Source organism: Tauraco erythrolophus, chromosome 9, assembly GCF_009769465.1.
Source record: "Tauraco erythrolophus isolate bTauEry1 chromosome 9, bTauEry1.pri, whole genome shotgun sequence".
Taxonomy (NCBI): Eukaryota; Metazoa; Chordata; class Aves; order Musophagiformes; family Musophagidae; genus Tauraco; species Tauraco erythrolophus.
Window position 1 is genome coordinate 18351523 of NC_141473.1, and position 144179 is coordinate 18495701.

The window sequence follows — 144179 nt, forward strand, 5'->3', positions numbered from 1 at the left end:
CCTGGGTTATGTAAGGAATTAAATGCTGTGGCCACCTAAGATTAGATGCTTTTATTGTAGGGGCAAAAAAGCCCTCCTGTCCCAGAAAATCAATGTCCTCCAGGGCAGTGTCTCTAATACAGCCTGTCACTGCCTACAAGGAAGCAAAGCCCTCAGGCTCCCCAGGCACGTCCTTGACTCAGGGTTTTAATCAATGTCTATTCCTTAAAAGCACTAGTAAGCAGAGAGAAAAACTTCTTATGCATCAGTGTTTTGTTCTGGAGAATGATAATAAAGCTACTTCGTAAGCTATTATCCAACGTTATCAAGCAGTGTCTCCTTCAAGTCTGAAATTCAAATGCTATATTAAAATATAGTCTGAACTGTTAATTACTTTTTGCGTGTGCCCAGAGATGGGCCTGAGCATTATATCATGGTCTGTATGTTGCAATGAAAATGAAACAGTACTTGTTCCTCAACGGCACTGAGCATTATATAAACATGTACTATGAGAGTGATTCTCTGCTCATTCCCACTGCTGTCAGACAGAAGTGCCTTTACTCAGCCAGTGGTCTTGATGGCTTGATTGACTTTTACAAAGATAACATCAGCATCAGCTAAGGATCTCTCCTGATATTTTCAGGCACTTGTAAGATGTCAATGAAATGTCAAAAGTAGTTAGTGATGCACTGCCCTCCTAATGGGAGAGATGTGTGTTGTTTTGAGGAATTTACTACAAAAATAACAGGTGTAAATGTGCAACAGAATGTTATTTCCTCAGTCTTTTGGTAAAGATTTTTATATACACTGCCCAATTCTTAAATCCAGTGTAATTAAAGCAAAAAAGCAATGTACAGATTTTGACTACAATTCAGGAAGCAGAATTCACTTAACCGCTCTAAAAAAATAGAAGTAGTTTCCCTGCTGGTATGTAATATACTGGCAGTATGGAGTGATCAGGAAAGTCTGCAGCCTTAAAAGAATACATTTTATCAGATTCTTGGTAAAGAGATGTTTTAGTAGCAACGTGTTGTAGAGAGACAGTAGCAATTTGGTTCTAGAAAAGTCAGATTTTAGTCATGGTAGTGCTTTGAGCACGAAAACAATTCCTAACAAGTTTCCCTTGGCTTATGTTGTGTATATGTGTATATAATACCTGACAATAAATGCTACTTTAAAATAGAAATAACAAATTTATATGAAAAAAAAAAAACCCAAACAACCAACTGTGCTAAAGCACAGTTTGTCCTGCAAACCCGTATCATAATGAAGTGCATTTGGGACAATTAAAATACATATTCATTTGCAGCAAATGACTGTGAATCATACACAGAGGTCTTCTACCTAATCTGGGAAAGGTTATCTTATAGTTTCTAAAGGTTTATATACAATTTATTAATGTGTCTAAGATGTATTTAATCTGAAAAAGTAGTAGATTATAAAGATCAAAGCATAAAAAGTAGGTAACCACTATACCTTTTATTAAAATTATTTTAAACCTTCTATTTCATACAGTTTCTTGGTTTTATCTCACAAAAAAAAAAAAAAAAAAAAAAAAAAAAAAAAAAAAAAGCCAAGCCTAGAAAGGTAGCAGAAGTTCCTTTTTATAGAGAAAAAATTGCTGTCTTCAATGGGTTGCTGCCAGCTCAGGCTGATACTAAGATTCAGCCCAGCCTATGTCATACATAGGTTATTACTGTATGGGTTACACTGAATCATCTGTTCCTGCCTAGCTACTCTTGCAATATTTGCTTGGGCAAAGGTGCCTGGTTCCTGGTGGTATAGCCTTGAGCACTATATTAGTCTGAGCTTCTCATTCCAAACTTTCAATGGTATATTTGAGAAAAATTATTTTGTCCCAATCAAATGGGCCAGGCTGAGCTGGATGCAGCTGGACTGCTGATGGTGAGGTACAAGTACATGCATGTTGGTGATCAGAGGTATTTGGGGGGCTAGAGAAAGAAGCAATAAAAAAGAGAGAGTTCTCTTCTTTCTCCTGGTAAATCTTCTGATGGCAGTATTCATCAAGAAGATCAGGTGGCTGTTCAGGTTGCAGATTAAATTTCTTAAAACACATCTGCATCAAGGAAAAAGATGGCAGTGGTAGCTCCAGCAGTTCCTTATCTGCCTATTCATCCCAAGAACCGTTTGACAGGGGTGTTGCCACCACGCTTCATCCAAGAGGCAGGCAGAAATTAGTCCGGCCACCAGAAAAGAAGCAGGCACAAGGGGAACATGAGCAACCGGTGCAGGTTCTAGGGAGAATGAACTGGTTTGCAAGGCTCCAGTTTGGGGATGAGCCCGGGAAAGGAGGCAGCACCAGAGCAGGAGATGCCAGAGAAATGACTAATGCCATTGTTGTCCTTGTGGAGGGTTGTAAAGAGGAGATATCCGGGCAATGACCAATGAAGTCATTTGTTATGGATGGCATTGCATGTGAAAATTATCTATATTAATTCCATTTGAGGGTGGACATTTCCCCCTCTTCCCACTTTTCCATGAATCATTCAAAATGGATTCCAATCCAACTGGGAAAGAAACAAACCTCTGATGACTTGATGCTGCTAATCTTGCATTGGTAATTAAAAAAAAAAGTAATCTACACTAGAGTTACATATCCAGTAGAGATGATTCTATACTACAGCACATGCTACTCTTTTTATAATTGTAATGTGGGTAAAGTATATTTTTAAAGCATTAACACAGGCAGGCTAGATTTAAATCAGCAGTTCTTGGCCTTCTGGTATCCCATTGGGGTTAAGGAAGAGTAGGAATTAGCGGAGGGAAGGGAGAAAGGACGGTGGCGAAAGTGGTTTTACTCTAAATAAGCCCTGCATCCTGCTTCACAGTCTGGTCGGTATTTGCCTTAATTTCTCCTCTTATTCTATACAGGGTTGTGGACCCTTTTTATACCTTCAGCAAGAAAGAGGTGCTTTGGCATATTTTTTCAAAGGAAAATCTCAGGATGATTGAAAGATGGCAGCAGGAACCTCTAGCTGATGAATATGTTCTCAGGCTTCTTGACTTGCTTAAATTTCAACTAATACAAGTATGATGCCTCAGAAACGATAATTCCTACTCTCCCTTTCAGCATGGAACAGGTTGCCCAGAGAAGTTGTGGATGCGCCATCCCTGGAAGTGTTCAAAGCCAGGTTGGACAAGGCTTTGAGCAACCTGGTAGTGGAGGGTGTCCCTGTCCATGGAAGGGGAGTTGGAACTGGATGATCTTTGAGGTCCCTTCCAACCCAAACCATTCTATGATTCTATGGGGAGTACCATAAATTTAAAAAAAAAAATATATATATATATGCACTTAGCGCTGTCTTTGCTGATAGTCTGTTTAGCTGCAGCCTTTGAGCATGTTATGTGTAGTTGTGAAGTAAAGATACACTGTTCTGCCAGAAGTTGATGAATGTATCATCTTATGTCATGTCACAGTCCTGAATTTCTCCTTTTGTCTTTTTGCAAAAAACCCCACTTTACTTCCATGAACAATGTAGTTCCCTAAAGCCTTTTGAGAGCTACCCTGAACTCAGCTGGAAAAAGGAAAAGCTCACCTATGACTGAAATATATGACTTTGGGCACGTCTAATCAGCACTGGGATTATGGAAGAGCTGGGGAGGAGCACAAGACAGAAACGGAGAGGGGAGCGTAGGTTGGACAGACAGCATGGGGGAGAAGCAGGATTGCCTGCAGCAGAACGGGCTTTTGGCAGGTATTAACGGACTCCTGTGCACGGATCTGGGACCAGCAATGGATCCACCACTATACATTAGATCCTTTTCCACATTTCACGGTTTTACACAGGTTTGGCGTGGGTGTAAACCATTCTGGAGAGCCAAGCAGCTGGGCCTGGTGTGATTTGATCTAACTGTACACAGAACCAACGTACCTCAACACCCACTTCTACAACCAACACCCGCCTATTTCTTGATCACTCACCTTTTTATTTGTTTGCTCCTTTTTACATGGTTTTGCTTTGTTATTAAACTTATTTATTTCCAGGCAGCTGTGAGACATACAACAAGGTTTGCACAGAGTACTGTTTATTTTAGCTGACTTATTCCTAAAGCAAGTTTCTGTGTGAGTTTTTGGGAAAGAAGAGAGAAGAAATTGCACTCCAAGCCTCTGTAAGTATCAAACTCACTTAAAATCACATAAAAACATTCACGAAAGCACTCTGTATAAAGTGTCATGCTTCCATCGCCACAACCTGTCTTCTCCGACGTGATGGCTGAGCTTAGATGTCCAAGGTGTCTGCGATTTACCTGGCTTGCCTGTGCTCTGCCACAGTGGCAGCAGATGTACTTTCTTCTGTCATGTGAATAAGCTTAATCTCCATCTTATTCAGTGTAATAATTTTTGCACTTTACTTTCACAGTGTCACCCCATAATTGATTAATCTGGTGTCTGTTAAGAATGAGTAGTTACAATATCCTTTCATCTGCATTTGTGTGACATCCAGTGGCTGGATGGGTCAATCACAGGCTCCCCTTTCTCGCAAAAGGTGTATAAATGGCTCACAACCCTGTTTAGAACACGAAAGCAGGAAATGTATTGGGTATTAATACTAACAGAGCCATTGCTTAATTTTGGTTTAAAAATAAAGAGGTGATTAGAGCAGCTTGTTTAAGGGAACTCGTTGCAGATATGTACGTGTGTAACTCATCGTAGCCTTTAGAGCTCCTTCCCACTGCTACTGGCACCTCATCCCCTCAGCGTTCCTGCTGGATACAAAGAAGTGAATAAACAGTATATTGCCCTAGTCAGAAATTAGCAATTTCTGTTTTCCTGCACTTAGATGTTGACTGCACTAAGACTCTCATCAATTTTGTCAGGAGCAGTACTGAGACAAGAGTCAAATTTTGATTAAAACCTTTGAAATATTAAAAAAAACAAACAAATATAGTAAGACTGACTATGCCACGTAACATTGATTAGGCTTCTAAAAAGTTGTTTAAATGGAAAGATCTAGAACTCCAGTCTTGTGTTTGAAATAACTGCCTGAAATGAAGTAATTGGTTGCATCTGTGCAAAGTGTTTTGTCATCATAATAATGACAATGACTTGACAGTAGCACCGCTGTCAACTTCTGTAGGAGTTTATCCATGTCCTTTCCTTTCATGATTCCACGCAGGTAATGAATTAGTAACCATTTTGTTTATTATACACTCATATAAAAATCACAGTTTCCCAGAACATTTTTTGCACTCTGTTAAAAGGAAAAAGACAGGAACATAAAAGTTTCTCTGCTTTTCCAGTCTGCTTTACAAGGTACATAAACCTGCCTAATAAATCCAGCTAATTTCTTATGTGTGCAGGCTTTTTATACAGGAAAAAGAAAAATACTATATATTTTTTAAAATAATATTTTTAATCTCATAAAACTTAAACTGAGCATTGATATCTAGTGTCTTGAAATGACTTTTAAATTGTGTTTTCAAACTGACTAGATTTCAGGCTTAATATTTATTACTTGCAAACTATTAAAAGGATGTAGAAATACTATTTTGCCAGTAAATTTCCTGTTAAGATAAATAAATTGCACATACAAAAAAGACTGTGCAGGCCTGGGTACTGCATACGAGGCAAATGCTACTGGCAGAGATGGGAAAACAGCAGCTGTGCACCATTCTTGGACACAAAGTCCTCAGGAGTCACGAGGTTAGCGCAGGATCTGTTTTTTCATGCCTGGTTTTGCTGACTACGGAGTCACTTAGTCAACGATAATAATCAGAATAAAAGTCCTCTCCTCAAGTTAGCCTAGTTTTATGCCAATCTATGGCAAGGAAAAGCAAGTCAAATCTGTCAGAATTGTATCTAGAAGAAAACAAAGATCAGATATATGAAAATGCTCTTGCTGAGATCCAGTCCTTCGAGCTGCCTCTTGGAACCACCTTAAGGTATGGCATTGTTTAGATAATATTATACTGCTCATGATGGATTTGTTCCATTCTATAGCGGCTCTTTCAGTCAGCCCAATATATTAGAAACTTTGTTTTCCTGACCCTGGTATCTACAGGAAAGTTGAATTTCATTTCAATGTGATTGACCCTAAATGAAAAAATACAAACCAAGGTCATCTACTCAGCTCTTTCGTTTCACCAGGACAAAACTATCTGTTACTGAAGGCTGGCTGCAGATTCTCTGTGAAGAAAGAAATTACTCTTAAACATGAAAACAAGGGGAAAATTGCTCTCTTTTGCAGCAGTGTTTTTAGTTTGATGTTAACAGCTACATTTTTAAAGAATTAATTGCTGCTTATTCTTAAATTTTTAATAAATGCAACTTTTTTGTAATCACTAAAGACACAACTACTTCAGGTTTTACTGTTGATATTCTTAAATATCTGAAGATTTCAGTTGTGGGTTTGTTTTTTTTTTATTTGCAGTTAATGGAAACCATTTAATGGTAAAAATGTAACTGAAAAATATTTCCTCTGCATGTTCATCCCTATAAGAAAGTAATACATAGAAGATTTTGACACTATGTATCTAAGTATATTGTCAGTATCTGTAGAAGAGTTTTAAAAATAACCTGCCTGGCACTGTAGGTGTCAGGTTGCAGTGACTGTCAGGCTAAAGAAAGAAAATTTAATTTACCCTGAAAAATGTATGTGTCAATCTATGACTTCAGTGATTTGGTGATGGAAAAAAAAGAACGTGGGAAGATTGTTACTGCATTTGAGTGATTTCTTGAAGGAAATACTACTGTGGCAGTAGCCTGTAGGATTTTTCCTATTTTCCTTCTGCAGCAGGCACTTTGTAGGCACTTGCCTACATTTGGAATAGTCCTTGTTGATTTAGTAGGTGTCATCAATAAATTAATCTGAGTCAACACGGAATATGATAAACCCACAAGAACAGACAAGATGTGCAGAGCCTTTGCTGTCATTCATTAGCTAGCATCCAGGTGTAGTTGCACCAGGGCAGCAGAGATGCGCTTGGTTACAACAACTGGAAGGGTGCCAAAGCACAATCGTGGCTGGCTAGCGTCTAGACTTTGATGCACGCACAGTTGTAAACTGCTGTCAGTTCCTCACTGGAAAAGTAGCCACACATCACCCTGAAGTTTTACACTTCAAGCTTATTACTTCACGTTGGCTTCCCACTTGTGCGCAGATAATTTTGACTAGAAAGCAGGTGTATCCTGTCTCCTGAGCATGCAAAACCCAAGGACTAGCTCATCTTTGGCCACAAACCACAAAGTGTGTAATTCAAATAGAAAATGGGCAATTCCTCCTTCATTGAAAAACGAAGCTTTGCTGTACACATGCTCGAGGGCGCTAGGGAACAACACGCCAGTTGCTGGTGAAACACAGCAAGCCAATGCACGAAAAGGTGCACTTTCTGGTGGTTGTTTTTTAACCCCGACGCCCAAATTTCTATCTCCTAAGTAAAGCAAGGAAGGAAAGAAGCCGGTGCCCTAACTTGAACGCAGAAGCCGCTGCAGAGGTTCCGCGTTGGGGGTCGGTGCCGGCTGCTCGTACCGCTGCCGCCTCCCTGCTGGGACCGGCGCGTACAGGAGCGCGAGCACCTAAAACCAAATCAAACCAAAATATTAAAAAAAAAAAACCACCCCAAGAAACAAACCAGAACTAGCCCAGAGAGAAAGGCCGGGTTTGACCCTATAAGCTTTCAAGACGGCTCTGCAGAGCGGTGCAACGGGGCGCGGCAAGCGCAGCGGGTCCGCCCGTAGCGCAGCGGCGGAGAGGGTGGGATTTTGGGTGTCCCTCTTCTGCCACGGGGCGCCAGGCAGGAACAACTGCCCGCGGTTTCTACCGGAGAACAGCGCCTGGAGATGCCCAGGGGATGGAGGGGCTTTGCCAGGGCGTCCCCGGCGCAGCCCTTCCCCCGACAAGGGCCGCGGGGCACCGGCGAGCTGAGGTCAACTGAGCGGGTGCGGCCCCGTACGCCCAGCTCCTCCTCGTCTGCCCCTTCCCTCCCCTCCTCACCCCCGCCCGGCCCGCCAACCCCGCTCCGCACTGGGAAGGCCTCTCCGGCTATCCCCCGCCCGGCTCCGAGGCCGCCTCCGCCCTCGGTCCCTCCCCGGCGCCTCCTGCAGCGGCGCGGCCGCCGGGTCCCTCCCATCCAAGATGGCGGAGAGTCTCCCCGAGCATGATCGGATCCTGCAAGAGATCGAAAGCACCGACACGGCCTGCGTGGGACCCACCCTGAGGTGAGGGGCGGCGGGGGCCGCGGCGCCGACTGCGGGCGAGGGTCCCGCACCCCGGCCGGGGCGGGGGAGCTGCCGCCCGGCCCGGCCCGGCCCGGCCCGGCGCGGCGCGGCCCGGCCCGGCTGCGCGCTCTGACAGCTCCTCCCCAGAGACAGCGCGGGGCCGCCCGCGGGGCTGCCCGCAGCGCCGCCGGCGGGAGCGGTTGCTCCGGGCCCGCGGGGGGACGCGCAGCCCTCGGGGGCGCCCCGCGGAGGCCTGACAGCTGCCTCTCGCCCCGGACCCCGCGGAGCCGCCGCGCCCGGCCGCCCGCGGGGTAGCGGAGGGAGAAGGGGCCGCCCGCGGTGCGGCGCGGCAGGGAGCAGGGCCGGCCCAGCCGCGGGGGGCTGTCACCCCTGGGCCGGCGGCGCTGGCAGCCCGGGGGGGGCCGAGCGGAGGCTGCGGCCGTGCCCCCGCCCCCGGGCTGGCCTCCCTCTGTCATTGTCTGCCGGGGAAGCGGGGCGCTGCCCGGCTTCCGGCGGTGGTGGGCACGGCGGGGCCGGCCGGGCCGGGGGCGCCTGCTGTGACCCGCTGCCGGCCGCTCGGCCACCGGGCAGGGACGGCTCCTGCCCCGCGCTTGGGCTTGGAGCATCTCCCTGGGGCGTGCCGGTACCGCCGGGTCTGTGCCGTGAACGGGACCGAAACCGTGTGGTGGGTGGGTGTTTGCATCGGTAACTGCAGGGCTCCTGCATACAGCCTCTCCTGATGCGGTGTGAAATGTGCCGCCCGCTCGGGTTCCTTCGCGAAATGTGACAGTGTTCAGAGCATTTCAGAAACGCTGCGACTGCAGTGGCTTTTTTTCCTTTTCCTTCCAGTTCCATATACTGCCAAATGGCGTAGCCTGCATGTTGAAGAAAAGGTTTTGCTTCATCGTTCCAGATAGAGAGGAACATGTCAGTGCCCTTCAGTTCGAGCTGGGGAGAGAAGGGCAGGGACTGGAGGGAGTGGATCGAGGTATGGAGAAAGCACGGAGGGAAGCACAGATCTTCATCCTGGAGCTGTGCTGATGGTTCTTTGGTTAGAGTTGTGTGAAAGAAGTGGAAAAGCACAGACACTAGCCAAACCAGGGAGGGAGAACTGTGAATTTGCATGTAATTTCTTTGGGAAGATATGGAGAGCCTGCGCGTAGGGAACTGGAAAAGGCGGTTTGTGTGGCAACATGCTGCAAGGCAGTGAGCATGGCCCTAGGCTTCCCCTGGAGAGGGGATGGTGCCTGCTGGAGAGCACGGGTAGGGCCGGGAAAGGGCGAACACGAGGTATGCGGGTGGGGAACCCGGTGCCGAGAGCTGTCAGAGGAGAAACGTACGTTGCATGTGAAATGGATCATTTTGTGTTTTGCAGCGAATGATTTTGTAGTTGGCTGCATATGTCTGCAGTGGGTCCTCCAGTGCTGAGGGCTGCGTGCTAGGTGGCAAACTGGGCATTTGTGCGAGGCTGGGGCGAATCAGTCCTCAAAGAGTCCAAATGGGTAGTGTGAGATGGGGTGACTCAGACATCACCCAGGGGCTGCTTGTAGAGTCAGCCTGGTCTTGAAGGCCAGCTCAGAGCAAACTGTTCTCTGATCTCCCCTTACTGTTCCTTAAACACAGCCACTATTGGGAATACAGTGTGGAGATGTTGAAGCCGAGCATCACAAGGAGCTTCACCTGTGAGAGTTTGTGAGCTCAGGTTGAGAGAAAGTAGCTGAGATGCTTTCAGATTTGAGTTTTCCCTAGAGGCAGTTTAGCTATGTTTCAGCTAACAAGCCCAGGCAGGTTGGAGCTGATGTCTGCAAAAACCACACCAAAAAAAAAACTTAGCAACAAAATATTAAATATAATTGCAGTTTTGCTACCATATCCAGTAGAGAGCTTTTATCAGAGGAATGTGTGTAAGGGACATACAGAGAATCAGGCTGCACAGTGGAAGAAGGCAGGTTTGGGAACCATAAGAGTCAATGGGCGAAGGATGTAAAAAGGGGGAAGGGACAATATGAATCTACTATCCATACTAAACATTTTTAAAAGTGTAGAAGTTTTTATGAATATGAATGTTTAGTTTCTTAATTTCTTTGCATGTTCCTGTCTTTTCTTTTTCTATTTGTATGTCATCTATTCTATCTTGTTATCTTACTGACTTTTCAGAAGGGGAGTTTGCATTGCTGACTTTCAGAATTCTTAGAAAAAAGTGCATGTTGGTCTGCTTTAACCTCTAATGCTCCTTTATAAGTAAAAAAAATGAGGCTAAAGAATAGTTTCACCTGACTGTTTTGAAAGAAGTCCAACCAACATCACAGAAATTTGCTGCTACTTTATAAGAACAGCAATGTTTAAAATCAAAACTGTAGCTGTTTCAGCTATGCCTGTTAAATTTTGTGAATTGCTATGTGAAACTGAAAAGTCTAAAATCCCACATCTAATTTCAAGATCTATTTCAGTGAACAAAAGCATGAACATAAAATGGAGCGTTATTTTCTGCACAAGATCTAGATTTTAATTGCTAAACCGTATAAATCAAAGAAATGAGTTGAGCAACTCTAGGTGCAGTTGCGTAAGGCTCAACACAAAAGTGATCCATCAATTTCCAGTTGTGGAAGCCATTGATGCCAGTTGTCTTGTGTAATGACTGAAATTACAGACATGTCATTATGTGAAATGGAGCATTTTTGTAATCAAAGGTCTGTAATGCTGGGAGAACATTTACAGCACCTTGACATGAAGTAAAGTACCAACATACCAACATAAACACCAGAACAAAAGAAGGGGCTTGAGGTGAGCGGTTCAGATAAGTAACATGAGGTAATACTAAACACTGAAGATCATGGGATATGCAAGACCTGACTTATCCTCAATTGTTCATATCAGGATCTTAGTATCTTCCTAATTCATCCAGGCTTCACAAAGAAAGTGTAATTTTTTTGTGGGCTGTACGTAGATTCCAATGGAAACACATTTCTGCACTTGTTTTTCCTCAGTGGTTTTTTCACTGGTTTGGTATAGCTGTGTATGCCACGGTGCTGTTTCCTGCCCTGCTAGAAGAGCGACAGCACTTGTGCTTATGATATAAAAAATAATACCATATATTGATATGTAATGTTTTTGTGTGCAATTTACAGACAAGGAACAACATACAGGCTGATCCTGCAGGTGGTTTTCTAGTGCTGAGATCCACGCGTGTACAGGTCCTTTATAAGCGGTACAGTTGGGATTATTTACTGTTTAGGAGAGTAAGTTAGTTCCTAAAGATTGCTCTGCATCTTGAAAAATATAAAATGAAGAGAGTGATTAATTTGTATTGTATTTGATTAAATTAATTTTCTTTTTAAATTTTAAGTGGATGAATTTATTGAATTAAAATTGCTGGTATTTCACTTGCATTTCTAAATTTAGTGACACATACTGAATCATTATAAATTAGACAAATCAGCTGTGTAATGTGCCTCTCATTAAATAGGCGGACTGTGTATATAGCAGGCCAGGATTAATTTTTTTTTCAGCAAGCTGTGAAACTTTTGTCAATGTGTTTCTCGCTTTAATGGCTAACTAAATGAGATTAATGACAACACCTGTTAAAGGCTTATCACTCTCACCTTTTTATATAATGTGTTAATACCTTATAATTCATGTCATATACGTATTCTTGGACTTTGCAAAACCAAGGAGAGTTGTCAGCGCATTTCTAATCTTTATAAAGGAAAAGGAAAAAGATAAAAACAAAGGAAGGCATTCCTGTATCCCCTCCAAAAAAAGATATATTAAAAAGTTAATAACAAAAAACTTTCTAGGCCCTCACTGAACTCCATATAAATACATATTAACAAAATTTCAAAAGTCAGTTTTTAAGAGTGTCTTCACACTTCTTGGATACTCTGTTGGACATGCCAGGGTAATTAATAAGATAAAATCTATTCAGAAGAAAATAATTGACCTTATCTGCTGGTTAATTAGTTTTATGTTGGTCAAAATAGGTCAAAGCAGAGCTCAACAGAGTAGAAATGTTGTTCTGCCAGTGTCCTGATATACTATACTTGTGAGTCTCTTTGAGCTTGTGGTAATGTGTTATATTTCAAAGACCCTTTTTAAAAATAAATGAATTAACTCTTCTGTCTTGGCAATGTATTGCATAAGCATATGGTAGACTTTTTCTGCACGTTTCATCTCATGAGCTTTGCATCACTGAGTTTGCAGTGTCCTGTGATTCCCATGCACAGCCTGTCAGAGGAGTACCTCCATGCCCATAATCATTGTGACTAAAGAACTAATAAAAATAAAATAAAATTTAAAAATTATGGATGAATCGATGATGGCAGTTTTGTAGCTAAGGTGAAGTTGATAAGGAGGTGCCCACAATTGTAGCTCAGAAAGTGCTCCTTGGAAGTCAGTGTGAAGTTGCTTTTGAGCAACTTTTCTGTTCCTCTGCTCCTGAAATCTGTTGTCACCGAGCTGTTGCCTGGTAGATGTTAGAGCATCTGCTAGGTTGCTGTAAGTTGTGCTGGCCACAAAACTTCTTTGCAGAGTTATAAGAGGGCCTGCTATGAAGACATCTCACTGGCATGTGGTCTCTGGCTACGGGAATCACACCGACAAGAGCCATTAGGTCGAGGAATTTCTGCCTGATGCCGCAATATGCTGCGGTGACCTTCCAGTGATCTAGAACTGCATTGCACTGGTAAAAGCAGCACTGAGCCACGCAGCTGCAAAGCAGAATAATTTCTGCATGGTGTTGCTTTTTTCTCATTTAGGTTGAGCGGAGTTTGGAGGTAGGATGTGGATTTGTTGTGAGCCTCATAAATGAGTATGGGTGAAGCGTTAGGAGCGATTGATAACTGTTGATCCTGAACTTCTGTCCTTGAATTGCAGAAAAGCTGAAGGTGGAAGACACACTTTGTTAAGGCATCATTAGAGGAAAGAATCGAGGAAGCAAAGGTAGCAATAGTGGTCCAGGCAAGACTGTTTTGTCCTTTCCTGATCAAGGTTTCTAAGAAAATTCAGAGGTAGAAACACGGAATGAGATTCTAATTCTGCTGCTTTTACTGAATTGTGGTATACTTTGCAACTGCAGGTGCTTTGCCCGGACTAGGGGCCATAATTTGTATTTTGGAGATATTCCTGTATCCATTGAGGGGGCTTGTCCAAGGCCCAGTGAACAAAGCGTGTAAAATACCCTTGGGAGTATGACAGGATGCTCCGAATCCTCAATGTAACTTGTTTTACTCAAAGTATGCACTATTATTGCTTGCAGGCATGATTTAGTTATATGATTCTGTATCTTCAGCGGAATAGTTAGTAAGCAGTAGCATAGGCAGTATGAATAACTTCCCTAGATGTGGGAAAATAGTGCAGCATTAGCACGGTCACAGGCTGGAAACTATTTTTTCTGAGCATTCACTGATTGACTGTTGGGATTTGTGGTTATCCAGTGGCAAAATGTGGTTGCCCTCATTTTTGCCCTGTGGTCTTACTTGTCAGGTATGATTGTCTAAAGGCATTTTTGTGTGTTTTCATTATTTTGGTTTTGAATTATGAGCCAGCAATATGCATTTTTGTCTATAGCTTAGTCTTGTTTTAAATATAGTACAAACGTAAGAGGACTCTGAGATCATCAGCCAGTCCTTTGAATCAGAATTGAAATGGTTTGATCATGTATTTCAATTTTAAATAGTATGATAATATTTTACAATGTTATAAGCTATTTTTATGGTTTGAAAATCAGTAATCTGTATTTTCATTAGTGATCTGTCTTCAAGCCGTGCTGGGTTCTCAAGTTAATGTGTTTCATTCTTGGTGCCCTTTCAAATGTTACAAAGTATCCCAAAGGAACTAGAAATTCCTTGTGTGTTAACTGTGGTCTTCTCTGGATCGGATCACAGAGTGTACTTCAATGTGTATTTATATAGATCAGTTTATTATAAAAGCTAACTCCTATTTTGCAGCTGGGTTGCTACAGAGTAAGGAGAACGGTCTGCTTGCTGAGGACAGTGTATCGTGGAAAACTGGTAGCTGGCTTGTAGTGTTGGTTGCAGATTTTGTCAGTTGGTGCAGGATTTAGTGATATTCTGAGTGTTGAAAGGCAACAGTCAAATAAAGCAGCTGTCTGTATGAGCAGGTCTGTCACCATGTATATTGCTATGAAGAAGCAATATTTTTTTTAATGCTAGTCCATTACATAGAATCACAACAGTGTAAGAAGAGTGCGTGCTGTAGACTGATTAATCTGGCATTTATATATTCAGCGGCAGAACTGCAGTTCTGATTCTTCTGGAGGGTAGCCTGATATTTCAGGCAGATTTACTATTAGTGGCAAAAAATATTTTAGAAGAAGGTGAGGATTCTCTTCCATTGCTGCAAGTTTCAACATAGTTTTTCTCTTATTTTTTGTAAAGCATGAAACTGTGGGTAATCACCTCTGCACTACATTTTTCTGTTGTGCAAAAAATCTTTAGGTTCGATTCTGATTAAGTTTGTAATTAAATATGTGTCTGCAAATCAGGTTATCTTGATCTTTTTAAGTGTTCGTGCATCAGCTTCTGACTCAGTTCTTGCAGTGTTTTCCAAATGGGCAACTGCCAAGTGAAGCTTTAACCTAACTAGTAACCTATGTGAATAATACTTCTGAAATAGTGCTCTCCAATTTCACAAGGATTACTAAAGAGCTTGAAATTGTTCCCGCATTTAGGAAACATGTTTCAAAGTACATTAAAGCTTTTAAAATAGAGGGATCATCTGCTGAGAGATCCAGAATAGTGTACTTGATAGGTGGTTCATGCAGTTTGTATCATTGTGTCTCATCTAAATTTAACCTTCTCATCATGTGAACGGCTTATTCGCTGTTAACATCAGTTAAATTCAGGAAAGACAATAGTTATTCATGTCATTTCTTCATCAACTTACTCCTCAAGCTGATTTTATTTAGTGTCTGTTGACCCAGATTTTGGACCTGCCATACACATAGAAAATGCATAATTTTAAATCCTTCAAAAATGCCAGTCACATGGGTACTTCCTTTGTTGCAGATTTTTTTGGGAAACCAACAGCACACACAATACTCTAGCTTTCTGTGTGCGTTGCTGAACCATTGCTCTGAGGCTTCGAAATATCCTCAATACAGATGTTTACCTGAGGACCCTTAGCATAACTCAATAAAATATAAGCCTGTTTTTTGACCTGTGAGTGCTAGAGTGTTTGCACATGCAAGGCTGAAATTACGGCAACTGCAGTTAAGCAAGTTTTGTCAGGTTGTATTTTATGGTTTTATGCTACTAAAATGTGCTCATAAAAATCTTTGAGGATTGATATTTCTTAAGTAATGTTTCTAGGATAATGCCAGGAATGGGTTCGCAAATAGGAAACTATTTCTATGGGTTATAGTAAACTATTAAGTACTAACTCATTCAAAAACATCAACCTAGCTTTGCGTCAGCATCAAGTAGTTACATTAGATTTTATCTTACTGAAGGGCTTGCTATGGCTAGTTATAAAATGTAGCCGTTGCCAGTCTTTCTGGCTATTATCTGGCGATGGTTGAAGCACTCAAACCTAATCCCTGTCACCACAGCCCTTGTTAAAACAATGACATCACGTTCAATTTGATGTTCAGTTTAAAGTATACTCAACAACACGTCTCTTCCTCATCTTGTCCATGTCTAGGATACCTGACAAACTGTGTCCTATGCAGGAAGGAGTTAATGATCTCTCCGGGAGCCTGGCTGGAGCCTCTCCTGTACCTCAACCTTTGCCGTTAATACCAAACTAGTAGGGAACTTAATCACTGATGGAGTTATTAAGAAGGAAAGAAGCAAGTTTTAGAGTGCATCAGCCTTGATGGAAAAGCTTGGAGTTTGACAGAGAGGCCTTAAAAGGTATATTTGAACAGTTCTGCACTAGGGCCCCACAGAGAAGACTGGGCCTTTTTTTTTTTTTGACAGCGTGAGAAAGGTGTTCAGCTTTAATACTGTGAGTGGAGTTTTCACTATGTCTCAGAGAAAGTAGTTCGCTTGCAAAACTGCAGTGAGTGGAACTTGCAATTCTCCCGTGAATCAGAGTAATACAAAATTAATAATGCATTCACTGTAGTGTGTGTACCTAAGGGGATACTCTTGAGACATTTCAGCTTCAAAAGAGATGTTTAAACTTTCAAGTATTGCATGGTTGGATTTTAATACACTCCACTCTCTGTTACAGGCATTTAGATGTTTCTGTTGGTAGCAGCTCTCACTGGGACTTTCATGGTTTGCACACTTCCTTCTGTGTAGAGTGGCTTCAAAGGATCTCTACCCCATTGATTTCAGCGAGGCAGTGTTTTCTTCCGAGTTTTGTTTTTAGTTAATTTCAACATAAAAGTAACATACTTGGTACTGTTTTCTGTATGTTTGTTCTGTTTTGTTTCATAAACTTAGGAAACTGTAATCAGATAGCCACTGAGATGTGTGCTACCTCGTCTTGAAATGTGGAGTTTTTGTGGCATGCTGGAGCATCACCTTTCCCTAAGGCGTGAACAGATTTTCTGCTGCTTAGTCTGTTTATCGAGCAGGTGGAGGACTGGAGTAGGGTAACAGAGTATTAGAAGTCACTAACTGGTTGCTTCCCAAGAGAGAAGCACCGTGATTTAGTTTTATTTGGGCTTTTAAATTAAAACCAGACTTTTTCTAAAGTCGTCTTTCATTTTCTTCAGTGATCCTGGGAGATGTGTGTCTGCAAAGGATATATAGTACAAGCCGTTGATTCGCGTGAGAGAATACACAATGATTTTCTATGTGTAGGCTATGTAAGCTCATTGAGTTAACAAAAACTAATAATATAAAATTATTGGAAAATATATGCTTTGGTTATATGTTTGCAGAGGAATGTGGCACATCAAAGAATTATCTGGTTTGATCTGTATTGAATAGAATACGTTCTTAATCCAATTGGTTTTGAAACTTTTTAATTATTGGATATTTTATTTAATCTGGAACTTCTTGATTTCTAAATTAATACGTTTTCTTCTGTGTAGTGTTGGTATTCAAAGCCTGTTGAAATAAGTAACTTAGACATTTGTGACTCTAGATGTCCTGCTCTACTTCATATGTCTTGTGAAGGCTCTACCAAATGATTGGTACGTATTTATCTTGAAGATTCTGTCTAAAGTGCCCCAGGTAAAGAAGACAGATTAACTATAGGCTGTAATAGATGGCTAGTTGTTTCTAGGACATAGGTAATAGAAATCTGATCAAATCTTTAAAAAGAACTTAGAGGCTCACAATTTCATTTATAGGTGGATGCATTGGTCCTAAAATGGAAGGATTTATGTAACAGTCTGTGGAAATACTAAGGGAAGTTAAGAGTATTGCTATATGGACTTCAGTTTCTTATTTTATTTTCTATGGAATAACATAGGTTCCAACTATGTCTACTGTATCCGTTTAGGTATATGAAACAGATGGCCAAACTTGGCATTTTCTTACATGGCGATAGCTAGTACCAAAGTGAGTGAAGCTGGTGTTTTCTCTGCTGTCTTTTTAATCTACTATTACAGCACAAAATTAGAAGAAAAAAATAGTAGTGCAGCACTTGTTTTTCAGTTTCTTGCTTCATACATCAGTAAGTCGCACAAAGGCTTAGCAGGAAGAGGCATCTCCTTGGTCAGCAGTGTAAAAACAGGAAGGAGGAAGTCTATTGCAAATCTGGGTTTACTGATTATCAGTTCATGTTTCGCTGCAGAGGATGTCCATTAACAGCCATCAGCGTGATCCATTGCTTATCCAGCATGAACAATGACTGCTGTAGTGCTGCTACTACAGAATATGGACCCCGCTTATAGGAAGTAATGTTAACTAACAAACTGTACTCAGCCCTTTCCTGCTCATAGAAACAGGATACTATTAGTGAGAACAATTCACAGAAATTGCACATCCAGGAAAACCAGGCAAGCAAAGCGTAACAGCTAAACTAAGATTAATAAAATCTTTTCTCTGATTAGCCCATAGCTTGAGTTCTACGCTGTTCTGGCATGTAATGCGATCTTTTAAATAGAGCAGTGAGATGTAATTCTGAATAAGGATGGCAGAACAGGACCCTAGGTCATGCCTGGCATAGAAAGGCTGCTTAGGTTTTAAGAAACGTGCTTATTGCCATAAGTCCAGTTGAATCACAGGAAACACCTGGGCATTATTTTATAAAGCTTTTTAGGGTGTATGCAGCAACCTATATGAAATTACTTCGTGGAAAAATCCCTACAAAGTTTGCAGTTTGTGTAAACAGAAAATATCTTTGTATATTGTAGGACAATGGAAGTTTCTGCTGTGTTTCCTGTGAAATTGCAGCTTAAATGGAGTGTGTGACACAGTATCATGGTTAGGGATGCCATGGTTATAGCCACAATGACAGGTCTGTTTTAAGGGCAGAATCTTAATTTGCGTGGTCAGTGTTTTGTGCTTGCATTGATCACCCTGAACTCATTGGGCAAATTTGAATTGTAAATATTACAACTTTTGGGTTTTTTTTCCCTTTAAATCAAATGAGAAATGGAGAGAGAGGACAAACATCTATGGGGTCACTTCTTGAAATATGTGTTTGGGAGCTAGTTGAGAGCATCTCTAGCCTCAGTACAAGATTGGCTTTGGTAGCAAGATATGAATTCTGAAAACATGATTTTCCACAAGCATAGTTTCTTCATTTGGGAGTTGGCTTATTTGTGTGTGTTTTGTTTTATTTTAAGAATTACTTTGAAAAATGGAATAAAAATTATATGTCTGAGTTGTTGGTTTTTTTTTGATGACTTGGTTTAACTGATCAAAGTGATCAGTTAAGTATTTTTTTTTCCCCACAGTGCTAAATCTGAACCTCTGCAAATGAATCTTTTTTCTCTTGCATCTCTTGCACTTCAGAAGTTACAGGCTTACATTCCATGACAAACTTGTACAACTATTGTGCAGATATATGTAATTCCCATCATCGTCACAGCATTCATGGAGATGTAACTGATTGGCACTTACTAAGTGGTTATCAGTACCCTGAAAGGAATGTGCGTATACAGTTTTTAATTGCTTCATATGTCTTGTGTAATCAGGAAGTGAAACACTTTGTGACGATGTAGGCAGGGATGGGGAACTTGCAATTTGTCCTGAAAATGGGACAGAACAGAATGGGGTGGGGGTGTGTAAAAATGGTGGGAGGTGGCAAGTCATTGGTGAGTGAGGAGCTACTTCGTCCTGTAAAAAGATCGATATTTTTTTCTCTATTTTATGACTTTTTTTTCTATTTTTTAAATAGATGATCTGTTTTAAAAGTCTTTGCTATTAGAACCTATTACTATAAATGATTACTAGGAAGAGAGTTGTTCACTCTAAAAAATTTACAGTAATGCTCCACAAGCTCTAGAGATGTTTCTCCTGAATATGGATTGCAGTTAAAAATTGAATCATTGCCTATTTAAAAAAACAAACACACACAAAAAAACAAACCCCAAAACCTTCAAGAAGTAACAGATTTTTTTTAAAAGCCAAAGAGGATTTGTTAAGTATTATTTTTTGTTTATTTAATAGACCATTTTAGTAATGATTTTTAATTGACAGTTATTTATGACCAGTCAGGAATTCGTATTATCTTCCAAATCATTATTTTCTTATGAAAGTATGGAGCTTTTATTTTTAATGAAATAAAGTCTTTGAGTTCATTTTTGTCTGAAGCCTGAGTACCTGAGCGGTTCTGCTTACCATTGGAAAGTTACAGCTATTGCCATAGATCTAAGGGACAAAAGTACTTTAGTTCTCATTCTGATTTACTCTTGTAATTCACTTTTCTATGCTAAACTCCCACCAAGTAGATTACAGTGGAAATTGTGTTCAGGTTTCTGATTATTCTCATTTTCTAGTGGGAACATGACGTAGATGTGAAGACTGGGGAGGGAAAAAGCAAGTTCGGGGTATTTGCTGAACTCTCAAAAAATGTTTTTATGCTCCTCTGCTTTTACACTTACTAGTCTATATGCACTTCCTTTGCCTACCTTTCCAGTAGTCCTGTCAATGTATTAAATTAATTTCTAGGCTTCTGATTTTTTTTTTTTTTGGCCTGTAACTTTTTATTTTCATCCTCCTTAGTGAAATGCTGATCCTCTTAATCTCATTTGCACTCAGACATTTAACAACATGTATCCTAGTTGCATGCACAGAAATTATGTATATGAAATTATATCAGAAATATGTTTTTGAAATTGGACTGTAAGCGTTTGTGAAGAAATCTGTGATAGTGGCTTAGAGTGATAATGCATATGTATGGAGTTGTCGTTATAGAATGGATCAGATGATCTGAGGATAATTGGTATTTTAAATTATTATTATTATTTTGTGAAGCGTCAGGTGGAATTCATGGCAGATTAAGTTTTATGATTCTTGGCTGAGTTTTAGATCTCTGGAGGTTAGCCTTTTTGCTCACTCAACAGCTGGTATTTTTTGTGCATAGAATGGTGCCCTCTGGTGCCACAATAGATTTTTGCATGTAAACACACCAAAAAGATCAATAAGACCTACTAAATACATATTTTTCATATTGTATTTCAGTTTCAAAAATAAATATTTCGGGGAGGCTTTTTGTGGTATAAAGTAACCTTGTTTGATTTTCGTCAACTGGAAAATGGTTGTATATCTGAAAATTCTCCTTCATTTTTTATTGAGATCTGAATTCAAATCTGTTTATGCTCTTCTTTCTCCCTTCAGCACAGCTGGTAAGAGATGATCAAGGTGAAAATATCCCTACTGCAAAGAAATTGAGCTGGTGACTGAGACGTCTTTTTCCTTTAGATTAAACTGTCTCTGACTATTCCTAGTTAATTTTTTTCCTCTTTTGAATACTTTCTGCGCTATCTTGTGTTTACCTAGACTGGCATTAGTATGACTCATATTGTCCACTCGGGATGAGTCAGAAAAAAAAGTCTCTCTGTCTATATACAGAGTTCTGGGAAATACAGACAAATAATGTGCTACACATTACCAGAAAAAATCTTCAGCTCCGCTTGTGCTCTTAAAGGGTGCCCTGCTTGCCCCGTAAATTACGAATTAAAATGGTACCTGCACTGTCACTGATTTGCAGTACTGATGTCTAACTAGTCACTCAAGTTCGTGTTCTCTCATTCCAGAGTGAAAATTAAGATGATATGTTTGGTGGTTTGATTTTTTTTTTTGGGTGCCAAAATCAGATACAAACTTCTGTTTCCAACATCAGTGATTTCCTCCTTTTTTTTCTTTCAGTTTAGAGACTCATGCTGAGAAAAACCGTGCTCTTCAGAGTTTCATGGTGTGAATCAACTGCTAGTAGTCTATAGGTCCCTATAGCTGTATAGGTCACAGGTTGAAAGCAATTGTAATACAAACTGATCATGTCTTTCAGTTTTGCTCACTTCAGGTTTGTGCTAAATTTCAGACTGCCGGTGTCCACATCGGGGGCCCATAAGGCTGAAGAGGGTCCTTGGGGTTCTTCATTCAGAAGTGTATAAATGTGAAAATAAATTGAAAGAACTATATATTTCACGTGTAAAATTTATCTTGATAGCCTAGGCATGTTTGCTTCTTTTAATGACACTTCCCATGACATATGTGAAGTAACTAAATGTGATAGAGATATTTTTAGAGTAGATATAATTGCATGTAATGGTCGTATCCTGAAGAAACGCATCTGGAAAGGTTACTTCCAGATGCACTTCCTCTCTGTCTTCCCAACAGAACTCTGTGTGTGTGTGTATGTGTCTTGTAGATTGTGTTAATGTTGTTTTGTAATTTAAAAGAATTAGCTAAAGGATGCTTTCAGGATTCCGTGTCTCTCTCCAAGATATTGCAATTGTCTGCCTGATAGTTTAACTCTGAAAAGTGCGGAATTGCTATCAGGATTGTTTGCAGTGCCATAATCTGTTCAAATGTACGCCTTCTGATAATTATTCAAAGGTAGAAATTACTTTATTTAGTAAGTGTGGGTAATTTTTGAAATGTATGTATGGAAAATAAGCTTTGGTATCAGAAATAAACCATACTGTACTATGTGTGATGTTCCATAATGGGTAAATCAGGTGTGCATCGCCTCAGTTGTGTTTGCAGTTTTGAGAAAAAACCTAATTTCTGTCCGTGGCCAGAGATGGCAGGGTTCTCTCGAGTACACTTAAACTTTCACAACCAGTGCTTTAGGTCAAACTTCTTTCTGAAGCCACTGAAATGTGTATAGTGTTCTAAGAGTACAGCATCTTAAGAAAGTTAGTAAACTTGTTTAATTTGTCTTCTTACTTCACACCTAGATCAGAGGGTTGTGATACAAAGTGTGAATTTCTTTTAATACTGTGATGATTTATTTCTTTAAAGGTAAGCAGTTCTGTCTCGGGAGTTTTTTCACTAGTGTGCTGAAGAGGGTTGGTTTGTTATTGTTCCCACAAGATGGAGCTGTCTACATACGTAATCAATATGGAATTTATACTACTAATGAATCTTAAGGAGTTCTGTCAAAATGCTGTTTTAGATCACAGATCACCATTTTATTAGGGTCCTTGCAGAAAACAGTACAATGTAGAACATGAAATAGTAACTCTCATTTTAATAAGGTAGAGAAAACCTGTGGTTAAGGCAGTGCATTGTGATGTACACAGTATTGATTTCTTCCCCCACAATTTTAAATGTTTATTCCCTATATGATTTTGAATTAAATATTATGATAATACCCTTGAGAATTATCAATCAGTACTTTATTTATCATTAAACTAAAGTATAAGTAGCTTTAATACTGAGGAAAAAAAAAACCAAACAACACTTATTTTTGTAACAGTGAATATTGTATTGCCTATGCTACATCATATGTGCTTCCAGAATTTCTGGCTATGTTTTCTGGAATTGTTTGATAATATTTTGAAGAGAAGTATCCTGGTCGCAACTTGTTTCCCTCTCAGTATTTGACAGCAGGTCTGCCAGTGTTGGCAGATCCGAAATCGATGAAAAAGTATTAAAGACAGCCGTGCTGAACTGCAGCTACTGGATACCCCCAAATCATTAGGCAATAGCTAAGTCCAAAAAGGTAGTGCATTGCTGTCACCAAAGAAAGTGTGGTGGTACAAACTCAAGTATGGAGTTCCGCTTGCACCATCTTTTTACAGTCTTGTTCTCATTTTCAGTATGTTTAGTGTGGTTTACTACTGTTCTCACTTACGGTTATGTTGCACAACTTACGGTTACAAGTACACAGCGATAGACGGAAGTCTCCTGTCTTTGTGATAATGATGCTCCTTTCTCACTTCTCTTTGAGAACATTGGAAGGAGATCTAAACTCAGAGACTCTTTCTACCCTTAAATAAAAGGCTCAAGGAAGCAGTAATTAATGGAACTTATAGCTGGTTTTTGCTTTAGCATCCAGTGCAATACAGATGATGAGTCCAGTCCATTCAGGGGAACTCGTGCATGCCTGTTTTCTGTGAAGGCACTATCTGATGCCTCTGGTCCTCCGAATCTTTGTATTTCTTCTCTAGAGCACCACTCATAACCAGCTTGTACTGTGTATTTTGGAGCACTACAGCATCAGTTATTGAACCTTTTTCTTCATCCCTTCCCTGTTTCTTGACAGGTAACAGTTACATGGTCTACACGCTTCCCCCCATGTCTTCAGGTGTGGAAAATGAGGTTACCTAATGAGAGCTCGCTCAATGCTGACTATGTGTCCTGCACCTTCCTTTACTCCCAGGCCAGGTTGCTGCTTCTCCCTCCAGCCAGAACAAGGTTCTGGGTGCAGGTGTTTCCCACTGGCAAGTGTGGGTCACTCATGATCTTCCACTACAGCCCTTTAAACCTCAGTCGTCCTGGGCAGCCTTGAGACATACCTTTCAGGCAGTCTGACAGGAACCTCAGGAGGAGAGTCTGGCCATCACACATTTGCTCCTTCCAGCTGTCGTTTCAGACTGTGGTGGTGGAAGGGGTGAGGAGTATTTTAACGCTTGTGAACCACTTCATGGGTCAGCAACCTTCAATTTTCCCCTGGTGCACTTTGGAGGAAAAAGCCTATCTTTCAGTACCATAGCCTTATTTTCCTATCATAAGCAAAAGGGGGATATTCTAGGAATATTTTATTGAATAGATTTTTCCCTGAGAAAATATCTACAGCAAGCAGGCTCTCAGTAAATGACTTTCTTCCTTTGGTATGTAGGACCCCTTATTACCTTTCTCATTTCTCTAACTTCAGATGCTTCTCTGAGTATATTGTCTAAGGTCAAAAGGAACTAAAATAAGTTGAAGAATCTAGTTACAAGAATCTTTTCAATCTCTTCTATATCCTGTTCTTCCTTGAAAGGTGAAGTTTTTGGTTAGACACTCAGCTATGGGTTTGTTGAACGGGTGATGATGACCCCAGATCTTGGCAGAGCCCAGCTGTCCGGTTAGAAAAGAGGATCTTGAATAATATGGGAAGTCATACTTCTCCAAGATGACTGAGAGGGAAGTACTTTCTCTCTACTCAAGAGTTTTAGAGGCTTTGACTCACTGTTGCCTGGGTCTTGAGCTTAAGACTGTACTCCTACAAGCAACATTGAGGCCTTTGGAACTTCAGCCTTCTCCTTCCCATCTTAAGATATTTTTTTTTAATTATTTTTTAAAGCCACTTCTCCTTACGGATTTCTGGAGGAATCTTTGTAATGATGAAAGGAAATTAGAGCCTAAAAAAGGAATTTAAAGATTTTTGGTCTCCTAATTTTTTTGAATGCTTACAGTTTGCAGTACAAACATGTTTGTATATGTATGACTATATCATTCTCATATTGCTGCTGTCATTCTATCTGAAAAGCTGCTTCAGAAGTTACGTGTCTTTGCTGTTGTTGCTGTATCACATTATTAATCAAATTTTGGAGCTGCCTTTGCCTTACCTTTCTTGGAAGACTCCATACCTTTTGACTTCCAGTGTAGTTCTCTGTAATACCGCTTTTCTTGCATCATCTACTGAAGTCTAAAGCTTTAAATTGTCCCCATCTCCTTTGCTTACTCTCCTGCTTGAGCATTTTTTCACTGTATGTTTCTATTTCTGATGCAGCTCGACAAGCTATGCCAGCAATTTCTCCGGGAGACATGTTTCCTGCTTAAGATTTCTAAGTGTACTTTAAACAATTAGTAAAATAATTCAGAAGTTGTGAGTTTATCCATTCCTGAAAGTTAGATCCCATTGAGGTAGGCGCCTTAGGCATGTGCATGTCATAGTTTTACTTTAGAAGATGTTGAGTGCAGGCAGGAGGAGGCAGGGAGCAGTGGGGATTGCCTTCCGGCATGGGTCCGGCTGCTGCCACACAGTGCTCCGGGCACTCTGGCTGGAATCATCCAACCCTGATTGAGTTGGATAACTCTGATGTTAGGAATACCAGGAAAGCAAACTTGTATGTTTGCACTTCTTTATATTTAGCAAAGAGTGGAATTTGATGGAAAAGCGATCCATGCTATTTGAGGTGGTCGGAGAAACTGATTCTTTTGTACCCGTATTTGAGCATTAGGGCATAAATAACAGACCAGTGAGGCTCAGGTCAACCATGATGTAACTGGTTAAGCACCTGGATTAATGCCATAAGGGCTGGGTTCAGTTCTCAGTTTTGTGCCATCTCTTCCTTTTAATGCTGGTTTTGGTGAAGTGGATCACAAATGATGGCACTGTAACATCAAGTCTGCATGCTTTTATTTTCTTTTTAAGAGAGAGATTTCAATAAAGATCCTTGCGTGCTATTTTTAACTGGGGGGAAAAAGTAAACTTTTATTTTCTTATTTGTATTTAACAGGTCTGTATATGATGACCAACCAAATGCACATCAGAGGTTTATGGAAAAACTAGATGCCTGCATACGTAACCATGACAGGGAGATAGAAAAGATGTGCAATTTTCACCATCAGGGCTTTGTGGATGCTATTACAGAACTTCTTAAAGTTAGGGCTGATGCAGAAAAATTAAAGGTAAGGAACTAGTTTTTCAGAGTTTCATATATCATTGTCTTTGAATTTAAAAGAAGGAACTTGACTCTTTTACTTAAGAATAAGAATTTAGTGATTTATAACATACACTCTGATGTTTGCAATGATTTTTTAAGTGGTTTATTTAGGATTCATGATTAGAGCTGTGTTGCCTGATCCAGTAATTTACATTTTCAAAGCTGAGTGTTTTATTAGATCTAATTCTAATTATTTTTTTTACTGTATGTTTTCAGAAAATGTTACCAAAATTATTTTGCCCTTTTTAAAGGCTTTCTCAGAAGGTAAAGAACAACAAATGGTAAACCCAATATTTTTTATATAGGTCTTTTTCTTATCATGCATTTTTATGTCAAGCCTTAGAAAAAAATAAAATCTTGATTAGAAAAATAACAATACAATTATGCATGAAAAGTAAATTTTCTTTACTCTGTAATGAGTAGGACAGTAGGTGGAGTTAGTAGTTTTGGTTAGAAATGAGAACTAAGATTTACTCCAAATCAGAATGCAGAATAATGAATTATGAGATCCGTCCCTTTTAGCTCTCTTTACACTTTTGAGAGCAAAATATGCACACCAGACAGAATGAGCATAGTTCATCAGAGGTTATGATTAGAAGAGCATTATATAAAGGATATTCAGATAACAAGAGACCAAATACAGCGTCAATGAGGTCATTGAGCATCTTTGTTCAGAAATTAATGAGATTTTTAATAAACTAGAATGTGCTTCCTTATTATGATGACCTAATGAGTCACTTACTATGTGGGAAAATCTGAGGTCGAGCTTTGCCTGCACCTGCAGCATTAAAATGTTGCTGTGGTTTGGAGATTTCCACGTTTGATGTTAATCAACCACCCAGTGTTTGCATTCAGCAAAGTATGAATGTTTAATTACCATAAAATGCAATCACCATTTCTTACAGACAATGAATGGCCCATAGAGCTCATTGAGGTTATCAAAAAGGGACCAGTGGTCAATTGGGTCAATGATTTGAATTGTTTGACAGACCTACAGAAACAAGCAAAGTTCAAAAATCCCAAGTAAATTTGAGAAGTTTGCCACAGAATCTGTTAGAAAGAACTGTCATAAGTAATTGAAGTTAACAAAAGCCCTTTGCGATCAAAAGTTCAAGTTCAAGCTGTAGAGTTAATTTGAATTTGCATTTCTTTGTTCTAAGTTTCTCATGAAGCATGATCTGATTACAAGGGTGAGCAGTCACATCAGGGCAATATATGCATATTTGTCTAACAAAGGTGAAATTATTTTTAAGGTCCAAGTTACTGATACCAACCGAAGGCTTCAGGATGCTGGGAAAGAGGTGAGAAAATGGTGCTTCCTATGTGGGCATTATGAATATTTGTAGCACATTAAATTTATTTGCATAATTTAATTGTGATCTTTCTTTCCTTTTTTTTTAAAAAATAAAAATCTCTAAGGTGATAGCCCAAACAGAGGAAATCATCCGATGTAGAGTTCAGCAACGGAATATTACAACAGTTGTGGAAAAACTACAGTTGTGTCTTCCAGGTAAGCGACCTATAGCTGAATATGATGGCAAATTTAAAGAAAGTAAGTCACAATAGCCAAAATGCAAAATAATTTTGTTTTTTTAAGTTCTGGTCCTGTAATGTGGTTTAACAAAAGAATTAACAAGTTTTAAAAAGATGTCAACATGTAGTTTCCATGTCTTCTACAATATTTGACATAGAATAATTATGCCACTTTGTGAGAAGACAGTGAGACATATAAATGATGCAAACAATGTAGCTACATACAACTTTAAATGAAGTAATAGTTCTAGTGTGATGAAGTTATTGCTTAAGAGAGTGGTTTTACTGCTTGAGTTCTGTGGAAAATACTAATGATTCTACTTCAATGTTGTACTTTTAGCTCTGTCTCATTACATTTAAAAAAACCCCAAACATAAGGGCTGTACGTAATGTTTCAGAAAGGTAATGTAGGATTGCACACAGCTCTATGAACATTTTACCCCGTTTGTCATATTGGCATAGAACAAATTTGAGAATTTTTCTTTGTAAAGTCTTGTTGTTGACTTGTTATGAGTACAGTAGGTGGTACTGTTGCCATTTAATGGAGGAAGGTCACAGACTGGTAACGCAGATAAAATTGTGGTATCTAGTAAGTGAATGAATACGCTAGAGATATATAGTGTCTACTGTTTTGTTTAATCTGTTCCATTTAAAAGCTGTTAAGAGTTCAGTTCTTTTTTTCTTTTTTAGATTTTTTTTGTTAGTTATATTACATTTATGTTACAGTAGGAATTAAATAAGGTAAGTTTAGCATATCCTTTTCTGTGGTCTATTTTATCCTTTACAGTATATATTTTCCTCTTTTGCTAACTAAAGTCATAACAAGATCCATGGGTTAATCTACTTGTTTTTATGCAGTGCTGGAAATGTACAGCAAACTAAAAGAACAGATGAATGTAAAAAGGTGAGTGAACTTATTTCTATTAGTAAAATACAACATTTTTAAGTAAACTGATAGAAAACGTTAGTGTAGGTAGACAAGCAAGTACTCTAAGTCCTGTAGCTTTGATATCTGTAGTCTTCTTTTCATAATACCTTGTCTGTGTTTCAGGAATGTCACTGCAAGTGTACAAATGTTATATTGAATATAAAGACTTCTGGGAGCTTAGTGATTGCCATGAAAAATAACGTTTACTTAAATAAGCATGACATGCAGTGAAATTATGGTTATAAAATGTGAAGTAAAGTGTTTTGGTTTTTCTTATTAATACTTAAAACAGTTCTAAAAGCAAGAATAATAAGATCCTTAGGAAGCAGAGATCTTTCAGAGTACATTAATACCTGATTAATCTGTCAGGATGTATTTAAATCAAATTCCAAGAAAAAAGGAGATTTCAGTCCGTATACTTTTCTTCAGACCTATCTGGTATCTCTGTGCTAATCTTTTGTGTACGTGGGACTGTGAGAATGAAGTGCAGAAAACGTGTTGTGATTTATTTTTTTTTTTCCCCTGTGACAAATTGACTTGTTAAAAAAAAACCAAACATAATTAAAAATTAATTTATAGAGTAATGGTTTCTAACTGATATGTGATCAGTTGCTCCTTCCAGTGTTGTGTCTTCACTTTCCAGTTTCTCAGAGCACCACTCACTGCAGCTGTAACCCCAGTATCCCCAGTTCTCTCTCAGTGGCAGCTCAGCTGCCCCTGTCCCCTGCAGCCATCATCCTCTCCCACTGGGGCTGATGCTGCTGCCTTACGCCTCGTGCACACCCACCCAAGGAACACTACTGCTGCTGCTTCCTGATTTCTACAGCATCATTGCCACCTTCATCCCTGTCTGCTTTTTATACAGCCTCAGTCACGCTGATTGCTCTGTGTCTTCTCTTGCTGCATTCATGATCATTGTCATTGCCTCTTTGTGTGCCTGGTACCACTGCAGTGAGCCCCTGCTAAGCAAGTCTATCTGGACCCGACTGTTTCTATTGGAACTAGCTATGCATATTCAGGTGTCTACAGGGCTGCTGTGTGATATAGATTTACTTTTGGACTGTTTGTCCGGATGGCCAACACCTCTTGCCACACTGCTGTACATCTGAAAATCCTCAGCAGCGGCCACTGTGAGTAAATCAGCTCTAAAACCTGTGTGCGGACGTGTCCAAAATGCATCAGATCTACCGTACACGTCAGATCAATCAGCGTTGCAGCAAATTTGATGCGTCTTTGACAGTGATATATGTGCTACAAAATACCTGTGTGCACATGCTGTCCAGGAGGTCTTCTGCAGCAATATGAGAGCTTTAAGGATGACCTAATATCTATGGGGCACTGTGCTGTCTCTTACTACAATCACAACTTGCTAGATGTGAACCAGTGTGGTAGATCTTACCAGCTTAACTACTGTACACTATTTCCTCTGAACAGGACACTGGTTTACCTTCTGCTTAGCGTAGCTGACAGCGTGTTGTTGCAGTGCTCTTGGAGCAGCTTGGCAGAAAGATGTAAGCAGTCCAGTGCCCTTGCCACTCTGGTCAGAGAACAGACTGCAGGGTGTGCTCTCTGAATTGCGCTGCTTCCTACTTCCTTCTGCAAGGTGATCTGTGGTGTGCTATGTTTTGCATGTTGAAAATACAGAAACACTGGGATCAAGGCCTGTGTTCTGCCACTCCCTTGCTTTGTCAGGCAAGACAAGCAGCATTCCTTGTTTTAGAATTGCGAAGGAAGTTATAGTTCCTAATGTCATCATGGAGAGATCACTTAGGTGAGATAAAATTGCAAATGGCTTTTAGTGTTTTGACTCCCGTGTTTTCTAGCAGTTTTGTAGAGTCCGCTGGTGATTGATCTGCTTTCTGAGAAATCATCAGTACTCATTAAATCTAAAACTAAATTTCTATTATTTAAGAGATTCAGATCTGATTATTTAAGAGATTCAGATCTGATAATTTTCCTGCGGAAGGAGTTGCCAGACAGGAAGTCTTTAAAATTCAAAGGACAGTATACTGAATTGAGGGGTTTGGACATGTCATTGTCATACCATAAAAAGATCTAAGGGAGAGAGGAGATGCCATAGCTTTGATGTATCATTCCTTAAAATCACATGGAGTGCAGAAGGTTTAGACTCTGCTGCAGGCTACTATTCCAGCTCAGATATCTCTTTCATTAGCTTCGCTACAGTTACTACTTTGCCTGTGACTTAAAGTTCCCTATAATACAGCCTAGCGGTGTCAATCTCGTGGAATTTGTAGTTAATTCAAATGGTAATTTCCTTGTGGCTTACCAGGCAACAAATCCAAAGAGTGAGTGCATCCTGGCCTTTATCACTAAGTGATTGAGCAATAGCAAGGACATCATAGCATCAGTGCAAAGACCTGGTAGCAGATGTGTGCAGATACAAGTTTCAAAACTGACCTTCCTAAGTTTTGCTGTGAAGCTTTCCTGGAGGAAGGAGCATTCACAATCCCTGTCTTAACAAAACAATAAGGAATGTTTATTTTAGGCAAAGATAATTTTTTTCGTGAACCTTCACTGAGATTTGTTAGTGCAGCAAAGCTTTCATTGATGTTTTAAAAAAAAGACGTCTTTTCTTTTGACTTTCTCTGCTTGCAGCCTTTTAGAATAGATTTTCATTATTCCATTGTTTCACAGTCTTGCACTATGAATAAACCTAATTTCTGACGTTTAAAGGAAGAGAAGAAGAAAGTGTGGATATTCTATATTTTGGGGAATAGTTGTTTTAGGATTAAGATTGAAATTCCATTTCCTTTTCTGCATGGCAGAACCTTTTAGGATAATGCAGGATTTTGAGTCTGGAGTACATACTGGTTTATGCAGATAGAATGGAGATTTACTGAGGAGTCCAGAAAACCATCTATTGATAGCAACTTTTGGTCCCTACGAACATGGGCTACATCTGAACTGATGACCTAGAGGTGAAAGGCTCTGTATCCTATTTATCTGTCTCCTGAGCCATGCATAACACAAGTTGACAAGAACTATAGTTGTGAGAGGAAGTAACTGCGGAATCTGCTCTAAACAGACACAACTGGCTGGAAGGAGTTATGGACGGTTTAAAGTCTTAGCTGAGGAAGCACAAGGGAGAGGCATGGACTCTCCACTGCTCTCCAAAACATGTAGTGGGGGCTATGGATTTAGATGGAACTACCTAAATCTTTAGGTTTTAGTTAGAGATAAAATCATCACACGTTTTATATGGCTGTGTTACCATGGCCTGTGTGTTTGGATTTTGATATGTGTCTCTGGAGAAAGTTCCCAGCTGCTTCAAGAGATCGTGGTCTAATTGGGAATTGTTAGAACTGGTGTTTTTGCAAGTGTTCTTTCACAATAAGTGTTAAAAAAAACCCAAAACTACTCCAAACCTGCCATACAGTGAAAATAACTAAATAAACCAATCTGCTAAGGTTGTCGCTCGATCTTCTCAAATCTGCTGTGAGAAGGACTAAAGAAAGATTATGGTCTTTCACAGTGAGCTTTTTGCCCTGAAAGACTTGGATTCGTTTTCTGACCTTACTATGTATTTCTTCCGAACTGTGGGAGAGGCAGAGTTGATTTGTTATTTAGGTTACTAAGTCTCACTGAGGCAGTCATGCAGCCTTTCTCTACATAAACCTTCTAAGCATTCGAATAAACCTGAAGGATGCAAATAGAAAAACTTCATAATTTATATAATTTGGTTCTACTTATGTCTGTATGGAAAGATATCGGAACAGGTAAAACTGATGGTGATTTGATTTTGGTTTTCTGCATTGTTTTCAAACCATGTCAAAATGAAGCACTGAATTCTATCGACTGCAAATCTATACTTCCCAGAGATATCACGGGTCTGGCAAAAAAAACCCATCAAAATATATATATGATACTGAACTGTCAGCTGCTTGCTTTCTCACCGTTCTCACAACCCTATTTGTTTGATAATTTCTATTTAAAAAAAAAATCCTATCGCATCATTATGGATGAAAAAAGTATTCCACAGATCTTGTTTTTTTTTCACATAGCAACTCTTTAATCTGATTTTCAGAAACATTGAACTTTTGACTCACTTTGCAGAAGTTTCAGAGTTGATAGGGCCTTGATCTTAGTTTGTGGTCCTTTAGAGCCACTGATAAAATTGGTTTGCTGGGGAAGTTTAAAAATTAGGTTTAGAATTGTTAAGACAACTAGATTTAAAAACAAAATAAATGAATAATTGTTCCTGTGGTGAAAGGGTTTTCAATTGCAATTTCAATATATTATCTTCAAGATCTCTGTGAATGTGTCTTTTTCACAGTATTATTGAAAAATTCCAATGAAGTCCTTTAAATTTGTTTGGTAGAGTAGAAAAAATTTTTCGTCTTTACTTAATGGAAATGTAGTAAGCAGGAATATGCAGTATTTGCCTCTGAGGGAGGCACAGAAGTTGGAGAACACTACTATTTTTTTGTTTGTAAATTATTTATTTAATTAAAATGAAATGAAAATTTTAAGGTTATTGTCTCTCCTTTTGTTTTTTCAACAGGAAATTTTGAGGCATGACTACACGTTTCTTTACTCAAAAGACTTGCGTAGAAATACGTTATTCTCAGTAAAATTCACAGCCTTTGAGTTCATCTTGCTCTGTCCTGTGTAGCTTCTTGGCTGCTCTAGTTTAACTTGATGGGGCTTTTTTAGTAAGTTACAGAATTTCTCTTAACTGCCTCCAAATGACACTCCACTGCTAAAAATCTTAAAAGTTCTCTTTGTCATTTAAAACATAACTTAATACTCTGTGTACACTGAAGTAGTGGTCACTTTCTTTTGCTTTCCGATTTTTTTATGTGTTAATGTTTCAAATTCAAATTTCAGTACAGACCTGGCTACTCTGTGTCTGGGACTTGGACATTTTGTAAAACATCAGCTTAATTTTAGAATAAGATGATGTAAAACATTAATATTACTTTTCTGAGTTTTTTTGTTGTTGTTTGTTTGGTTATTTTTTTCCCCTAGTCCTGCTTCTTGCTGGTTGTGAAGTTTCCATTTTTATAGTTTGGAGATATTAGTAAAATTCATCTTACAGTTTTCAGATTCTGATTACAAGATGGATCAGTTCTGGACAGTCCTATCATATGAACTCTATTGGTGTTTCAAACTTGTCTTCCATTTCAAAGCTTACATTACAAATTTTACTTTGGAGAACATATTCTTACAAGATTAGTTCAGAAGAATAGACAGAAGACTGCTCAATTTATATGAAAAAAGTAACATTGAAGATAATTTAACTCGTTTATAGTCAAATAGGTAATCTTTACCTTATATGATTGATGATATATGATAGGAACTAATAATCTTGTTGTCAAAATCTTCAGCATTGAGTTAAATCTGTGGAATGTTTTTAAAGCAAAATATACAAATACATCATTCCGTGAAATTACATGCAAAACTTTAAATCCTGACCTGCAGATGACCTTCAAATTAATAAGACTTCAGAGCTTTATCAGAACAGATGTTAAAAGGGCAAGGTCCTGAGCTTCATATATATATAATTAGTAAGGGACTCTAGAATGGATTTAAAGTGGATTATGTTAATTCTGATCTTACAGACAAGCAGTCAAAAACCTTCCAGATGAAATAACAGTGTTCTGATAAGCTGATCTGTATAATTTAAATAAAAACCTTTTATACCATTTTGATGCTATTATGGTTTTATTCCCCAGAAGTCTCACCATGTGGCACTCTTGGTCATTTACCATTTTAAAAAAAACAAAAACCACACACATAAAACCCCTAGACCCCTTCTTATCTGCAACATTCCCGTTGCCTTATGTATATTTTATATAAACCAAGTATATAATAAACAAAAGCTCCTAATTTACACTTGAAACCTCCTTATTTGCAATCTCTTGAAAGCAGTTGTGTTCTGGAATAAAAGAGAAGATTTTTCCCATCCTCCAGCTATGCTGAACTGCTAGCTTAGAAATGTCATGAGTGAGAAAATTCAAAACAATGTGTTTATTTCAGAATGGATTAAGAAATTATGACTGAAATATTAATAATTTATTAGTGTTTGTCTACAGAAGGGAAGCCAGTGGCTTGAATTGTGTTTCAGCTTGAAAGTGCTTACTCACTAGATCTACAAAGTAATATCCAGAAGTAAAAGAACTGGAAAGAGTTTTCTAGGTTTTTTTTTAACATTCGAAGGGACTTTGCTCATACTCAGCTTTTCCCTTTCAAAATTATTTGGAAATTTTCCTATACTGATTGTGTAGGACTTTCAGGAAGAAAAAGGATACGAAAAGCCAAAAATGGGCTAAGGATATTACTCTGTATTTGTGGAAGGAAAGAGTTGGATCTAGGAGCAAATTAACTCAATCTGATCTCAGTTTTTCTACTTTTCCTGTTCAAGACCAAGCTAGAAGGCATTGATTCACCTTATTCTGTTATAGTAGACCAAACTAAATGCGTTTTTCCAGAAACCTCCTGTGCTGAGTGGCTGGTAAGAATACTACATAGAGGAAAATTATTGTCATATCTACAACTAATTGCTGTCCTATTCATGTTTAACCTGTTTCCTGCACCTCTCTTTAAATGTATTGGCATCACAGATTTGTTGATCATGGTGTTTCTGTTTATTGCCTTCTTAGTTTAGCTGTCTATACCAGAACTGGCCCACTTCTATTTTGCTTCATCTTTTCAATAAAGTAAAAATTTTCACAAGCATTCTGCCTTAGATGCTTATATGACATTTGAAAATTAAATAGAGAAGGATATTCACTTCAGGAACAGGCGTGTAGAAGCCTAACTTAGTTCTGAATCACTTCCTTGTGGTGTTCATCTCTCTACTGATGATAAGAGGAAGTATAGAAAACCAATTTCCCTCAATTAAAATTTTCTTCTTTGAATGTTTCCTACATCAGCTGAAAGCATCAAAATTTTACTTACATGCTACAGACCTGATGTTGATAAATGGTTTTAGGTAGTAAGTCTTGGCCCTGCAACCCCTATAATCTATGAGAGAACTGAAAGTGAAGACAGGTAAAGAACTATAGTAATAGATAGAGTTGATGTCTCAGTATTTGGTAGCTTTCTGTTGTCAAAATTGTTTGAGCCTTTTATTTATTTATTTACTTTGCAGTTAAATCACTTTTCACTCACTTAGTTTTAGCTTGAGTATTTCTTTAATCTCAATGTCCCTTATGTAAAATTTCATAGCATAGTTACAAATGTACCGTGCAACATCTGCATAGTGTATAGACATGAGAGGAGATATTTCTTGGTGTTTTGTTTTTTCCCCCCTCTCAGGCCTTATCTTCCATATTTCTGCTACAAATAGTCTGTAGGCTAACAGAACACAGAAGAATAAAGAAAATTATGGAGTCTTGGTTGTTTTGATTTTTTTTTTTTTTTTTTTAAACCCTCTGACCTTAATGCTTGTTCAAAGTAGTTGTTTTCTTTGTGGGATATACTGTATTTAGTCAGAAAAGTAAATAGATTCGTGGTTTGCAGTGAAATATGATATACTGCTGGAAAAATATTTGTTAAGATAAGTGTATACATGTCTCTTCCAGCTAAGGATGGTGGAAAGAGGGTAGGTGTGGTTGTGTATATGTTCATGTATACCTAAAGAAGGCAGATGCATATAGGCACACTTTTTCAATGTTTTTTTCATTGTTTGGTGCATGTACTGCAATGTTTGATGGTTGGCAATTTGTGTTTCAGGAAACAAACTCATAAAAATCCCTAATAAATTCAATCCGGAAGGGAAGATAATTGTTACAACGTCGGTGCCTCCATTCTGCAAGATGCTCCATGTGGTGTTAGGAATCTATTGATCAGAATAGCTAATACCATAGGAGCCTACTTAAAATTTTTACTTGACTGAGCCACTCTTAACAGTTTACTGTTTTGTTCCAAACTAAAGCATTATATGGATGACCTTTTGTTTCTTATTTTTTCTAAGAACAGAGTAATTTCATTAAATATATATTGATTGCGTGTATGATATTGATATCCTATATTTGATAAAGAAAGTATTTTATTAAAATTTGATCAGAAGCTACATAATTTGATTTTAATCTCTTTGTAGATACTATTCTGCTTTAAAAACAATGGAACAGCTAGAAAATCTATATCTTCCTAGAGTTAGCCAATACCGTTTTTGCCAGATAATGATAGAAAATCTTCCAAAACTGCGTGAAGAAATAAAAGAAATATCCATGTCAGATCTCAAGGATTTCTTAGAGAGTATTCGAAAGCATTCTGACAGAATTGGGGAAACTGCCATGAAGCAGGTAAGCCGACCTAACAGGGTTACGTTAGTCCTGTTTTCTACTGAAAATAGCAGTGTTGATAGCCTCAGGTTAGCCCAAAAGATTTGTCTAAGGATTATAGTCATCACATAGACCTTTGAGTAAAGATGGAGATCTGTGAAATGCTTGATAACATCTTGGGTAGTTTCTTCTCCTGAACATGAAGTTGTCAAGTCTAGCAGTCCCTGGCTGACATAGGAAGCAGCAGCGTGACACCTCAGTAGCATCAAACTTTTCTTCCAAATTTGTGTCTGTGTCCTAGACAAGAAGTAGTTTCCTGTCTGGAAAAGGAAAGAGAAATGCTGTATATCTCAAGTTGCAAAAAATTGACATACTTTGAGTAGTCAACTCCTAGACAGTCTGTAACTCAACAGCTACACCAAAACAAAGAGCAGCCCATCTGGCCAGCAGGCAAGGATGAATAAGACTAAAAGAAATGTTGAGATAGCTGCCTAGTACTACTAATACAGAGCATGACACTGGCATATTACCCTCCAGAGAGGGCACACAACAGACGAGAGAGAGCAGAGGGCTGAGGTGAGAGCCAGGATGAGACTGGGACAGCTGAAGCCCTTGCTCGTTCCATCACAGAATAATCTGCCACTTCAAAGCACTGGTACTGGAGAAGCTTTAAAGCAGTTAATGCTTTTAATGTTTATTTGGAGAGCAAGTAAAGTTTTCATTTGACTTTTTGTTGGGCAGAGTTCAGGTCGGATTGCCATTTTGCCGTCTAAGGTTCTTGGAAAATGCAGCATTGATTATTATAAATAAATTATAATTTATTGATTATTATAAATAAAATATCATCACAAGATGATACTGTATTACCTTGTTGCGTTTCTTTCAATAGTAAGGACAATACAGTGCATTTGGCTTCTGCAGCTGGCTGCTCACTAAGGCTTAACTGAAGACAGCAAACAAATAACTGGAAACTCTGTGATAACTGTACTTCACTTAAATATTGATTCTCTGTTTGCAATTTAGGATCAGGAAAATTACAAGTTACTTTTAAAATTTTTTCTACCTCTACAATTGCATTCTGGGGATTAGGAAAAAATTACGCAGAAATTAGCTATTGAACTAATTTATCATCTCAAATCAATTAAGGACAAAATCATTGGTGTAGACTGAGAACACACATCTTGCAGTTATACTGATGTGTGTTCAATAGCATCACCTGTTTTTCATCTCACAGCATATGCTCATGAGTAATGAAATTTACATTACATCCCTCTTTATTGGTACTACTTTTAAAACAGGCACAGCAGCAGAAAACCTTTAGTACCGCTCTTCCGAAGCAGAATAATGTAAACTATGGTCGGAATATGCATTTAGGTAGGAGCAGAATTTTGGAATCCAAGAATGAAATGACATTGAAACGAACGTTTGAAGAAGATGATGAGCATGAAGAAGAGGTAACTTTATACTAATTAGTACATCTTATTTAAAGTGATTTTTGTAGGTTTATTGAACAAAACTTGCAGTACACTGTTTGTAGATGGCCAGTGTTAGTTGGGAAGAACCAGAGAACAGCTTCAAGGGGCACCAGTCCAGATCAGCATTTTAGGGGAGAAAATAGTGCCAAAATATGAGTTGTATTAATGCTAGCTTTAGCATCACGTTTGGGGGCGTTCAAACTTGTAATTATTCTGGAATTCAGTTGCAATTTACATTATACAACACCTGCACACTGTAAATTATATGTGGCCCACTGGAATATTCTGCTATTGCTAAAGCCAGTATTTCTATGTTGAGGACTACAGCTTGTGTTAAAACTCTTTCAGCTATCAAATACTAAGTACTCATAAATGGAATAAACTGTTGAGTATTTAGACCTTTAACTCTGGTGCTCTGAAAACAGTGAAAGGAGTCTGGTCTTGTAACACAAATAAAATCTAGTACTGTAATACAAAGGGAGGGGAGACTTGAGCAGTTTATTTACTCTTTTGTGATAGAATCTATACGGTTTTAAGTGCTGAAATTACTGACAAAAAGACTGATGCAGTTTAGTCTTCAAATCATTAAAGCAAACTTCTACCACTTTATATGAAAACAGTAGTTTTAGTAGCCATGCTTTTGTGTTCAACCCCAATATATTTCCATATTAATCTGAACTTTAGATTCATCAGTCTACTGATGAATCACTCTACTAAACTACTAATTCTCCCTTAAATCTCCGAATTTTTACGAAACCAAGTTAAGCAGTTGTAAAATTAAGGGCACTAAAAGAGAATTTAAAAGGAAGGGATAATTCCTTACCAGTAAGATGTCTTATGAAGTAGTTGTTAAGTGGACAAGTTCTGCTGGTAATGTATCAGATTAAATTGTTTTTATGCTTTATATACGTTTCTTTTTTGTTTTGTTCTTCAGGTTTTAACTGCTCAAGATCTTGTAGACTTTTCCCCAGTCTACAGGTGTTTGCACATCTACTCAGTTTTGGTATGTATTAAGGTACCTTCAAGAGGAAATTTTATTTTTTTTGAAGTTGAATGTTCATTCTCGTGTTTTTCATGGTCTAATAGTTCCCAAGCAAACATCTTGCTTCCAGTAGTAGTAGTTCTCAATGAACCAGCTGAGATGAGTAGAGTATGGATACTCAGGGCACAACTGCATGTTTTATTTTATATGCATAATAAAGGACACACAGCAAGACATTAATTACTTAAATGTTCTTAAGAATATATGTAAAATATGTGTATCTGCCTCAGTAGTGGTGTTGACACTTTTGCAGTTCCCCTAAATGTTCCATATTACCCAAATATTTGGAGGGATATGATCAATATTACAAAACATAGGAATATTCAGTCTGAATCTTATGGAAATCAGAATAATAGAGCAAAATAGCAAGCAAAAACTGGAGATTGTGACAGCCTGGGCTCAAGCAGATTAGATTGGATTCAATGGCAGAGACACAATAGCCTGTTTTAGCTGCTGTGAAAGAGTACAATGCACAAGCTAACAAGGATGAAAACTTTTTTTGGGGAAACTTGGATAACAAATTATTTTCTTACTTTTCATATGTCTCAATTACTTTTGAAGTCAGATTACTTATAGAATAAATATCAGGGGCATACAGATTAAATACTTTTAAGTATTGCTAATCTTACAATCTCAGCTAGAGCAGGAGTTATCTTCTTTCCGTGGAATCCTTGCAGCTGTGTATCGTGAAAGCCTATATCTTGAAATGAAGTTTAAAGTGTTACTTCACTGTTAGGTTGGGTTTTTCTGAAGAAGGAATCAGAACAAAAGCATCAGTGATTACATCTGTAATTGTTCAGCTCAATAAAAAAACAGGAGGGACAGAAATATATGCTGCCAGAACTATTACTAGAGAGTGGACTATTTCTTTTTGCAGAGGAAATAAGTGTGAAATAACATATGAAAAAGAATGTGTAAGGTTAAATGCACCAGTTGACAACATCTGCTTATTCTTCCTTTAGTGTATTAAAAGAAGAGGAAGTAAAATTGATAGATGACACTTAAAAGCAATATGTGATTATATTTTTCACTTTGTCAAGGATCATGATGTTGGATCCTTGATTCAAGGATATGCTCTTTGGGTTTGCACAGAAAGTTTGCCAGCTTCCAAATTTACTGGAGAGAGAAAACAACTTGGAGTTGTTCTCTGATATCAAAGGTCATTTGCTCCTTAGAAAAAAAGGTTGATGTCTTCAGAATAGGGCTTCTGTCTTCTTGGAGTCCTTCTCGTTTACCTCCTGTTGTAAACCATCTCTTTTACAGTTCAGATAACTTCATGAGGACAGCAGAGGAGGAGAATTGATACCAGGTGGCTATTCATTAAGTTTCTGTACCAAGGACTTATTTCACAGCAAATGTCACCTTAGTGAATTCTCTCTCTGCTACAAAGCTGTAGAAAATATTCTATGCAGGACAAACGTTTTCTACTGTGCTTCTTTATATTGAGGAAGCAAGCAGGATTTTATGTACCTCAGATTACTACATAACTTGTGATTGCAAGATACATACGTACCAAACATAGACTGTATTTATTGATGAGCAACCTTTCTTTAGACTAGAAACTTCTGAGCAATATATATAAAGAGCTTTTTTGGCCCATATATTATGTGAGGTGCTGTATATTTAAATTCTGCTGAAAACACCCTTGATCCCTTTGGCATGTAATGTGACCTTTTAAATAAATGCTGTATAGCAGTAGATAATAAATGTAACTATCATATTGCTCATATGTGTGTTAAACACCACTTGCTATATGAGCAATGTTCCTAGAATTTATAACCCAACATGAACTTATTTATTATTTCTATTGATATAAGCTCATGAGCTTTTGGAAGCTGGGCAAAACAAATGCATTGCTTCAGTATACTTTATGTTGCCTTTCCTTTGCTTATTCAGTGAGTGAATCATCAGGGTTGTTGCTGTATTCTGCTGATTGCTTTAGAACATCTGTTTAAAATAATTGTTAATAATTGTTATGCCTGAATTGCTGCCCTTGATTGCATAAGATAGCATGGTCTATAAATAATCATGAGATATTTTACATCTCTATTTTTGGTGTGGATTTGGGAAGAACAGCTACTCTTTCGCTTGAGAAGCTTGTGTCGGGACTGAGTAGAGATTTAGCATTGGATGTAGAATTCAATAAAGGCTTTGTGCATCTGAAAACTGCATTGAATATTCGGGCTGGAGGGGAATGGTTAATGTCAGTAAGTGTTGGTATGGATTATAGCAGACTGTGTAAAGTTCTGCTGCTACAAAAAGTGTTCTAGTAAATGTGCATCTCAGTTTCAAGCAGGTTGTTGTTTTTAAGCCAAGTCTTTTTTTTACTTTTAGATTTTGCTGGGTTAGCACTATTTCTAAATTTGATGAAATATTCATTATGAACTTAAAATAGTGAATTTAAACTTTCTGTGTTATAAAGGAGTTAGGTAAGTAATGCTGTCTTAGTATATACAATCGTTGTAATGATTTGAAGATTTTTGCAAGCCCAAGTAATGGAATTCTAAATAGCGCTGGCCTGATAATAGGCTTATGAGGTAAAAACAAACCTTAAAAATGCTGAACTGCTTTATTCTGCTTGCATACAAATTACGTTGCGTTCAGTAGGCAGATGAGTCAATGTAGCGCTGATTTCAAATAGACAGATGGTTTCTGCTGAATGGTCATCTTAATGAGATTGGCAGGTTGTCACTTGAATTCCTCATAATATAATCATTAGGCACAGAGGGTATTGTATCTTCGAGGACTGTGATAGGAGAAAAATCCAAATCCACAGTCATTATATTTGCCAATTCCAAAGTGAATAAGCAGATATTAAATAAATCTCGTGGTTTTTTTTTTTCTCAGGCAAAACTAATGCAGGCAGTGTTCAGATGTATCATATATTCACAGAAATGTTTTTATAACTTAACTTTACAATGCAGTTAGTTTCTTGAATCACCTGGAGAAACATTTTGATAGACAATGAGTTTCAGTTGTAGAATAATAGGTAATATGCCTTGTCTATAAATATTCATATACTCTGAAAGCTATAGTTTAAAAACATAAATATTGCTTAAAATGCATAATATTGTTTGATAAAATGTAGGAACATGAGTGAAATTTTTATTTGGGTACATTCTTTAGGTTACTTTAAAAAAGTAACTTAAAAAAAGGTAATTAAAAGGATATTAAAGATACTTAAAAAAAAGATAATTTCTGCATATTTCACGCATGCCAAACTTTGCTGGTGTCAGCTGGAGGTCTAGATGTGGAATAAATGCAAAATATGTGGCTTAGGTGAAGAGAATTCTTCCCTTAATTTGAGAAGTGTCTTTTTCATACTTAGTCAATGTTCTTGTTTTAACTACTCATATCTTGTTTCAGGGTGATGGAGAAATATTTGAAAATTACTACAGAAAACAAAGAAGGAAACAAGCCAGATTAGTTCTGCAGCCGCAGTCAAGCATGGTAACCAATGCTTCTGTCTTTGTCTTGACTTGGGTTGTACCTAATACTTAGTGGTATTTTTATTCCTAAACTTATTTTCTTTTTCACTGAAAGCATGAAACAGTAGAAGGCTATAGAAGATACTTCAGTCAAATTGTAGGGTAAGTTTTCTAAATGGAGATTTATTTCGGTTTTACTATATTGATTCTTAATTCACCCTCTGCTCTCCCATTGTCCAAAAACTTTCTTCTGCAAGATTCAGTTTCTGCCACAAATCGTGCAGGTGGTTGTTGCTGGATCTGAGCGGGGAAGAGCATCCACATCCTACCAGTACAGTGCCGCACAAGGACCCTCCAGCAGCCTGGGCTCCAGCTGGCATGAAACAAACTTTTCACATTTTGACTTCATGCTGGACGAAGCAGAACACCAAACCTACCAGAGTGTTACTGCTTGAGTGGGGAAGGGTTTGACTATGCTTGTATGTGAAAAGGTAGAATTTACTCTAATATTAGAAAACAACTTAATAATTTAGGCATTATTTTGTTTTAGTTTCTTTGTAGTAGAAGACCACATTTTACATGTAACCCAGGGATTGGTAACTAGAACGTATACCGATGAACTCTGGAACATGGCCCTTTCCAAGATCATTGCGGTTCTTAGAACACATTCAGTAAGTGAGAAGTCTTACCAGTATTGCAGTTTAAATCCTCTTACTTCAGAGCTCTGTATGTTTAAAGCTGGGATAGTAACAAAGTGAAAAATGCCATCTCTCTCATATTTTCTTTTTTTTTTTTGTCATTAAAAATTGCTCAAATTTGGTAGGGAGCCTGCCAAGCTTTTGTTTTTCCCAACAGTATCAGGCTGTGATCCACAGCCACGGGCTATTTGCATAATCCTCCACTGATTTACAACTCACTGGGTCTTCCAAACCTTCTCTTAGTCTAGCAGTTTAGAATATGCAGAGTTAATCTGCTGTTATTATTGCAATCCTTCCTCATTAGTCTCAACTGACCTCTTCATTAGATCAGATTGAATAGTTCAGCACTGAAAGCACCACCAGGAAATAGTTCCTAATTATCATTCCAAATGCTGTGTTTCCAAAATAAACTCGACCAGCAAAACCCTTGAAGCTGTCTCTTCAGTGCTATAGTAGTAATATGTTTATGTTGAAATAAAGGTATTAGAAAAATCTTCACAGATGTTACAGTGTAATTCTGTATCAGCTGAGTATTTCAGTACATTCAAAGTGTGTCTCCTAAAGTTACTTTTCTGCTTTAGCTCCAATGACACTGAAGAGCTGTATGCTATTTCTTATTCCTCTGTGGAAACCAATAGAATGCCATTGTTCACTCAGACTGACTGATAGTAAATTGCTTCAGAATTTACTATTGATACAACTTCTACTATTGGAAAAATAGAAGAGTTTTATCTTTCCCTTTTTAATGTTTGCTAGAAGCAGTTCCTTTGTGCAGTGTTATTTTTTATTTTTATTATAATTGGTCTTTAACTTGAGGAATATTTTATATTTTGTATATACTTAGGAAAAACAGGGAAAAAATTCAGGTGGCAACTATAGTTTTAGCCCCTTTACTGATGAGTGGTACATGAGATGTTCGCATACTTTCAAATTAATTTTAGAGGATTGGGATAAATTGAAATATATTCAGCTTTTTTTTTAAGCCTAAAACTTTGCAAGTTAATTGGCTGAATATGGATTTATATACCTATGTAAGAATATGGTAATTTAAGCAGTAAAAGTAGTGTAATCTCTAAAGAACTCTTCAGTGTCTTGTCATGTAGTCGATCGCTATTTCTTCTCAAAATGCATAACTCTTATCAAAACCAATTCTATCACAATCTAACATCATCCTAGTACAGACTAATGTTTAGATAAGTTTATGTTGTCTTATGAGGTATTGTAAACCAAGCACTTTATTTAATAAAGTATGCTATGAGCAAAAATTAAAGAAAGGTTAAACAGGATACTATAGTTTCATGCTGCTATAAATTATCGTAATATAAATATCTTTTTACTTTACCTAGTATTACAGGTAGTGAAGCTGAGGTGAAAGCGTTAGTTGTATTACTCCACACCTCTGAAAAATCAAATTTCAGTCCTTTAGTAAATAGTTCAATATCTTGACTTTTTACCATCAAATTTGTAATTTGATTTTTTTTTTAGAAAATATTTTATAATGTTTTCCCCATATAACTGGAAAACTGTCTGAAGTGGCACAGTCAGCGCTGGTTAGACCCAGGCTTAGTGTTCAAGTGTTCTTTTCTTAGTGTTCAAGTGTTCTTTTCAAAAGAACATCAACGTCCTCTCTGATGTTGATTTAGCGTAGCATTTTGATGTGTGCTTGTGTTCCACTGAAATAAATGTAATTTGCTGATTTTGAATTTCAGTACAACATACTGGGATTTATTGACTCTTATATTTTAGTTTACTTTTTCTGAGCTTTTATAATACTGGTAGTTCATATAAAAATTTAACACTTATGTAGCTGGACTAGGTGAAGACAAGTGAGTCTAAGTTGTTTTTTTACTAAGGCTGTCAGTCAGGTAAAAGCGTAAGGCCGGAGAATTTAACCTTCTGTGCTAATATTTTTTGAAAACATATGTGTCATATTTTAAATCCTTTTAACAAAACCAGGATTTCTCACTTTCAGTCGTATTGCAGTGACCCTGACCTTGTTCTGGAATTGAAGAATCTCATTGTAGTATTCGCTGATACTTTACAGGTACATATTATATTAGTAATTAACTGAAATTCCTAAAGTCAATTTTTTCCTTTAGGTGAGTGAATGCCATGCTTTGTCTTTTGCTTTGTTTTTTCCTGAATCATATATACGAATCAAGAACAAAATGACGCAATAATATTTTTAAATATATGTATTTCTTGCCTTGATTCCTTTTCAGTATTATCAATTTAATGTAAGCATTGTGGGTTATCCACGTAGCAAGAAAGACCAAATGAACATCATTGGCAAATATTCTTGTAATGTTTAACAGACTGATTAAAAAAATAGTTATATACATAAATACCAAGTTAAAATGTTACAGAGAAATGGAACAAATTTCTGCTTGAAAATCGAAAGCATGGGATAAAGTATTCGGTAATAATTTAATATATAATCTTCTAATTGTAGTGGTTTGTTTAAAGTGCTATAATTTGGTTTATAGAAGTGACAAGATTAAATAGTAAGTCTCATCTCAAAGTCCTGAAGCGATGTAATAGGAATTGAGTGTATTAGTTCTTAAATTATCCGCCCTTTTCATTTTTGCACCTTAGGGCTATGGTTTTCCTGTGAACCGACTATTTGATCTTTTATTTGAGATAAGAGACCAGTACAATGAAACACTTCTTAAAAAGTGGTCTGGACTGTTCAGGTTAGTATTTCAACATAATTGTGCCTTTTGTATTGCGTCTATTGTTTTTGTCTAACTTCACATTTTTTGGATAGAGTTGTAATTCTGGAAGAATTGATTAACTCATTATTGTGTATTAATTTTGGGTTGGATAGCACTAAGTATTCATCACGTGTAACTAATATTTAGGAGAAGAGCCATCAAGTACTGCTTCTGTAGTTAATGGAGAGAAGGAAGGTCTCCAAAGGGACATTATTGGAGAAACATGCAGGAGAGAGATGTCTGTTTTTCTTCATTAGGAAACTAATAACTCCAGAATATTGCAATAAGGCATTAAGTTCCTAATTAAGTTGTCCTAATGTTTGCAGTTAACTGATACGCATATCTCCCTGACAGACTACTGACTTTGCCAGTACGTCGTCTTGTGTTTTTGAATGCAGGTTGTTTCCACCTATTCTTTGGAATCATTTGATTGAGTAAATTCTAAACCCAGGAATATGGCAGCCTGGAACTGCACTCCAAAGCCTATTTGCAGATAGGGTGTGATGTCTAAATGTGCAGAAATTGTTTACTGTAAAATATGTCACAGGGTATTACAGAAAACCTTAAAATTAAATTGAACACTTAAGGTTCTCAAGCTTTCTAGACTCCTAGTGTAGATATTTGACTAGTAGAACAGTCCAGAGGGTACTTAATGCTGCGGCCATGTGCCTAGTTGAAGTTCTCTGAATATCTCTATTGACTATATTGTGGCTGTGAGACCTAAGTGAGATACTCTGAATGTCTGCTTTAGTGTAGGCAGAGTGTAGGCTACCATAATTAATAAGTTTCTCATTATGGTTTACCCTGAAGTAGACTAGTTGACCTAAAGTTTCTTTGCTGTGTTATGCTTTGAGTCATACATATTAAAATGCTTTTGGCTATTTTTTCTCAGCGATCGGATGCAGTATAAAGACTTAGCATATATAAGCTACTTTCAAATTCATCTAAAAATAGTTTGGACGTCTGAAATTATGATGATTGCAGTTCGTAACTTTTTGAAGCTGCACACCTATGTGTAGTAGTAAAATTGCCATGAAGATGACCCAAGGGCTGGAGCACCTCTGCTATGGAGACAGGCTGAGAGAGTTGGGGCTGTTCAGCCTGGAGAAGAGAAGGCTCCGGGGTGATCTTATAGCAGCCTTCCAGTACCTAAAGGGGGCCTACAGAAAAGCTGGAGAGGGACTTTTTACAAGGGCGTGTAGTGATAGGACAAGGGCTAATGGATTTAAACTGAAAGAGAAGAGTGAGAGAGAAATTAGATATAATTTAAAGATATTTAAAGAGATATAATATTTTAAGATATTTTAGAGATTTAAATTAGATATAAGGAAGGAATTTTTCACTCAGAGGGTGCTGAGGCACTGGAACAGGTTGCCCAGAGGTGCTGTAGATGCCCCATCCCTGGCAGTGTTCAAGGCCAGGTTAGATGAGGCTTTGGGCAACCTGGTGTAGTAGAGGGTTTCCCTGCCCATGGCAGAGGGGTTGGAACTAGATGATCTTTGAGGTCCCTTCCAACCCTAACCATTCTATGATTCTATGATTTATGCTTGTTTACATGTTTTAACACTGGAAAATACTATAAATAAGTTACATGTCCTAAATTTTTTTCACTTTACTAATTCATCAGGGATATTTTTGAAGTGGACAATTACAGCCCTATTCCTGTAGCAAACGAAGAGGAATACAAAATAGTTATAAGCAAATTTCCTTTTCAAGATCCAGAACTTGATAAGGTAAGGAAAACTTTTATGTTATTAAAATTTGCTGAAATCCAATTAAGGATGCTTGGGACAGTAATGTTTTTTGTAATTAAAAAGCAATTAAAATTTGAAAAGCTAGGTAGATTAAGAGGCTAAATCACCTTCTTTGTGTGTAATTATCTAGTCATAAATAAATATGAAAATTAAAGCTTTAGTCATTTGCTCTGATGTTTGAGTGAATAATGAAACCCATTGTTTTGTAAACAAATTAATAATACACTTTAATTGATACACTCTTTATGTAATTATAATACTGTCTGTCTTTAATTAGTTAAATTTTGTTGCAACTCACTTGGTTTAGTAACTCATAGTTTATTATATGCTGTAGTATTGCAAAAATAGATGTAAAACAGAGACCTGTTAGAGACAACAACTTTTGTATTTCACTTTTAAAATTAATTATTTGTGTTTGAGCATTTGGGCAAAATAAACATGAAGCAACTATAAATAATTCTGCCATACTATCATCCCAATAGGATGTTCTTTCATAGCCTCAGCCATTCTTTCACTACAAACTGCTTTCACAGAAAGGTGATTAATATATTTTGCTCTTCAAATACGATTTTGGTAATACTGATGAAGAAATAATGGACCCATGGTGGAGTCTGTAAAGGGGAACTAAATCTAAAAACCATATGACAGTGGGAGTAACTGTTGTAGAGGGAAGCTAGTTTATACATGAACCGTCACTACAGATATCTGCAAAAGTAGAGATACTCTGATTCTACAGTTCAGCAGGGATTTACCAGGCAAATGTAACAGCTGGATGTCATTAATACAGTGTAGCAACGAAGATGAAAAACCTAAAGGTGGCTTTTATATTGATTTTTGAATAAGACTCCAGAGTGCTTGCTGGATGCTTTTCTCCATCAAATTCATTCACTTATCCATTACAACACTAAAATAAGGCAAACAGAATGGAAATCCCTTACAGCATTGGAAGTGTACCACACCTCGGATGCTATTTAGCATGACATATTTTGCTAATAAATTGCAAAGATTTTTAACTTGGACTAAATGGTTTTAATCTGTTAGCCTCTCTCACTCTCTGTCTGATGTATCAGCATGTGTGTGTGGATGTTAACTTGTATAGTTACCTACATGTGTGATTAATACAAAACTTTGGCTCTTGTTTCACCAGGAGGGAAACATGTTCTCTGTACCCAACAATTTTAATTTTTGTTTATGACACAAAGAGAGATTTCTATTTCATAGTGAGCAGCACTTCTTGTAGACGTTTTATGGGCAGAATCTCTCTGATGCTTAGTTTTTGGGCTAGTGAGCTTAAGAGTAAAGGTAGGGATCAGGCTGGATTCTGTGGTGCTGGTAAGTCACTTCACTTCTCTCTATCCCTGTTAATTCATCTGTAAACAGGGATAACATTTTTTTTGCATATCTCTGAAAAGAGCTTTGAAACCTGTATGTAAAGCAGGAGATCATTAGAAATAAGGCAGTCTGAGGTTTTTTTTTCTTGTGTCCTGGCAATTTTTGAAGCAATTTCATTTAGTTGACTTCAACCAAATTTAGCAAAGGGGCAGAACTCTCAAAGATAATTGAGTTCCTAAAAGTTTTGTCAATTAGGCAGAAGAGAAAGAATCATTAAGCATCCTGTTAAAGGAAGACGGCAGTGTTACCTTATGTGGTAGCAGGGAATCCGCGTGGAGGGGAAACTTTATACATGCTCCAACATCACTTCTATTGGTTGCTGTTTCTAATCTCATCCACTTCACCTCTCTGTTGTTACCTCAGGCCGTAAGGCACTAGGAGGTCCTCTTGGGTAGGTTAATTTAATCTACATTTTTATGTTTAAGTAAAAAAAAAGTAAATTAAATAGATGTGTAAGTTCAGGCTAGTTGCCGAAGGAGCCTGCATAGTTGATGGAGAGGAATAGACACCCCAGAGGGCTAATTCCATTTGATGCATCTCTGATGCCTTTTACAGATTAAGGGGAATTTCACCTTTTAAAATGTCTGTTTCTCTCCATTTAGTATAAAAAGAGATGAACCATTTTTAGTTGTAGAGTAGAATGAATCACCCTCACATTTTACAGGTAAGTTTATCATTGAAGTCGCTTGTAGCACATTAGACAGAATTACGACCAGAACCTACTAGATATTTAACACAGCAAATCCAATCTGACTGGAGAAAACAGTCTTACCTGTGCTCTGCTGTTTAGATTGAATGTGCCAAACTATCATGGTTTGATGATATAATCTAATTTTACTCCCTTCTGTATTCAGAAGGGAAACAATTGTCTTTTATCTTTGTTATTATTTTTTTTCTTGCTGTCGTAAGCAGACAGAAAGTGTTGTGTCCTCCTGTATTGGCCAGACACTGTAGAGGATAAAGAATTGCTTCTCTTAGATTGTTGAATATATGAAGGTTGAGACTCATGTCCTGCTGACAGAATGTTGTAATGATCCGAAATAGTTGTATGTAATAGCACTTGTTTTATCTGCGAAAATTAATTGCTTAAATCAGATGAACACATATTTGAAGTAAATTTTATTGTTAAAAAAATGTTTGCTCTTGCTGTTGAATGACACAAAAGCCTGGCACTTTTACCACAAAATTGTCACACCACCTAATCTTAAATAAAGAGATATGATTAGGAGAATGTGAAGGTAATCAGTTTTGTCTTGTTTTTTTAATACACAAATGTTGAGCTGCTTTTTTTTTTTTTGAGAAATTTGAATTCTTCAGGGATGATACCAGTTGTTAATTATTTTTCTCATGCATTAGTCAGAGTAAACAGAAAATTATTTCTTTTGCAGATTTCAAAAATTAGGTATTCAGTGCAGAAGTATCTATTTGGTATATGTAGATTTAATTGAATATATTTCTTTTTGTAATCCCAAATATATCAGCTTTAAAATTGATGTAAGAAGCTTAATTTTATTGTTATGGACTACTAGTATTTCCCACATGTCAATCCAAATTGTTGAAATTAGTTCAAACTGCTTTGGTTTTGTAAGCCATTGAGAGAAAGTAAATATATGATAGTAAATATACATGTCTGAACATACTCAGGATGCTTTGAAAATCCTGGATGTATTGAACGTCTCAACTTTTTTTTTTTTTAAATGGTTTTTTTTGTGCTGCTTTCTTTGGCAAAAAAAGTTTGCATTTTTGAACCTCTCATCCCACTTACATCTATCTTGTTCATTCAGATTAAAACTGGTTTGAGACCTGCTTTTTAATGTATATTTGTAAATTGCTTTCTACAGAGGGATCTTAGATTACATAAAGTCTCCAAACTTTATTGTAATTTAAATAAGTGATAAAGTTCTATTTTGCTTATAAACTATTAAAATAGATGCAGAAGTCAGCCCAATGCACGCCACTGTTTGATGAAAACCAGGAAAACTTAAAAACAGTTTAAAATATTGATAGTATTATGTGGCTTTCTAATTGTTGCATTTAATACCAAGCTCTCCTTAGAATCATTTTCAAGTTTAAGATAGTATTATTTTTTATTTTCACAGCAATCCTTTCCAAAGAAACTTCCAATGTCTCAGTCAGTGCCTCAGATCTATATCCAGGTTAAGGAATTTATTTATGCAAGCCTTAAGTTTTCAGAGTCACTTCACCGCAGGTAAGCTTAAAGTATCAGGAATGTGACTATAAGGTAACGTATAACTTCAAGGTCACCTAAAAACATAAGTTAAATTGAAAGTATATTTTCTTATGTACTTGCTAGCTGTGCTTATTTCATAATTTACATACATAATTCTTTATATTTAGTCTATTATTCCCAATGGTATAGCATATGTTTCTTGTGTGTGTGTATATATATATATTGCATGCAATAAATATGTGTATGTCTGTATGGGTGACAGTAGCTTGGCATGGTAAGCAGCCTAAAACACTGCTGGGGTTTTTTAAACAGTATTGACTGGTTTGAATAAACTAGAGATTTTATTTATTTAACAAAGCATGTAAGATTTGAAAAATATTCTTTGGTACTGACCATTTCAGAAATAATTGTGTAGCATCCCTGATTACTTTGAACAATCTTTCCCTTCTCAGTGCTTTGAGTTTCCTTAGCAATGATTTCTCCTGCAACAGAACGTGCTGTCCACATGCTCCTTCCGTCTTCCATCCCACCTTTTTGTAATGGAAAACATTACAATTCTCCCATTTCCTTTCCTTTTGTTGCCTTCAAAAGCTTAGTTTTAATTGCATAAAATAACATTCATAGATCTGAAATCTGGAAGGTATTCGTGGCTGGTCACCCACTTCTGCACTGGTAAAGATGTAAATGACTCGCTTTCACACATTCTTAATTGATACTGTTTATAATTTACACGCACTAATGAGCACATGTTGATCTCCTCAGTAACTCATTAAAACCCACAAATTACGCTTTCTGAACTGCTGTGTCAATAAACATGTCCAAAATCTAAAAATAACAGGTTTTGCTTCAGTGTTGAAATTTAGTTAATGGATAATTTGGTGAGTGAAAGAGATGTTCTGTGCCTTAGAACATAGGAGACTTGGAGCAACCAGAAATTTCATGCACGTAGGGAGTTCTTAACATGAAAAGTTCCCGTTACAGGGAAAAAAAAAAAAATAAGTATTACTGACAAAGTATTGTCATGTACAGCATAGTTATAAAAATAAACATTTTTTTTTTCAGCTCAACAGAAATAGATGATATGCTCAGAAAATCTACAAATTTGCTGCTTACAAGAACTCTAAGTAGTTGTTTACAGAACCTAATTAAAAAACCTCATATAGGTTTGACAGAGGTAAGTTTTAAAACATATACTCAAATCTGGTTTTTAAGACAATTAGTGCTAAAACAATTCTTGTAAATGTAGATATACATACCATGGTAGTAAGATTTGTGTAAGAAAAACAAGTAGTGTTTGCTTTCAGATTGAAAATTTAGAGAGGTGAAAGCATCGATATCTGTTATGCAAATAATACAAGACAGTATTGGGTCTGGTTGAAAGTATATGTACACAGGGATGCCTTTTGAGAGATGACAGTGAAAGAGTTCTGTCTCCTGTATGATAAACAGAGATATGCAAGAAGTAAGTCAAAGACTCTTACTTCTTTGGTTGCATAAAGAGCATGGTTTGTGTGTTCTGCTGCTGTCTAGCAATTAGTAGCAGATTGCTGACTTCCTTTTTCTTCCTATTAAAAAAAAAAGAAAAAGTGAGGAGGAAAGAAAATCTCTCACATGGACTGTGTAAAGTATCAGCTAAACCAGATCAAGAAATCTAAAATCTCAGGTTGACTCTAACACCAGAAACGTTTTCTGTAGTAATTGCAATTAAAATGTTTAAGTAGGTTTGTGCATGTTGTTTCTTCATCAGGACTATTGGTTTAATTTTTTATTGGACAGTATAAGACAGAGTGAGACAGTGGATCGGTCTGAACATTCATTGCAGGTACATGCACTGTCAGGAGACAGCAGGTACCTACTGAAACATGCTGAGAAGGACTTAGACTGTTACTGTTATAGCAGTGTTACGTCATGCTGAATGTTGTTGTTTAACTGCAAGAACCTCTTGTGTAGACGAAATCAAGAAGAAGAAAATGAAGAAAAAGCTCTATAAATCATATATTGCCAGGTTAATAAGAGAAACCATACAATTTTTCTGAGACATCGTTTTTTGTGTTCTTGAAATTGGTACAGAAATGTTTTCACGGGTATGAAAATAAATTCACTAGTATTTTTTAAGGTGTTTCATTATCAGGTCAATATGTTTTATGAGGAAAGTTGTGGAAAGAGAAAACTTACTTTACTAAGCATTACATTAGTGTTCAGTAAAACAAACAGTATGCAATAAGAATTAAGATGTCATATAGTGATGTTTCAGTTACTACGCATTGTGAACATTATCTAATTTGTGAACTGAATGCAAAAGCAGGTCCTGCTTATAAAAACATTTCTATCATATACAAGCAGATTGTTACCATTGCTGGGGGGGAGTAGTTGACAACCTTATTTTTGAAATTCCCTAACTTTTGAATGCACCATTCTGCAGACAATATTGGGATTTTTTTTTTTTTTATAGCAGTAACTTTTTAAAAATTATTTTTATGGCACAGATTTGCTTTTGGCAATATATTTTTCCTTTATTTTCCCTTTTAAACTTCTAAAATATCAATTGAATATATTTCACTGAGTAGGTGTCTGTGGTCTTAATTTTTAAAATGGCGTCATTTGTGTGTAAACTGTGGTATATACTCCTTAGTGGTATTTGAAAGCAAACTTGAAACCAGGTAATAGGTGGTAACCTGAAATACTGTGATTAATTTCTAGTAGCATTGTTTCTGAAAGAAGTAACCATTTACAAGATCAGATGACAATGGGTGATACAAAAAGGTGATAAAGGAATTTTTTGTCTCTTGTAGCTTGTTCAAATTATCATAAACACAACACACTTGGAACAAGCCTGTAAATACCTTGAGGATTTTATATCTAACATTACAAGTATTTCACAAGTGACTGTTCACACTGCAAGACTTTATGGACTTTCTACATTTAAGGTATGCTGTACATCAACTGGTACATGACAATGTCTGAAAAGTTGTATTAACTTCACCATAAATGAAGCATTTTAAAACAAAAGGGGGTAAGGGCAAAGCTGCACGCTTGCTGATTTTTTTAATCTAAACCAATTCTGAACTGTTGAGAATTCAACTGTAATACTAAGCAGATAAACACTGGGATTTATGTTATTGGTAATCTGAAATATGTCAGTACATAAGAAGCATCAATATTCTCTTTCAGATGCATCTTTTATTAAGTTATGAAATGACAAACTAAGCTTAACTGCACCAGAAGCTTTTGATAGATTAAGTTCTAATTCGTGTAACATCTCCCCTTTCTGAATGGAATCAGGTGAAACTGCTAGTTTAATCTCAAATGTTTGTATTATTTATTTGTTTTTATTCTACAATATAAATATTTTGTGGTATGTTTTCAAATTCTGTAACTTAGTAATATAACAGCAGTATTAATAATGTGCTACAAAGCATAAATTATTCCATTATCTTTTTAGAATTCATATTTTATTTACATGTCCTTTACATTTATATACCAAATAATACTGGTTAAAATGATCACTGTAAACTTGACTGTTTTCATAAATGCCATACGTTTATGACAACTGCTTATCTGAACAAACTGTATTTTCTCTGGCATTTTTCAGAAATGGCTGAAGTATTTAAGCTTGTATCTCAAGAAAAAAAAAGCATAGAGAATTGTAATTTCAACAGTTAGCTTGGCAACGTTCGTAAGCTGAGTATAAAATAATCCTAAAATAAAAAATGTAGTTTTCTTTCTGTGTATGGCTCCTCATATCATTAGTAGGTGAAGTTCTCCTAGTTGTTCTTGCATTTGTCTATATAAAAACGTTGAAGGATTTTGAAAAGAGGAAACTAAAGCAAATACCAAGTAACTTACATAGTCGTATCTGATGTCCTTGGCAGAGCAAAAACCATACCCTCATCTTTGAAGTCCCTCTCCACAATGTTACTCAAAAGGCCTTAGTCCTTTTTCAGCTGTAAGGCAGGCACATGTTGTTAATGAGAAATCTGCACTTAAAATACCTAATCCCAGGTAACTCAAGATGACTGAGATTTATCCCTAAGATAAATTAGTCAAAATCCTGATCCTTGCTCAGGCTGTTTTGTGTCATGTTGACCACAGTAAGCTCTAAAACAAGATCCCAACAGCTAGACTAGCTATCCTGAGTGCAAAGATGGTTTGGTCTGAGGCCAGAAACCTTCCTGCTCTGCGGTACTGGGGACAGGTGTATAGATGCTTAGAGATCCTTCGCACTCTGGTGGTGGTTGAGTGCCAGATACTTCTTTCGAGCACCAGATGGTTGTGTACATCGAAGAACCAAGTTTTGGTATTCATATACATAAAACATGGCAGATATTATAATAATTGACCAAGTCTGGCCACATAGCTTTTTTGATTTAGAATAGAAGCAAATGTATGTGCTTGGGGGGGGTATCTTGGGGTTTTCTTTCTGAAGAAAACATTCTCTCAAAAGAATAATCTTATATAGGTTACCTTGTGCTGTTAATTCAGCCAGTGCATTGCCTTCTTAGTCACTTGGGGCTTCTCTACAGAAATTTTTGAAACAAAGCAAAACAAAAAGTCATCAGGGATTCCGAAGCAGCTGCAACTTGAGCTGTAGGTATTTGGGTTGTTTTCAGTGTATGATGAAACAAAGGAGGGTGATTTCTTGTATTTATGGGATAAAGACGACTAATCCTATTGAGAATAGTTCTGTTTTCTGTACTTCATTTTTTATAATATCGCCTCTGGCATAGATGTTAAAAGATGGGCGAGGTGGAATAAGACATCATTATTGCAAGACACTTTCTATTTCCAGTTGATTGCCAACAATTTTCCTATTAACTGTCATTTGTCTTGCTAGGGATTTAATAAATAAGGCAAGACAGAAAGGTTCTGGCCTCGCAACCGTAGTTAGGTTACCATTGCCCTACCAGTGGTTTTACTGATTTTGCCCTGTCCTTGAGATCTAGGCTGCCTAGTTTGCTTGTTGTGTACTGATAGTGCATGTGTGTGTTTGAATTTGCATATCTATAGATATGATTTTCATGTAAGGTCAATTCATAATCTTTTTAACATTCAAACAAAACACTTAATGCAGCCATAGTCTCTGATTTCATTAAGAGGTAAGATGTTCTTAATCCTTGAATTTCATTTAATAAATGCAGTTGAAAGTTTGCATTATATTTTGTACTGATTGCTTATGCTGTAAGTTATGTTTAACTGCCCTGTAAACTATCTAAGTTCTGTTGGAGGGAATTACAGAACATTATATCTATGCTTAGTAAGCTTAGTATTTATGCACTTTGGAAAAATACAGGATGAACACTGACAAACATGTAAGAATTTTTTTTTTTATGGTTTCTTTCCTGTCTCTTTCCCTGGAGAACCTGTTAGCACAACATTCTCCACTTATAGTAGAAAATTCTTTCCTTGTTAATCCCCCTTTTTTTTCTCTCTATTTTAATGAAAAACTGTTTGCACTTCCCCAACAGAGCCCTCAGAGAGTTTGGTATGTTCTGCTGTTATTAAATTCATCTCCTGGTGGCAAATTGTGTCACCTCCATTCTTTCTGAGTGGTCGAAAATCTCCTTTTATTAGCAGCATTGATCACATTTACATTCCATGAGATGGTCTTTTAAGTACATCTACACTGTATTTTTTTAATAGAAGCCTTCAGATCTATTTCATGGCTACTATTTTAGAGAGCTGTTTTTCTCATTTTATTTTTGTGTATAAGATCTCATTTTCACATGGGTAGAAATAAAAAAAAAAACCCACCACCAAAACAAAAACTTGTTTCAATTTATCATATTAAAGAAGTGTGTAGCTTTCAATGTTTATAGCCAGGATTTCCAGGTTTGGATGACCATTGTTTTCCTTTGTTTAAATCAGCAGTCACACTAAGCATAAATAGATGTATTTGCAGATCTAGTTGATAGAAGTTTTTGAGCCCAGAGTCTCAGCACTAAGCTGCCAGATACCCAGCGTGAAATCCTGTGCAATGCTTCAGGACGTCCTCTGAGAAAGGAACCATTTAACAAAACTGCGTCATTTGCTCTGTTCACTTCTATACTAGGGGAAAATCTGGTGAGCTTTCAAAAGATTTTTTTTTTTTTGAAGCAATTCTGTCACCACGTTAAAAAGAAGAGGTGGAGTTAATTCATCTGCCTCTAGGAGTCATCCCAAATCTGAATACTGCTAACTCACTCTTTCTTGACTTGTGCATGGGATTCACAGTGCTGCTTCTCAGAATTAACTTTTGGGTTTTAAATCCAGTTGCTCGTCTGTTCATGCTTATCTCAAGCAATAAAGCAGCACTCCTTGCTTAAAGTACTGGCAGCACTCTGCTCCAGTTGTAACCCAGTTACCGAAGCAAGATAAAAGGTAGCCAAAAACAGCCTTCCAGAAACAAAACCTGAAGGACTAGTCTTGTCATTGCCAGTTACTAGAAACGCTTAACTGGTACAACCATTCCATAAATGACTTAGTTTTTAAACAAACAAAAAACAGGGCATCGTACTAAACCTAAGCAGATGTATTTGCAAATATAGATTCTTGAAACTCAAATCTCATCGTTAATTAAAAACTTTAAACATAGACTTGACTTTAATTCAGGCTTTTCTAGCCCTAGCCATCTGCAAAATTGTGGATGTCAGCATCTTACTTTGTTTGACATGTTAACAAGTTGCCAGATTCTTGTGTGTTGGATTGGGAGAGCTGTTCATTGGACGCTTTTTACAAATTAGTTTCACAGTAAAAATGCTGATTTTAGGGAATTGTACTTTGATATTTCTGCATGGCAAGGCCACATGCTTTCTTGGTTCCTCCAGAAGTGCCTCATGGCCTGGGGCCTGGCTGAGCCTGAGTTTGCAGTACTTACTGAGTGTGATGCCACCTTTAAGCTCAGATAGTTTTGATTTTTTTTTTTTCTTTTTGCCTTTCCTATTTACATCTTTCCTGAAGTGCTATGTTTGTGGACTGCTTTCTCTGAGAGGAAACTAGCAATGGGAATTTAATCCACCTTTATGTTGCTCCAGTATATTCAGCCTATTTTTACTCTCTAAAAACCTTCAGCAACTGACCAGTTCAGTTTAAATCAAATGTCTTACTTGAATTATTTCTGAAGATCAGTGAAGAAAGTTTCATGTTGAGCCCAATTAGAACTCAGAATTTACTAAGTAAGTTTAAACTCCAGGCTAGTAAAAGCATGCCTTTCCAGCAAGATACAGCTTATCAAGCATCTGTACGTAGATCCCATTGGATCTATGAGGATGTCCCTTAAATAAAGCAGATAAATAGCATCATAATCTCACTTCACAGTAGGTGCTAGACTTTACCACTTTACTGTTCCAAAAAGTGGAATCCAGGTGGTGGCAGAATGAAAACTAGGGGTGGGAGGAAGCAGGGGGGTGCTCTGAATCATGGTGTGTGATATTTAAAGGAGGACAAAAAAATGATGAGTATTTTTCAGATGTGCAGTTTTAATTACATAAAAATCATACAATTGCTGGACCTCTAGCCATAACAGATAAAATAATTATGTTATTCTATTATTTTCTTTGTAAAAGAGGGCAGATAAACTTTGTGTCAGGATTGATAAATTTATAAGGCTGAATTAAACATGACTTTTGTGAAGAGAGTAAAGCAATTGCTTTGTTTCTGATTTCAGATTAATTTCATTTGTCTCTGAGAAGTTAGGTTGTTCTGTAGGCATGTTCTGTTATAAACACTCTTTTAGTATACATTACGGCAGTTTTTAAAAAGAACAGCCTCAGACTTACTGTAAGACAGCAGTTAAAATATTGATTAAAATATATTTTGAATCTAAGAAAAACGCAAGACATTTCATTGATGAATATAATTTTATCTGCATTCCAATAATATTTTATAATTCTGACATTGCACATGATTTTCTTTCAGGATGCAAGGCATGCTGCAGAAGGAGAAATATACACAAAACTTAACCAAAAAATAGATGAATTTATTCAGATTGCTGATTATGACTGGACAATGTCTGAATCAGATGGAAGAGCCAGTGGATATTTAATGGACCTTATTAATTTTTTAAGAAGCACATTTCAAGTTTTTACTCATTTACCTGTAAGTGTTCAAAATTAAGTTTAATTTCAAACTATTAGAGCATTACTTTATTTTAAAATACTAAGATTTTCAAGATAGATGGGATTTTTGAATTGTGCACATACTGGCATATGTATTTTTAATTTTTTTTCAGTACAGATGTGTTTTCAGACGTGTTTCAGTATGTTGATGATGCTTACTCATGGTAATACTTAGAAAATACTTTCAAATGCTTTAGCAATATTGTTAACAACAGCTAATTTACAAATAGTGTAAGAACTCATGTGGTTTTCTAGAGCATCAGATGGCCTTTTTAATTAACCGTATTGGTTCTGTGTACAGATGCATTGACTCAAACAATGCAGAATTGGTGCAAATCCTAATATATAAGATTATGGAGGTCTTGGATTCTCCAAAGTTGTTTTTAGCTAAGTAGTTTTCATCAAAGAAAGTGATTTGATTCTAGTTAGCTGAGCTTCATTAAAATGAATCCTTGTTCATATTCAAATATATCCTGTGTTATTTTGTCTTGGGTAAAACCTGTTAACATGTTTTGTATACTAATTGTTGCATTCTGTTGTCTGATTTCCCCTTGCTTTAAGACAAAAAAGACTATTTCTAGTTTGATTAATCATCATAATAGCTTATAGCTTTATAGGTCTGGAGTAACTTCAATAAGTCTTTCAAGCTACATTTGCTTTTCATCAGCTTGTCCTTGGTTGCTGCTGTGACACTGATGTCCAAGTGCTTTACCCACATGCAATGCCTATGAATCATAGAATCATAGAATCATAGAATGGTTAGGGCTGGAAGGGACCTTCAAAGGTCATCTAGTCCAACCCCCCTGCAAGGAACAGGGATATCTCCAACTAGATCAGGTTGCTCAGGGCCTTGTCCAACCTGGCCTTGAACGTCTCCAGGGATGGAGCATCCACCACCTCTCTGGGCAACCTGTTCCAGTGTTCTGCAACTCTCATGGTAAAAAATTTTTTCCTAATATCCAATCTGAATCTACCTCCCTCTATTTTAAAACCATGACCCCTGGTCCTATCACAACTGGCCCTCCTGAATAGCCTCTCCCCATCTCTCCTGTAGGCCCCCTTGAGGTACTGGAAGACCGCTATAAGGTCACCCCGGAGCCTCCTCTTCTCCAGGCTGAACAGCCGCAACTCTTTCAGCCTGTCCTCATAGGAAAGGTGCTCCAGCCCTCTTATCATCTTCGTGGCCCTCCTCTGGACCCTCTCCAACTGGTCCATGTCCTTCTTATGTTGGGGGCTCCAGAACTGGACGCAGTACTCCAGGTGAGGTCTCACGAGGGCAGAGTAGAGGGGAAGAATCACCTCTCTCGACCTGCTGGCCACACTCCTCTTGATGCAGCCCAGGACGCGGTTGGCCTTTTGGGCCGCAAGAGCACATTGCCGGCTCATATTGAGCTTCTCGTCCACCAGTACTCCCAAGTCCTTCTCCTCAGGGCTGCTCTCGATCCATTCTCCGCCCAGTCTGTATTTGTGCCTGGGATTGCCACGACCCAGATGTAGGACCTTGCATTTGGCCTGGTTGAACTTCATGAGGTTGGTACGGGCCCACCTCTCCAGCCTGTCGAGGTCCCTCTGGATGGCATCCCTCCCTTCCAGCGTGTCGACGGCACCACACAGCTTGGTGTCATCGGCGAACTTGCTGAGGGTGCACTCCATGCCACTGTCCACGTCACCGACAAAGATGTTGAAGAGGGCCGGGCCCAACACGGACCCCTGAGGGACGCCACTCGTGACCGGTCTCCACTTGGACATCGAGCCGTTGACCACTACTCTCTGAGTGCGGCCATTGAGCCAATTCCTTATCCACCGAGTGGTCCATCCATCAAACCCATGCCTCTCTAGTTTAGAGAAAAGAATGTCGTGCGGGACAGTGTCAAAAGCTTTGCACAAGTCCAGGTAGATGATATCCATTGGTCGACCCTTGTCCACCGATGCTGTCACCCCATCATAAAAGGCCACCAAGTTGGTCAGGCACGATCTGCCTTTGGTGAAGCCATGTTGGCTGTCACCCACCGCCTCCTTGCTCTCCATGTGCCTTAGCATGGTTCCCAGGAGAATCTGCTCCATGACCTTGCCAGGCACAGAGGTGAGGCTGACCGGCCTGTAGTTGCCCGGGTCCTCCTTGTTCCCCTTTTTAAAAATGGGGGTTATGTTCCCTCTCTTCCAGTCATCGGGGACCTCGCCAGACCGCCACGACTTCTCAAATACAATAGCCAGTGGCTTGGCAACTTCATCCGCCAGTTCCTTCAGGACCCGCGGATGGATCTCATCAGGTCCCATGGACTTGTGCACCTTCAAGTTCCTCAGATGTTCCCGAACCTGCTCTTCAATTACAGTGGGCGGTGGTTCATCCTCACAGTCCCTGCTAGTTCTTTCCACAGCTTGGGCAGTAAGACAGGAGACTTTATCAGTGAAAACTGAGGCGAAAAAGTCATTGAGTACCTCAGCCTTCTCTATGTCCCGGGTAACCAGAGCACCAGTATCCCTCCGGAGGGGGCCTACGTTCTCCTTGGACTTCCTTTTGTCCCCTACATACCTATAGAAGCTTTTCTTATTGCATTTTATATCCCTTGCCAAATTTAATTCCTTCAGGGCTTTAGCCTTCCTCACTTGATCCCTGGTCACTCGTACAGCTTCACTGTATTCCTCCCAGGCTATCTGTCTCCGCTTCCACCCTCTATAGGCTAACCTCTTCATTTTCAGTTGGTCCAGGAGCTCCTTGCTCATCCACGCGGGCTTCCTGGTCTTTTTGCCCGACTTGTTCTTCATCGGGATGCACCTCTGCTGAGCTTGGAGGAGGTGCTCCTTGAATGTGGACCAACTTTCCTGGGCCCCTCGTCCTTCCAGGGCTGCCTCCCATGGCACTTTGCCCATCAGGTCCTTGAAGAGGCCGAAGTCCGCCTGCCTGAAGTCTAGGGCACAGAGCTTGCTGTATGGTTTCCTTGCTGCCCCATGGATCTTGAACTCCACCGTGTCATGGTCACTGCAGCCAAGGCTATCCTTAAGTGTCACATCGCCCACCAGTCCCTCTCTGTTCGTGAGCACAAGGTCGAGCATGGCACCCCTCCTTGTCGGCTCCTCTATCACCTGCAGGAGGAAGTTGTCATCCACGCATTCTAGGAACCTCCTGGACTGCCTGTGCCCTGCCGTATTGTCTCTCCAACAGATGTCAGGGTGGTTGAAGTCTCCCATGAGGACCAGGGCTTGTGACCGTGAGGCTGCTTCTATCTGGCTATAAAGCGCCTCATCAGCTCTGTCCTCCTGGCCAGGCGGCCTGTAACAGACCCCTACTGTAACATCGCCTGTCCGTCCCCGTCCTCTAATCTTGACCCATAAGCTCTCTGTCAGCTCCTCCTCCAACCCCAGGCGAAGCTCCACGCACTCCAGCCGGTTGCTGACGTAGAGAGCGACACCCCCTCCTCGTCTCCCCTTCCTGTCCTTTCTAAAAAGCTTATACCCCTCCATGTTGACACTCCAGTCATAGGAGTCGTCCCACCACGTCTCCGTGATGCCAATAAGGTCGTAGAGAAGAAGAAAGAAGAGAAAGTCCTCAATGCATAGAATGTTTTGAGGCTCCAGACTGGAAGTAAAAGATAATTTCTTTATGTGCACAGCAAGGTGTTGAAGTTGCTGGCATAGTGGGCTTATCTGGTCTTCCAAATCACATGTGAAGAGGCTGTGATTCTTCAGTCTCTTTTTTTTTCTTTTTAACTATCTCAAAGATGTAACCTACTCAAAAGGTATCGCGTAATATTGATGTCAATGCGATGTGTGAGGCATATGCTTCTGTGCCAAATCAACAATTAAGTGATTTTTGATAAAGAATAGCGAGTTTGCTAGTTAAAATCATTGTAACGTAACACGCAAAACAGTGTGAAAAAATGACACTGCTCCTCAACGGCCATATGCATATAGCAGTTAAGAGATGTGCAGCTTCTAGAGAAGGATGTATGTTGCGATACAGCTGTTTGGAAATGAGCCGCAGACAGAACGAAGTAACATGTTAAAAGGGATGGAAAGAAGCAGCTCTGGCATTAGGACTTGAAAAGTGTGAAAGGAATAAAAACATGCGCTTAGGGGTGCAAGTCAACCTTTGGGAAAAGCTAGTTCCTGTGAAGAGGTTATTTGGTAATTTCAAGCTGTGGTCAGGTAACAGGATGCAGAACTGTATGGACAACTAGTCTGGTCTGGCAAGAGGATTCTTGTAATTTTTAACTTATCCTGTGTGCCAGTCGCTATTCTAGCTGGGCCAATTGTAGATACATACAGTCCTATGAATGTTGTTGTGCATGAGCTGTGGAGGTTATATGAAAACGTGTATACAGTTTCATTATGGTGATTCTGGTTAGATTTGTAATAAGTTATTTTCGTTAAGAGAAGAATTATCGTAAATGCATTTTTAAAGATAAGCCCAGATCTAGGTTCCATAACTCATTAAAATAATAAGTGCTTTGGAGTGCTATAGTTAAGATTTGGATTAGTTTTAGTATTCCTTTTCATTGATGGATCGTTCCATTAATGTCACAGTGTCATTTCCATACTAATTTTTGTATGGCTGGCAGAAACATTCCACTGCTCAAAAGAGTTTCTCATAATCTTTTCTGTAAATAAAAATCAAAGAACAGAAGTCCTAGTCACCGGCTGTAATTTTATTAAGGAAAAGAGCAGGACAAGTAGAGGAACCTCTTCTCTTCCTACCTTAGCGTATCTGATCACGTTAGAGGGCATTGTGCTAGGGCTAGGGGCATTAGTTGGTCACGCTAGTTCTCCGTAGTCTCCTTCAAGGGTCACTCACTTTGTCTTTGATATTGTTTCAAACTTGAGTCTTCTTGTAGAAGTGTTGTAATACGTTCTTTAACAATGTTTTTGTTGCGGTTGTCGGGTGCCTGTCGTTAAGAGTCTAGTTTTATTTTAGCTGTATGTGTAAGCTGTGTGAATGCACAGGGATGTGTCTCCTTTTGTGCTTCCATGTGGGGCTATACTGAAATATTTCTGTACCAGTGTAGATGTAACTTTTAAAAAATACATCTTATGTTAAATACCTATTTTCTGCAATTTGTATTATTTTTGTTGGAACATTAGTAATGTAAATTAGGTAAACCGTCATCTCAATTTTACTGAACCTGCACACTTCATGGGACAACTTAGTTGGAGTGTGATACCTCCATTGAATCACTGGAAATGTCTTGCATCTCTGAAGCTTTTTTTTTTTCTCCTCCTAAGTTTTACATATTGGTTTTCTCCTCTGTGCTTGTGTACTGTACTTAAGAAACAGTTTTGGAAAAGGAAATAGCTTTATTCCACCCTCCAGTTATATTACCATTAGATTTGTTTTAAAATTTATTAATGGATCATGTTACATTTATATTCTTCTTGTACTGAGCCATTCTAAGTCTTCCTTGAACAAAGTGTGTTGATGACATACAGATAGGCTCTGTAGGCCAAGACAGTAAACATGGCTTTTATTTTTTAAACTAAGTATTTTGGAATGCGTTATTACTTATAATGAAAACTTTCTGGAAAGGCATATCAACAGATGCTTCATCATTTGAAATTTGCTACTTTGATATTTTGGTTTATAGTTCCTTATTACAGAAAAACATTTTATTGCCAAATTAGTATTATTTAAATTATAATCTCTTTGTTATGCCTCAACAAAATACTATATAAGTTCACAGGTTTAAAAAAATTAATTTAAGGAATTATGTAGCTGTAATTGTTCTTTTTGAAGCTTTTCCTTACCTTTTATTGCTACCAGTTTTTTGTTCCTTTTTTTTTGGATGTTGACAGTACATCTTAATTTTTTTTTGTTTTGATTGCCTTACTGGTTTCCTTCTCAGAATAACAACAATGACCATGCAGCTATGTCGGTAAGTAGATGCGAGATGAAGAAAAAGCATGTGAACTGAAAAACTATGAACTGCCTGCAGGCTTATTGCTTCAATTTTTAATCATTTAATAAAAAGACCCTTCTGTTTCACTGATGACTTGGCGCGTACCTTGTGTAGTTGCATGCAGGGATCAGGTTAATTACTAACGTTGGACTTTGGTACACTGGGACAGCAGGAGCCCTAAAAACCTTGCAGAAGGTTGGTGGGGTGTGCCTTGCATCCCAAATGAGATAATTTAGAGAAGACTATGAGACCTTTTGGAAGAGAGGTCAGGTATCAAAATGCAGCTATGAGACATGCGTACAGAGTAAGGCTAGAGTGATATAACAGAATAAAGAATCAGTGAAAGTTCCATTGTTTCTCTGCTGCATCTGCCTGGGGTCATGGGAATGTGTGTGCTCAAATTTATTTTTTTTTTAAAGAAGATGATGGATTGCATTTAAGAATTCTTCCAAGCCCCAGTTACTTTCAGGTCATCAATTTTTATATAAGGAGTTTATTTTGATTTGGCATAAGCATTTCCATGATAATTAAAATGTTGAAATTAAGTCTATTCTCTTAAGAGTGGCTTCTGAATACTGAATTTCTGAACTTACTTGTACTGATTTTCTCTAATAACTCTAATGTGATTGAATCTTGTTGCTGTACACTGCTTAAGTAAACAAATGTACACTGTGCTGTTCACTGTTTAAGTGAACAAATGTGTAAGGCACTTAGAGTACACAGTGTGGAAATAAACTCGTTCATTGCTACAGTATGGAAAGCACTTGTCTGAGTGAACTCGGTGATTCTGGAGAGAGGACCTAGCTAGTGGGTTTCCAAGTTGTTAGAAGCCTAGAGCACACAGGTTACCAATGGAGGTTTAAGGAGGTGGATTGTTTAGTCTCTTAAAAAGACGGCTGGGGAGAGACCTAGTGGCAGCCTACAACCTCTTGAAGGACAAATACAAAGGTGATGGAACCAAACTCCTCTTGGTAGGACTGACAAATTCACATGTGGCTCTGGTCACAACTTGGGAGATGAAGCTTTGACATTAAGGAAGAAGTTTGCATGAAGAGAGCAGTGTGGTGTTAGAGGAGGTTATCCAGAGAGGCTGTGGAGTTCCCATCCTCAGTTGTTTTGAAGGCTTGGCCAGAAAAAAGGACAACAGATTTGAACTAGTGTTGACAATAGTCCTACTCCAAGTAGGTTCATTGCTTGTTCGTTCCAATGGTCATATTTCTATGATTTGAATACTAAGCCTTATGTTGAACTATCAAGCTAGTAAGTGTCATGAGCACTAGGAATATTGAATATTTTGTGTAGCAGTATTTCCTGTTAATGTTGAATAGGTGTCAGCGTGCTGGTTATGTCATGACCAAGCACCACCAGAATTTCGGAGATGCAGAGAACAGAGGCTACATTTGCTTTTGAAAGGTTATAATTTGTGAGACATGCAGCTTTTAACAGTTCTGTATTCTAAAGTCACAAGACTTGCATCTTCTGAGATTATCGCTGTTTTCAGGTTCTTTTACATCCCATTTTAAGTTCGTATTGCAATTTCTAGTGCCACTAGATACTTTGAATCAAAAAGCAAATTAAAATTTCATTATACAGCCGTTAATATCATGAAATCAATTGGGTGATCAAATTTGTTGTTAAGGACTTGCATTTTTTAGTTTTTCTTTTGAACAGTTAAAGAAAAATCGTACCTTTTATTTTCAGATCAGTTAATTATAGGGAGAACATACATAAATATTTTTAATCTAAGTTTAGAATTAGTTGAAGTTTTAGTCTAGATATGTGTTTGGCCAGTATAAAGTTAGTATTGGACAACTCTTTGGAAAATAATGACTATTGAAAAGTAAGTTACAAATTACTTTCAAGTAGGAATTTTTTAATATTTTCAGTAGAATTTGATGTAGAGACTGGAAATAAAGTGAGTCTTAAAAGTTCTGTTAGTATTTTTTAATATACTTGGGTTTTGTCAGTAGTTCAAAAGTTAGATTTTAGTCCTGATATTAAGTAATACCATGCTTCAGTTATTATGACTGATAAAATCTGTATGTTTAGTTTCTTTGCATTTTCGGAAAGTTTTTCATTATGTCGTTTCATATTGTTAAATTAATTCTTCAGCTTAACTTCTTAAACGTGACAGATAAGTTTTGTTATTTCCTTTTATGCTGAGGATGGCAGTTTGTGGTTTTTTATTGTTTCTGTGATTGGCAGCAAAAGCCTAATTTCACAGCTTGCAGTGAGGGTGAAGGGGTGGTGATTTTCTGCAGCTATATTCAAAAACTGTCTATCAACAGCCTCCACAGGCGACTTAGAGAATGGGTTTTCTTACTGATTTCTCCAAATGCTGCTTCATGCTGTCTTTGATTGGCACAGCCTGGCAGGGAGGATGGATGAATCTGTCACTGGCCGGTTAATTGTGTTGCTGGTCTCAGCCTGACATCAGGTCTTTGACTCCTAAGTGGCTCAATACAAAACAAATTAGCAGATTGTAGTCATATTTCTCATTCTATATGCTTTGACTTTGCTGAATGCAGTCCATAAATCATATTGACTGACACCATAGTGAATGATGAAAGCTGCTTTTGAGACAGCTAGCATGGGTCTTAGACAGCAGTACTGGGAAGGTGCTGTGGAAGGATGCATATGGTTGACCCTTTGGGAATTTCCTAGGAGCCAAATGCCTCTTTGCTGCAATTGTTCTTAGGAGAAAAGCTTTTGGGTTCTATAAAAAAGGATTTAATAAGTCAGCAGATTCTCTTTACAAGCTTCTTTGAAATATAAGAAGTTTGTCTAAGGGTTTTCTCTTTTTACAATCTTGTATTTCAGCAAAATGTGGAGGCTGTGAAAAAAACAGTTGCCTTTAACACTGTTAGCAGGTGTTTTTGCTTATAGAATAGAGTCCTTGTTTTTTAAACTTTACATTGGTTGAATGGAAGAATAGGTTTTGTAGATAGCAGCAATTAGCATAGATATAGCGGAGATAATAGTGGTGTCTCCAAATGGGAGGCAACTGGAGCAAACGTGAGAAGCCTGCTGGATTTCTGCATGCTATTGAATATGGGTATTTAATTGCTAGATACAGTAACTAAGGCCACCACCTTCTTAAAAAAAAATAGTAGTAATTAAAAAAGCCCAAACTGACAAATAATAGACATGAAGAATGTTTTCAAACTGACTGAGATTTGTTAATTTCCAGAAAAGAAACATGATCTTGATATGTTCACGAATCCTTAAATTTCCTCTTCAAAATACATTATGAAAAAATGTCAAGGAATTGAATAATTGGTGGATGGTGGAAATTTGGAGGGAGATTTTTAACTAGATCTCATTTGTCAAACGCAAATTTGAATTTTGTTCTTTTTCTGAATATAGTACATCCAACATTTAGAACTGGGAAGCACTGAATTTTGAAGAGGATAACAGTAAAGTTCGCATTTCTCGCAGTTAAAATTCAGCATTTTGATTGATATACATAGCTTCATTTTTTCTCTAGATAAGAAAATCCAGGGAGTGTATTGAGTAAGCATGAAGTGTATATAGTAAACTTCTATTATTTGTTGATATGTCATGGGAACAATAAGCCTGTAGTTCAAGTTACATAGTTGTAAATAGTTTAAATGTTAGGATATTTCCATTTTATGGAATTTTAAATTAAGCATTGAACATACATGTATTGATACTTATTTATAAGTCCAAGCGGCTTTCACCGTGTCATTTCTGTATTGTAACCATTATCTTGTGCTCCAGTACTATTGATATTTGCCAGATTGTAACAATCAACTACAGATACTTGCCAGAAATATAAAATTCTGTCTTTTATTTAAAAGAACAGAGGAGTACACATAGTTTGCAGATAAAATAAATTGAATGTTAAAATTTTTCTTGACAACCTATTAATCTGGTTGAACTTATGTTATAGTGGCAGCATAAATAGGACATGGAGCTGATTTGATGGAGCAGTACATTAAACAGATATGCACTAGTTGTTCCATTAAATCAAAATGACATTTCCATCAAGTATCTAAAATCTACTGCACTATAATTAAATTAACTGTGGCCCATTGATCCCCCTTCTCACCTCTTTTCCTTCTTTTTTCCCCTTTTTTAACTCTCTCCTTTTTTTTCCATTCATATTGATATTGTTCTGCCTGGAGAATAGAGCTGCATGTCTCCCAGTGTAATTACTGTTGGGTTTGGGAGACTTTTAAGCATGCTGTTCTTGCATTGTTTCTTACATTCCTTGTTGTCAGTTCATCTGTTTTGGTCAAGAATGTTATTTGCTTTTCCGAGATTTTCAATTAAGAAACTGACATCTCATTTTAGATATAAAGCTTCTAACAGTTCAAGGTGTCCTAATGCTAAGGAGGTATTAGCAAAAGCTATTTAATGTTTCGGTGTGACATGTGAGGAGAGTGAATGCTTTCCATTGTATTGTCTACATTTTAATTACGTTTTAACAATGAATGGATTTTTTAATGTATGAAATATTGAGGGCCAAATTTGCTTTCTGTTATATGTATATGAAAACTCAATGATATGAACAAGTTGCCTTGTAAAGAACAAGATCTGGCTCTTCAGATGTTGGAGCAGAACTTTCCAAACGTTTTGGAACAGTAAACTGCTGTCTATCCTTACCTTTTTTCAGTGCTTTTATGTTTTTCGGTGAGTCAACAGTGAATTGATCCACCTGACTTCGCAGAAAACAGCTGAGGAACCATTGCTTTAGAGAATAGGTTTCATCACTTTACTGATGGATATAAGTAAAAATGATAGTGGTCTGTGCTCCAGTAGATGCATTCCGTGATTATGATTTCTTTATGTAAGCGTGTTAATAGTTACTTTTGTTTTACTACGTATTGAAACATAGAGGTCAGTTGAAAAGCGTGGTTTAAGTACATCAAACTACAGAGATTCATATAATTGCATTTGAAAGCCAAGATCAATCTGCTTTAAAAGATCACAGTGCTATGAACAGAATGGTGCCATCTGATCAGGTATCTGGTCTTAATTGGTGTTCTTAATTCTAAGGTAGAATTTCCATATCTTTAAATTTTTCTGTACTAAATTTTTAATAATTTAAAAAATTAATGTCTGGTTTTGTGCTTTGTTTTTTGGTCTCATGTTTGGAAAATTATTTGTCTCAAATGCATACACACCATACAGAGAAATGTTACAACTAGACTGTGATTGGAAAATTATTTCCATTTTGTACAGCAGAGGGCTACGTTTCATTTTGTAAGTAGTGTATGTCTGACAGCACTGATTTATTAAGCACCTGAAAAGATGATGGATAAGCATGAATATTTTCAATAATTTAGCAACAAGCTTTGAGATGGAATTCAAGTAATTAAAGTGCCGGTAATTAGCACAAGCTGTTCTCAGAAATGCCCCAACCAAAAGCAGTGGTTTTGTTTTATATAAAAGTTTTGGGGTTTTTTACTGGCTATTGTTAAAAGTATGCAGCATGTTGATTTTCTTTACATTCTTACTTTCATTCTGTTCGGGTAAAAAAAAAAAAAAAAAAAAATCCACAAAGCTGTTCATATGCTTCAGCAGCAGCTTATATTGTTATTATTTGGGAAATGTCCTTGTATTCATGAAGACTGTTGGCTTTCTGGAAGAAATGCCAATAATTGTGTTAACATATATTTAATTTAGTTCTCTGATTGGTTTGATAGAAACAAAGCTAACAGCTCAAATAAATAACAGCAAGTGTGATCTTTCCCCTTCTAATCTAAATCCTGCATTGTTAAGACTTTGAGTATATATTAAAATCAAATCAGATAAGCAGTTCTTTAGTAATATATTGTTCGTTTCTATCTTAAAACCTGTTGCTCTTTCTACTAGGGAAAAGTGGCCCAGACAGCTTGCATGTCAGCTTGCCAGCATCTTTCAACGTCCCTGATGCAGATGCTACTGGACAGTGAATTAAAACAAATAAGCATGGGAGCAATTCAGCAGTTTAATTTAGATGTGATACAGTGTGAATGTAAGTAGATGTTCCAGTATTCCTATCTATATCTAAACACTGCAAAAAAGTTTTCTAATGTAAGCCATATAGTGATCTTTCTTCCATAATCTACTAAAGCTTTGTCTTTTTTTAAAAAAAAAAGTACAGTATTTATGTATTTATGTAAGTATTTATGAGTAAGTATGTTAACATTTCTGGGATTTTTTTTAATGAATTTTTTTTAAGTCATCCAGTCAAAACATACATCTATTGTTACTCCTAATGGGATCATAATCGCTATATCCAGTAACAAGACTATAGTCTAGTACAAAATTGCCCCAAACCAGTACATAAATATTATGCTTTTATAGTTGCGAGGGGTAAAAAGTGGTGAAATGTCTGTGAAATTTTAATTTTCCTCTTGAGTTTGTTTATTTATTATAAACAAATTTTGAATGCACTGTTACATGACATTTCCTCCCTCCTAGAATTACTACTGACTTGCAGAATAGTATTACTCATTTAATAAACATCAGATGTTGTTTTATTCTTACTGTTCAAAATATAGCATCAGAATTATTTTATAATACTGGTTCAATCCAGCACTGAAGACAGGATTAAGTTCCTGGTGTTTTGCATGGAGCTCACCGCTGAGGATGAGCCTTTCAACTGTAGGAAGGAAATTACTTCCATAACATCATTGTGGCATGAATAGGTTTTAGGTCTTCTTACTTGTCACCCTCCTCCAGCTTTATTCTTTGACACTTTCGGATTAATGGATGCGACAGTGACATTTCAATTAGTGTTTAGAGTGTGCAAATAATTCATGGCTACCTACTACAGTAGGCAGTTTCCTACTGTATTGTATACATGGGTTTGACATTTCACTGTGGCACAGTGGAGTATACTCAAACACATTTTGAACTGAGAAGTTATGTGAGATGTAGAAAGTTATGAATATCTGAAGATACATTTTTAAAAATTATTGGCAATATTCTAGACATTTATTCTGATCTTTAACATTGCATTTTTATTGTTTCTAATATGAACAGGAAGAGATCTAAATAAAAGCAGGAAAACGTGATTACTTGTCACACATTTTTTTTTCCATTAAAAAGCAATCAACAGTCCAACAAACAACCCAACAACCTGTTAATGAACAGCGATCTGTTAAAGTCAGTACAGTTCTTAATCATAGCAAATAGGTACAATGATAAGTGGACTTCAAAGAAAGAAAGGTGTAAGGGGAGGGAGGTGATCTTGTGATGAACTCTGGGATTTCATTATGCTGCACTGCATTTCTCAGTGAAGTGCCTTACTTTAAGAAGCAGAGCAGAAAATGTGGAAGCATCTGATACTTCTGCTCAAGAATAGTAATAGTATCAAGTGGTCTTCTCTGATGATTTATAAAAAGAAAAAAAAGTTATGATCTTCTTGCTCTGCTTCTAATAAGTTTTTGGTATTCCTTCCAAACATTCCAAAAGCTTTCAGTTTGATTTCAGTGTGTCTTATTTTAATTGAAGTATTCTCCACTCTCTCTACATATTTTACAACTTAGAGCAGTGTTTTGTCTCTGTATCTTACACATTCTTTCTCAGTGGTGATCTTCCACTAGGATGATTGAGAATTTTACAACAGTCTGCAGAAAAATAGAACATACTTGGTCCCCTTGAATAGAACGCAAAGAGTCTTTTGCTTGCACATTGCATTTCAGTGTCCTGAGGAGGGAAATGGATTGGGGAGGGGAGGCATTTGCCATTTCTTGAAGGTTTCTTGAAGAAATTCAAACGTGGGTTGCTCTATCTCACTTTATAAGAAGCAGGGTGTACATAATAGAAAATGAACTATTCAGAGATTCCATTCAGATCTGAATACCTTACATCAGCATTTTATTAAGGAATTATAACTTTTCATAAATTCTAATTGCTGGAAGAATTATCAATAATTTTTATAATTTACATGTTTTAACATAGCTGAATTTTGAGACAGAATTAATTGGCAGAAGGAGACATGATTGAGTAGGTGTCCGTCTTCACTCAGACATGAATCCATGCAAGGATGAAAAGGTTTTGGGTCCTGCCTATAAATGAGCATGGGTTAGCAGAGAATTAGCACAAAGCAGGAGGCAATACACCTTCCTAACCGGCCCTGCCTAGGGTTCCTGCCAGTCCCCCTTTTTCACCCACTGTGTGGACAGCTGCAGTATCCAAGAGCAAGAAAGATCTTGACCCAAGTGCTCTCTGTTGAGCATACATGAAGGTGATCTCCAGGTGAGCATGCCAGAAGCTGAGGAACCCAAATCCTGCATTTCCTTGAAAAGGCACAATATTCTCCTTCGCTTTAGCTGCCTGCTCTCCCATCTGGGAAGCCAGGTTAACTTCGCTCGCTTGAGACTATCCTTCATCTGACAGTCACATATGGCAGTGCCCGAGTGAGGGGAAGCAGCAAGATCTGGCCAGTGCTGGGGGCTGCTTCCTAGCCAGCTGGCAGCTCCCTCGGGGAGGCTCCCCCCAGGCGTGTTTAAACAGCTGGAGCACCCAACAGGGCTGCAAAGTGGCTGACGGCTGCTGTGATAGTCACCTGATTCTCTGCTCTTCCTTTAAAAATACATTTGTAGCTTTGCTGTCTGGCATTGGAATTGATGCTACGAGGCTGTAATAAAACTGTCCTAATTTAGCTTTTGATCCAAAGTCTAGACTCTGAGTTTTAATTTCTGCCATTGAGCAGCAAAAGTGTTTGTCAGGAATTAAGTACTGAATTCGCAGACCAACAGAGAGGCACAATCAGATGATGGTTAAAAGATGAGGTTTTGAGAGAATAAAATGAAGAGACCTGTTAATAAATCTAGAAGTGCATAGAAATTCTGTACAACTTACAGTTAAAGATGTCTTAAATTCCCTTTTAGCAAACAGCCTTTTTCTTAAGATATCTGTTAACATGTATACATATCAATTCACGTATATCCTGTGTGAATTCATGACATCCATATTCATGACAAAATGTCATGAAAAGGCCAAAGCAAAGTATTCAAAAGAAAATGGACTAAAGTCATCTTTACAATATGTAAATTTACCATTCTCATGTATGTGTTACCTCCCAGCCTGTTTTTGTATTATTACATACTTTTTCATTAGATCCTACCTCCTGTAAACGTGCAAACTGGGTGTTGTAGGAAGTACGTTGAGATTGTACATACCGTGGACAAACATAGTGCCAGAGATCCTCTTCTATTTACACAGCAAGGGGTCTACACAGTATCAGCAAAGTGCAGGGAAAGAAGACTTTAGCAAAAACCTTGTGAATACTAGATTCACGTAATGCATATTTTCAGCTTATTTTCCTGAAAACATTGAGGTTTCTGATTCAAACTGCCAAGCAGCCAGCTGCTTGCCCCTATATGTGACAGTTTAATGGTGATCTTTGCATTTCATTCTCATATATTATAAAATTCCTGAATGCTTTTATGCACACTAAAATAACCAACGAACCAGCCCGCTATCCCTCCAAATCCTCTTTAAGCATAAAATGAATGTAGGGGGTGAATTATTTTAAAAGATGTGTATATGACAATGTTTCGTTACCATCTGGAAAAGGACCCTTAGGACAAAGACATTAAGAATGTTAATCCTGTTCTTATAATATCTTCCTAAAACACTGTGCAGTAGAAAATATTTAATTAGCTTTATAAAATTGTTAGCAAAACTTAAAAGTCTGAGCTGAGGGCTGGGGGAGGAACTGCCTGACCGTTACCGTAAGTAGATTATCTTTTTGCCCTTTGAACTCATGAAATTGTAATAATGAAACAAATTCTACCATAGTCATCTGTCAGAAATGACCCAAATGTGAGAATAAATACTTGTGCTGTAATGAGTGTCCTTGGTGTTGTAAATGCATTCATGATATAAAATTGCAGTTAAAGAGAACAAAGTATATACAATAATTAAGATTGGTACCTTGGGTGCTTCTTGTTCTATTGCTGCAACGGTAGGAAGTAATCTGTAGAGAAACTAGATCATACTGCATTATTTAATGCGTTAGGATAAATTCCGAACCATGTTAGCCTGATGAGCTGCACAAAGGATGCAAATATTGGCCCTGCGGCAAGTCGAAGTGTCGCACTATAGGAAGGTACCTCCCAAAGTATGAAGCGCCAATAGCTAACTGAGAAGTTTTGCTGCAGGTCGCACTTTCCAGTTATATTCACTTTTCCGTTCTGTAGCCATTCCTTTACCATAGAGCTTCCTTCTCCCAGTGCTACCATTGTGGGTTAGATTGTAGTGGGAGAAGCTGGTCTCGGTGTACTGTCTGTGAACGGAAAGTTATACGGGATCAGATACAGATGGGCCTTATCTTTCAAGGATAGCACAAGTTCTCCTTCCTTGTTTAGGGGATGTAGAAAAGACTCCTTCTGAGCGTCATGCTTATGTTCCTTATTAGTGTGCTGCCGTAGCTCACAACCCATGTATCTCTTCTTAGCTGTTTGCCATGGGGCGTTGCTAAGAATTCCCTACTATAGTATGGTGTTCCCATTTTAAACTCTATGTTTGGCTGGCCACAGAGGCCAGCATCATTGGCCTGTCTGTCTCCGAAGAAAGGGTGATCCCAGTGGCCATGAAATACCTGCGGAAGAAAGCCATGGAGACACCCAACCCTTTAGCGTAAGGTGTTTCGAAGGATGCTTTCCTAGGCCTGGAGATCTTTTGTTCTTCTGCAGGTTGGTGGTTCTACAGACTGTTTTCTCTTTGCTGCTTTTAAAGGGATTATTAAGCAAACTCTCTCTATAAAATGCTGGGTTTAGGATATGCTTTTTCCACTGTTTTTTATCTTTCTTCATTTTTATCTAAAAAGCATCTTTGTGATAGGTTGAAACTCACTGAAAACTCCCATAGAAAGTTGGTGTTACTTACAAAGTAGGAAAACCAGACAATCTAAAATTCAGACTTGAATACAGTAATTAGTGAGCGTTTGCCAGTACTTGTCTGTGACATTACAGTGTTCTTCCTACGGCATTTGATTGCTATTTTTCGTTCCTTTAGTTGATGAAGAATCAAGAAATATTCCAGTTTAATTCATTCTCCTATTACATGACTGTCCATAAAAATTTTTGCACTACTGTAGTACAAGTAATAAATTTTGTGTCTACTGGTAAAGCTGCTACTCTGCTACTATATTTGTCTGTTACTAGATATTCTGAGATGGTCTTAGTAGCTTTGTGTATCGCTTAAGTAAGAATCTGTTATTTTCATTTACGATGGCATTCCATATAATCATTTTTAGACTTTTGTATAGTCTATCCGAATTCATTAGTCTGCTTTAAGTTGAAACCATACATTCAGAAGTAAATAATTGATCCCCTTGTTTTAACATCATGTTAGCTCAGACACCAATGTCTTTCAGGATGTTACTTTCACTTGATGATCCAAATTTTCTAACTAGCCATTAGGAAAAAAAATTCTATTGAAGATTTCATATTACTTTTAAATGTTGGTAGGAGTCCGTGTGGCACAGTAGAGTCGAGCACTGGATATGGAAGGTTTTTTGATACATATGTTTTGTTTCCTCTACCTTTGAATGACCTGTTTCTCAAACTTGGAAAAAAATGTTACCTTTCACTGCCTCAGATGGTACTCTCTAAAACTATTACAGTAATACCTACTTTGTTTTGTTAAGAGCTCTAACTGAAGAAGATAAGAAAAATTCACTTAAACTCTTTTAAAGTAAGATGTCTAAGTTGAATGGGGATGTGAGGCAGTGGGTGTTTCTGCAAGTGTCCGTTATTAATGTGTGACTGGGATGAGAACAAAAAAAAGTACGTTTATTTTTAAGTTTGACAATTATTGATCATTTCCTAATTCAAACAAATAGCTGGCTTTTTTTCATTACCATAAGTGTTACTATTTTTTGTGTTTTGAACATAGCATTGCCTTCCAATTCTGACAGCATGTTTTTGGGTTCAGAAAGAGCAGAAGTTCATTATCAATAAGCTGGTTAAAAGGCATGAACAGGCATTTCAGCTCTGCTCTGACTGTGCCACGTAGAGCTTTCTACCTGTCATCTACATATTAAGCTAATTCCCACCTTAGTGTTTGTCTTTTATTGCTGTTTGGCTAGAGGTTGGGTTTTTATAGGGTGGATGCTGTAACAAAAGCAGATGTTTGAATATGGTGACAGCCATGGAATTGGTATTATTTCAAAATTCTTCAGTAATCATTCACCTCAGGCCAAAAAAAGATGTTGGCTTCTGTGGTTGTAGCATTACCACTGGGATGTTAGCTGCATTTATATTGCATGGAGCTTGATTTTCTGTTAGATTTTTAAAAAAAAATCTACATCCGTAATATTTTTAACCTTTCTTTGCAGTGTTTGCTAGTTCTGAGCCTGTGCCAGGATTCCAGGGAGACACCCTGCAGTTAGCTTTCATCGACCTCAGACAAGTAAGACACTAGTTGTTGTTTTTTATCCTACTAATTTCCCCTTTTGACCAATGCTGAAGTTATTAAATTCAAGAACCTTTCATGTTTTTGCATTCCCATGTAATTAGTTTTGAAAAGCAGTTATTTGAAGTGTTATTGGTGGCACTATTCCCTGTAATTTAGCATAAAACTGTTTCTCCAGTGTGTTGTTAGGGGGCACTGTGCTACTGGTGGTACAGCTACATGGATGTAAGGTTGAATTTTGGTCCTGACAATTTTGTAAAGATCCTGTGATGCCTTTTTGCAAGAGTGTACATGTTACCCTGGTGTGTACTGGCCTGATTCCATTTTGAGCAATTGCTTCTGTCTACAAAACTACTCCCTGGAGAACAGAATCAGGCACGGTATTATTTAGCATTTCCTTTCCTTAATTTGTTATGTAGAATTCTTTTAAACTGCTAGAAAGCAGCTTTATTCCAACTGGCTGATCTTTATTGTATATCAAATTAAATTTTAAATGCCTTAATACTGGAAGCACTTTTCCACAGTTCTTGCCAAAAGGAAGCTTTTTCCAGACTAAAATCTACTTACCTTAATTTCACGTAGTTATTTCTATTCCCTGCTCTTCATAAATTCTGACACTGTATCCACCCATAGCAATTCATTTTCAAAAACTTTTCATACTTGAAGTAAGCTTTTAGAAAGGATTTATTATTTCACAAAATTGTGAGTTTAAGTGTCATTTAAATAGTGAAATGAATCATTAACTGCACATAGAGGATCTTTAGCTTTCTGCAGATGGTGATATTTTTCAGCACCATTATGAGTCTGTCAAAATCATCAGAAAAGAGGAGAAATGTAGAAAGAATTCCAAATTATCTATATAGTAAGAATATTTTTGCTTTTAATAGTTTAGTAGGTTTTTCACAGCAAGATAATGAAAAGGCACTTCAGAGGGAAAATTCCTGAGGCAAAAGTATTCCAGGTTTTCCTAGTAGTTAGAAAGGACTTCATTAAAGTGTATTTTTAGATGAAAAAGTTAAAACGTGCAGTTGTCTGTTACATTCTCGCAGTAAGATAATAAGGAACAATATCTACAATGGGATAAGTGCAGACTATGTGAGGAGGATATAGGATCGTGGACATAAGATGTGTTCATGTGATACGTGTACATTAGGAGTTCCAGAATTCAGTATGTAAAGATGTACTCTGCCAGACTTCAAATACCACAAGTCTTGCCTTGACTAGCAGCCTTCTGCTTTTGAATTCTTTTTTATTCTGCTTTTATTATCCATGTAAGGAGCGACTAAACATCTTCCAATTTGTACTCAGTCAGTTGAGTTGAAGGGAAAGGATGTTGAGAGATTTTGGCACCATTTCTGTCATCCACCTAAGTGCTATAAATCCTTGCAGAACCTGTATTTGTTTCAAGGGAAAACGTGATTTCCAGCTATGCAGGAGGGCAGGGTGTGTACATACTTGCTACAGGAAATAAATAATATTTTTGTATGTTTTAAGTACCAACTGTTGAGCATGTCACATAAATAGGGATTATGTTTCTTATGATAGCTCTCAGTTTATATTAGCAACTTATATTTAGAATTTTCTTGATGCAAATAACACTTTATAGAGGATGCTCTGTATGCCATGGGAATCTCATCCATTTCAGGTACTTCATAAACAGAAAAAGTCTGGGCAGTTATCTTTATTAGGTTGCAATTGTAGCTTGTAGATGTAGAATAGTTCTAGTATATTTCTTTTGTTTTGATTTGGTTACTATATTTTTGGCGCATCACCAAAAGGTACTGCAAGCACACATTAAAAACATTTACCATTTAGTAAGGATTTACAGTGTTTTCCCTCTCTTACTTATTTGTGATCTGTTTCTATCTCAATAGGGTGGATGACAGTTCTTTTCATGAATACTTAGAAAGGCAACAGAGCCTTTTTCAGAAAGTTCTTATAAAAGGTCATGCTTCTGTTTTTTGGTTTGAATTTGATACTTCTTCATGAATTGCAGGATATGAAAGATAAGGAAGTAGGTCCAGTGGTCAGGTTTTACCTGCCCACCCGGACTGTGCCCTGAGGTCAAACTCCTGATATTGGCTGTTTGGTGCAGAGGAGCTGATGACAGGTAGGGGCTGATACAAGGGGGAAAGCTTGAACCGTATCAAAGCTAAAAGGCAGGAGATTTGGGACTCAGTGAGAGACTGTAGCTAAAAGATGGATCAGCAGGATTGCCCTCTTCTTAAAAAGCAGCTGACCTGCAAGGAAAAAGACTTTATCGTCCTGCCAATCACATGGTTGCTAATGGAAGCCAGTTATCTCAACAACAGCTTACTCTCTCTCTGTTGTACTAGGGCAATGTGTAAGATTAATGAGGATTGGGGAGTAGAATATTGTAGCACATCTTACTAAAGAAGTAAAGTCACTCACAAGGAGCCAGCTTGGAAGACAGAGAGGCAAGAGCTACACTTGGATGGTTACCACGGCAGGAGGAGCAGCTCTGAAAAGAATTGCCGTAGGTATTTTTGTCCCAACAGTTCCTGATCCTCCGTCTCTCCCTGAAAACAATGTATGGACAGCACGTTGTCCCCAGCAAGCCCACTTTTTTCCTTCTTCCTTCCACAGATGTAGAAGAGCAAACAGAAAGAGAAACAGTTGGCATGAGAAGGGGTTGCTTCTAAGAAGAGAACAGTAGTTAGCAGCAGGAAGCTCTAAGAGGCCAGGAATCATGAAGGGGCAAGCATTTACCAATGTCCCCTTTGATGAGCCACCTCTTTCTCCTTATATTATCCCCTCTTACGCTCTTGTCATACTTAACATGGTCCTTAAAGATTCTAGTAATCTGTAGAAACCCTAGTCAATAAAAATTTTTGTACTATTCCCATAACCATAGTATCTCAGCATCTTTTAGAGGTGACTTGGTGTGGTTGACTAATCACACATAGTACGTTTGTTCTCTATTCTGTTCTCTTCTGTCAGGAAGAAGACTTTTATGTGCATAGATGACTTTATGATTTTTGTTTTGACTGTGCTTTGCTCTATATGTTTGGTGGACAAGATGGAAAATAACTTTCAGGGGAGGGGCACAATTTCCGAAGATCTTGGAAGTTTATATATCCCATGGAGTGACTTAAAAAAAAAAAAAAAAAGAATCAAGGATAATTTCATGTTTGGACAGTCTTTTCTATGTGAGTGGTTTACTTCAAATGGAAGAGTCCATTTTACTTGCTTCATGCTGACTGGTAGGTAATGAGTGTAGTCAAAAATATACTTGGCTTTTGCATCACTGGAAATCTTTGTATCTGTAGCAGCCAGTTTCTCCAAAGGATATATGTACCTATGTAGTTTCATCCCTGGGCTGTTAAGAGAGGATTGTGCTTCACACCCAGGAAGATGGGCAGTAGTTGTAGAACCGCAGAATAACACACAGCATTTTCTTAGAGGGATACCTGAAGTTTACTGCAGGGAGAACACCAATGTACAATTCCCCATGCTAATAGAGAATCACATGGCCATGATTATCTAGAAACTTGCAGCTCCAGCTAGTTTAACAGCTCCTACAGGAAGCTCCTACAGCTGCTAAGAAAATTGGGATAGATTCATGGTTCTGTGGAGCTGCAGTAATTTTGTCATGCCTCATGCCACTTGTCTTAGCATATGAACTGAGGTCATACTTATGCACACCCTTTCACCCCACTTACTAAAAGCCACTGAGGGGCAGGCCAGCTCAGCAAGGCGATTATCAAGGTGGCATGTGCTGCTTTAAAGAGAGTGGTCTCTGGCATCTCATGAAGTTGACCCAGCTCTCCTGCAACCTGCATCGCTCTCTGAAGATAATCTCTTGCTACTGTCTATATAGGGAGCCTGGGTAAATAGTGCAAATATTGGTAAATAGTGGCCCAAAGTGAGGTGGAATGAACTTTGGGGATTTTGATACCAATTCAGATCCTAGGTCAACTGGATTTAACCTTCAAAAGTAAACAGGTCTTAGTTCGTCCTACTTGATTTAGACTCTGAGGAAGCTCAGCCTCTGATGTGAATTAGTTTTGTCCTGGTTATGATCTGTTGTGTAGTGCCTAAAGACTAGGGTTACAGTTCTGGAATATGAGACCATTTCTTGGATGTCCTAAACACTTAAATACTGTGAGGAAAAGGCCTGAATCTTACAATTTGTGCATTATTCTTTGGAGAGCCTGTGTACTGTGTAGTGGACAGGAATTATAACCTTGTGGTAGCCTGAGAGGTCAATAGTTGCTGTCCTAGGGCAAATTTCCTGATTCTTAACCAAATGGATAGTAACAAGTGCCTATTGAAATCAAATTATTGTTTGTAGAGTTATAATCTAGACTGCAAATGTAGATTGGCTTTTTTTCCCTTTAGACTTCACAAGTTGTTTCTAGTGTTTCTCTCTGCCATGTGCACTACTTCAGTTTCAAACAGGCCTTCTTCCTCTATTGGCTGATCTCAGACAAGTACTCTGCTAGCTTGATGATTGTGGAATTTCCTTATTTTGCCACAGGTGAGGAGAATTGTGTCTCATCTGTGTTCTTTTGGCACTTAAGTACATGTTATTAATGTCCTTCAGTTGCTGTTAGTGCTGGTCCTGCAACAGCGGCAGCCATCCCAAGTGAACATAATTATATGCCATTCATAACCCCAGAGTTAAGCAACCTCTGGAGTAGTATCTCCACCCACATGAAAACATAGAGCTTGCAGCCCGATAGTGATGTATCCCAGTCTGTGAGATCAAGGGCTGTGAATGACAAGGTCCGTAAATTCTGCATAGGTATGGGGAGAAAATTCTTAAAGATGTTCAGCAATTTCTGTTCACATTTTGCTAACAATAGACATAGTCATAATGCAATTAATATAAAGAATAATGTACCATGGAAACATAAGAAGATACCTTTTTGTCAGACTTTTGTTTACGATGTATGTGAATAATCATGTGGATAAGCACTTCTATAAGCTCAAGTTAAGGTTAATACGCAATATGTGTTCCTTCTAGAAACTGATATCTGATATTTAAAAGTATAATACACTTCCTGATGATTCCAAAGCATAACGGAAAGTACATTGATAGTTTCTTGGGTGCTTGTCTATTTACTTTGTAATACGTTTTCTGGTGTATTGTTGGTGAGACATATTGCTAACCTTCTGAATTGTAGTGGTGCATGCAACAAATGCAACTTTATTTCAAGGAGAAAATTCTTACTACAACTTAATATAGTACTCCTGTTTCTTCTTTGCTTCCCATTCATCACTGAGAGATGAGACTGTCCTTCTGATGAACTCAGAAGTAACTCATTGTAGGTAGGAACTGCGTAACAGATCACTGGGCTTCAATCCCAGCCACAGGATTGTCTTCCACTAAAGGCAGGCTGACAGCTCAGTCTTCCCCACTGTTTTGTTTGCAGTGTTTAATTTGAAGTTCATTTCCTGTGGTTGTAACTGCAGTTCAGTCCTGGCTTGTCTCTGATTCCCCCAACATGCAGCATGCTGAAGCTCTTGCCATCTGTGTTCCCTGTGGAGAATGCTCTCAAGCCCTTCAGTAGACCTCTGAGAATAAGTTGCATCCTGTTGCCAAACCTGTCCACCATGACTGTTGGAGGATGAAGGACATGGACCAGTTGGAGAGGGTCCAGAGGAGGGCCACGAAGATGATAAGAGGGCTGGAGCACCTTTCCTATGAGGACAGGCTGAAAGAGTTGGGGCTGTTCAGCCTGGAGAAGAGGAGGCTCCGGGGTGACCTTATAGCGGTCTTCCAGTACCTCAAGGGGGCCTACAGGAAAGATGGGGAGAGGCTGTTCAGGAGGGCCAGTTATGATAGGACAAGGGGTAACGGTTTTAAAATAGAGGGAGGTAGGTTCAGGTTGGATATTAGGAAAAAATTTTTTACCATGAGAGTGGTAGAACACTGGAACAGGTTGCCCAGAGAGGTGGTGGATGCTCCATCCCTGGAGACGTTCAAGGCCAGGTTGGACAAGGCCCTGAGCAACCTGATCTAGTTGGAGATGTCCCTGTTCCTTGCAGGGGGGTTGGACTAGATGACCTTTGAAGGTCCCTTCCAGCCCTAACCATTCTATGATTCTATGATTCTATGAGCACTCTAAAGGTGCGCTGTGGCTTCCTTCACAAGCTACCAGCCCACACAGCATCTAGCCTTTGAAATGAGTAGGGTACACTCAACCCTGGCCTCTACTCCATAGAAGAGTCTTAACCTAAAAAAACACCAAGAGGGAGAAATCCCTAACAGTATGTTTAGAAGTCTTAAAAACTTCAGAGTTTAAAGATAAAAGTAAGCCTGTCTTTCATAAGACAACAGTTTGAATTTTTAATTAGCAAGTAGTATAGAATATTTCATCATCTGCTTCCTGAGGGAAATGGTAGTTGAGACTTTCATCTTCACAGAGGCTCTTTCACAATGCTTACCGATCCCTCCCTCCCTCCCCCCCATGCACTCCCCAGCTTCTCTGAACAAGCAGAGGAGCATGTTACATCTGTAACATGAAGCCCAGCCTCAGGGTGCTGTGTAATGGGATTTGTGCTTCTCTGGTTTTCAGCGCAATGCTGCTTATTCAGCTAAAGAACAGAGCTCAGATTTCAGACAGCAACGAAACAGGAGTTGCACCTCTTTGGATTTCAGACCGTAGATCCTCACTCTGCTGGAGAAGGAAGCAACACTCTTGCCGGCCTTCCCCTTCTCCATAAATTGACTCTGCACTTAAGCAGAAGGAGGGCTTGAGGCACACTGCAAACAGAACGGGGCACTTCAAGGCTTGTATCTCATGTATTTGCATCATATAGGGTAGCATGCATATTCGTACCTGTGCTCCAAGTGACAGTTAAATTTGAGCATGACTGCATGCTGAATGTGTGTTCTCTGACTTGCCAGGGACATGCAATGTCTTTTCAGAGTACTGTGTTCTTACAATTTCTTCATACAAACATGACAATTTGTTTGTAAGCACTTCTGTTCCCCAATGGAATCTCTTTCTTTTGATTTCTCCTTTTCAGCTAGTTTCTGTGAAGCCTGAGGTAATCACAGTGGGCTCAAATCGTAAGCTGTGTATATAGATATTTGTGAGGAAGATCTCAATCAGTGCTCTGTACACAGAAAAAAAGCCAGCTCATTACTCGGTCAGGATTTATACCCGCCAGCTGGTGAGAAGTAGGAAGCTTTGGAAACAATGCACAGAAATTAGCAGCATGGGGTCAAAACCAAGCATGGCTTGATAAGGATTTGCAGAATAAAAGCAGGATGGCAAGTCAGTCGTGTGCTAGCAGCAGATATTCCTACCCTGTTACTGCCAGGAAACAGAGCATACGTGCCAGGTATTAAGTGTATGTGTGTTCCTTGGGACATTAAATAATTCATCAAATTCAGTGCAAAATAGATTGTATCCAGTTCAACATCTGAATGCCCTTTTTCAGCAGAGAAGTGCAAATAACATGCTGATAGCGTTAACAAGTTTTCACTCTAGATCCTGGCTTGCTGAGAATGCTGTTAACTTTACTTCAGTAGCCCTGTCAATACCTTCCTTAACTAAAACAGTATGCATATGCCATTTAACCACAAGATACACTACTCCATCTGTGGCAGAAATTGTACTAGTTTCTCCAGAGGAAAGTACAATAGATTGTGCACAAAAGACTGTGGTGAAAGGTATAATGCTTAAACTGAATGTCATCTCCTAATTGGCAGTAAAGAATGCTGCAGGTACCTAAACCATGGAAGTTATCGAAAATAAGAAAATCATTTTCTTGTTGTTTCTTTAAGCTAGTTCATCTAAGGGATACAGTTCTCTTAGTTCCCCACTTATGGAAACAGGTATGCGCAAGAATTAGTGAGCTGACAAGAAACCTGGACTGTGTATTTTAGAAAATGACAGAACTTATGAAGCACTTGCTCAGATTGGCTTAGAGACCTGCAGATAACAGCTTTTGCATAAGAACATAAGCCTGAGTTGAACAAGACTGGGGGGTTTGTTGTTGTTAGGTAAATTTATGATTTTTGGAACTGAGACAGGAAATGGCATTTATTGATCTCATTTGTCATGTGCAGGTGAAACACTTGGCTTCTTAGAGCAGTGCAGGGGAGTTCCAGCTTCTATATATTACCATCATAGAAATTACTAAAAGTTTCACTGGAGAGGTTGATCAAAGCAGGTATTACAAAAAAAAAAAAAAAAAGTAGGCAGAAGCTGCTGTCGAGACTGTTTAGATGGACTTATCTGAGTCCCTATCTGCATACTACCAGCTGTCACACTTAATCAGCTTTCAGCTCTTCTTAGTCATCAGTACTTTCACAAGACAGGGTTTAGAAATAGTTGATCAATTCATTCAAAACATACTGAGAGGTTATGATTAAAACTCCAGGAAACCTTTCTGTTCAAGAAAGCTTATCCCATAGTTACAGAGGAAATTCCTGTAAGACCGTGACCTAAATGGCACTAAAATTGTATCCTTGGTAGTTGAAGTGTGTGTCCTGATTATACCATGTCTATAATGCCAGAACCCAAAGACCAGTTTCTTGGGCAAGATACTAAATTTCTTCAGTAACTGGCATGCTACGTATCTGGGAGACTATGAAGCAGTCATTTCCAAGGACGTTATGAGAGAAAGCACAAGATAAGCTTTATCTGGAGAAGGTTTTATTCTATTGCAGAAGGATCTGTTAGTAGAAAGGTTTCAGAAGGTTCACCTTCAGGTAATTTCTCAATTAACAAATCTCTTATTTGAATTAGAAGAAATTGATCCATATGCCTATTTGTAACTCCTGCTTACCTTTTCTTTGAGTCACTGACACACATCCCATTCAGTGGAAGTTACTCAGCGGAATGAAGTTTCTCTCTTGTTTTCTTCTGCTAGCAGTTTTGCTCCCCATCTGATCTTCACCTTTATCTTTGTCATGTAAGAAATGATGTAAATCCAAGGAAGGAAGATTTGGGTGCGTGACTTTCCTGGAGTTTGTGAATACATAATATCAAGCTGTTGTCTTCCCATTGACAGGCAGTTGCTGCAGGATCTCTACCATTGTGTCTGGGCCCTTCTGTAGCCCTTAGCTGATGGATGGAGTTCAGTTTTGGAGCCCTCAGCTCCACAGGACTTCCTCTGAATCCTGTGAGTTGTGTGTGGTTCCTATGAGTAATGAATGAGCATTGTTAATTGAACAACACAAGAGAAGAAAATTATTGTTTTCCTTCAAGTTACTTGTTATTTGTATTCTCTTAACATTTGTGAGTACTAGCCTCCCATCAAGGAGCCATGGGACTGGTAGCTGCATTAGCATATTCAATAATTTCTGCCCCGAAATTGCTTACGTCCTCCAGCCTTAGCTAACATGGTAGTGTCAGTGGTATGTAGTATGTATTGGGCAACACTACTAACGCCTTAACCCTACAGATTTGCCTCAGTACTTTTTCAGTTGCATCAATCAACATATTTATTCCTTTTTTAAATTATCTGTCAATCCCAGGCAGCTGATAGAATATCCCCTTTTTTTTTTTCGTTTTACTAGTTTATTCTGTGAAAAAGAAAGTTAGTCTGTCTCTTCTTTGAAAGTCACTATAGGGCAAATGTAAAATTCAGTGAAATCAAAGGAATCTTTTACAACAAGAAATAAAGGATTGTTCTCTGCTTCAGAATACCACCACCACAAGGAAGGAATTGCATAGATATAGTATGGCAGAGACTTGAATAAGTGAAATGTAATTAATGAATGTTTATTAATTTGCATCACAGTGTCAGAAAAAAATACCGTATCTTCAAAAGTGTTTGTACAACATGTATCATAATGTGACACTGATCTTCAGCTGGATGTTTTAGCGCTGCAGAAATACAAATAAAAAAAGTACTATTCTGACTGTATGACTACCTCCAGTCAGTCAGTGAAATTTGGGAGATGAAACCCTCGTATTTTCTTTGTGTTAGTACGAAGATACTAATAGGTAGCAAAATAAATGATCGAATTTCATACTATTATGTAAATAACTGGTTTTTGAATTAAGTTAACTGATTGTACTATAAGCGATATGACTGAACCAGCATGTTCTTAGGCATGTTTTTATATCATACTCCTTCTACCATGTTAATAGATATGTCTCATAGGTGTGTCAGGTTTGGAGCAATTTGTCATCTTACAAGTTGCACTGTTTTAAAGAAAACTGAAATAACAAAGTTTACATACAAGATTCACATACAAGCTATGTTTTAAAACCTAAAGAAAAACTCTTGGAGAGGGCTTTCCGTAGAGCATTCATAGCAAAGGAGCAGTGCAGCTTAGAAGATCTTGCAGTCACAGAGAGTGATGGTGGGAGAAAAATAAGGAAAAGATAAATGGAAAGAATTTTTTTTTTAAAAAAGAATAAATGTCAAAAGGTGAGTAGGTGGTGGGAAGAAAATAAGAACTTAAACATATGTGATGAAGCACACACACATAAAAAAAAGAAAAAGTAAGTTCCTGTCTGTAAATGTACTTTATTGTCCTTAGCCTTTTCTTTCTATGTTTATCATTTTCCATGGTTTATGCTGAGACCCATTAAGAACATTTCTTTGTTAAACAGTAGAAGTTTGAAGAGATGTTTTACCCAAAGGAAAGAAAGGACTTTCAGTACACAGTTAATGGTGTATAAAGTCCATGAAGCCATCAAGTTGCCTTATTCCCAGGAGAACGCAAGCTTTCCTGGTTTCAGTGGCACGCCTCCAGGAAATCGTTCCAGGAGGACACACAATTAGCCCACACTCTTCCAGAGTGCACAGTGTAACATGATGCACTTAAACCAGAAGACAGTTTTCATCTTTTGACCCTGTGTCAAACATGTCAGTTGAGTAGCTTACCTGAGATCTGTAAGAGAACATAGACATCAGATATTTTCCCATAGAAAGGAACATGCAGTAGACACTCACACACAAAAAAATGCAATGTTAAAAACTGACTTTTTTTTTAAATAACAAAAAAAGTGCTGAGCCAGCTTTTGTGAGTGGCACGACTCAGTGCATTCAGTTTCTCCTTTCTTTTTGGCAGTCTAATGTTAAATAAAACGTTTAAATAAAAATCTTTGCCCTTCCTTAGGATGTATGAGAAGCGCATTAAAAATGTCTCTTTCATTTTAAGCACTAACAGGATATTGAGCCCTGTGGAAGTATAGATTTGGTAATATAATTGAAATGCGTGTCCAAATGATGGTTTTGGGAATGGTAATATGTTCAGTATAGTGTCTAGGTCTGGCATGCATTGATGTAGAGGGCAGTTTAAAAAGTTCACAGTGAAACAGAGTAATGTGGAATAACTCCAACACAGAAACATACATGTAACCAGAGGGGCAGGGGGACTCTGAGTAACTGTAGATTGAAAAGGCACAAGCTGAAAACTCAAATGACAGTGTAAACCAGTCCCTATAGCTTCATTAAATAAAACCAATAATGCGATTTAAACTTCTTTGAGTTAAAATTACTTTAATAAGGGTGTTAATTACTAGAGGATTAACACTGCTTACATGTGATAATAGATGTGGTCAGTCAATAAAGGGTGAGAATAATGTCGTTTAAGAAGGAAAAGAATCTAGCACAGGATTACTCACCAGAAAGGGATAACATTTCAAAGTGGCAAGTAAAATCAGGGGAAGAGGTTTTCAAATTGCAGGAGGCATTAGAGGCTGAATTGTGCCATCATTACTCAGCAAAAGTTCCACGTATGTTGGGGTCTATTGGAGCTAAGCTATGAAGAGTGATTATTACAAACTACATATTACATAGTTTGGAATTTTTATCTCTTCTGGAGCAATTGTAAAAATAAATTTTCAGATGAAACATTTTAAGAAAATATTATCATCTGAGAAGTGATGAGAAAAGGCATATTGTAAGGAAAAACATATAATTCTAAGGAGAATGATTTCTTGAAGATGTGTTTCTTAGAAAAGAAGTAATAGTGGGCTATTGACATTAAACAGAAAGGGCTTTTCCTAAAATGTTTGCAAACATAGCAGCAGGAGAAGAAAGACCTTTTGCAAAAAGCCAACAAAAACAAATTCTGAGTTATCCAGGTTTCTTGTTACTGCAACTTACTGGGCTCAGAAGCCTTCGTTAAACCGAATTATCTAGACAAGAAAAACAAAAACAAGTACCAAGATTTTATACAGGCTGTACTATTTGCTAAAATGTTTTTAGAGTCATTTCATAGATAGAAATGTGGAAGTAATCTTTTTGTAGTAGCTAAAGAAGAAAGTGAAGGTCCAGGAAAGAATATGAAACTTTTGTCTAGTGATTTTGGCTTTGCTTTTAACTTGTCTGTATTTACATTCCTGAGCTACTGATTGTGGAATTCCTTGTCCAGTTCTTCCAGATCTAGCATAGCTGTCCCTAAGGGATGTAACTTCATCTGCTATAAAGGGTGGTTATGCAGCCGTACCCTGAATGTGCTACTTTGGAAGAAATAACTATCTGTTTACAGTAAACTCATGATGAGCACATCTGTAAGTGTCTGTGCCTTATGGATTGCATTGGATTTTTGTGTCTGGATGCAAACAAAGTTATGCTGGTTTCTGGCTTATTACGTCTTAGATTTCAGTGACTTTCCATATTAACTCAGTACCCAAGATCAGCTGAGATGCTTTATTGAACAGTTGCAATATTTGTATCTGCTTCCTGCAGAGGCTTTTCAGAGAGACGCCTTGTATATAAAGTGCTGAGGGCTTTGACGGCCACCTAACAGAAAAATCTAGAGCACTAAGACTTTTTTTTTTTTTTTTTTTTTTGATCTGCAGCTTTTTTGAGATCTGCACAAATCTTAAAAATAAACCAAACCAAAAAGTTATAGATGAAAAAATAATTGGGCTATTGGGTTGAAACAAACTGTTTTTCCCTACCTGCCGTAGAACCCCCAGATTACCTCAGTGGAGATGATGTGTTTCATAGTGCACACTAGAGATCACTGACCTCTGTGGAGACCAAATGCTTCAGAATCAAGAGATGCGCATAGACTTTGTAGACCTGGTGTATATCCTTCTATTAGATTGGAAGCCTTAATCTCTGTAACAATGTAATTTCAGTATTTTTCTTAGATGTAGTTTCCTCTGGTGTTTTGGTACAAGTCAGAATATGACAAGAAATAACTGGAAAGCTAGGAAAAGGAAATAGCTCGTTCTACCACTGAATCGCTCATTCCCAGTGGCTGGGCTGGCAGCTACCTGGGTCAGTTCTGTGAGCTGCAGCTTCACATAAAGACCTGAAGACTTCATCTCCTGTGTGAGCACAAGACTGATGCCATGGAGCTGTGCCATGCCTACTTGCCTTCCCATAGGCATCGCTTTACATTTGCGTGCCAGGGCCATGTATCTAAAACTCTTTTCCTCAATCCTAGAAGTAATCGGACTGAAATTTAAACTTGAAGTTGTGATTATACTTGTGCAGACCACTACGGATGTTTAGTTCCAGGGTACAGCAGCCTGACTGTATGGATTAGATGTGTGTGTATACAAAGACTGTTTGGATTAGTTAGTTCAAAACAGCATTTGTCAGATAATGACTTTTTGTGGTATAGTATATATACTGACTTCTGGTGAGATCACAGGCATCTAGAGTTACTCACATGGATACTGCTAAATATTAAATATGACAGACGGGACAAGAGCGTTCAGTTCGAGAACACACTATGAAATTTGAAGTGAAATTGTTTTGTATTTAAATTTTATTCCAGTTACACCAACTTAGGTGATTTCTAGCTAGTCCCACCTTCTCTAAACCAGTTAATTTTAACAAGAGATTTTTAAAAAATTTAATACACCTTTTTAGTGAAACACCTCAAACAGATTTTTACAGGAAGGATTGAGACAAATAATACAATTTTAATCCCTACAAAACATATTTTAAGATTCTGTGCCACATCACATGCCGGTAATGGCGTTGTTTCATAGATGAGCAAATGCTTAAAAGTAAGTCTGTTATAAGTCTCATGCATTTGAAAAAAATGCTTATAGAAAATGTAAGTTTAAGTAAACAAAACTCCAACAGCCTCTTCAGTTAATGATGCTTTTGGTAAATTTCACTGTTTAAGTGCTGCTCACAAATCTCTGTTTAAAAAAGGAAAAAAACAGAAGTCAAATGAAAATGACAGCTTAAGTTTAATTGTGCTATATTAAATGCTTCATCATTTTAAAAACTGAAATAGTATTTTCAAAGTCTTGTTCAGGTCAGAGGCAGATGTCCTGTTTCGGGGGACTGCACTTGTCACCCCTGCGTGCTGTTGGAGCGTGTACGCCTCTGCGTCAGAAGCTCAAAAACAAAAAAATGTTGAATGACCTGACCATTGCATAATACACAATTTTTAATCCACACATTTTACCATTGACATAGTTTTATGCTTTGTCTAAAGGGACTTCGTGTACGGGCTAACGGGCTTGACAGGAGCAATTTGGCCCGAGCCCGTGCCCTCTGGAGCCTGACTGTCTGCCAGGCTCCTGCTTTTCAAACTCTTCCCTGTTTCTAGACTCAAAAGACAGTTCTTTTGCTACTAGTCCAGCTTATTCTTTAATGATGATGAACAACACACTTCATAATAAACATTTGCACTGTAATTAAACAAATCTTCTTTGAATACGTGTTACTTGTTGCTATATTGTGTATCACATAGGGCCTAGCTATTTCTATTTGCCTCAATGACTATTTTTCAGTGGCTTTCTTTGGAAGTTATATCTTAGGCTGCTTGAAGTTTTAATGGGATTTGTAAAAATTATACATTGTGAGTGATTTTCTGGTTATGGTAAGAGCAGCAATCTTGTTCACATGACTTCAGCAGAAAGTGTTTTATTTTGTAGGCAGGCCTAAGTTCATTTGAAATGCTAAAGGATAAAAAGTGTATTTGGGCTTGCCCGTGAATATGATAAGGCTAGGCATCTCTCAGAGTGTACCTCAAGGTTCAGATTTTAGTGAATAATTCTGCCCTGTGGAAGAATTTAGGTTGTAAAGGATTTATTTTGATACAAATAACTTCTGCTTTTTCTTAGCATAACAACAATTCCCAGTGGTCCAGCTGTCAAAACCTCTCAGTTTATATACATTACACACTTACAAATGTGCTAAAGATTGTATCCCAACATTCAAGATAATGACAGATATGATTTTCTCTTATAAACTTGAAACAGATGGAAGCATTTGAATATAAAACTGTTTTGTTCTTGTGAACATTTAATTTTCTCCAATTTAGGCACAATTTCTAAATGCATAGTGCTTTAAAAAAAAAAAAAAAAAAAAAAAAAGAAAGAGCACGTTTAGTGCAGTGGCTTAAAAACTGAAAGACCCTGCCTTTCTAACACAAACTATCCTTCCTTTGAAAAGCCAGGGCTCAGTTTTCAAAGCATTGCCTAGGAATTTAGCCTGCGACCCCCATTGACACTGATGGGAATTGCATAGCTAAGTCCCCACAACATCACTTTGAAAATGCATTTGTTATACCAATCCAGAAAAAGGGTAGCATAAACTATAGGGAGACATTCACAGATCAAGAGATCAATTTACACTTTGAAACACTAGACCAATGTGTGTTATTCCAGTTATGTGATCAGTAGGGGGGATTTTCAAATTCACCACAGTCACAAAATAAGTCACTGGGAGTAAACAAAACAAAATATTTTGGCAAGTGGCAGGCAGACTTGCTAACCAGGCTAACAAGATATTTGTCAGCAGTAACGAACACCTACTGACTGAGTGCTAATTGCATTTGGTTGGTATGGTGTTATTCTACAGTTAGCAAACTCTGTCTTTTTTCCTTGTAAGCTAGACTTAGATATCTATATTTTAATACTCCTGTTGTTCCTTTGCGACCAGGAAATGCTTAGAGTGAACAAGACTTGTCTTTGTCCACTTCTGATTCTGGTCCTTCACATTTTAGTTCCAATCTAGTAAGTGCTTTCATGATGTGCATGCTTTAATAAACAGGGAGATAGCATTTGGTGAACTAACGGGGGTGTTGTCTTCGTGCTCACGCAGAGGGGTTTTGCTAATTTGTTGGAAATAAGTATGTACCTGTGTAACGTATATTGATGTGTACTTGTTCATGAAGCACAAGCAGAGAGTAAGTAGAGATAAAAAATGAAGTGTTGTTGTTGTGTAGCTGTTTTACTGAAGTGCCTGTGAGTCCCAGTCATAGACCATGGCCCCATTATGCTGGACAGATTATAAATAAGTGTTTTAACAAAAGAAAGACAGTGCTGCCTCAGAATTCACAAACCAATGGGATTGTAGCTCCTCTGAGAGGTTAACGTTATGTCAGAAATTATGAAACAACAATGATTCTGGTTGACAGGCTTCCTCTTCGGTCATCAAACTCATTTGTTCTTCTGAATACAAGGTGTGTATAGGTACAGCGTGAGCTCCTTGGGGTGGGAAATGTTGAGGAGTGGGAACATTTGTGAGTGGCTTTTGTGAGTTTACTGTGTTTAAAATGAAAAAGTCCCTTTCATCTTTAGTGCTTTTTAGCTCCAAACCCCAATAACAATAGTAATAATTGAAATATTAATATATTTGCTATTCCTTTATCTTAATGACTTAAATGATACATAGCTAATAACAGTCACAGGGCTTTTTTCCTAGGTCAAAAGCCATGCATCCTCAAGGAAAAAATTGTAATGTTGCTTCTGTACTCTTTCCTAAGAAAAGATTGGGTATCGCTTGCAGTTGTATATGCTTGGCACTGTTCATTTCCCAGAAGAGTTCACCAGTATTCTAGGCTTTGGGATTTTTTTAATTGAAGAGGTCAAAATCCATTATATCTAAATTTCAAAGAATTTACCAATTAGCTGTAGTCTGCGATGCCCAGCAGGTGGCTTTTATACTATTAAAGGGAGATTGTTTCCGTCTCTGATCAAAGCAAAAACAAAACAAAGGAAAATATCGAATATTTTGCTGTATACAGTACAAACCACATGCTATGTAAGTTATAGGTGAAAACTGTACGTGAAAGACTGTTCAGCTGTACCACTTAAAGAAAATATTCTCTATATTTTCACACTGTTACTTATGAGGATTTTAATGGTAATGTCTAAATCTGTTTAGAGTAGTGATTAGCTGAGAAGATTAGACAGCTTGCGATTTCCTGAAATGAAGATTTTAGCATTTTCTTATTTAAGAGCATAAGTAAACATGCACAATTAAGTAGATTAATTAATGAATTTGCTAGAAGTGAAATTAGAAAAAGCTGAGTGTGCTGGAATGTTGCAAGATGCAAGAAAGTTCCAATTTGCACTTTTCAATGAATCTAAACTTCCCGATTTTTACCTACTTAAAAGAATGTTTGTGACCTTTTGACCCTTTTGTTATCCCTTACTCAGAAAAGCCTTTATTCTGTAAGGCTTAGGTATAAAAAAATAAAAAGAGCGTTAATGGCATAACAGTCCTTTCTGATCACCCTGCGTAAGATGTTTATGCAAAGTGTCAATAGAAGCAATTGGCCTAACAGTGTGACAACCTGCTTTGCTTGGAAATGGGCTAATCTCCTGTTTGGGTTATCCAGAGGTCAGGTAAGGATTTCTTTTTTTGCACTCCCCGTAGTGCGTGGGTACATAACGTGCAAACACTACAGGGCACAAATCAGAAGCAACTGAGCCCAAGAATGCCGCCCTTTTTTTTAATTTTTTTTTTTAAATCTTGCCCTTTTTGCTTTTCCTGTTTTTTTTCGTCTGCCTTCTTTTCATTTTTTGCTTCCTGGTCCCATCCCAGAGAGTCTGCTTGAGTATATAACACATAAGATGACAGGGACTCTACCAATATAATTATCTGCTGCTTCACTTTGTTTGGTTTTTTCTTCTGAACAGGCATCATCCCACTCTTTTTTGAAGTTCACGTGGAAACCTACTTTAAATCTCAGTTTTTGCGGGCTGCCCCTGTTGCTCTGTCACAACAGGCTGGAACTCAATAAGCGCTCAGGCAAGCATAGCGGCCGGGCAATGGGCCTTGGCGGGCTGCATGCTGTGAACTCCTGCCTCACTGAATCAGCTTCTGTGTGTTTTTATAACTGCCTTTTTTTCCCTGTTAATTATGCCCCAAGGCTGGGGAAAGACAGCATTTATCTGTTTCAACAGACTAAGCAGCAAGTGTTCTGACATGTTTATCAGGCAAATTGTACCTGACAAAAGGTACACATGCAATCAAGTCCAGAAGTAACTGGGTGATTAGGGGTTAATAAACTTCTTAGCATAAGAAATATTCAGCTTGTGAGCAAGGAGAGCGGGCCAGGAGGACATAACTGACAGTGATACCTTAAATAATTACTTTTCTTTTGATGGAAAATTTAGATTTACAGATTATAACTCCTCATTTTTATCTCCAGCCCCTGAATCACGGGTTCCTAGTTGTACAACCAAAGCTATTTGCTGATGCCCTTGATACTTCAGAAGAGGTAACAGCACCATTCTAGCTTGTACTAAGCTACCCTGATCATTTAAAATTACCTTTTTTCTAGTATAACCAACACGCTTAGCGTTGTCTAATGGACACTGCCCTCATTTCCTTCTACGAAGCCCTTCTGTTGATTCTGTGGATAGCAAGTTCCCAAAGTTGCATTCTCTTCCCAGATTATTCCTGACAGTTGCCCAAAAGTAAAAAGGAAGGGGCATCTGTATGATATTTGAGGATGTGACAAGAGGTTGAAACAGCGTTGAAAGGGCCGGATGGTTGATTCCAGCAGTTCCCAGTGCACCAATTTCTCCCGTAATTACAAGATGGCCTAAATACAGGACTATGGCTCAGCTACTCAGGACTTTAGGTAATAAAAGACAAAGCTTTACTGAGCAGTGATTACCATTAATTTATATCCAAACATGGCCATATCACCTAGATATTGGGAAAAAACAAGAGTTCTGAACTTGAAGAATAGGTGAAAGTACCCTATTTGAGATTAGAATTCTCTCTGTGAAATCTTAAGACCTTTTTTCCCCACTGTGGCATCAATATTTGGTTAACACAGGTTTTGTGTTAACCAAACCTGTTAGCTATCAAGGTCTTGAAGTGGGACCTCCTTTAACTGAAAAATAGTGTAGTATCTTTTACAACAACGTGGTGGTTTTAAAATGCAAGTCTTAAAACAGCAGCGTTATCTGTATAATGTAAGAGATTACTTTAGTCTTTTATAAAAGTATATATAAACACCATATACATACATAAACAAGCATATACTTGACTGGTAATGTGGTGGTTTGAGAGGACAATACTATTTTATATACAGTAAAAGGAACATGCTTCTCTGATCATCAGCCGTGATGGTCTGGAGATGTTGGATAAAGGTTCCCCTTCTGTCACACCTTTAGGAGAGGCAAATCCTCTAAATAAGGCAGAAGTGTATACCCTATCTATCTTGTAAACACAAATAAGCAGACAGTCTACTGAACACTCCGTCTGGTATAATAGAAAGGATAAAGCTTTTCCCATGTTTCTTTCTTTTTTGGTAATGGTTTACACACAGATACACACGCTTCTCTGCAAACTCTTTTGTTAATTTTTCCTAGTCACAAAGGCTTGAAGATCTGTTTCCTTACTCCTAGGGAAATATACTCTGCTTCATTATAAATTCTTAGGTGTAGCATTGCTTGTCTTAGCTTATTCGTATTTTTCATGGTTGTTATGGGATAAAGAGTACAACAGTGCCAATGTCCTTGCATAGCAGAGTATGTATATCTAGTTTATTAGGTGCTTCACAGTGTTTCTGACAGAGCACCCTCGGGTGGCTCCTTAGGTGGGGCTGAGTGGCTCACAGCTAATGGTCTGTGCTGCCTCTACACTCAGAGTAGCCGTGCTTTCTGTCTGGTTTGGAGTATTTCTCGTACATGTTAACTTTGAAAGACTCGTACGTGTTAACTCTGAAAGATGAATGTGCAAAAGAAACGGGTGTGCTATTGTAATTTCAAGGCAAACAGTGCACATTCTAGCCTTGAAGAAGTCACAGTCAGCAGCACCAGTTTGATGTGCTACACTGTGTGGATTTTGATGGATTTTTGAGGCAGGAAAACATTTATTGCCAGGACCTACTCTGTGCACATATTTCTCTTACTACAGTACGTGTCAGTGTGGACCATTCCTTCCTAGACAATACATCTCGTTTTCAGTTATTGTCTCAGTATTAGCATCAGTTTTAATGAATAACATAGTAATAGGGAAATGCTGCTTTAATTTGGCCTTTAATAGGTTGATTCTAGTTCCACAATAAGAACTACTGTCAGAGAACCAGCAAATTCTCTTGTACTTCATGCTTCACAACTGAAAAGCCATGGGGCGATCTCACCTGAACTTAAATCCTCTAAATGTTTGTTGGTTTTTTTTTTAATTGTAGCTGCTACTCTTTTGGCAAAATTAATGCTTTTATGATTAGACTTGCCCTTGATATAATTTTTCTTTTTCCACATTAGTAGTAGTCACAGTATTTAAAAATGAAGAGATTTACAACCTTCTTGTATTTCAGTGGAACTTAACGTATCCTGCATATTACATCTCTGTAGTATGAGTCACATCAGCATGTCAAGCCAAATCCACGAAGTATTTCCATTATATCTTCACCTTGAGTATTGTGTAACATTACCAAAGGCTGTTCCCTCTCCTTGTGGTTTTGCACGCATCATTTTAGTATGCATCTATTGTGAATGAAAACACAGCAAAAATATAGAGAAAAAGTTGGTGATGATTATTTTTCCTCTATTAAAGAGTTGGCCAAGTTTTCATGATGAATTTCAGGTAGCTATCTGTTTGCATGAATTAAAAAACAGAGTTTTTACATCTTCATGGTCTTCTCTTATTTTCAATAATTTGTATGTATAAATTTCAATATAACTTTATCGTTTACTATAATAAAAAACATTTACCAAAGGATTAGGTAGGCCAGTGCTTTATTATCAGCTTTGTCTTTCCAAGAGTCTGTTCAAATCACATGAGTAGCCCAAATATTTTTCTGCACCTTTGAATGGATGGGCTGTCTTCCATATCATGTGCTTGTGGCCAAGACAATCCCACTTTAGTTCCTCTTCCTCATATAGAAAGACCTCTATTAAAGTGCTTCATTTAAATAGGGCACACATTTTTGTGGCAAAAGGCAGTGTAAATTAGAAAGGAACAGAGTAGCAGAAGTCGCAGCAGACTGTATGTAGGGTTGATACCTCTGCAGCATGGCTGTGGGAGTGAAGGTGAATTCGGGACTGCGCTTGAGAGAAGCTTTGTATGGGTGGGTTGAAGTTATTTCCCATATGCGTGTGATGGTCCTGGGACCAGCAACTCATTTCTGCTAGACTGTCCTTGCTGCCGCTGGCTGCTCGCCAACCTGCTCCCCTCACAAAGTGCCTGCGTTGACTGTACATCCGCCAAGTGCCAAGTCAGATGCAGGTGATATGAATGGTCAGGACACGGATCCAAAGAGCTGCACACTAGGCAGCTCTTGCCCACCCACAGCGTACAGTACGTGCTGCCAAAGCCCATTACATAGAGCAATATGCCACAGCACAGAACTGCAGCTGTGAGGGGGACAAAACGCACAATGTGTAATTGTGCACAGCAGCAGTCCAGTCCCCAGCAGTGTCTGCAGTTCCCTGTCGCGTTTACTCCAGCAGCAGGGCACGTTTGCCGCGCTGCAGCCCCCAAGCACATGTGCAGAAGGAGAGAAAGGAGCTGCGATTGAGTGGCATGTGTCATTTGATGGCATTTCGCTGGTCCATTGTGTTACCTGCCGCATGTCACGACAGCTGCTTTAACTTAGGAGATTTATTAGCATGGTGCTGGTGGTGTGCAGCTATTTGACCAAGTGTGGAGCAGGGAGGAGGCTCTGGGTACCTCTTTGATGCTGATAATGTCTCTCAGGGTGTTCACTCTTCAGAGCCAGAACTGTCTTGGAGTGCACAAAATATGCTTCACCTTCTCTTGGGACGTTGTTTTACCTCGTGTGTTGAAAAGCAACAGACTCCATGGTCTGTTTAGAGCCCTACGTGCTTACCTCTGTTTGGTCAGGTGACAAATGAGGTGTCATCTTCCACCCCAGCCGTCACTATCACTGAGATGTCGCAGAGCCACGACACAATCAGATGGTTGATTCAAGCGCTGGAAGTGTGGTATGAAAATTGCTCATGTGATATTGGCAGGAAAGTTTCTTTGAACTTGTCAGCACTGTAATTATATCAGTCATCGATGGCTTTGGGCCGCACATTGCTAACAGGATACAGAGCTTCAGGGTTGTTTAGGATTTACCCAGAATCTTCAATTACAATGTTACGATAGGAATAAGAAATTAAATCTTTCACCTTTGATTTACTGAACACAACTGCTGCAGGAGCATTGGCATGGTCTTTTCTTAAGGACCATCCCTCATATGGAGCCCATGACAAGTGGCGTTGTAATTAGTAGTAATTTATTAATACATACTGTTTGCTTCTCTGTAAGAGAGAGGGAACATGAAGTCTCCAGATTATATATAATTTGGGTTCCTGTGGTTGTCAGCTTTATCCTCCCAGTTTATGTTGTGCATCTGCCTGTCCTATATTTCTCCTCTTTTGATTGTGCTTTTGAATATATCATACAGCCTCTATGGGGACTGGGTGCTACTGACTGTTGTAACACAGGTAATGAGAAGTGACAAGTAACCTGCAGCAGCCACTGAGACTGTGGATTTCACAATTGGTACTAATGCCTGAGTTATCAGAGCCTTCCCAAGTGTGTCTGCTTAGTGACTAAAGGCATGTTCTCTTCAGCTCAGTAGGAGAATTGATGGTGCCCATCCTGGGAAAGCCATTTGTGAGAAAGAACCATTTGCATTTGACCTTGATGGCTATCATGGGTATGTAGTCAGTAGAGAATAAAATAGCCTCTTTGCTTTTTATACACCTTTCACCCATGTGAGGTAGTTAAATGTCACTGAGGTTTGTAATGGTCCCTGGAGGACTTGGAAAGGACAGAGCAGTAACTACATCAGAGGTCCCTTATCAAGCCAGGAAATGTTACTACGTATTCATAAAAGACTATACTACAAATATGGAAGGTCTAACTAATTGGAAAAGAATTTGTATGAATTAGACACCTTATTTGAAAATAACATAAGAAAGGGTGAGGAAGTGGAAAAATTTGGAGAAAAGAGGCATATGAATTTGAAGCTGTGAAGGCTGGGTGTATGCTTTTATTTTGTAATTAAGTTGATGTTACAGTTTTGGGGATGAGCATTACTGGAGACCTGTGACATTTCATCAGAGAAGTTTGAGTAAGGCAAGGCTCTCAGGGGTGCAGTCCTTCTCTTAGCGTAGTCCAAGAAGTCAGACGAACGGGCGCCGGCTGCAGCTCTGCCTGCGGGAGCAGGGCCGCCGCTGTTGCGCCCGGGCTGTAACAGCTCTGGTCTGGCTTAGCCGAAGCAAATGTTTAAAGTGAACAAGGTTCTTTATTTAAATAGCAAAACGGTACGACTCGCAGTAGTCTGCTGTGTTTCTTAAAGTGGTTTTGTGGGTTTCTTTTCTTTGTGGTTTTTCTCCCGGGTTCTTATCCCCAGGTTGCAGGAAGGAATAGATTTGTCACTGTTGGTTTTGTGCCGCATCTGTTTGTCAGTACGCGCTTTCTACCGCCAGTGGTTTCCTACCCCACCTTTCCAGCACTACCGATGCAGCAGTGCCTCCAGGCAAGCAGGGGCTCCAGGTTGCTCTGAGGACCCAGCTCAGCAGAGCAGCCAAGGGCACTGCCAGCTGGGGCAAAGTGTTGCTAATGGTTCCCCACGCTTATTTTAACAGTAGTTTGGCTAACACAGAGCAGCCTGAGAACGAGCCTGTGTTAGCCGTCAGCAGCAGGACAAGGCCAGGCATCAGACGTGGGGGGAAGCTGGGGGTGTCCCACCATTGACGTCAATGGGAGTGGGGCCCGCCGGCCGGCAGGTAGCCGTGGGAAAGGCTCCACTGAGCAGGGCTGCCTGTGCCCTGGCCCTGGGCAGCCCGGGCAGGGCGCCCGGCGGTGCCTGGCTTGCACCCGTGATGGTGGAGGGGAAATTAGGCTTTGAGGGCTGCGAGGGTGCTGGCTGCTGGAGGTTAGGCATCGCATCTGCTTGTAAAAGCAGGCTGTTTTGTTGAGCAGCAGCTCTGAGATGGTGAATCAGAGGCCTGATCCGAAACTGCAGCCAGAGGTGGGACTGAGCTGGGAGGCTTTTTGTTCCCCCATTTAAGTGTTGGGGTTTGCTTGGGCCAGAAGTGTGCCCAGGGCTTGGGGCTGAGTCACCATGGAGAGTGCAGCGGCGTTGTTTAATTCACTTAATTGAGACTACCTGAACCTTCGGTTTAAATCACTGTGGGCAGTAACAGACCCAAGTATCCTCTTCTTGCTCCCCGCGGTAAAGCGAGCTCCCGAAACAGCAAAACGTGAAGCCGCCAGCATCCCCTCCTAGGGCCGAACCCGCACCGCCGCCTCCCAGCACACGGAGGGAGCCGCGAAGGCGTTACGGGAAGAAACGGGCAGGTGAAGGGGCTGTCGGCTCCCGGCGAGGGGCTGCGGCCGGGCCCGGGCCGAGCGGGCGCCTTCTCCCCGCAGAGCCGCTCCGCGCTCCCTCACCCGCCTGTCTCCCCCCGGCAGCTCCTGGACCTCTTCATGGTGTGGGACTGGTCCACCTACCTGGCTGACTACGGGCAGGCCACCTCCAAGTACCTGCGGGTCAATCCCAGCACGGCGCTCACGCTCCTGGAGAAGTAAGTGCGGGGGGCCGGGGCCGGGGCCGCGGCGGGGCGGGCGCCGCAGCGCTGCCAGCCCGGCACCCACGGAGCGGCCCGGGGCCGGGGCCGCGGCCGCCCTCCCGGGGGCTGCGGCGGCGAGAGCCCGGCGGCGGGGCGGCGCGGTGCCGGTGCCGCTGCCGAGAGCCGCGCAGGGCCGCGGGCGGAGCCGCAGCCGCGGTAGCAGCTGGCGGCTGCCGAGTTGCCGCTGTAGGGCAGGGAGATGCGCGGGGTTTCGCCGTGGTAAAGGCGGTGCGAGCGTTGCCGCCAGCCGAGCATCAACCTGCTTTAAAAAACTGCATCAAAATGTCCTGTGGTTTGAAGACGTATTTTCTAACGGTATTTTCTTTCCTCGCCTGCCTGCGATGAATATGTGTTTTGCAGAGTTCACAGAGGGTACGTATATTGTTACTAAATATTGATGCTTCAATTTATTTATTTCCCGAATTTTGTTTTAAATCCGTTGATACGGGACATCAGCAATAACGATATCAGGTAGTTTGACAGTGAACAAAACACGCCCGTTTGCTGAGTCTGAACTCACCGTGAAGCAGATGATACTAACGGGTTTTGTGTTTTGCCTCTCTCCTAACGCAATCAGTAGGGCCAGTTTCCTGCCAAAGTGATGTTTGCTTAATACTTAGGGGTGATTTGTGAAGTAATATTTGTTAAAACGAATTCCACATTGCAGAAGTTTGATTTAAGAACACATAGATGATGGGTTTTGTAATCTTTCAGTTCTTGTTAGCAGAAAGATCAAAAGAGGAACAAAAGTGAACCCATTTAAATAGATTTTTCCTTTTCAAATTATGTTTCTAACATGTCTGTGTCATTTGATTTTTTTTTATTTCTCCAGAATGAAAGACACTAGCAAAAAGAACAACATTTTTGCCCAGTTCAGGAAGAACGATCGTGACAAGCAGAAGCTAATAGAGACTGTGGTAAAGCAACTTAGAAGTTTAGTGAATGGTATGTCACAGCACACATAGGCCTGTTAAATCGGCAGTGTCTCATCGTACCAAGAGGTATTTCTTAGCCTCTATTTCTACTAAGCAAAGAGTGATATCAGTTAGGACATTCCTTTGGCCTAGTAAAGGAATGCAGTAGGTGGCTTCTACATGGAATCTTCAGCAAACAATTCTTTGTATGTATTTTTAATGGCTCGAATACTATTTTGTATATTGTAAACAAACGGTAAAAAAAATGAGACTGTACAATAAAAACTGGCTCAGTCGTATTGTACATGGAACAGCTGAACTGTAAATACATTATTTAAGTATCTGTAGACATGGTGTCCAAAATCTTGCTTCGAGTAAGAATTAATTGATAAATGATCCCTTAGTTGCTGTTTTCTGGATGAATCCTAATTTAATGTTTTTCAGGCATTGAGATACTTGGCTTTCAGATGCTGCCTGTTGTTTTCCTGCATTAAATGTATATTAGCCTTAAAGTGATTGGACATAATTTGTATACCAGATTTTGTAGTCTGAAGGTATGAAAAAAAATCTTCTGATTTTAGTACCTTTGAAAACTACCTGAGAACTAGACTTGATATTTATTTAGCAGTAGGGCTTATAGGCTTTGTTCTCCAGAAGGGTTTAATCTTGAGGTTGTGAATGTAAATAACCATTTGAGTTCTTTATAACGTGACTTTTTGGTTTGGTTGGTTTTGTTCCTCAGGGTTACCATTTCTAACTGTACTTTTGTAAGATCCCGGGTTCTTTTCCCCAGGTTGCAGTAAGGAATAGATTTGCCACTGTTGGTTTCATGCTGCCGCATCTGTTTTGTCAGTATGCGCTTTGTACCGCCAGACCCATCTCGGCGATTAGCGTTTCGTCCCACCGCCGTCTCTTTGCACTGTCCCCTCCTGGATATTTTAGACACAAAGAGAATGTCTAACAAATACAAACCAAATGGAACATGTGAAAATAATGTACATTTTCGCTGTATTTTTAAGTTATTGACGGTCTAAATACAGTAATATAAACCTCACTCGTATTCCTGTTTAATTTCACGCATTGCAACGCACCTCAGACCCGGTTTCGTGGAGACCTGTACAGGTCCCGGCTCTTTGCTCATTTACCCCCGGGGCAGGCGGGGGTCCGGGCGGCCCCGACGGCGGGGTGCAGGGCGGGGGCTGCGGTCTCCCGCCGGCCGCCGGGTTCCGAGGCGGCGGGGGCGACCGGGCAAGGCCGCGCCTGCGGAGCGGGGCTGGGACGTGCCCCGGCCGAGGGAGGCCAGGACGGGACTCGCCGCCTTCCCCGGACGGCGAGAAGGGCTGGCCCGACGGGTTTCCCGGCGCGGCGCAGAGCCCGCACCCCGCGCCGCGGCGCGGAGCCGGCGGGGGCCGGGGCGGGGGTCGCGGCGGCCGGCAGTGCCGCGCCGTGCCGTGCCGTCGGGGGGGCGCCCCGAGGGGCCGGGCGGGGGGGCGGGAGAGGGGCGCTGGGCCCCCAGCCCCGAGGAGAGGGGGGGCTGCCCTGTCCGCCGTCCCCGCGCCCCTCAGTCACTATCCCCCGTTCTCCCGCTCCAATCACCGCACTTGGCCGCGCTGCTTAAATATGCAGCGGAGACGTCATCTCCGAAGGAGGATCGGGCGTAAGTAGCCAATATCTATATAAATGTGGCCGAGGGGCGAACCGGCAGCAGGAGGCGAGCGGGGGCCGGGCGGGCAGCAGCCGGACGGGCCCGCCGCGGAGCGCCCGCCGCCGGCAGCGGAGTCGCGGGGCGCCCGGCCCCCCGCCTTTGACGGCCGCCGGGGCCGCCCCCCGAGCCGCCCGAGCCCCCGGGGCGGGGACCCGCCGCCTCCCCGCGTCGCCCCGCCGCCCGGGAGGAGGATGCCGGTGGGGCTCTCCTGGCCCGAAGCGGCGGCGCTGGCGCTGCTGGCCCTGGCGCTGCTGGTCACCCTGTGCCGGCACCTCTGGGCGCTGCGCTGGAGCCTCAGCCGGGACCGCGCCAGCGCCCTGCCCTGCCCAAGGGCTCCATGGGATGGCCCTTTTTCGGGGAGACTCTGCACTGGCTGCTCCAGGTAAGGTGCAGGGAGACGGAGACGGGGTGGCAAGGGGCTGGCGGTAGTCCCAGGCTGACTCGCAGCTCGTTCCCAGGGCTCGCGCTTCCACAGCTCCCGGCGGGAGAGGTACGGCAATGTGTTCAAGACCCACCTCCTGGGCCGGCCGGTGGTGCGGGTGACGGGTGCCGAGAACATCCGCAAGATCCTGCTGGGCGAGCACACGCTGGTCAGCACGCAGTGGCCTCAGAGCACCCAGATCATCCTGGGCTCCCACACCCTGCTCGGCTCCACTGGTGACCTGCACCGCCAGCGCCGCAAGGTGAGCCTCACGACTGCCCTGGCAGGGCACGTAGCCCAGGTGGCACCTCCTGCCCAGCCTTGGGCCTCGGTGACACGTGAGACCCTCTGCTTTAACCATTTGCCTCTGTTCCCCCACTTCTCCTAGATCCTGGCCAGAGTGTTCAGCCGCGCCGCCTTGGAGAGCTACCTGCCACGGATCCAGAAGGTTGTGAGCTGGGAGCTGCGGGGCTGGTGCATGGAGCCGGGCTCCATCGCAGTTTATTCCTCCGCTAAAACCTTAACTTTCCGCATTGCAGCTCGGATTCTGCTCGGACTGCGCCTGGAGGAAAAGCAGTTCAAGGACCTGGCCAAAACGTTTGAACAGCTAGTGGAGAACCTCTTCTCCCTGCCCCTCAACCTACCTTTCAGCGGGCTGCGCAAGGTACTACCACCTGCCCTGCTCCCTCTGCCTGGGGGCAGGGGCCCAGGCCCTGGCAGCACAGACCCCGTGTCCCCAGGCCCGCCAAGGGGCACTTCCAATGGGCCAGGACGTCTGCAGCAGGTTCTGGGTCTGAGGGCCTTGTGTCTTGCCCACCCTAGCTGTCTCCCCTTCTCTCTGCACTTCCCATCTGCTCCTGGTTGGCTTCCAGCACCTCCAGGCAGTGGCTGCAGCTCATTGTACAGCACAGGGCTCCTGTCCTCCCTCATCCCATATGTTACCTGTGTTGGCTCTGGTTAGTCCAGCACATCTGGTCCTGTCCCATCTCATCCTGCCTGGAATCATGTCAGCCCATGGTAGAGGGGTCAGTGGGCACAGAGCACAAAGGCAGGTGGGCACAGAGCACCTCAGGTCAGCATTCCTTGTGCACCTTGGGGCAGGCCGAGCATTGAGATCCTCTTATGGTCCTTAGTCCCTCGTCCCCTAGCAGCAGAGAGACAGCGAGAGGTCCTAGAGGGCAACATCGCAGACGGACAGTCTTCTCTGCCTTTTTCAACCTGCAGTTTCTTCCCTATTGTCCTGCCCCTCTTTGCCTGCCTCCCCACGCTCCAGCTGTAGATATCGGTTCTGTGTCCCACCCCTCTTCTCCCATTTCAGTCTATGTTCCCTCCTCTGGCTTTTGAGTTCTCCACCCTTGCCCCAGCTGAAGTCTCCTGCCCTTCAGCCAGGTCTTGCCCAATCTCTTATTTCCGTTGTGAGCTCTGCCCCACTGGATTACCTTACTCAGCCAGTCCCAGTTCTCCCCCAGCCTCCCTGCTGCTCTTCACCAATTCAAAGCTCTTGTTTCCCTGTCCAGTTTCCCTTTAGAGGTTGTCATCAGTGTGACTTCTCACATCCCATCCTACCCCTCCCTGCCTTCTCTCTGGTCCCAGACCAACCTCTTCAACTTGCATTTATGCCCCCTTGTCTTTCGCATTTACTCCCTGCCCTGTTCCTTTGTCCAGTCCTTCCCACTTCAACTCTGTATCTTCTTCCCAACATCTTGCCAAGGCCATTTTCATCCCAAATCTCTGGTCCTTATGGCTTTGCAGGAGGCGTCCTGATACAGAGCCGCACACTCTGTGGCTCTTGTCTATCCCACTTTGCAAAAAAGATTGCTTCTCACTTGGTGTGATGAGATCTTACCTAAGTGTTTTGCTGCACAGGAGCGCAGCGCAACTGGAGATGAGCTGGGTGCGATTGATGTGTCTTTGTCTACTATACGCTGGTAAAGCCACTCATCTGTTCCTGTCTCAGATGTGCCTTGCTGCTTGGACTCAGCTTTTATTAAGTTACGTCTTCTTGTCCCTTTGGACAAGCTTCTTTGGACCTGACAAGACCATGGGTTTGTACGGTGCAGATGCCTCTGGACTCGGTACCTCTTGCCTCAGTACCATGGGTTTACTTACTGCTGTCATTTCTTCTCAGAGTGTTTCTTAGGTCTTGTCATATTTGATTCACAACAGTAAGACAACAGAATTTCTTGCAGTTCTGCCCAGACTGCTGCCTCTTGCAAGGCTCTGGGGCTGGGCAACAGATTAAACAGCTCTTGCTCTTACAGATCCTGGGATTAAGGATTGCTATACTTGGGGGTCCTCCAGTCCCTCTGGAGAGAGGGGCAGTTCCTAAGGCTCTCCTGAACTGTGTCTGCCTCCTGCAGGGAATCAAAGCACGGGATATGCTACATGAGTTTATGGAGAAGGCTATACAGGAAAAACTGCAGAGAAACAAACCAGAAGATCACAGCGACGCTCTGGATTTCATAATAAACAGTGCAAAGGAGCACAGCAAAGAATTCACCATGCAGGAGCTAAAGGTAAGGAGAACTCCCCTTGCTGTGTCCCTTACAACTCCGTGGCTGTTTGAGAGACCTGGGCTGAGGGGAAGGAGGGAGGTTGTGTGGGGATCCACCACCAGCCGCTGGCTCCTGCCCTCCTCTTACCAACTCTGAGGGCACCACCTCCAGCGCAAGTGAGAAAGCCTGGACTCAGCATGCTCGTAGGCTCTTGTAGGATCGTGTCTCTTAAAGGAAATAAATGCCTCTTCTACCTTTCCGATTCATGGCCACCAGGCTTCAGCCCAATTTAGGGTTATGTGGCTGGGCTAAGGCTCTATACATCAGTGTCCACTCGGTAACCTCCAGGATACCATCTGGGAAATATTTAGAGCTCGTCCTGTGCTCCTCAAACTTCCCCAGCATCTAGCATCGCGCTGTGTGTAGATAATGTCACTGTATTCCTTGAGGCTGTGAGTGCAGAAATCACTAACATAATACATCAAAACGGGTCCAGGGATGAAATGATGGATTCCGGGTCATTCCCTATCACCTCGTCATTAGTTAGATCATCTAGCTTGTGGTTTGCTATGATGCAACATGATGCATCACTGTGATTTAGGGACGAAAACCAGTAGTCCTTACTGAGCCAAAACTACCAACTGAATGTGAAGAGTATTTTGCCAAAGATCTTGGGGAAAAAATTGTCGTTTAGTACTGCATCATTGGTAGCACCAGGTCACTTGGTGTCAGTGAATGACAGAGACACTGCATTTATGTAACAAGTTCTGAAACAGTTTTGCATGGGTACAGCAGCTGAATATAGTTTAAAAGCAATGAATGTACATAGTTTTACCATTTATTTAGATATTTAAGGAAAACTATCTAAAGACAAATGTTTTGTAAATATTTTGTAAAAGTGTAATGTCTGAATTGAAAATATTTGAAAGACTTTGCAGGAACTATTAGATACAATTAGAACTAGCATACATTCTTCGAGTAATTTTATTATAATTATTTATTATATTATTTATTCTAATATAATTGGTTTTATTTTAATATAGTTATTTTTTTAAAAATAGTTGCCAGATTCAAAATGTGAGTGATTAAGATTGATTAACCTCTGTTAGTATTCACATGGGTATTACACAAAAACAATTACATGATCTCTCATCACGTCCCTGGCTCTGACCACAAATGGATACTAACGGTAGGATTAAGGGCATATTAAACATAACATGGAGTGACATGGCAGTGACCACAGGCCAGCTGATTCAAATGACAGTATATTCATATGCTGCCCTGTACCTTTACAGTTAAAAATTTTCTGCATTGTCTGTATTTATCAAAATCACCTGCAAACCGAACTGCCTATGCTTGCAATTATGGCAATATTCTCCACTCTAATAAATAGAGCTCTCATTCAGTGAAATGGTGTAATTGGGTAAAAAGTTCAAAGCTGTCTCAGTCATGGATGTATCTGACTTTGAGAGACACTCCAAACACTAGCACACAGTAGTTACTAATTTGCTTTTTGTTCAAATGATTTTGAAGGACCATTTTCCCCCAAACTTTCCTAAATACGCTGTGATTTTCATTGCTGGTATGAACTCAGCAGGACCCCTGAAATATAAAGGTCATTAAAAGATGCCACTTTGCTAAAAGTACTGTTTTAAAAAGTTTAAAAGCATGGAAGGATAGAAAAACACATCCTACATAATAGTGCTGTCACTAGCTGGATGGGTGGAAGCGTAACGCTGCCAGTCTTGACTCCCAGGATGGGGAGTCGGGCTGTAGCACAGGGACAATTGCCGGCGCTGTGGGAAGATGCTGCCTCCCAGTCACTGATTATGTTGGCTTTGTAAAAGCAGGGAGGGAAAGTCAGCAGCTCAGTGCCACAAGTTACGTAGCAGCACTGTCAGAGGCTGATGTGGGGAGTTGTAAGGGCTGTTATTTCGAACCACAGAGCCTGCCCTAAATTCCTCCTATGTATTGCAGTATCTTGGGTTTTAACTGCAAGTCGTGGAACTAAGAGACTTCTTTTCATCTAGGTCTGCTGTCTTGTGAATGTAAAATTTCCTGCTAACGCCGGCAGGAGGTATGATAGGGGTTGACAGGGATCTGTTATTTCAGAGGTTTTATTTCGGCTGAAAGATCCCCTTGAGAGCTGCACTTTGGCAAAAGCCTCTAGTCCAGCCAATATATGACGCTGGGGACCGTAGCAAAGAGTAATCCTTGTTACATTACCCTTGACTTTACCAGACTTGGCTCCGGGTACCTTCAGGCTCCAGGTACCTTCCCTGTGTTTTTTGGCTTCACCTCTCCAGAAGCGGTTGTGTCAGAACAATTGCAAACCCAGACACATAGCTGTGTGAAAGGAAGCTGCTCTGTTTCCCTGGGGGATTTTGCTCGGCTTTGCCCCTGGGCTGGAGCAATTAGTGCTCAGTGCTGCCAGCCAGGTCCCAGCCTCTCCCAGGGTGGCAGCTCTCAGTGCCCCTCCCTTGAGCTTCTCCCCTGGCTTTTGGGTCTGGCTTCAGTGCTCCCAGCCCAGTGCTACGGAGCTGCTGGCACTTTCAAATGGTGCTCTAAGTTTGAGCATTATGTTTGCTGTCAGAGATGTGACATGCCATGACCCAGCTCTGGGCATATTTCTGAAAGTTTATCACAGGCGCTGCAAACAGCGTGCAGCAATTTGGCATGTACTGTGTCATATAGACCCTGTGAACAGCCCTGGAAAGACTAGGAGGCTGCATGGGGATCAGTGAACCGAGACAAGGCACGGATTATGGATTTGACTGTGCTGTGGTCCGTCTGAGCTGGTTAACCTAACTTGTTACGGACACCTCTGCTACGGAACTCTCAGCAACACTGCTGTCCTTCAGGCTCTAAAAGCTTGAAAAGTGAGCAATCCTTTGCCTGCTGTGTGCATCCTTGTGGGAGAGCTCCTAGCTGGCTACAGCACCTCCTGAGCTGACCTGCTATAGCAGGGAGGTCTTCCTGCTTTCGACTCCTGTTGATTTGGGTCTGCTCCCAAACAAGCAAATGGTCAATTATAACTGGAGATGGATCAAATGCAACCCATTTCAGCTGCCAGTACATCTAGGATTATGCATAAACATGTGGTTTCATAACACCTGGCTAGGCAGAAAGGTAAAAGCTGGGCACAAATGGGAAAAGGCAGATGAAGGTAAAAAGCATAATGCTTGAAATGAATTTCACTCAGTTTTCCAAAACGTGTTAAAATGCTTCTTTAAAATGTGTAAATCTTGGGAAGGAAAGCTCAGAGGAACTGGATTGGAGGTGATGTGGCATCAGTCCCTTGGTGAGTGGATGTCCAGTTCATACAGAAATGGAAGAAAAAAGGTGTCTTGTTTTGGCCCTTGCCAGTCCAGCATGGGTGCAGGTTGGCGGAGAGCAGAGGTGGGGAAGGGCCCTCTGCACAGGGACAAAACCTGCAAAAGGTGAAAACAGTCTGAAAATTCAATCTTGACCAGTTTAAAATGGCAGTCAAACTTGTCACCTTCCTTCCTCTTCCAGGAGTCAGCGATTGAGCTTATATTTGCTGCTTTTTTCACCACGGCTAGTGCCAGCACCTCTCTGATCCTCCTGCTACTGAAGCATCCCTCAGTGATTGAAAAAATAAGGCAGGAGCTGGTATCCCATGAGCTGAACCAGCAGTGTGAGTGCTGCCCTGCGGGACCCTGCCCGGACACCCTGACTGCCCAGAGCAGGGACAGAAAGAAGCCACTTCTCCTCCCCATGGCCAAAGATGTTTGCAAGGACCAGAGGCAGCCCCTGGGCCCAACAGAGGAAGGTTCCCCTCAGGCCCCCACCCCTCCAGAGCCTACCCTCCCCAGAGCTGTCGCTGTGCTGGCCCCCAGCTCCGGGTGCTGTCAGAGCAGGGCTGCTGCTGCCCCTCGGACATCAGCCTGGAGAAGCTGAACCGCCTGCGCTACCTGGACTGTGTGATTAAGGAGGTGCTGCGGGTGCTGCCCCCCGTCTCCGGAGGCTACAGGACAGCGCTGCAGACCTTTGAGCTGGATGTAAGTGCCTCGCACACCAGTGGGCTGGTGGGGAGCTGCTGTCTGCCAGCACCCTGTGTCCGGTGCAGGGGTGGTGCTTGGCAGTGTGGCTCAGGGGAAGGTGGCATCCAGCAACCTCTGCGGGTCCCAGCTGGCCCAGGGAGAAAGGGAGCTGCAGAGCAGATGGGCAGAGCAGTGGGGCTGTCCCTAGGTGCCCACTGCTCACCTCCACTAGCCCAGCCGGCTTCACAGGCACATAACACTCCTCCCCTCTTCTCTCCCTTCCCACAGGGCTACCAGATCCCCAAGGGCTGGAGTGTCATGTACAGCATCCGTGACACGCATGAGACAGCTGCGGTCTACCAGAGCCCCCTCGGCAGCTTTGACCCCGACCGCTTCAGTGCCGCCCGTACGGAGGCTGCGGGCCGCTTCCACTACATCCCCTTTGGCGGTGGAGCACGGAGCTGCATTGGCAAGGAGCTGGCGCAGGCCATCCTCAAGCTGCTGGCCATCGAGCTGGTCAGCACAGCCCGCTGGGAGCTGGCCACCCCTGGCTACCCCGCCATGCAGACCGTACCCATTGTGCACCCCCGTTAACGATGGGCTGCAGCTCTACTTCCACCCCTTGCAGCCCGGCCACTGCAGCAAGGCCTGAGCCAGGGGCGTGTTGCCCCCCTCGGCCCTGGTGTCGATGCCCCTCCACGGCTGCCGGGCGCACGTCTCTGCTGCTCCAGGCTGGGTATGGCACTGGGTCACTGCAGAGCAAAACCCCAAAGTGAAGACTTTTCCCCTCCTGGTGTGCAAGCTGGTAGGGAGGGTCCTGCAGAATCCTGCCCCTGGGCACCGTATGAACCTCAGCCCCAGCCCGGGGGCAAAACCCATTGAAGCTGCTGTCAAGGAGCATTCCCCATGGGGGCTCAGCCGGCCCCCACCCCATGCAGATCCCCAGCCACTGGGGATGGGGAGCAAAATGCCCAGCCCCACAGCTAAGGCTCACAGAGCTTTTCTGTCCCAGGGTTATCTCCTGTGGGTGTGTTACAGGAGAGGCAGGACAAACGTCCTGCACACCATAGCTTTTTAGAGCTGTAAAAAGAGGAAGGATGGGGGAGGCTCTGCAGAAAGACACAGCCAGAGCTGCCCAATCCACAGCATCAGCTGTTGATAGAATAATAGGGTGTAAAGTGTATTTTATTGTAAATATTTAATCTCACTCCTGCACTTCCCATTCGAGCTGGCACAAAGAGGACACATCTCATTCACTAGTAGTAGCTGTGTATGTTGTGCCTGAGCACTGCGCTGCTGCTCGGGCTCTGCCATGAAGCCCCCCTCCAGGGTCCCTGCAGGATGCGCTCCCCAGCTGCAGCCTGACTGAGGGAGCGGACTGAAGCAGAGTAGGGGGCTTTGGGGAATAAACATCTGGAAAACAGACATTTCTGAATATGTCTGATTTGTAGTAGAAAAATGCTCTGTTCCCGATGATGCTGTTCATATTGGAGAGGAAGCATTTGCAAGGTGGCACGGGCCCCATGGTGGCTGGCTGGGCAGAGTGACCACGTCACCTCCTGCAGCCTGGCTCTGCCAGGGAAAGTGCCAGGACAGCAGCTCTGTGAGTTCATCCAGGCGGTGGTACCTGGGGCTAAGCCTGGGTGCTGAGAGCAGCTTTTTAGGTGGCTTTTGAGTACTGCCTGCCTCGCTGAGACACGGGGTATTTCTTTCCTGTGCAAAATGAAGTGAGTCCTGTTGCTTGTGCACTGAGAACAGAGCTGGGCCCAGGTCCTTGCTGCACTGCAATGTGTTTCAGCTTCGCCTCTGGTCCCCACTGTCACACATCCTGTGTGGAAGCAGTGGGAGAAACCATCCACCTTGTCCTGGGCCTGGTGATGCGGTGTGCTCTGTGCGAAGAACCAGCAGCAACTTGACCTGCAAGGCCAGAAATGCGGCACGAGAAGAGTCCCTTTGGAAAGGCTCTGGGGAGCTCCCCTGTTCCTGAATCTCAGTCCTCATCCTGCTTCGATGCCAAGCTAAAACCGACCTTGCCCTGGCCAGTCCCTCCTGGGACACTGCAGCGGGCGAGCGCGGCCGTTAGCTGTCAGAGGGCTGCGCAGCGAGCGCAACGCTACCTGGGGCAGAAATGCGGCTCCCAAATGTGACAGGTCAAATCTGGAAGAGGTTGAACTGCAGGGCTGAGTTAAGTGCTGTTGGCAGGTCGACCCCGTAGTGAACCAGAGCCTCTGCCCCGCCTGACCTTGTCCTGAAAGGTGAATCTTTCTGGCTATCAGAGGGGAAATCAGTAGGCGGTGGCTGCAAGTGGCAATGACTAACTTTAATTAGCAGGAGCTGCTGGCGTGGCTGTGACCCGCAGGTGACGCAGGCTCCCACCGCGGGCAGGGCTGGGCCTGCAGCTCCCAGCACTGGTGGCGGGAGGGCTGGGGCTCCTCCAGCAGCACACTTAAAAATTACCCCGAGCACTAACGAGCCCCATAGCCACCCGCTGAAAAATGTAACGTGAATCTAGTTTAAAAAAAAAAAAAAAAAGAAAATACTTGAAACTGATTTTGTTTGCAGATAAACACGAGCATTTCCAAATGAAGTGTAATAATTGTTACTTGTAATCAAAGTTTGTTCATATTAGGCTGTTAATTTCTTGACCCCCTTCCAAGATGTTTTTAATTATCCCTTTCACTCTTTACCATTTGATTCTTTTCGAGCCGATGGCTGCAGAATACACAGCTGGGGAGATAATAAAGCCTTCCTGTGGCAATTATCGGTGCTCAGGCCACCGTATCTCGTTATTTTGATAGACAGTGAACTTGGCGCGGTTGCCGGCCGGGTTCACGCAGATGTCACGGTCCGTGTTGTAGGTCACAAGCGGGTCAGCGCCCGGCAAGGGGAGAGCGCCGGGTCAGGGCGCGGCCGCCGCTCCCGGCCAGCGCCGGCGGGGCCCCGCGGAGCCGCGCCGGGAGCCGTGCCGTTCCCCGAGGGGGCTGCACGGCTCCGGGGACGAGGAAGTACCCCTGCCGGGGGGGGGGGGTGTGCATCTTGGCAAGGGGCTGCGGAGGCGGACAGCCCCGCTCCCGCAAGGAAGCAAGAAGAGGGAGTGTTCCGTGTAGTGCGTCGATTGTCAGAAAAATAATAATTAAAAGTGACATCTTCCCCCCACCTCCCAACTTCCAGCGTTTATTGAGATTGTCTGGGAGCAAGGAAAGAAAAGTAAGAGGGACGGAAAAGGAAACAAAAACCAACAACAACAACAAAACCACCAAAAAAAACACACAACCATAAACCCGACCACGATAGTTTATTGGTAGCAGCCGTGCCCAGCGGAGCTCTCTACAGCCCCGTAGCCGCGGTCTGCGCCGGGCGCCCGTTTCCCAGCGGCCGCGTCCCCGGATGGCGTCTCCTGCGCCGGGACCCAGCGGGAGCTCCAGCGAGCGCAGCCTCCCCGCAGCCCCGTCGGTCGCCCCGCTCCTCCTGGCCGGAGCAGCCGTTCCATCCTGGAGAGCAACCCCCGGTGCCTGCCCGCCGGCTCCGGCAGGAAGCCCCTCCGTGCCGCGGCTGCAGGCGGGTGCCCGGCCGGCGCCGAGCGCCTCCTCCCGACCGCGGCAGCCCCGACGGACCCGGGATGTCGGCGGGCAGCGGATCCCCGGGAAGAGGAGCCGGGCACGGCGGGTTGGGTGTTTCCTTTCCGCGCTCACCTCCCTTTCCTTCGGTGACCCGCGCTTGAACCTGCATCGGAAGGCTGAGACGGACTGCTGCCCGCGGCTCCTTCCTCCGCGGCCGGGCAGAAATACAAGCCAGGCCTTTCGAGGTGAACCAGAGGACAGCAGAGGCTCCTCTGCCGATGCGGCGGCACAGCTGTGGCCCTTCCCGGTGGGCCACCGGGCTCCCTCAGCACGGAGGAGCGCCCGCCCCGTCCAGCCCTAGCGCGGGCCCGGCTCCGGCCGCTGGCTCGCCGTTCCCGGTCCGCGACAGCAGCGGGCGGGCGAAGGAGCTCCGCAGCTTGCGGAGCGCATCGGCGCCGGCCGCGGAGCACCACCGGGGGTAGGTGTCCTGGGGCAGCCGGGCTGCCGGGTGCCGGAGCGCGACGTTTCTCTGCCTCGGCGCACCTGCTGGTCTCTGACGAGCATCGGCGATAAATCCGAGGAGGCGTCCGGCCCCCGGCTGCCAGCAGCGCCCCGCAGCCCGCTTGCTGAGCGCGGTGCAGCGGGGAGCGAGCCCCGAGCCGCTGCCGCCGCGCCCGGCGGCTCCTTTCCTTCCCCGGCGGCTGTCTGCAGCGGGCAGGATGCGCCGCGCCAAAGCAAATAGTTAAAAGATTTCGGGGGAGGAGCCAGACTGCAATCCGCAATTAAAGATGAACTTTGGGTGAACTAATTTATCGGACCAAGGTAGGGTGGGCAGCAACCCTGGGAAGGGTATAAAAGGCTGCCCGCGGCGAGCCCGGCCCGCGCACATCGGAGCTCCCGGGGGGCTGGGCTGGACTCGCTCCCTAGCCATGGGTTTCTCTGCCCTGGTCGCCAGCGCCCTGTGCACCTTCCTGCTGCCCCTGCTACTCTTCCTGGCCGCTGTCAAGCTCTGGGACTTATACTGCGTGAGCGGCCGCGACCCCAGCTGCCCACTCCCGCTGCCCCCGGGCACGATGGGGCTCCCCTTCTTCGGGGAGACGCTGCAGATGGTGCTGCAGGTAAGGCGAGGGCGATGCTGCAAGGAGCGGAGAAGCGCCCCAGCTCCTCCTCTGGCTGCAGGGGAGGGGGATGAGCAGCGGCTTCGCCGGGCTCCCGTGCCCAGGTGGAAAAGAGCTCTCCCTACCCCTTGCTCTCCTGCTTTTCTAACTTTATTATTCACCCCTCTCCCCTGTCCAGAGAAGGAAATTCCTGCAGATGAAGCGCAGGAAATACGGCTTCATCTACAAACTCACCTCTTCGGGCGGCCCACGGTGCGGGTGATGGGCGCCGAGAACGTGCGGCACATCCTGCTGGGCGAGCACCGGCTCGTCTCCGTGCAGTGGCCCGCCTCGGTGCGCACCATCTTGGGCTCGGGCTGCCTCTCCAACCTCCACAACGGGCAGCACAAGCATCGCAAAAAGGTACGGCCCCGACGGCGGGCGGGGAGCGGGTGCGGCCGCCCCGGGCGCGGTGGCTGAGCCTGTGTCCCCTTCCTCCTCCTCGTCCCCCTGGGCAGGTGATCATGCGGGCCTTCTCCCGGGACGCCCTGCAGCACTACGTGCCCGTCATCCAGGAGGAGGTGAGCGCTTGCCTGGCGCGGTGGCTGGGTGCTGCCGGGCCCTGCCTGCTGGTGTACCCCGAGGTGAAGCGCCTCATGTTTCGTATCGCCATGAGGATCCTGCTGGGCTTCCAGCCCCGCCAGGCCAGCCCCGATGGCGAGCAGCAGCTGGTGGAGGCCTTTGAGGAGATGATCCGCAACCTCTTCTCCCTCCCCATCGACGTGCCCTTCAGCGGGCTCTACCGGGTAAGGCTCCTGGCGGGCTGGAAGGAGAGGGACAGCTGGGAATGGATAGGAGGGATGGCAGTGTGGCCTAAGTCCCACGTTGCTCTCCCTGCTGCCTGGCCAGGGCTTGCGGGCACGCAACATCATCCACGCCAAGATTGAGGAGAACATCCGTGCCAAGATGGCCCGCAAAGAGCCTGAGGGGGGCTACAAGGATGCGCTGCAGCTGCTGATGGAGCACACACAGGGCAACGGGGAGCAGCTCAACATGCAGGTGAGGTTCCTCAGGGCCAGATCTTTCCTTTTCCCCCAGCCTCTCTGTCAGCAGCATGCTTATCTTTCGGGGTAAAACGGAGAGCGCTCCCTCTCCCCATTGAAAAAAAACAAGCTTATGTAGTGCACTGGGGTGTGGAGGCTGCAACCAGCCCATTGGATGGGGAGCACAGGACCGGGGCCATGTCCACCACCCCCATTCTGGCCCCTGGGTGTCTGCTCCAGCCTGGGAGCGATGCACAGTGTTGTGGTGGTAGAGTGGGCCTGGTAGAGATAACTATGTTCAAAGCCCATTTTATCCCTCCTGTGTCCCCTGTGTAAGGAGCTGAAGGAGTCTGCCACAGAGCTGCTATTTGGGGGCCATGAAACCACTGCTAGCGCTGCCACGTCACTGATCGCCTTCCTAGGGCTCCATCACGATGTCCTGCAGAAAGTGAGGAAGGAGCTGCAGGTGAAGGTGGGTTTCTTTCTCCAGAGGCATTTCACAGGAGGGGGCAGTAGTAAGGTAGCCCCAGGAGAGGTGTCCCAGGTGGGGCTCACCTCAGCCCAGGTGGTCCCCTACTTCTAGGGGGTGGCAAGAAAACACCACTTGCTGAGGGGTAGCTGCTTTGCAGCACCAGGAGCCCTGGCTGCCTGCTCCATAAATGTCATGGCAGCATCCTCCTTTCTAGGGATTACTGTGCAATCTCAACCAAGAGAAGCAGCTGGACATGGAGGTCTTGGAGCAGCTCAAGTACACAGGCTGTGTCATCAAAGAGACCCTCAGGCTGAGCCCTCCTGTTCCTGGAGGATTTCGAATCGCACTTAAGACCCTTGAGCTAAATGTAAGTGGGGCTTGGGCTCAACTCCTCGGTACAGCCGCAAAGTACTGGTGTGTTCATGTAGCGTATCTGCCATTGAGTGACCAAAAGGAAGCCAGGAGGGGGAGGTGGGGTGCACTGTCGTGTCCTGTGCTGACACTTCACCTTATTTAACACAACAAGGCGCTTCATGTCTCCTTTCTCTTCTTTTGATAGGGTTACCAGATCCCTAAAGGTTGGAATGTTATTTACAGTATCTGTGATACTCACGATGTGGCAGATCTCTTTACCAACAAGGATGAATTTAACCCGGATCGCTTCATGTCTCCATCTCCAGAGGATTCCTCTAGGTTCAGTTTCATTCCTTTTGGTGGGGGCTTGAGGAGCTGCGTGGGCAAAGAGTTTGCAAAAGTCCTTCTAAAAATATTTACAGTGGAGTTGGCTCGGAGCTGTGACTGGCAGCTGCTGAATGGACCTCCTACAATGAAAACGGGCCCCATCGTGTACCCTGTGGACAATCTGCCTACCAAATTCATAGGTTTCAGCGGCCGAATCTGAGAGCTCAACACTAGGCTCTGGCTGGATTTCTACATAGCATCTAATATGTACATAGTAACTTTTTATAGTAACAAAGGCCTTTAAATATTTAAACTTGTAAATGTACAATAGTTATTTATGTCTTCTAAATATTTCAAAAGGCTATGATATTTTTTTCCCCAAGCACTACAATTATGGGTCTCTGATTCATAATTAGATAATGTTATTTCTATAGAAATAAGTTTTCCCCTATTTAAAAATCCTATCGAAAGCTGGCCAGCTAAGCATTTGAAGACATTTCACAACAGTGTATGTATTAAGAAATATTCTTAAAGGCATTTGAAACGATGGTAACTAGCTACTCATCCAAATTACCTAAAATGGTTATTGTTTAAGAATGTTTCCAGTATTATTTGTGTCTAGATCTTGTGTTTAATGTGTGAATTTTAAGTTTGATAATAAAGTTTATTTTTTATGATTCTCTGTATGAAGATCTGGGTCTATGCTAGAGAGCAGTTTAACCAGTGGGTCTCAAGGGTTTGGATATAAAGTCAGATCTGCTTTTGTGAATGAGCTACTTGCTATTTCTATGCTCATAACTCTCCCCTGTCTGTGGTTCTCACTTGTGAATAGTAAATTGTTTGAAGTTTTAGCCTGTGAGTGGCAAGAGCAGTGCAAAACCATACACACTCTTGAAAACAGCATGGAGTGATAGCAAATGGTACAAGTCCCTTGGCAAGCACATAATCTTGAGATATAGTACATGAGAAAGAAAAGGGAAGCTGAAGAACAATGTGTAACATTAGTCTTTCTCTGTAGCTAGAGAAAATGGGTTGAGGAAAACAAAAATCCGTAAAGGTCCTCTCCTCCCATATTACTGCTGACCTGTGTAAACAGACCACTGGATCTTGTTCTGTGTTGAGCCTGCTGGCTATGAATCTTTACTTATGAAGGTATCTCTTATCAGCTGGTAGAGCAAATAAAGTCTGCTGGAATTTCTTCTTGAAATGCAATGTCTCTGACCAGGTCAGAGATAGAGGATGCATTTGATTTAAGAACTTCTATTCTGGAATTCACCAAAGTGAAAACTAGAAGGCAGGCACTAATGTGAATTGATTAACAGGGAATCAACTGTTGAGATGCAATTCCCTGGGTGTGTGTAAGCAGGGCAGATAAAATGCCCTAGGCATGACCTCTGTTTTGGCTTAACCATACGGTCTTTTTGTGCTTCCCTCCCATTACTACACCTATTAGTCTTCCCTCAAAAGTCAAACAACATAGGCTGGCTCTATAAACATCTACAAAGTAAATCAATGTAATTCAGTGTCACAAACACTTATAGCAGCATGTAGACTAATTTAATTTCTTGTTTGCTTCTGGAAAACGGTCACTTTTTCGTTATGTTCTCCCAAGGTCAAAATTAAGGATGGAGTTAAGTTGCTCAAAATCGCTGCAGGTGTTTAATAGCATCTATGAGGTTTTAGGATTTTGGTTTTTTTTAAGGAGTGTTTTGTAATACATTTGATGTGTTTCCGGCTAGCATTTTAAATATGTAAGCTTCTAATGTAAGTAAGACCTTAGACACAATCTACATATGAGCATACCTATCAAGACTTTTTCATACTCAATTTTTCGTAGTCATACAATACAAAAGATACTCTCTTTAGATTGTGCTTGAGCATTCTTAGCAATGTTTAAAATGTTAAATAATTTTGATTATGCAAACCCCTTGTCCCATTATGCTTTTCAGGGATTTGAATACTCTCAGTTTAAGACCCCTTTATTATCAATATAGTAACAGAAAATTGCAAATCCTGATCATGATTTGGAGGTGATCTGAAGTCTGGAGAACAGCAAGACTCTTGTTTTGGTGTCCCTCGTTAATAACGTTTTCCTGCTTGACATTACAAGAGTCTGCAAATCCAAATAGATACTTATATTCTTTAAACATTTGCTTAAACATTTGAAGTTTGAAAGACTTCTTAATTGGAGTTTTTTAGATATGGAAATTTTTTGCATGGTCTTCATATTATTTTAGTTTATATTTTGTTTTTATAACGAATGGGAATCTAACTGCTGTCTGGAGAATACAGAGAGTACAAATGCTCTTTCATAGCGTAAGTCTACGATCATACATGCATTTCTATGTCTCCTTTTTTATTTGAGTCAGGTTTGCAAGGCTTTTATGTTTGGAGAAAAAAAAATCATGTAATTAATTTGATTTTGTCTGGACGTCTGGGGGCACATCCTCAGCTGTTGTAAATCATGACAACATAACCTGTGTTAGGCACTGCCCCTGTATAGTTTATCTCTGTAGTTAAACGGTCTGTCACTGCTGCGTAATTGAGGCATCTTGGAGTCAGCTTTAAACAACCTATCCCAAGAAATGGTAGCAGTGTAGCCACAGTAATATGGAGCTCAGTGTGGGTTAATTGCTAAAATATTTGCCCAACTTCTTGAGCAGGTTTTACAACCCCTGCTAATCTCCTCTATGCAGCTGTATCTTGACAGCTTAAATGCTGGCTGCAGACCAGTTTCAGGTGAGCTCTGGTATGATTATATGCAGCTTTGCCTGCTCAGCAGTGGCTGGTGTGGGCACATGCTGAGGCTGTGGCTGCTATTTAAGGGCTGACCAGCTTCTGTACTCCAAGCTTCTATCCCTCTTGTTATGCTTGATGCAGGAACTGATCTTGCTGAAAAATTATCTACCAAAACATTTGTTTTCCAGGCAGACTAGGTCCTCGCTCCAGCTCCCTGTGTGAGCATTTGTGCTGCAGCGGAGATGGAGGAGATGGGAAGAGCAAGCAGCTGCTTCATCCCACTCTGCTGCTAACAGGTAGTTCCTAGAGCCACGCTCTAACTTTCCTTTTTCAAGTGTTACCATGTGTTACTGTCCGTGACTGGTGTGTGGAGCCTCACAAGCTGAAAACACATTAAAAGGCCAGATTTGCCAAGGGGAGCTCACTCCCTTCTTGTAATTTAGCCTTTTTCAGGTATTTCATATTCCTCTTCTTAGTCAACCTGTTGTTTAAGAGATGAGTCTTTGACTAGGTCGCTCTCCAGAAAAATGCATGCAATTCAGCAGGTGCTATGCTCTAGTCCTGGAGTAAAAATCTGTGAGTTATAAGTAGCATGCTGACTCTTCTCTGAGGATAAGGTGGGTTACTGCAACCCACGCTTCTCTGAAACCCAGGTGAATGATAGCTCCTGCCAGCCAGCAGCATCTCTGGTACTTAGAATTTCTGAAGTATCTATGTGATGCTAAATGTGTGCTTACAATGCACAGTTATATCCACTCTTAAAAATTACATTTAAGAATAATATTTGTGTAAATTGAGATTGAGGAATGCCACTTGATTAATCAATTCCTGATTGAAAGGAAATAGTATTGTCAGAACAGGTAATAATGAATTTTGATAAAGGTTATATGAGTAAGAAAAAAATGTGTGAATGAATACTGAAGACTCATTTGAAATCAAAAAATATTGATTAAAAATAATCTGATCAAATATACTTACTTTATCCTAGTGAAATGAGGGCTTACTACTTTCATGTTTCTTTCAGCAGTTGAGATGGGAAAGGATTTTTTTTCTGTTGGTTCATAAAAGCAGCTATTAAAGAGATGATATATTTTGAAGCCTTGCATGCTTAAGGTTTCGCACTTAGTTTTCCAGCATTTTATTTTATTTTATTTTTTTACCTTTCCTACAGGAGTCTTTTCCTGAATCTTGCAAGATGAGAGGCTGACAAAAAGATTGCCCTTCTCTCTAGCCCATTTAAATTTATTGTATGTTTTCTTATTTTATTCAGGTCAGTGATTTAGAATAACCTTTAGAGAGGTACCAAGAAAAATACTTAATAATATGTAAACTATTCCATCTTTGACTTTCAAGTGGTACTTTCCTAAGTACTATAGGAAGTTTTAAAAACTGTTTTTACACAAATCTGCATCTAGTCATCTTTGAGAACAAAACACTGCTGTGGTTTGTTAATTCCACGCGTTGGCAGAGGTGTTCAGGGTGGATGCTGATAGAAAAATTGTGCCCCAGTTATTTAAACCTAATGTGAATAAAATTAGATCCCTAGATCCATCTCTCTTTTTTTTTTTTAATTAGATTCTAATTCAATTCGAATTTATTTTTGTGAGGTATAAATTATCAAATTTTGCTATCTGTCTCAAAGAGAGCCACACTGCTTAAGTTCCCTGAAAATCCAACTACTTTTGACATAGTCCCAAATACAGATTAAGTAGCCCAAGTGCAAGCAACTCATTGCAGAATTTCTTTACCTTAAAATTATTAAATACCATCTTTAATAGAACAGTCTAACGAGATCCTATGCAAGCCTATAGGATCCTGTAGCGGGCTGTGTCTCTGCTGAACATTCACGTAAACCAAACTTCAATCCATTGACTTCTGGCAATGTTTTTTGAATTATAAAAGACAGTCACAAATCTTGTGTTTGGGGCACACTGCTCAATAGGGTATGTTCCAGGCCTAAATTAGTGACTTCATTTATGGCTTAAAGGTACTATGTTACGTGTAGTTGTCTTCTCTATTATAAAAAAAAGGAGTAGGTAGATTAGGATAGCATTTGTTAATCCAGATAGTTTTGTTTGCCAGGTGGTTTGTATTGTAAATTCTCTGTCAAGTTATACATCCAGCATGCAATGCAAAACATATACAGATTAGCAGCAAAGATTCCAAAAGTTTATTAGTTGCAACCATTAGAGTGATAGATTAGGAGAAAGGAAACATAACTGGCAGCAAGTTTAGAGAAGACTCATTACTAGACTGGCTTGCTTCACTTGTTTAATAATGTCTTATGAAAAATGTTATATGAGAATTTCAATTAATAATGCAGCCTTCATTAAGTTATGTAAATGAATGTAACTTCGTGGGTGGGTTAGAAATAAAATATTTAACAAATCTGTTTACATCCAAAGAGTAAGAGCAGCAGAGACTGCTTTTAAAGAATCTCAGATTAAAATATTTAAAAGGTGACAGAAGAGAACATTGGTACTGGGACACAATAGTGCTGTTTTAATAGGTGTTTACAGCTTGCCTTTCAGTTGCAACATAGACAGAACAACATATTAAGTATTGTCTGTTGATTAAAGTGTTATTTGTTCCTTTATCATCAGTCCCAACAATGCTGTTTCACTTGTGTATGGTCTTAGTGCCCCAGAGACACATGCAGAACTTCCATGATTTGCAAGGCTAGAAGGATCATTTTAGCAGAAGTGACTTATGACATACTTGTTTGCCAGGTCATTTTGTTCACAAACACATAATCATTCATACACTGGCTGATTTCAATGCATTTTTTTTTTCCCAATTTATGACCATTTAGGAAAGCCTACGTCTCCATGGGTTTAAGTTTACATTGCTGTACAGGATAACAGCCGCAACATGTGAAAATTATAAACCAAGGACTAAATCAGCTATTGACAACATGCTTTCCTACCACACCCACAAATGCCAACCTTCTTATGCCTCTCCCAACACAAATCCTTGGATTTGGGCCTCACAGCTTACGCAGAAGGTCAAAGATTGTTGGAGGCTGTTTTTGAGCAAAGAAGGGAATAAATTCCAGAGCTGAGGGCCCCTCACAGGATCTCCCTAGAGATAAAAGTAACCAAAAAGCTGTCTCATTTACACTCTGTTGGGTAGGAAGCAGGTCAGTAACTTTCTGAGGTGGTTGGGAGCTGAAAAGATCAGTGTCAATATGGAGATCTGGGTCCTCAGCTGCAGTCTCAGTACAGCTGAGACAGTTTAAGGAGGAGATGCGCACAATCACACATCTGCCAAGATTGTGTTAAGTCATCTTTGTTAGTGCTGCTTTAAATGAAATTGCTTCCTCCAGAAAATGCTATTTTGAGGGAAGAGCACCAACTTAGTTTTGGGATTTTTTTCTGCTTTAGATGTATAGGGTCAACATTAATTTAATATATCTGTATCTCAGAAATATACTGCTTTTCTGTGTAAAATATCAGCAGAACAAACATCTTTTCAGGATTAGATCTGAATTCACAGTGGGATGATGGTAGGTCTTGGTTTTCTTGGCTTGCTGACTTAATTGATGGAAAGAAGCAAGGAGCTGTGGTATGCTTTACCTAACAGCCTTTATTTTGTATCTAGGCCCCACTGAATCAACAATCTGTCTGTATCCTCTGGGAAAGGAATGAGGGGACTGGATAGTGCCCTGCTAGCTGTAGTAGTGAGAGCCTGCATGGATAGGGTTGGTTTATTTTCCTCTTACTTACAAGTCTAAAACATACATATACTCATAAAACACCCTGCTTTTCTCCTGAGCTTCCCTTGGAAGCCTGGGGACCACAGAGTAATTGGAAACTGCTCCCTGACCTGGTAATAGCCTCCTCTTTTGTGAATTGTCCTTAACTTTGACAAGAATGGAAAGAGATAGGGTGGGAACAAAGGGGAACCACCAGCGAGGCAAGCAACCCCACCGCCCCAGCACTGCACCACAGCCCTGGTTGCATAACGTGCAGGTGATTTTCACCCTCGTGTCATCCTTCTTGCCCCGACTTCTCTTGCTCTTTGGTGTCATTATATTAAATACACATTATTGATGTTAACGATGCTGCCTATAGCACTGCAGCAAGCTAGCGCATGCATTGTAAATCTAGCAGTTAAAGAGAAAAGTTCATTAATCTTATCAACAGATTGCTTGAAGTAACGGCATGTCGTGACCTTTTTGCTCATTGTACAAAATGAAACGGCTCAGGTTTGTGACATTTCTCAGGGAACCTTTCCTCTAACTGGGACTGAGAGCACACTGGTCACTGAAATACACTAATTGTCAGTCAGCATTTCTAGAAAAAATTGCAAATTTCAACCACGGAGATGTACACAGAAAAGCACATTTTGCAGAGACAAGTTATGTGCCTGCAAAGTTGAATCATCCACTTGTTATGGAATCGTCTTATTGTTCTCCTGTTTTGCATACTGTTAGTACTTGTTTTTAATCAACAGTTTACAGATGTACTTATTATCAAGGTATTTAGAAGGAGAGATTGGGGACAAACTGAGCATGCTGATGAGGAAAACTGAGAATCTTTAAGCAGTCAAAGGTACTACTTGTTTTTTTTGGTGGCTCCTTGGTGATTGTTCTTTTCACCTTTTATTAACCTGCAAATGGATTAGTCCTCGTAAACTAAAGAGGAGAGACCAGTGCACAACCCACTGCCCCAGAGATAAGGTCACAAAGAGGGGACGTGTCCCGCGTACAACCTCAGAGAAGAAATAGAAGTCTGAAGGCATTTACACTAGGCTGCCATTGCGCTTTACTAGCCCTACTGTGATTTACCGTATCAGTTCAACTGCTGACACCTTTATGTCCCTCCCTCCTATCCCAGCAGGCCACAGAGACACAGTCCATGATAGATGCTGGTGAACTTTTCCTCTGATCACCTTCTGAAGAACTTTCCCATAATCTATTGTTTTCTATCACAGTGGAAAACAAAACAAGGGGTTTTTTGACTTTCAGTTACCAGCTATTTTGCCCTAACTTTAAAGCAATGTACTGAATTTATTACATCAGTGTGAAAGAAGTTTTAAACTCTTGTCTCTTTATCCTACTCCCTGAACTTAACATGGTCCAGAGTAAATCAACGTAATTGCTGTTAGACCTACATTGTTGCAGGAATGTTTTATATTCCATGTTGTCAGTTATTTAGAACAGTTAATTGAAATTGCAAACATAAAAAAAGGAAAGCTACAGTTAAGAAATTAAGGGTTTTTTTTTGGTGCCTGTGGCTACTGTATGAATTATATAAAGAGTGAACGTTAACTATAACATAAGACCAAAAGTGTCTGGAATATCTAAAAGAAAAAACACAGTTGTGGATTCAAGGCAAGTATTTCCTTTAATTGACCACATAAAAAAATACAAGAACTCATTCTGGATTGAGAGAAGCAGTTGACCTAGCATTCCCCATAACTCCAGAATACTTACCAAAATGTTGGATTGGCTTCTAAATAAATAAATGCCACAGGCTGCACCTGGTTTTGTCTCATCAAAATTCAGCACCAGTATTACAGCATGAAGGGGAAGGGGCATGAAGAGAGTGCGCTTGGAAGAGAAAATGGAGGAACTGCGCTGCAAACTCTCTCCTGCAAACGTTCCTCTGAGTACGCCCTCAGCTGACTTCCTTGCTACTGCAGCCTGCTGAAAGGGTGAGCAGAGATGCATGTACAAGCAAGCTTGTCCTGCGTACAGAAACACCAGCTCGTGCGTAATAGGGAGTTAAGGAGCGGCTGGATTGGGAAGGAGATATCCAGGAAAGGCTGCGTCAGTGCCTGCCAGTAATGTCCTGATTGCGGCACTGATCTGCTTCATCCTTTCAGCAGAGAATTTCTTTTGAGGAGGTCTACGATCAAAATGTTCCCAAATACGCTTTCACTGTCTTCCCCAAGGCTCTCTGCCCTCTCTAGGTTGCGGCAATACAGTGGTGCATCAGTCTTCTAGTTCCTGTGTATTGATGGCAGCGAACAATTTCTGTTAAAACAGGATTTTCATTGCAGTGGTCCATTAGGCCATGCTTCCAGTGTCAGGCTATCTTTCACGCCAAAAGATCCTACTCTGTCGTTTGACTCTAAATGAGGGACAGTGTTGAGTTTAGGAAAGACACAAGAAGGGAAAGGATTGGGCTGAAAGACTTGGGCAGGATGCAACATTACATCTCATCTACAAAACTGGGCAGACCTCACGGTTGGCCTTAATAAACCAGAGACCTCTGAATGTGCCAGGGGGCCACCATGAGTCCCAGCCCTGCCCTCCGTATGGTAAAAGTGGTGCCATTGCCACAGTGTTCTCACTGGCAGCCACTGCCCAGCAAACCCTCTGGGTTAAAAAGGAGCCTTAAAATGAGTCTCCTCCGCAGGACTCGCCCCCGAGGTGGCTCAGCCAGCCCAGCACGCAGCTGCGTGGTACTGGAGGGGTTTCTCTCCTCATGCCCTGACAGTTTCACAGAGCCAGCAGCCTTGTCTCAAGAAAGGTGAAGCTTCACACTTTACAGAGAGGTTTGTTTCTTACCCCAGGAAGAGAAGAGCAGGGCTATATACAAAATTCTTACAGGATAAAGGGTGGCTGCCTTGGCAAAGATGCTTAGGAGGTCACTGTTGAATTATAGCTGTTAGATACACCAGTGATGACGGTCTCAAAGCTTTTTACTTTACAGCTATCACACTTGAGCTGACTTACAGTGATTCAGACTCAAAGTGGTTTTCTTTTGATAATTGCTTTGTTATAATTTTGTTGTAGAGAAAGATTTGGCCCAATGTCTTTTAACAAATGAAGTCCTTGTCTTGTAATTCTTTCTTCATATACTGAACTCCACACTTCTCAAAGCCCTCCTTCTAGGCTCTCCTATATCACTATGGCTGGCTGTGGTTTTGGAACAGTTGTTTTCAGCAGAAGTGGCAGAAATACAATAGCGATATTACAAACCAATCTTGTATTCCTGAAATGCTTAAAACTGCTTGCTTTATCTGAGAGCATGAAGTCTGCAGTCAGATTAGAAATAGAAATATTCACCCACTCTATACAAATGTATCGAGTTACACATCTAGCTATATAAAGTCAGGTAGAAATATGTAAAACGTTATTTATCTTCACATTACCTACACTAGGCAAAGAAACACAGACACACTGTGGAACTGAAGTTTGACCTGTCACCTCTAAAGCACAAAGTGTGTCTCACCCAGCTGCTGCTCCTTGTTTGCTTGTTTTTCCCAAGGACTGGAGGGAACACGAGGATTTTGGGAGAAGCTTCTGGATCAGATGCTCTGTCTTTGCAGCCAAAGCAGAAAAGCAGCAAGAATGGGGTTAGGCCACCAGCTTGAGATGAGGTCAATGTGATTGCCCTCCTGCCTGCTCAGCTCCTTCAGATGGAGGGCGCATAGGTGCCTAAGAAGACAAGCAAGTGCGGAGAGCAGGAACTTAGCCCTTTGCCTGCTGGTTTTGCTGAACTTTGCAGGTCCCATAGGCTGAACTGGCACAGGGGCCAGGGCCACCTCCCTGTCAGCTTCCTCCTTTCCTGTCCTCCTTCGACCTCCTGCATGTCCCTCATCCCTAATATCTGCCCCTGCACTGTGGTTTCCCTCACCTCCTGCAGATCCCAGGACAGAGGGTAAATGGGGTTTCGTGTCCTCTTACGCTGCCCACACCTCTTTCCCCTGTAGCAGGCTTTCCCTTTCCCCTCATCTCCCATTGCAGTGCTCAGGGTGGCCCCGTCTCCCACCTCTGTCACTAGGCTCCCATCGCTCCCATCCGAATTCCCTTCTCCGGTCTCCTACCCCTAGGGAAGGCAGCCTCTCCAGTCTTTATTTGTCTGGGAAATAGCTCGTTTAACTGGGACAGGGAGGATGGGCAGAGATGAGAAAGAGCCATTGTTATGCTGAAAGCAGTTAATCGGTCCCACCAGACAGTTGTGTGATCCACAGACCGTAGCAGAAGTCCCTTAAGCTGTGCTGGTGCTGCCCAGGGAATTTCCCACCTCTCCCTTCCCAGTCTTCTGATTTTCCTCTCGTGCAAGAAGGGTCTGGCATTGGTTTACACCATTCCTTGGCATTTTCTAATGGACTGGATGGTGCAGTCAAAACACACTGTACTACACAGGGAGAAAGACCCTCAAGTTGAGAAAAGGCCTTACAACATGTAATCAAAAACCTGAGATTTGGCTTTGGAGAGGAGTTTGGTGAGCTGGGCAGGACGTGTCCTGCATGGGAAGGATTGGCAGCTGAAGCTGCAGACAGGGCTCCGAGTCTTCTTGGCGTTAGCTGTGCTCTGGGTGGCTATGTGGAGGAGGGTGGGATTTGCTGACCTGGGCCTTTACTTGCTCTTCAGTGTTTGTTTTCCGTGAGGAAAACAAAAAATCATGCTTTTCCAGGGGAGAATTTATTTTTTACAGGCAGACACTGGGCCTTCAGCAGATGTGTCTGTCAGCTGCACGTTCTGAGTGTCCCTGTTTGATTAAGGAAGCTGTCTTTATGTTTCTGTAGAAATTTGCCTTATCTCTTGGTTGGACTGGAGCTGTCATGGTTAATTGGCAAAAACATTGTCAAATAATTTAAAAGCCTAAATAACTTAACTCAGGCTTTTACATCAAAAATCATTCACTGTCGTATTTCTTCTATTTTTCAGGGGGCTGCCTGTGGGAAGCAATGCAAATTGTAGCTCACGTTTTCATTGTGCTGTCTGAAGACGCGGAAATTAGTTAAATTTTCACCCTTTCTCATTTTTTTTTCTCTCTCCCTCATCCTTTGTCTGGATCACAAATGCTGACTTTAATATTTAATGCTCCACAAGTAGTAAGTCCCTCAGAGTTTTCCTTGTGACCAAAAATGTGAAAGATGGGTAAGATTTGCTTGTCAGATATTGTTACTGATTCATTGAAATAAATCCAACGGCTGGTGGGATGGCTTTAAAATATGCTGTAATGAATCACTAGTGACCTCTAAGGGGAAGATGACGTGTCAGAGATTGCCTACAGGTACATCTTCCAGATTGGTATGGAAGATGGCTGTTTCCATATTCCTTAAGAGGTATAGGGAAGGTTCTTGAAATAAATCTTGTAAGAAGCAGAGTGGCTGGCATATGGTGTCATTCACCTACGAGTCACATCCAGCCCAACTCAGCAGTGGCTGAAGTTGTTAATATATCATTGTCCTTTAATGGTCTATGAAAATGAACTTTTGATCCCAGTCCTGTTTCAAGTAAACAGATGATCCCATCAAGCAACACCATCCCATTTGGGAGCTCAGCAGAGGCTAAAGCTAGTACTAAAAGATCTGCCGTTCACAGACATTGCTAGTCAGCTGTGAACTTTTGTCCAAGAGCCGGTGTGGTGAAAGGACACAGGAAGAAGTAGGAGTGACACTCGCGCCTTACCAATTTCTGGTAGATTTTTTTTTTTTAACTCTAGTTCCTTCTGTCACCAGGAATTTTGGAAATTAAGGATACTACCCGTGAAAAAAACTCAGGAGGCAAAAAAGGTTAGTAAACCTGCCTGGCTCCCCTGGAGGCTGCCTGTGCGGTGGCAGGACAGAGTTCACATATGGTTCAACTGTCCTCTTACTCTGCTGGGAGGACGGTAGTGGCAGCCCAACACTCTGCTGGTTTTAGGTTGAGTGATGCTGAAGAATGACGGTTCGCACACGTGCAAGCCTTGGGCCTGTTGATCTGAACTCGGTGATAAAGAGAGTAAGTGTTTCTACTGGAACTGGCACACAGATTGAACTCTTTCCCGTTTCAGTGCTAGAAACCAAAACTCTATTGCAACACGCTGTGCTTAAGGGATACCCCAGGCCACTTCAAATTTGATCTTAAAAATGTTTTTTCATCCACAAGAAAATTCACCGTCTATAAGCCTTTTTTGCAGACTACAAACTTCTTTGCCAAGCCTAAGTCATTAGTTTAAAGTTAAGGACTGCCTTATACCATAAAGCTCGATAACCCTTTTTTTTTTGTTGGGGGGAGGGAAGGGAGTGGCATGGCCTTTCACCTTCCAGCTTTACAAGCAAAGCCAAACTTCTGGGCAATCACTGTGCAAAATGCTTTTTCCCTCCCCCTCTTCCAGCGATGGCTGCAAACAAAGGTCTTTAGGGCTGGCTGCTCCAGACTTCAGCACTTTTAAGTGTCTTTACTTGACTGGAGATCAAAGGTTTCTCCTTAAAGAGTTTATCACTCAGACAAATACTCTGCAGTTAACATTTCAAACTGGGTTTACAAGTCAAATAATTTAGCAATTTCTTCTAACCATGTGGCCTTATGCGGAGGCTGCTGGATGCCAATTATAGCACTACTTTGACACGGAGAGCAGCACTATCTACTGACAAATGTGCGCGCCCTTTTCACCATTCTTTACCGCAGAGGTTTCCACACATTCTGAGCAGGTCCCAGACTGCTCAGCTGGGGCTTGAGTTCCCTTCCTGGGATTGCTGATTCCTTACTTGTCACCTTCAGTATGTCTCTTCATCTCTCTCTGCCCCTGCAGAAAGTGTTTCTCTCCTTTGAAAGCATAAGCACTATGAAGACATGTAACTGGATGGTGGGCATTATTATCATTGGTGTACAGCGCTGTACTGTGATTAAAATCATGTCTTAAACATTGCTTTGATGTCCCTGACCATTAACCTTTCTCTGTTCAAACTCGTTATCAGAATGTCCTGGCACTAGGAAGAAGAGTTTGCCCATTGCGCTGGTGTGTGCAGGCCAAGCCAGTGCCCAAAATGCTGTTGTAGGCAAACCTGTACCAACAGCTATTTCATGTTAGCTGCTCGAGTCCTGCACTCTATCTATTTTCTGTGCTAGATTTTCATCTATTGTGTTCTAAGTAGGTTCTCTTGCTGTGCTTGTCGCTTATAGCATCTTCCAGAAGGGCACTGAGCAATGACACTTGCACCTTGGATTCGTGTAGTTTTTCATCTCATCAGGCAGAGAAATGGTCATTGACTTGTTTTGGGGAAAGTGGCATTTTTGTTTCTGCTAGTCCTTTACATTCATCTTCACGAAAAAAAAAAAGAAAAAGAAAGAACAAAGCAGAATTCTGTTTACACATATTTTATTTCCATTTCTATGTAAAATTATGGTAGCAATATCAGCTGTCCATTAATTGCAAGATGAGTAATAGATGGGATTCATTGAGGGGAAGCTGCCTACACAAAATATTAGCTTGTTATAAGGGGAGCTGTTTAAGAAGTATTACATATCCCTATTTTCCACCCCATGGAGGGAGGCTCTGCTCTGCCTGCTGACTGTGGAGGCACAGAATCTGGCTGTGGCTGGGAGTTCCAGAACAGAAGCATTTTATGGTAGCAGAAAGTGATCAGTGGGTCAGTTTTTTCAGACAAAAGGCTGCATGTTTTCTCACAACTTCTGTGCAATCAGTAGTATACACAGTATTTGGGCAACTATTAATAATAGTTAGCTGGTTAATTGTTTTCAATTGGAAGTGCAAATGAGGTAGAGAAAAATGTCAGCATGTCATGGGTAATTTGTGGCATGTATTTTTTCTAGATGAACATTTGGGTTAGTATGTGCCAGTTGTGACATAGACTGATATGATCAGGATTATGGGTGACTGAGCACTTGATAGAAGAATTTCATTTCAGATTTGTTCTACCGGCACCTGTAGGTATGTGAGAGGTTGGTTAAGGATGTCGTGGGTTAGGCTGAAAACTTCCTCCCCCCCCCCCCCCCCCCCACACAGCCGGTCACTCCCCCTCCCCCACCCCCAGGAATGAGGGAGAGAATTAAGGGATAAACGGGAAACCCGTGGGTTGAGATAAGAATGATTTAATACAGATGATTTAATACAGTGTAGGTGCTCACCACCCCTCGTATGCGAAGCCCGTCTCGTCCCGAAAACTGCAAATCCCGGACGAATGCGAGGCCCCGAAATAGAGAGGGGCAGAGAGGGAGAGAGAGAGAAAAGAAAGAAAAAAAAACCAGCAGAGCAACAGCGCAGCAAGCGCAAAAGAGCAAAAGTGCAAAAGAGCCAAAGCGCAGAAGCCCTTCTTCCCGGCTGCCCCTCGCTTTTATACTGGGCATGATGCTGCATGATATGGAATACTAATTGGCCAGTTTGGCCCTCAGTCTTAAGTTCCACACAAATCACAAGGGGAATCGTGTCCCCCTTGTCCCAACTATGCTCCCCCCTTATCCTGCCGTGTTTTTGCACTCCGGCACACTGAAAAGTCCTTGGCAGCTTGTTATCAGCGTTCTTCTCAGAGTGAGCCTCTGAGTAAAACCAAAACACGGAGCTCTTCTAGCTGTTAAAAAAACCTCTGTCCCAGCTAAAACTAGGACAAGGACCACTTTTCATTTAGGACAATTTTTTTTTTTTTTGAGAGGGGCAAGGTGGAATATTAAGTACAAAACACTCCCTCTAATTTTATATGACTATGGCATCTGCTCAGCATCCTGATAACTTAGGAAGCACTTTTGATCATCAGACCCTTTCCCTCACAGAGATGGTGGTTATTTTCTAAGTTAATGGAAAGTGTGTGGCTTCTATTCCCCAGGCTCAGTTTCTACAAGAAGCCAAGGTCATTTGTCCGAACACTTTGGCTGTATGAGAATTGCAGGCTGAGGAGCACAGATGGTGTTGCATGTTTCTCCTGACCAGCTTCTGCACATTAGCCTGTCCTTGCCCAGTGTCTCCACCATGCAGAAGGCCTTTGCAGAATGAGATGAAGCTAAGGAAGTAACTATGTCACTTCAAACCAGGGAAATTAATTTCTGAGGGGCTTTCATGTCCAATATACTTTCAGGAGCAACCTCTGGAGATCATAATGAGATCAAAAGCTTGTCTAGTTCTACTGAGGAAAAACTGGCACCCAGTTGTTTCATTTCTGGATCCTTCAGAAATGGGTAACATTCAGGTGAAGGAAGTAACAGCTACTGTGTTCACACCATCTAATGTGCTACAACTGAAAATCACCGTACCCTACCCAACTGCCTATATGAAAAAAGTTGGAAAAAGAGAAATGTTAAAAACTCTAGATTCTGATATATTCAGGCACTGGCTGAATTACCAAAAAGATAAAAGATATATGTTGGTATATAGAAGACTATGGAATAAAATTAGATTTCTGATGAGTCCCAATTTTAGGTGGGCATTCAGAAGTGAATCCTATCTGGGCTTTTGTCAGTATTTGTAGCCTGCTGCATTATTTTTACCTTTTTGCTGAATTATACCCAACTCTTTCAAAACAACAAAACCAAACAATCCCTGTTACATATTTTATTCTAAATTGATGATATGATAAGAAATTGCTAAAATGGTCAAATCAAATTAATTGATAATGATATGATGTCAAGATGGCATTGTCTAACACAGGGACCATGCGATGTTACATAGAAAATCAAGGTATAATATGGGAACAGAACCTCAATTGAGTTGATAGCAAAACTCCACTTGAATTTGAAAAGCCAGGCTGTATCTATCCAAAATTTCTTGCAGGACTTCTCTAGCAACCCAGTCTTTACCTAGGAGTCCTATAAAGAGTCTATCTTTGTTTATTTTGTTACTATTTAAAAATTTTGTCAGAGCATCTAGGAATCTGAACCATGGACTACCAGCCTAAAAGGATATTTTCTGTCCCATTTTTGTGCTCAATAATCTGCAGGTCTTGAGGGCCCTAGATGCATTTTTTCTAGTAGATATGCTCAAGAGGTCACCTGAAAGAAGGAAAATAGAAGTGTCTCCTTTTCATCTAATTGACTTCTAATAAAGTTGTCCTAACATAAGTCATACCTTGTCTGGGTGACACGCTTCTCCCCCTTGCTGAGGAGTGAGTTTGACTTTTGAATACTTCAATGCTAAGTTCCTAGTGACCCTCATTCCAAAGGCTGAAATATTCAACTAAAATATTCACGTTGACTGTAAAAAGATCTTTCTACACTTCACCACATCCTAAGGTATGTTTTCTTTTGGAAGTAACAATATACCAAACTTTCAATATAACCAGGTCAACATTTTGTATAATATATTCCTACCATTACTATTGCTTGGTGAAGTGGTTCTTGCCAAGTTTAGTATCTGCTGATGCAAGTGGTGAGAGGAAGTGGGGAGAGAAAGAACTGTTGTTTCTAGATTTTAATTTTGAGAGAAACTATATTAACATGTCAATACCTTGCAGGTGTTATTTTACAGATAACTATTTTGGCTACAATGTGATAATTTTTATATCAGAGTATTTTTTTATCACAAGCAATGTATGTTATAGTGCTGGACTAGAAGAGACCTTCTTTGACACTGCTGTTGCAAGTAACTACTATGTGGTCACAAAACTCATTCTCAAAATGTATCTAACTCAGTCTTAAAACCAGATATGTTTTTTTGCTTCCACTATTCTTAATGGAAAGCTCTTCCTGAACGTCACTTTTCTGATGTTATAAGCTTCTTCAAATTCCAGAAAAAAAATTGCTCAGAGCTAGATTATATCTACCTCTTCTTGCACTAATTTGGTTTTAAGATTAAATCAGATTTTTCCCATTTTGAGTACGTGTTTTTTCTTTCATTTATAGAGAACCATTCTAGCAGACTTCACTCCATTGCACCACACGAAACTTTTCATTCTCTTCTCCAGGATCCTGCCAATGCAGCAAGCCTTCTCTTCAGCCATTCAATTTTGAACAAAGATTAATTTAAAAGGTGGGCTAATGTGAACAGTATTCCAGATGAAGTTTGAACACCACCTTCTCCAGTGTTATGAATATTTGACTATTTCCACTGGAAATGCCTCACCTCATATATTCCAGGATCACTTTTGGCTTTTCACAGCCATATTGTGTTGGCAACTCAGTCTTTCCATGATCAGGTAATACCTCCTGATGTGTTTTTTTCCCTTCTGTTGTTTCCAGCTGATGAGCCCCTTAGTCTAAATTCTTGTTATTAGTTGCTAAATATATACTTGTATTTTATGTATTACTTTTCATTCCCCTATTGCTACTGTAGTCTTCAAGACCATCTGTTTCTCTCATGTGTTTTTCTGATCATTCTCTTCTGGACATCACCACCCTCCAGCTTTTTGTCATCTTACGAAACGAGATGGTCACAAAACTGATCATCAAGAAATTGCAGTAGTAATTTCTCCTCTAACCACCTCTGACTAAATATTCCTCCTTTCAGCACTTCCCCCTCTAGCAAATTGCTCATCCACCTTACAACTCTTTCAGCTCTGACATTCTCTATCTTAACTAACAACCACTTATGAAGCATAGCATCAAGTGCTCTGCTGCAGGCTTTTTCTGTGCCCAGCAATTCTGTTATTTTCTCAAAACAAACCACCATAAAACATCTCACCCACTCTGATATATTTACTATGAATTCTCACTGGTAGAGCTGAGCTTCATATGTTCTGTACAAGTTCCTATGAAACAATCCTTAACTTGTCAGGAAAATTCAAAATATATGCATTTCAAACATGGATGATGGTATTGTTAACAGGTGCAGCTTTGTGGTACGTCAGTGAAATACTCGATAGCTAATTCCTCCTGTATCAGAGGGGACAGAATGCAGTAGCAGGATACTTTTTTTAAATGCTTGTCTGACTTGATTTTTTGTCTGTTGGTTTCTCCACTCAGAATCAAAATGATGAAATTCTTTCAAAGCTGATGAAAAAAATTATTGTGATTACAGTTGTGCAAAATATCTTTACTTATTGACTGATAAAATCTTTGTAATAGAGAGTTGTCATAGTTAATCTATCTTAACAGAAAAACATGCTTCAAGAAATATCAATATTCTCCTAATTACATAGAGATTATGTAATCTCTATAATAATGACTTAATCTGTAAATTAATGCCTTTATTTCTGTATCATTTCATGATTTTACATTCTTTTGAGATCTAGATCTTTGTGAAGCACAACCGAGTTGAGAAAGGAAGAGAGGAATTTTCTCTTTTTCTGCTGTGGACAACCTCAAGCAGATATAATTACCTATACAAAGCTATGTGTGTATTATTGAAATATAGAATTGAAATGTGGAGGGGCTTCAAAAAGTTTTCATGCCTGGACTCTCTTGTAAAATACATTCTGTAATTTGCATATTAGCCATTCTTTTAATAGTGGAAAAGGTTTATAATTCTTCATCTACAGAGTGTCAGTACTTATTTGTTTCTATATATTTTTAAATCAATGACTTATCATTAATAATTTTCTGGAAAAGGGAGTAAGCATGTGATTCAGACTCATATTTGGTCAGGTGACAAATATGTCTGGTAAGGCACCAAAATCTTTTCTTTACCAAATGGAAAGAAGCCATGAAAAATAGCTTTTTCCTCCTCAAAGAAAAATAACTGCATTTTTATAACTTCTGAAATCCAGCTAAAAATTACAAGAAAGTAAACATTTCTGCAGATTACTTCAGACTTAGACACCTGGTTTTGAAACACAGAACCACCTGTGCCGTGTTAAACATGAGAGGAAGGAAGCACAGTATACAAGGTAAAAAGTACAGGGCAAGGCATGATGTATCCCTTAGGTCAAACAAGAGGCTGTTTGTAAATGACCCTTCTGAGGCAGACACATGACTTCCCAGGATTGGAGCGTTCTACAAAGGGATGCATAAATAGCAGTTGTTCACAACAAGGGTTATACTATATGGCTATTAGAGTGAATAGAAGCAGCTCACTTCTTGCCAATGACAGGAAATAAGGTCAAGCAAAGATAACAGGTCTTTGAATTAGAGGTTTTCAAAATATTAGTCTTACGCCTTCAGCATGCAGTTGAATGAGTGGTTCTCTTTCCTACTGCCCTGCTTGTAAAACTCAGAGATATTTGAAACCAAGTGCATGGAACAGCAATCATTAGGTTTTATACCTGCCTCACCTAGCTTCACTTACTCCAGAAGGCAGTACAGTTAATAGCATAGCCAATCTGAATGTGAATAATTAAAAAATGCAACTGAGGGCTTTTGGACATGTTTTGTTTAACCTGGATGTTCTCTCTAAAAAGAAGAAAGAAGAAATGAAATATTCCAATGCTGTAATAGCACTGCTAAACATTTGACTTACTTGAGAAAATGAATATTTTTATAAGAGCATATTGTTTATTACTAATCTTTAATATCTGCATTCCTGTGGTGCAGAAATAGTTCTTCTTTTCCATAATCCTTTAATGGATTAACTACATAATCAATTTCCAGAGTGACCAAACCCTCGGCTTTCTTCTTTGGCATTTGATAAAGGAAAATTGATCTTTTCCTCTTACATGTTGCTGAACGTGCCTCATAAGTCATCATCCAAAAGTAGCCATTGCTACGTTTTAGAATGCAAGCATTTAATATCAGAATTTGCTCGGGAAATAGTTTTACAGTGATTCCTAGAAGTTCAGTCTGAGCTACCGTCCTCTTATCTAATCTCTTCAAATTTTACAAGGTACTTTTCCTGTAAGTCATATAAAAATGTAAAGAATTGGATTTGTGATAGGTATATAAAATTAAATCACAGGCATAAACTTAGGATAATTTAAACTCTTATGTATATATACCTATGGCATCCAATTATTATTACCCAGCTGGCATGAATTGAAACTGAATGCAATTAACTAATTAACTACGGTTGAGACCCTGCCTACAAAAGGCGGGCCATTTCCTCCTGGCTGTGGAAGATGCAATGGCATCCTTGGAGCTGCAGCCCAGGCTGGTGAGCAACATATACCATGTTCAGTAATCACACAATAAGTGAACCTATATAAACTTGCTCCACATTGAGATGAATTCAATAGTGTGACTTCAAAATTAGTGGAGCTGTCAGTAACAGTGAGGATATGTGCAAAGCATGGAAAAAAAGTATATTTTTTTTGTAGCCCCTCTTTAGTAAATTAGTGTATTCTATTAATTTTGTATTAATATTTTGTTGTCAAAATCAGAAATGAAAAAATAATTAAATGCCAAATTAACTATTCTAACAGATATACAGCTGTAACAGTTTTTGTCTCTACTGTGTACATATTTCATATGTTTAGTAGGTATGTAATTTGATTTAGTAGGTATGTATATGATAATACATATATTCTTCTTTCAATAAAATACAAATCACTGCTAGCTAAATAATTTCTGACTAGTTAGTAAAGTCATGTAGCATCAACAGATAGGCTACATATTGTGTTCTAGTGTTTGTGTAAGCATATGTGTTTCAAGTCAAATACATAAAGAACAATGGAAAAGGTCATTTTTTTTTTAGAAGACAATAGAAAGTCTTGTCTTTCATTTAGCAAGAAAGGGTAAAAACTCTTGATGGTCATTAGCATGTGTTAGGTGGGCTAGAAAAAAAGATTAAACATCCTTTCACGTTATTCCTTAATCATAGGCAATTTCCTATTTCATACCTTTCATAGGGATGTCAAAATGACCCACCTAAGTAGATCAGCTGCAAGACAAGAAAAGCAAATAAGTTCACACATTTGTGTTCCTTTTGTAATGCTGCAGGTCCTTCCTTAAAACAACAGAAAGCATAGTTCCACTTGGAGTTTTGCATTTAAGCGAAAAATCTTTCGTATTTTATGCTTTCAGTAATAAAACGCCAGTGATGTTAACTAGCTAGATAAATACTGTGATTACATGAGCAAAGTATTTGTTTCTGGTAAAAATGTGCTGTTTAGGCAGAAGAAATCTGAAATATTAAAATATATTTATTAAAAATAAAACATTATAGGTGTATTTCATGTTTACAAGAAATATTCTTCAGTTTATAGTGATCTATACTGAGACGTATAATAAGGAACAAATGTTAGAAAAAATGATATTCCAGCTATGTTTTAAAGATTGCTATTTTGAAACCATGATAAGGCAAGGTTATGTAGTTAAAAATGTTTTCTTCACAACCGTACATCTCTTTAAATGGTGAGAAACAAAAGAAGGTAGTAGCGCTCATCAGCTATATCACATCAGAAATCTAATTCAAATCTGAATTGTAGACTGACTACACAGGAAAGGAGAGACCGTCTTCCTAAAACATAGATACTATTCCAAGGTCGTAGATCCACTTGCTCACAAAACTGAAGATAACATCTGTCTGCTGTCAAAATTGCTTCTGAGCAGCATAGCAGAAAAATCTGCTTCTCATTCTATTTCCAACAATGAACAGTTCATTCATAAATAAAAAGTGGAAATATTGCTGCTAATCAGTAAACCCTGGAGAAAGAGGAGGAGAAGAACACAGAAACAACTCATACTCCCTGATCCCTCCTCCAATAAAAGTCTGAGCTGGTCAGTCTCATATAATTTCTTTAGAGCTTCATTATCCTATATAAGCCTAAAGTACTCTTAGCAGTACATTCACGTCAGTCTAGGGGTGCTGGAGGAGGAAACCTACTCCTTAACTGAAATTTCTTTAAGTTTAGCAGTATTTGCTTCTTAAGTTTTGAGTCTGCTCACTCAGCAGCTGCTATTCAACAGTAGAGTTATGTTAAGATAGGACCAGGGAGCAGCAGTCAACTTTCCCCAAGGCACACACATCCAAACATGTAGTAGCAACCAGAGCTGGCTACATTGCTTCTCCTGGTATTGCTTCAGCATTGGGAAGGTGTTTCTTATCAGTTTCTTACAGAAATCTCCAAGTCTCCAATTTCTTTTGGCCTTATTGAGGAAGTGGGAGAGGGAAAGAAAGAATTTCTTTTTGCAATCACACTTTTGGCTTTTCTCACAAATGGTAGTTATTATTTTTGACAGTCCTCATGTTGTTTAGAATGTTAGAAATAATGTTTTGCCTCTCTTTTTTTTTTTCCTCCAATTCTAATTTTGCTGATTTTGAATAAAGGATTTCTTGAGTTTTCCTTTAAATAGCGTGCAGAGTAGCATCAGCTTGACAATATGTTCTAGTTTTTGTCATTTTATATATATGCAAGATGATCTGTCTTACATTGGTCTTTTCTTCCACTCTTCATTAACTTTCATGATTGTGTGTTTCTACCATATATTCTGTGAGCTCTCTGAAGTAAATCTCTGAGTGGTATTTGGTTTTCCTTCTTCCTTGGGTCTTTAATTTTTATTTAAAAACATGTAAGAACTGGTGTCACATTTTCTTGTACTTGTCGTCTTGAGTTATTCCTTAGTCTTTAAAAGATTTTGCCCAGAGTTAACTCTTTTATTCATGCCATTCTGGCACAAAGGATGACATTTTTCCAGGGTTTGAATGATTTTTTGGTAACCATCTAAAGTTAAATATTTTTATAGGCTATTGGGAGGTTTGCAGCTCCTCCATGTTTGCCATCTGTACCTAGAGGAGCTGTATTAATTCAGTGAGCGTGGCTGTGCTTCTGTGCCATGACTATGCAGTAATTCTTTTGCAATTTTCAATCCCAAACTACTAAGAAGCTTCCTCAACAGCACCATCTGAGATGTATTTTAAAATTGGTCGGCCTTGTGTGTGGTCACTAAGAATATAATACCTCAGTACTGCAGTCCCAATGCATTTTCTTTGCATTTTTCTTAATGAGAAAATTATTATTATTCCCATTTCACATATGGTTCAATATGCTTCAGTTTATAGCTGCCCCAATCTTCCAGTGAATGACATATTTCAACACAGATTTACAACTCCTCAACTCATGTCCTAACTACTGGAGTTTTGGTATGGTTACTGTGCTTTATGTGTGGTTTCCATCTCAACCTATTAAAGAAAAATTCTTTAAAGACATAGGATTCTACATAGTCTGAAATTCCTGAGGTTTTGGATGAAAAATGCTTACAAATTGTTGTACAAATTCGAGTATGAATTTGAGTCGTGTTTTCTATCTACACAGGTGCAGGATTTTTTCTTCTCTTGCTTTACACATATGAACTTTCTCTGTCTATTGTAGCAACATCCAAAAACATTAATATTGTATCTGAGGTGCCTGCTGAGTGTTTCCGACACTTACCCTGGGAGGGGCACACATGTTAGTAATGATATCTCCAGCTGCTGCTAAATAAATCATAATGCCATCTTAAAAACATTGACAAAATAGAACCAGATTCCATATTGAAAGCTGTTCAATCTTTCAAATGAATGTCTTTCACAGAAATTCCTGGGCACCTATTATAAGACTTACTCTTTACTCTTAATTAAAATATATCCATAAGTATTTTTATTAAATAATTAAGCACACGTGGTTAAATCTTTTTATCTTTTGTTTCTTTGCCATAGAGTGTAAAATCATCTGCCGAGCATTGTAGTCTGTGCAGAGTTTGTGGTTTGAGGGTCATGTTGAAATGTGGAACCTGAAAGATGAAAAAAAGGATGTACAACTCTGAAACTATGTTTGTATATTCAGTACATAAAACACTGCCCTCAAATGCAGGCACTTTTGTTTTATTTTGTTTTGAGCTGTCCTCTAGCAATGAAAACATGATCTTGGTATCATTTCCTGCTGGAGAAGCATGAGTATATTAGACAAAAAGTGTTACATATGTTTTAATAGACAGGAATGAAAACATACATGGGATAGGATTTTTAAATAACTCAACGATTCTTCCATATTTTTCGCATAAAGGTGCCCAACTGAAATCAAATCCCTCAACTTTGAAGGTTGCTCTGTTATTTTTCTAGTTTATTGTTCTATAATGAATGGATAAGCTTCTGCCTCACTACATAGGTCTGTCTTGTAATGTTTTTTGCACTTTGTGAACTTTTCATCTGTATTACTTGACTTTTGTTTTCTCTGAGGCAAAGTGCACAGTTACAAAATGTAGCACCAGCCTAGAGCATTCTAATTCACTGGTAACTCTTTATAGAGGGTTCTCCAGGTTCCTTCAGTACTTTGCTTTCATAGGGGCTAAGAAATCCTTTTTAACAGGCTCTTTCAGAAACATGACTTTAGGACAATTTTTCCCTGTGTATCTGTAAGCCCTGCAGACCACAGTCTGCTTTAAACACAGGTTTTCAGGTAGTCGTGTCTTCTGCTCCTGCTATGTGCTGTCATTTGTTTTAGCCTAACACCATAACACCAGAGAAATGGTAGCTGTCTTAAGGTGAAATGAGTGAGAATCTTAGGGCATGCGGACTACAGAGAGAACCATATGTATGCCTAAGCTGTTAACTGTTAAAGCTTTCAACTCAAGACTCCTTAAGAAAAAGAATTAGGAAGCTGAAAGCTAGAAGTAAATTTTTAGTGCCAGCTAAACAAGCTTCATAGCTTTCACATGGAACAAAACCAGTCTCTATTACAAGGAGCGTACCTAAACCTTGGCTATTCTGTACAGTGGGAGAAGTAGGGTGTATGTTCAGAGGTAACCAATGCTGCTAAGATTTACCCACAGTTTTCAGTGCATAAGGCTACTGTCATGCTGAAATTCTGTGTCATGTGAGAGCTATCAAGACGTGGAATGTAAATTAGAGCAGCAGTGCAGCATCACTGTATATTGATCTCTTCTCGTTCCTGAAGGTAGCTGATTCACAAAGGTGTTCAGAAAATTTAGCCATCAGGAGCTCCTGAGAAACAGAGGGCACTTGATTGGGACAACATATTCTGGTGGAAATT

At 40.4% G+C, this 144179-nt stretch overlaps 3 protein-coding genes across 7 annotated transcripts; all 3 read left to right on the forward strand.

Moving 5' to 3' along the window:
- The first annotated feature begins 5761 nt into the window (after positions 1–5761).
- EXOC6 (exocyst complex component 6) lies at positions 5762–104554 on the forward strand. Of its 5 annotated transcripts, XM_086616956.1 has the most exons (24): positions 5762–5883; positions 25920–26091; positions 27380–27427; positions 27546–27636; positions 28518–28563; positions 36653–36857; positions 38135–38290; positions 39246–39314; positions 42720–42803; positions 42897–42943; positions 43332–43452; positions 45452–45523; positions 46075–46172; positions 47821–47926; positions 51439–51548; positions 52593–52704; positions 54323–54457; positions 59424–59603; positions 65461–65490; positions 71356–71497; positions 77819–77892; positions 102439–102551; positions 102957–102968; positions 103429–104554. In XM_086616956.1, the coding sequence occupies exons 1-24, from the start codon at positions 5762–5764 to the stop codon at positions 103559–103561; spliced, it is 2478 nt and encodes an 825-aa protein (XP_086473082.1). In that variant the 3' UTR covers positions 103562–104554. The 5 variants fall into 5 exon arrangements, with proteins under 5 accessions (XP_086473082.1, XP_086473081.1, XP_086473083.1 ...); XM_086616955.1 differs by lacking the exon at positions 102957–102968; XM_086616957.1 differs by lacking the exons at positions 5762–5883; positions 65461–65490; positions 102957–102968 and adding an exon at positions 8070–8158.
- A 636-nt stretch (positions 104555–105190) lies between these two features.
- CYP26C1 (cytochrome P450 family 26 subfamily C member 1) lies at positions 105191–112729 on the forward strand. The gene is given in 8 exon segments (XM_086616827.1): positions 105191–105536; positions 105539–105597; positions 105674–105898; positions 106025–106300; positions 107997–108152; positions 111648–111764; positions 111992–112153; positions 112424–112729. Coding segments are annotated over 8 exon segments (1647 nt in total).
- A 3895-nt stretch (positions 112730–116624) lies between these two features.
- CYP26A1 (cytochrome P450 family 26 subfamily A member 1) lies at positions 116625–119208 on the forward strand. Its single transcript, XM_086616735.1, is given in 8 exon segments — positions 116625–116813; positions 116992–117037; positions 117040–117215; positions 117311–117598; positions 117702–117851; positions 118173–118307; positions 118522–118674; positions 118867–119208. Coding segments are annotated over 8 exon segments (1479 nt in total).
- Positions 119209–144179: the final 24971 nt, after the last annotated feature.

Coding starts and splice junctions, on each gene's coding strand:
- EXOC6 (XM_086616956.1), top strand. CDS start 5,762: ATGGCAAGGAAAAGCAAGTCAAATCTGTCAGAATTGTATCTAGAAGAA. Junction 51,549..52,592: donor TCAGAGTCACTTCACCGCAG/GTAAGCTTAAAG, acceptor TTTTTTTTTCAG/CTCAACAGAAATAGATGATA. Junction 52,705..54,322: donor CTCATATAGGTTTGACAGAG/GTAAGTTTTAAA, acceptor TGTCTCTTGTAG/CTTGTTCAAATTATCATAAA.